The sequence below is a fragment of the Anolis carolinensis genome, chromosome 1 (genome assembly GCF_035594765.1).
Source record: "Anolis carolinensis isolate JA03-04 chromosome 1, rAnoCar3.1.pri, whole genome shotgun sequence".
Lineage (NCBI taxonomy): Eukaryota > Metazoa > Chordata > Lepidosauria > Squamata > Dactyloidae > Anolis > Anolis carolinensis.
Genome location: NC_085841.1, coordinates 53,472,798 through 53,616,976, shown reverse-complemented (window position 1 = coordinate 53,616,976; position 144,179 = coordinate 53,472,798). Strand labels below are relative to the sequence as shown.

Sequence of the window (144,179 nt, the reverse complement as noted above, 5' to 3'; positions counted from 1 at the left end):
AAAGCAAGCAGAGGTTTGAGCATTGCACTAAGATTCTAGTGACCAGAGTTTGATTCCCTGCTCAGCCACGAAAGTCCACTGGGTGAACATGGGCATGTCATGCACTCTTAGCCCCAGTAGGTTTGTTCCTTTCGGCTGAACCTTGAGCTGTTTCTGCTTTCCAAATTCTGGGAGGCCTGCGGATCTGTTTTCACACCCTTCCTGAAAACGGGCAGGTGCCTGAATAGCCGTTCCAGCTCTTTGGTGGCAAAGCTTAAAGGGCTTCCCTTCTCATAATTTTTATGGTTATCAGGATTAAAATGGCCACACTTGGAGGACACATCTACCCCTGCTGGCGTTTGGGTCATCCTCTAATTTTTAGGAATTTCTTTTCTTTCAAAAATAAAATCTGCTTTAAAAATTCCCCAAAAGATATCCCCTGCTGCCCCTGCCCTGGTAACATCTCCAGGAGCAGCAGCAGGGCACCATTCCTTCCTGCTAAATGTCAAAGATGCACCTCCACATCACACAGCTCATGATTACCCTTTCTTTACTAATAAAATAAAAAACAGCAATTTCTTCCAAAGCTTTTGCATTTCTTATTCTCACAACATACTGAAAGAGGCCAGCAACCCACTATCCACAAGCAAGCAAGCAAGCCGCATGTCCCCTTTCTAGAAAAACACTCCTGTATGATCCAGAAATTATTAGGTATTGGTGGTAAGTTTTCTGAGAATGAAGCTTTGCTGTTTGCTGGAATTCCTATAATTATTAATAACAATAATCTTTTAAATGTACTACTTTAATGAAAGAAAGGAGGGAGGAGAGATAAGAGAAGAAGCTAAAGGCTTTAGTAGAGGCTAAAGGGTGATTCAAAGCTCATAGCCACCCTAAAAGAAAAGCACACCCAAAAACACCGCACATCCAACCACCCACCCGTACTTTCCAACTCCCAGTCCCACTAAATAAAGAATCCAGAAAATCAAGGAAAATCAAGAAGATTCAATGCTAGAGAGTGGCCAAGAAAAGCCAAGCCAAAAACTAAAGCTGAGAGCGAGCAGTGGCATGGCAATCGAACCGAAGCACCTCTCTCTAGAGCCAGGATACAACTGAGCAATGGAGGAGCTCACCCATTAAATAGACACAGCTTGTGCAAGACACGGCACGGCTGTTTCTTCTACTCTGATTGGCTCAACAGGCAGAGCTCACAGGGAAACTTTGTGCGAGCATGCAGCAGCCTCTCCGTATGCTGCATGATCCCAAATAGAGCAGAAGGAGCTGTGACTGGCAACCATGTGGAAAAAAAACATGGTGGTGGAGCCCTTGCCATTACAGGCATCTAAAATTGGCCAAAACGAATCAGTGCACAAGTCTACTCAGCAGTGCTGCCATCAATGAGAAATTTGGAAGAATCTTAAACTGGTGATCTTATGCCCTGATTTTCTACTTATTAGGAACAAGTATCTATCTTCTTTTCTCATGTGCTCTTGTGTCTCCTCAGTCAAAATCCAACCATTTACTGACACTTGCTTATATTGTGCTATATGATCCTCCTTTTAGTGTGTCTATCCAAATGTGCATGTGTGTACAGCTGGCTGTTGCATCAACTGCTTGAAGATCTGAACTTTGCCTGATGGTATGATTACAGAAGCTTTCATGATTACATGATTACATTTAACATTTACCATAACACTACCATATATTATTTTATAAGCATTGATGTATTCTCTCATTGAAAATATTTATTATTTAATTAATATTAAATATTAATTAATTTTAGGTATATTGCTCTATTATAAATGTAACAACAACAACAACAACAATGTTTATTTATACCCCACTTTTTCTCTCCACGGACAAAAAGCTTCTCCAATACTGCAAAGAGTCTCTAGTTACTGAAAGAATGTCTCAGATCAATAGTCTCACTAAGAGTATTACATATGTCTAGCAGTTCATAGATTTTTTTTTTTGATGTCTGGTAGCTCCTGGACTCATCGCTGTCACTTGATGCTCAGGTGTCGGCGGTGGCCGGGAGGGCCTTTGCACAGCTAAAGCTAGTGCACCAACTGCGACCGTACCTCGAGAAATCTGACGTGGCCCTGGTGGTCCATGCTCTTGTTACCTCAAAGATGGATTACTGTAACGCACTCTACGTGGGGCTGCCCTTGAAGACGGTCCGGAAATTGCAATTGGTACAACGGTCGGCAGCCAGGTTACTAACTGGAGCTGCTTATAGGGAGCGCTCAACCCCCCTGTTCAAGCAGCTCCACTGGCTGCTGATTATATTCCGGGCCCAATTTAAGGTGCAGGTTATTACCTATAAAGCTCTAAACGGTTCGGGACCTGCCTATCTTCGTGACCGCATCGTCCCCTATGAACCCACCCGATCGCTGAGATCTTCCGGGGAGGCCCTTCTCTCACTTCCACCCTCCTCACAACTGCAATTGGTGGGGACGAGAGAGAGGGCCTTCTCGGCCATGGCTCCCCAACTCTGGAACCCCCTCCCCAGGGAGATTAGGTTGGCTCCCTCTCTACCTTCCTTCAGGAAACAACTGAAGACTTGGATGTTTCGGCAGGCCTTTGGAGATACAGTCATTAATTAATCAGCCCCAGAGGGTTTTTAATAATCTATCCCGTTTTTATTATGATTTTACCATTTATGTGTTTTAAATGCAATTTTTTATTCTGTATTTTTGTTGTAATTGATATATTGTATTACTGTTTTATCTTTTTATAGTGTGATTTGTATTATGTTGCCTATGTTTTGTTCTATGTTGTTTGGGCCTCTGCCCCATGTAAGCCGCCCCAAGTCCCCGCGGGGAGATGGTGACGGGGTATAAATAAAGTTTTAATCATTATTATTATTATTATTATTATTATTATTATTATTATTATTATTATTCCAGCCCAAACCCAGAACTATGACTAGGGAAAACTTTGATGGGTCCCAAATATCAGTAGGTTCACAATAGTATTTTCATCGTATGTCTTTAAGGTGGAAGGTGGGAAGTCCATTTTAACTTTCCATTTTTTATATGAGTAACTCCTTCCTTCTTATGGCCTCAACTCTGCTGGGAAAAAAAGCTAAAAGAAAGACATTTCAAAATCTCAGCAGTTCTTCTCCTCAATTCATCTTTTTTTTTGTTATTGGTATGAAATGATCTTTAACAATAAATAAGAAATCTAGCCTTGTATTGTGCTATACCATCTTATCATAAGGAGAGAAAAATTGTCCCTCATCTCGGACTGTATGTTTCACCCTGCTACACTCCACCATCTTCCTCACAACCTCTTCAGGCTATCAACATTTATTAGTATTACTATGCCGGAGAGAGAGGAGTGAGGGAAAGAAAACCCCTGAACAAACAGACAAGGAATAAAAAGATTTTGTTTTTGAATCTCACACTATATAGAAAACATATTATTGTATCCAATGAAAAGGAAAGGCAAACATTTTGAAGCATTATGTGTAAGAAGTTTGCCTTTTTGTGAATCACAGCAATGAATATTTAATTAATTTTCTGAATATCATAGTTTAAAGACTTACTGGAAAAATAGTCTATGATGGAAAAGAATTACCGTATATACTCAAAGATAAGCCGAGTTTTTCAGCCCTTTTTATGAACTGAAAAAGCCTCCCCGGCTTATAAATGGGTCAAGGTCAAGCTGGCAGTGGACCCTGGAGGCTGTTGCTTGCAATATATGACATATTTATTTCTCATCTTACCCTCCCTTATCAAGTATTTACTTTTCCAAAGCCTCCCTCACTCTTAACCAAGGGAATGTTTTGAAAAGGGAAAGAAGCCCTTGCAAGTCAGGAAGAAGAATGTGTGTGTGTGTGTGTGTGTGTGTGTGTGTGTGTGTGTGTGTATATATATATATATATACACCCATTAATCTAATAAAAGCATTTTCCCCTGAAATACTTGTTAATCTCTGCTACAGATATATAAGCATTTCCCCCTGCAAGCCTTTGAAATCCCTATGTACATTTATATTTGTATCTATCTATCTATCTATCTATCTATCTACATTCATTTTTATATGAATTTTTCCCTCATATGTTTGCAAGTCTTTGCAAATCCTATATACATATAGATATCTAAAGATTTCCATGTACCTATATATCTGTATCTTTGTGTATACATTATTTTATATATGAATTTGCACCTCACATGTTTGCAAGTCTTTGCACATCATATACAGATATAATTATCTATATACAGAGAGATGTCTAAATAGATATATATGAATATAGATATATATAGGGCTTGTAAATATCAGGGGAAATGCACACACATAGAGATTTCTAGATAGATATAAACATCAATATATAGGGCTTGCAAATATTGCATGAGGAAAATGCACATATATAGAGAGAGGATTTGCAAACATTTCAGGGGGAAATGCATATGTGAAATTAGTATATATGATTATAGATCTATATCTAGCTCTGCATTGTTTATGTAGGCATTGAATGTTTGCCTGTTACTATGTTGGAAGCTGGCCCCATGGGGAGATAGGGCAGGGTACAAATGAAATTTTTAATATTATTAATATTATTAAGTTATTGTTAACACCATATTGTTTTTGTTGACCCTACTTTTCCACTTAGTTTACTGTTTTTCTTTGAAATACATCAAATATTCAAAAATCTTTAACCTACTGATGCCTCAAAATAATTTCATTGGGATCTATTTTCGTTTTGAAATTTACCATTAGCTGCTGCATTTTCCACCCTCAACTTATACTCGAGTCAATAAGTTTCCCCAGATTTTTGTAGTAAAATTAGGTGCCTCGGCTTATATTAGGGTCGGTTTATACTCGAGTATATATAGTATCTTTCTGAATGTGGCTAAATAGAGGTTCCAGTATGTACTTTGTATGTAACACATGGCATTAGGTGTTAGCTCATTATGTACAATTGAACCCATTCTTCCAGCCAAATGGCAGATTTTAGCCATTGACTGATGAGGGTATATCTTAAGGCCCTTATAGGTGGTGTAACTGGAAAATTGTTTGATTCCCAGAGCAACTCACAAAATTGCATTCTTTCATTTCTTGACGGGTTGGATGATTGCTACTTTAAAGTACCTATCTGAGATGAGTAAAATTACTTTAATTGAGTGGGATGCCATTCAAGAATGTGGCTCACTTCCATGTCTTGTGTGAAAGAAGTTCTTTGACTGTATGCATCTCATATTAGTGAGATATTGCTCATCAGTGGCAGTTTGAGTTAGATCCTGTTATTTTTGAGGGGCTGCAGTGTGCCTTTCACAAGTCAAATGAAAATAGTCATATTAATACATACATTTTGTACAGATTTATCTAGTTATGATATTCAGATTAAAATGTATCTAGGATGGTAAACATCCGTTTTCTTGTGACTTAGTGCTGTCTCGGGAATATATGCAGTCTCTTGTTAAATTATTAAATGTCCCACAGAACTGATGGGTTTTTAAAATATAACCTTTATTGATGAAATATAGGAAATAGAGAGAGATACAAGAATAGATATAGGGTGGGGACTTTTTTAAAAACATTGTATATTATCGTCTTCTTCCATCGTCGTCTAATACAAAAAGGTTTTCTATGATGTTTTTAAAAAATAAAAGAAAAAAAAGCATTTCTTATCTAGTCTAAAACAAAAGAATAGAAAAGTGAGCATAGAGTATATAGAAACATAGAAGATAGGAAAGTTAAGAAATAGAAATCAGAAAGCCCTAATACTTCCTGCCCTAATACTGCTGCCTTCTACATAACTAAAATATCTGTCTTTTTTGTCTTGTGTCTTATTAATTTATATATATTTATTGCAAAATTTGTAAGCAACTTTGTTACATTTACATTCGCAACAAATATTGTATTTTCTTGATACAATAAAAGCAAGTGTACAATAGGTCTAAGACAGTAAGGAAGCTTGGCATGTTGCTAATAGACTAAAAATAGATAAAGTAGTCCATTACTGGAAGAGTAAACTGAATGAATCTTAGAGGAAGGGAATAAAGAGGGTGAAGGGGGAAGAAAGAAATAGAGCAAAAGAAAGAGAAGGACAAAGAAAAAAAGAGAAAGAAAAAAGAGAAGGAGATGAAATCAAACAATATCAAAAATATATACATATAAACAGTTGCTATGATTTTCCTGTTACTTCCAAAGCTCGTAACGTGACCCTTTTTGTTTTTGTTTTTATTTTTCCCTTTTACTTTGTCCTTTATAGTTGTATAGCTATGCATTTACTTTTTGATTCCGCCCTGAGATTCTTCTTAGTCAAGCTTTGTGTAAATATTTATTTTCTCTTTTTGTAAGTAGTCTATCGGTAATTTCCAGTCAATTCTGTTAGTTGATGTTCTATCCTGGGCCGGTTTTTGAGTGAGTAGGTCCATATTAATTATGTCCAGCACTTAAGTAAACCATTTTTCGATGCTGGGTATTTCTTCGGTCTTCCATATCTGCGCCAAAGTTATTCTTCCCGCTGTTGTGAGATAGAATATAATCCTATATGTGTTTTTGTCTAAATGCGGGTCAGTAACTCCCAGTAGAAAGCATTCTGGCTTGAACTCTGTTTTTGTAGAATTTTTGTCATTTTTTTGTACACTTCGTACCAGAATTTCTTAACCCTATTACATTCCCACCACATGTGGATGAAAGTGCCGATGTTCTTTCCTCACTTCCAGCACTTTCCGTTTGTCTTTCCTTTATTGTATAAAGCCAGCTTCTTCAGAGTTAGGTACCACATGCAGAACATTTTGTACCTATTCTCTTTGATCTCCGTTGCATATGCATATTCTAGCTTCTTTGTCCATATCTCCTCCCACTGACTCATACTAATGGTGGGACCTATTGCTCTGGCCCATTTTACCATAACTTCGCAGATTTCTATGAGTTTGGTATTTTTTTTATCTTCTAATGCCCTGTTCATTACTTTCTTTAGTGGTACTGTTATTATATCAATAAAAGTTTTATAGTATAAAGTCGTGAACCCATCTGACCCTGGTATTTTATTAATAGGTAGGTCTCTAATTACTCTCTGTATTTCCTCCTCCACAATCTTTTTGTTTAGTAATTCCCTTTGCTCTTCAGTAATTTTGTTGATATCTTGTTTCCCTATGTATTGTATTATTTTCTCTTTGGGGATGTTCTCATCAGCATATAATTGTATGTAGTAATTTATAAGTTGTTTTTCTGTTACCTTCTTTCTATCACTGTCGTTGGATTTTCTTTTAGTATTACTATTTTGTTGTCCTTGTAATATGTTGGGATTTTTGCATTCTCTTTTAAAATTTCATCTCAAATGTTTTTCCTTCCGAACTAGACTAGGACATCTCTTGGCTTTGTGGTGTCTAGCATAATTTGTTTGAACTCTGAAGACCCTATCAATACTTATTTCCCTGCTTTAGTGTCTCATTGTCTTCTTGATTTGTTCTAAGTTCTTGTTTTATAAACAATTGTAATTCTTCTTTTAGTTCTTCCTTCACCTCGAACATTTCTTCCTTAATTATATTATACTGTCTGTCCTATTTCTCTTGCATTTTTGTCCTTCTGTTTGTACTTTTAAGATCTCTCTCATAATGTCTTTCTTGTTAAATTCTTCCATTATTGAATCTTTCCTCCCTTGGGTTTTTTTCCTGTGTCTCTGTCCATCTTGAATTTTGGTTTTGTCATTCTCTTTCTCCTATATTTACTTATGACCACCACCAGCCCCCAGCCAGTATTGGTATACCACAGACAACATCTGAAAAATATGCAACCACTATAGAGGTTCAAAACATGAAACACAATATGTATATTAGAGCATCATATACATAATAATGTTAAAAATAATAATACAAATGATAATCAAATTACAGTCAGCTGTAATGACCCACAGTAGTAACTTACAGAGTACAAAGATTTAAGTGCTACAAAGAACAGTTTTCAGTGTAGAACAATCTCTACAAGACTCCAACTAAATTTTGTTAACAACACAGTATGTGTACATTCAACCCCTCCAAAATGATATGTAATAATATGCTGTGAAACTGAATTTAAGGTCTGGATATTTTCATGTGTTTTATTAATCTGGAACAAACTCCAGATTAATTTGGTTTTACCTAAGGAGTCATTTGGATGCCTCAGGTAAAAAAAAGACAGGTCCTGTATTTTGGGACTGTCTGGAAGCACCCTGAGTAACTCTACCAATGCTGAATTTAGCCTTATATGGTGGTTGTTGCTGTTTGTCTTTAAAAAACGTTTTAGCGAAATGGCTTATTATTTCCCCTCTGATATGGAGAAACACATCTGATCACACAATTAAAAAGAAAAATAATCATAGAGTATGAATACTGAAATGTAAATGTCAGAATCCTGTGAATAATTTATGTGTGAGTTGAGCCCACTGAACCAGGTAGGTTTTGACCTACTGCTTTTCAAATCCCGCAGTGTTTTCCCCACAGTAGTCAACAACATATCTCTTGAGAAGTCCAGAAGTAACAGCTCTTTCCTGCTGTTCTGAGTAGACATGTATAGGATTTCACTGTTCATTTCATTTTTACATATATTCAGAATGGCTGACTGAATGATTTGTTCTGACTTTTTTAGTATGTTGATCTCTAGAGCACTTTATAATTAGCTCCCCATAATACAAAGCCACTCTGTGCCTTTCCCTCATACCACTGCCTATTTTAACTTTCAGGAAGTTTAAATGAGAAAGGTAGAGTTGCTGAAAAAGCAATGAATCACTCAAGCTGAACTTTAACACCCTTTCAACATCCTAATTAGTTGAATTAGAGCCACTTTGCAAAAGAGTCAATCAATTCTCTAGCTTTAGCTGCCCCAATGGTTTTGGAATTTGATGATGTTATCATTACTTCAGAGAGGATACTTGCTTAGCATTTTAATAAGTGGCTTTTTCTTGCAGTTTTCTGTGGAGCTAGACAATATCATAATTGTGTTGATGTGCACATGGTAAGAGTATTATCTGCAGAGCTGAAGTTCCATTGGGGCAACAATGAGTCCACGTCTGAAGACCATGGTAGAAAAGTCTTAGTACCTTTGATGGATCAAGAGAATTACTGTCAAACTGGTCTTACTGCATGATGTAATTAGCAGGTCAGAATCTGAATGGAAATAATACATTCCAGATGCAAACTGCAGCATTTAATTTAAGTACTCACATAAATTACTCTGAGTTGAGAGTACCATCATCAGGTGGGAACTAGACTTTATTTTATAATGTTAATCCTGATTATCAGCCTCCCACAAGCTTGATCAAACATAAGGCAATCCACTTAACATTTAAAATGAATGTTTTTGCTCTTGGGTTGACATTTTATTCTTGAAATACTGAGAGACCCATATATTGTGTTAGAAGCTACTAGGAGGGATGGAGGAGAAGCATTTCAGTGTAAACTTTCTAGAATCACAAAATGATTTGGAAGTGATGGCAAGGTCTAATCCCCTTGGTTTCTTGTTTTTTTCTTCAAAGCAAAAAGGTCTCAGTCCAAAGAACATTAGTCATGCCTAAATTACAGTGAAATTAATGGGCGAGGTACATAGTGATAGATGGAATTAGGTCCCATTAATGCCCATGGGATTTCTCCCTTGATTACAAATAGAAATCAACATACTCTAGTGAGTGAATGAATTGCTCTAGTGAAGCCTGAGAGAACTATGCGGCTCTAGCTAATAGAATTTTTCATTTCTAGGATAAGCAGGGGAAGATCATATTCTCAAAAAGGCTTTTCAGAGATACAGGCATATCTAATTTCATAACTGGCTTTTCCATAGGTTTACTTGTGTGAGAGATAAAAGGAGGAAGAATGTTATGAGGGTGGCTGAACTTTGGGGGGAAACTACTGCACTGTACATATACACAAAAACTCATTTTCATTACAAAATATTATGAATAATGTATCTTTACATATATCCCTATCCTGTTCTAGTTTAAGTGAGCCAATGTGGTTTGAGCTGTGAACTAGAGTTCTGGAGAACCAGGGTATAAATCCTTGCTTGACCTCACGAGGTGGCCTTGGGAAGGTCACATTCTCCCAACCCCAGAGGAAGACAAAGGCAACCCCCTCTGAACAGATCATGCCAAGAAAATCTTGTGGTAGGCTTATCTTTAGATCACCAGATGCAGAAAGCAATTTGAATGTACACAACAACAATAATAGCAATCTAAAGAGTCATCGTATTGTCTTTTGCTTTGTGTGATACTGCAGCATTTCTGTGGTCATTTGTCAAAACTATTCCAGTTCATGCTGCCAGTAGTTCACTGACCTAGATCACCATTCTTCCTCCCTTGATACAGATATATTTATTTGTCAGGGTACCTATTTTCTTCTTCTTTTTTGCTTTACATTTTTCTCCATATTTTCATTCATTTGTCATAATTCTATTGGTAGTTACAGCTAGTGCAAACCCAATACATTAATGGGATTTTATAAATGTTGATCCCCCCCCCCCCCCCGGGTGTCAATGAGTCAACTCGAGTTGGGAATAAGAAAAAGATCCAGACCAATCTTCCAATTCTATATATTCGTACTATATGGCATTTCTTGCTCTAATGCAAATGGGGCAAAGGTGACTGCAAAACTTACAAACTGCACCAAAGAGGAAGTGTTCTGTTATGTGTTTTTTGTGGGCAGAAGGTGTGCCAGGAGCACAATTTCATCTCTGTATGGGTGCTCAGTATGGCTGTATTAGCATGACGGATGCAGAGTGCTCTGGACATCCAGATACAGCAATGATCACGCCCTGATTCAGGACAGCTTTAATTTTAGTAAAAGTGTGTGCCAGGTGGGTTAAGCAATTGACAGAGGAGCTTTAAGGGAATGAAGATTTTCACACGATGGTGTGAAAGCAGCAGTGCATCAATGGCTAGGCTACGCCCCCAACCAAAAAACTTTTTTTTTTTTTGCTGACAGCATTAAAAATTTGGTATGATGCTGGAAAAAATGCATCATAAAGGAAGAGCTATGTAAAAAGTAATGTAATTTGTTTTTGAAATTCTTAATAAATAGAGTTTTTTTAAAGTGCGGAAACGTTTTGAAGAAATCTAGTATATCTACATCTTAGAACTGTGCACTAGGAAAAGAATTGTCGTAATTAAACAAGAAATAATGTACATTTTCTCTACCATGCTAGCCAAATCCATTGGCTTTTGCAGCACTTATTTCTGCTTTGCATCTTGGCTGCAAGATAAAAGCAAGACATTGTTATTATTATTATTATTATTATTATTATTATTATTATTATTATTATTATTATTATTATTATTATTATTCAGTGACCTTGCAAACACTGCATGCATATAAATATTTAAAGTATTCTGGATTTTACATACTACAGCTGATGTTTAAGAAAATATGAATGGCTGAGGAGGTCTCTGAAGTGGACAATTATCCAGGATATTAATGCAAAAGAAGAGGAATCTGAAGAGATAATGCTGCAGAATCATTTCTGTCCCATTTTAAAGGTACATAGTGCTGTGAAAATTCTGAACGAAAGTATAAAATATAGAAGAGACAGAAGGGACTCCGCATTAAATCTACAGAACCATACCATTTCCCAGACTATTAAAATAAAAGAGATGGAGCCTGAAGGTGCCCTCAACTGACCCATTAGCATTGCATAAACCATAGCTGCTCTAATATGTAAGTGAATTATAAACCAGGCACATTGCGTCCCTGCTGTACCTCCTCCTCCTCCTCCTCCTCCTCCTCCTCCTCCTCCTCCTCCTCCTCCTCCTCTTGCCCTTAGCCCTGCTGTCATTGTATTGCAATCAAAATCAATTTTAAAATATGCTTCTCCTTTATTACTTCAATTATACCATTTATTCTTTAGCCACTATGAGTGAAAAGGTTATTAAGAATAATTTTCTGAAATGGGAAATACCAGAGAAGGCCACTAAGGTACAAGTCAAATTCAGCATCTCACTTTTAAATGTCTTGATTTGAAATCTTGCTTATTATATCAGATTTATGGTGCTCTTTAGCCCCCCCCCCAAAAAAAAAACAACTTTAAAAATTGCATGGCAAGCAGTTACAACACCACTCTTTGCATGTTGAGAACATTACTGCCTATTGGCTGCAAATTCAGATTCATTCAGTACAGGTTGAGCAGCACTCCTTTTCCACAATTCCAAAATATGAAATACTTCAAAATTGTCCAAACATCTTGCTGAGATGGTGACAACTATTTATTTTCAAATGGTTTAATGTACATAAATTTTACTTCATACACAAAATAAGTACAATATTTATTAAATTACCTTCCAGCTATGTGTACATGAAACAAATGATTTCCATATTTAGACTCATTATGTGCATATATATAAAATTACTAGTATTCCAACCATTTTCATCTATACACATAATAAAAATGAAAATCTGTATGTGTGTATGGCATGGGTGTCAGTTCACACAGACAGCCTCTGGCCTCCACAAACAGGCTATAGTTCCCAGTGCTGAGAAGCCACCAAATCACTCCCTCCCAGGACATTGCAGGTTACAGCAAGCACATCCCAGTGTTCCTTTCTCTCTCCATTTGCATGACCCCGGCCACTGCCTCTCCCTTAACCCTTTCCTATCCTTTCCTATGACACACAGTAAACAGATAAATTGATCAGCAACTGAGCATACTAGAAAGGTCTGGGGAGAATTCACCATGATTTATAGGAGTTGTAGGGACTGGGATGTATAGTTCAGCTGCACAGACCCAACATGGCCAAATTTGCATATTGGCAAGTTGGGAGTGATCAATCTTATCATCCAGGAGTTATAGTTCACCCGTATTCAGAGAACACTGAACCCATCTGATGACGGATCTTGACCAAAGTTGGCACACAAATTCAACATGCCCTTTTCAAATAACCTGGGCATCGCCGGGTACCCAAGCTAGTGTGATAAATCCCAATCACTTCTGTTCCCATACATTTTTTATAAGGAATCATAAACCTGTAGACTTGTTAAAAAAAGATCTACTGAAATTTGCAAATTTCTTGCTAAGCGAGACAGAAAGAACTTTAAAAAAACAGATGTGGGAGAAAGTGAAACTGACATCTAACCCATATCTGTGAGCAGGTAAATGCTTTGATTTTGCTTTTTACGTTTTTAGCTAGTATTTATTTCAGAAATGCAGATTATGCAACTGTCTATCACAAAGATGGAATTCCCCAGGCATTGCTAGTATTTGTATTTCGCCTTTGAATTAAACATGCAGGGTGACTCAAAATAAATTTAGCCTTTAAAAAATAATGATTCGCAATGCTGTGTAATGTAATTTTAAGTATGCATAGCAATGTAGCAGAAGTGCTAAGAAACGCTGTTAGTGAATTGCAAAGACGCATTGTAGGACAATGATAATAGTGTCCTGATGCACAGTGGGACAGATTAGCATTGCCAGCTCCACTATATAATAAATATTTTAACGGTTATAGATGGTACAGAACTACCAAACTCTAAGTCCCAAAAATGTAAGTCAAGTTACAAAGATGTAAGTCTCCAGCAGGATTCCAACATTCATTGCTAATATTATTATAAGCAACAACAAATGAAATAATTCAACTTGCATGGAAGAGAAACAAAAGGCATTAAAAATAACAGTGTAAACCTATCCCTGTCAGATCAATAGTAAGCCCCATGGCCATTCAATTGGGATTATTCCTGGGCAATTAGGTATAAGGTTGCATTCTAGTACCAAGATAATCAATAATGATTTTCAAATGACGCTCTCAGAGGTGACTGTTCCATTGCCGCAGAAGATGGGGGTATCCATAAATATGGCCCTATCTACACTGACCATTTGAGGCAATCTAAAGCTAGCTAGCCAGACAACAAACTTCCACAAAAATAAATGATATAAAGCCCTTAATGCACACCTGTAATCACCATCAGGTCTTCACCTGGTTCCAGGATTTAATGTGCAATTGACCGCACAGTGAAACCACTTTCTTCAATACTGGTGTGAAACTGTATCATTGTAGACCATTTAATGGGGCTTATATTAAAGTTTAGGAAAGACTGCAAAGCTTGGAAAAGGTACTTTTGGGCCCTTGGCCATACCTCTGGAGAGATTTGGAAAGTAAGGTTTCCCAGTTGTTATGAAAGGCTGAAATACCAAAATAACCATTATGAATCAGGATCACTTGAAATAGATTGGGAATCATGAACACTGATGTAGAATGAATGCCCCTTGCACTGAATCCCTAGTAATCAAGCAGTTGTATTCTGAACCAACTGCTGCCTGAAGCATATTTAAAGACAGTCCTATATCAGGTGCATCACAGAAGTCTAATTGGTTTGAATTGCATATCCCAATTTGCAACACGTGGGGAGGGGGGATTGAAGTCAGGGAGAAATTGTCTTCTGAGCTTATGATGTGTCTGGAAATGGAAGAAAGTACTTAAAACACATGGAATAGGATCTGTCAGATTCACTGGTGTTGAATTGTCTCCTGTGCTCCACTTCTTTTACAAAATTCTTCTGTATGAGCCTGGAATAGTATTTTTTAAATTAATGTAAACATTAATGTAACCCTAGGAATAGCACAATTGTAAGATATCACCACTTTGCTTTCACTGCATTTTCTCCTTCTAGGCTTTCAAAATTGTGCTTTTTAACTTTTTTGTTCTTTTTTAAAGTCAACTATAGGAAGTTAGAATGGTGCTTTGGGTCTCCTCTAGAGTAGGAGGATTGAGCGGGAAAATAAAGGAGTCCATAGAAGTGGTGTCTGTCTTAAGGACAGTGCCTTGGGCATGATTCTTCATCTTAAAGACGAAATTCCACGCAAAAAAAGATGGATTCTGCATGCTAGAAGATGCTTTCTCCTACTTTTCCCCATTTTCCACAGCTCCATCTGATGAAGTCCTGAGAGAAGGATGTTTGTCACATACAACCTTGTCATACGGGGCTAGATTCAGTGGCAAATGGCGATCTAGCCCCGGTTATCCATAGAGCTGCCTGGCTCTTACACATGACGTAGTGCCTGCTCCGTGGGTGCAGAGGGTCAGAACCGGCATGCCACCACTGCCCAGGCAACACGGGAGGCTTCCCATGTTACCCAATCTATGGGGAAGCCATGTACTCCACATTTCCCCCATGTGATTGTGCTCCTGGTGGGAGAGGTGAGATGTGAATCACCACATTCCCCATGTCCCATGGCAAAGAGGAGCACCGCTGCTGGCCGCCACTGCAAATATGATGAGGTCTATAATTTTTCACAGACTTTAGTCTACTTCATCAGATGCATGAAATAACATGCCTAAGAACATACCTTTTTGGTCAGCAACTTTTCAGGCAACTGATGTGAATAGTAACAGAAATGCAAAACATGCGGATATGGAGATGACCATAAATTTTAATGATAGTTACTGAAGAAGGGGTGTGGGAAATATTATCTAAGTGCAAGATGAGTAGATAGTTTATGTATGTACCTCTAATACTGTAGATAATGTTATCCTGCAGTGACATTTTCTGATGTGTGGTCAGGGCTGGCATCTTGGCTTGTGGCAATGTCTTGTACCTATCTCTCTATATGTGTTGTATGTCCCCCCTGTATATAAATAACTATTTGAGATTGGGAGACTGTCTTTAAGTAAGTGATCTAGTAGACACCATGTTTACAAGGTCAAAACATCGGGTCTGTTTGATCAGCAGGAATTATGATTTCATCATCTACCTACCCCCTCCAATTTACCAGTTTCTTCACTATCATTGTCTAAGCATGAGGGGATATTGTTTTTCCCAACAAAATATTGTTGTCATGTACTTTTGCTCCAATAATAAGGAAGTCTTGATTTTGTGTAGACAATTAAGAAGTTATTTCCAAGTTCTGGTTGGATAAGCAAATCAAATCAATTTCAAAGAACCAGTGAAAAACTTGAATAGAGGATGATGAAGAAAATTTTCTCTCTTCAAAACACTGTTGCCAAGTTGAAAGTAATAATACTGTTCTATTATTTCAACAGTTAATCACTAAAATTATGATTCTTAAAAATACCAAAATGTTAACTACTGCAAAATTATTTTAGAAAGGCTATGATTTGATCTGATTTGAGATGAATATGTCATAAAATACAGGTGAATGCAGATTTCCTGTGGATTTTCCCTCTCCTATGCCTTATATCTTTCAGAAATAGTTGCTATAGTTTATAGTTTTTATTTCTCTTTGTATTGCTTTAAAGTTATTGTTAAGGAGAGCTCTGTTGTCTCATAAAATTGAATTAGATGCAATCTGGGAAAAGAACTAATTTTAACTCAAGGAAATATTTCCAATCAGGATGCCTGAAAACAGATAGTTCTTCTATTAAGAAAGGGCCAAATTAAAAGCTGTAAAAAAGGTGAATGAAATTTTATTAAGTGTCTTTATCATTGTGATACATTGAGGATAGGGCTGTCAAAAGAAAAAAAATAGCTTACTCATCTTTACTGATTCATTTCTTTTATAGCTGTCACTAGCTATAAACTTCTCACTTGGGGATGGAAAAAAATCTGTTTTATGCTTAGATTTATTTTTAAAGTTATGAAGAACTTTGTAACTTAGATGTTTAAGGGCTTCTGTTTTATTTGTGAAGCAAATATCTCCATCACTTTCAGTAACCCATGACTCATTTCTATTGACTGTCTGGTAAAGCTCCATTGACATTGAACCGTTTCAGGCACAGGAGTAAGCATATTTTTTCAATATATATGTGAAATATACCCAGGGAATACGAACTTCCCATTTTTGGAGAGAAGGTACAGGTTGTTTGCTACCTTATCAACCCTTCCCGAAGAGATGCTTAGTCACCTTCCCTTCTCTTTCTTGGAATCTGAATCCATATCTATTAAAACTCAAGATATCATATGTCATATTGCTAATCAAATTAGGAAGATGTTGATGTCACAAAGCTACTTCAGACTTAGGGCAATGCATCTTGTTTACACTCTGAATGGGATAATTTTCCATTTTTGTAAATCATGCACCCCAAATTATCAAAACAGTAAAACATTTTGCAGCTGCTGAAAGCTTTTGAGAAAAAATTCCCATATCCGCCCATCTACCTTTGATCATTTCCCTTCTATAAACTGGTATGATATTCATAAATCTGTACAAATTAGATGACATGCTCTCTCAATGGCTAAACTCTTTTACCAGGTAGAAGAAACATTTTCATTGCATGTCAGGAATGTCTGCTATTGCAAAAACAAGTACTAATTTACCTAAGTTACCTAATTAAACTTTGTAACTGTAAATATTTCTAAAGGGTGGCATGAACTTTCCCGGCCTATTCCTCGGCCAATTTGGATGAAACACCCTGGTTAAACTAACCCAAAGCAACTAAGGGAAATGTGTCAGAGAATTCTGCCCCAAAGACATTTTGAGGCCAGAATTCCCCCGTTCCTAGGCCATTTCTGTTCACCATCACTTCAGTTATTTGAACCATAGTTGAGGGATTCCGTTCATGGCCTACACCCAGGGCAGGCCCAAGGTAATTTTCCAGTGTAAGTGAACAGAATTTTTGTGCCCCCCACCCAACCAATCACTGAAAAATAAAAGCGTTGGATAAGTGAAAATGTTGGATAATAAGGAGGCATTAAGGAAAAAGCCTATTAAACATCAAATTACATTATGATTTTACAAATTAAGCACCAAAACATCCTTTCTCCCACCCTGGACATCATCATCATCATCATCATCATCATCATCATCATCATCATCATTTATTTATATACCACCCTAACTCCCAAAAAGGGACTCCAATCATAAAAATAACAAGTACATTACATAACAACATAAGCATATATTGAGGTCCAGATATGTAACCTCACTTACCTCGATTCCAACAGACCTCACAACCTCTGAGGATGCCTGCCATAGGTGGGCTTCTGGAACATGTCCAGGCAGCCCAGAGACCTGGCCTCGAGGAGAGGCCGGCCAGAGACCTCAGAGGCCAGCCCACCGGAAGGCCTGACGCGGGCTTCTGGAGCCTGCGCTAGACCTACCAGAGCCCACGTTGGGCACTTGTCTGACATGATGATCACCTGGACAAAATGGGGGTGCAGTCGAGGCCTCGACAGTGCCCTCCCATTGACGCGCACCCAATGCCAAGGCGTAATTGGCTTCCACGTTGGACCAGGTTTGCCTACACCCAACAAGGAGGGTGCCTTGGGTATACACCAAAATTTCTTGCTGGTTTTCGTGATGTCTTATTTAAAACCACCCCATCCCAATTTACCCTCTATGGATAGTATAGGATATGCAAAAAAACAACAACAAAAAAAACAAAACAAAACAAAAAAACCTAGAACATGGGGGAGGGGGAATTCCTACCCGGTCCCCCAAAGACGAATTAATTGGGTTGTTGTATGTCTTTCGGGCTGTGCCCGAAAGACATACAACAACCCTGTGATCCCGGCCATGAAAGCCTTCGACAACACATTGACCAATTAATTATACTGTTAATTTCAGCACTTTGGAAATGAATGAACTCAAGGGGGTGGATTCCTACCTAAGTAGCTACTTTCTTTTGGTCTCCTCCTCAGGGGAGGAGGCAAAGCACCCCCCCCCCCCACACAGCTGCGTGGGGGAGGGAAGTTAATTATTGCTGATTCTCATGGGATCTGTCTTGTGTTTAATCTCTGTTCTGTGTTTTTTTCTATGTATTTTAAAGAAATACATTTTAATATGTGTATTTATTGAATGTGTACAATGTTTATGTGTTTTTATTATGCTGTAACCCACCTCAAGCCACGACGAGTGGCGGGTAAGAAATAAAATAATAATAATAATAATAATAATAATAATAATAATAATAATAATAATAATACTTTTGTCTGTCTGTCTCTCTATCACACACACACACACATCCTATTGACCTATTTTTGCATTTACAGTTTATTTTCTATACCAGAATGAAGGCAGGCAACACAACATTCATCTGTGGTTTTACATTGATGTGGCATTGGGAACTGGGTGGTGGTGATGAAGGTGTGGAGGGATGGATGTGTTATTGTGTGGTGTGTGTGGAGGAAGGCATGTAATTTTGTTGTACAATAGCACAATGACAAATAAAACTATTCTAGTTTATGCTATTGAAGTGGGTTCATGTTGTTGAAATGTGGCCAAGGAGCCTTAGATGTGTGATGTTGTTCTATGCAAGGAGCAACAACAGAGTTGGAATGGCAACTAGCATCAGTGAAGAGTTAGTTTACTACCATGGTTACTTGGAGTGCATCTACACTGTCGAATTAATGTAGTTTGACATAATTTAATGGCTATGGTCCAGTGCTATGTAATCACAGTTATTTGATATTTTAAAGGTCTTTAGCCTTCTCTGACAAATAGTGCTGCAGACTCACCAAACTGCAACTCCCTTGATTCTATAGTATTGAGTCATGGTAATCAAAGTGGTGTCAAGCTGTATTAGTTTTACAGTGTAAATGGAACTCTAGTCTATAAACAGATGGGAATGAGTAAAAGGTTGGTGAAAATAACTCTTCAAAGCTGAAAAAGCCATCTATACGTTTTCAGTTCAGAGCTAAATGAAACAACATTTATTCCCCCCAAACCAAAGTGAGTCAATTTTTCACCTAAATCTCTGATCCCCATTTTCTCATGATAACTATGGTTTGTACACAACTTGTGCCATGTTAAATGCAATACAGAAGTGATTATCGTGATTTCTTGTTCTCCTTGGTATCACAGATCCTGATTTATTTTGCAGAGCATCACCAATATGTGGTCAAGGTTGATGTTTTCTCTTCCTTCACTTTAAAACAACATGACATCTCAACATGCGATAGGCAAAATGTAGCCTCATGTAGAAATTGCTATTTTTCATCCTGCTTCTTAAATATGTCAGCTTGACTTCTGATAGACTGTCATCTGTCTTCAATAAGTCATTTTCCTGTAATGCCAAAACAAATGACAGAAAGATCCTCTTTCTGCTAAGATATCTATGAAAATTGTGACTAGGCATTACCACAAGCAAGGGGATGGTGGAAGGCACTGGGCAACAACATTAAAATTCATGCTGACAAATAATACTGATGGTACTGTATTAAGTCTTATTTTAAATCCAACCAGGAACTTGCAAATGTGTTCAGATAATTCCAGCAGCATAATGTAGTTTTTTGTGTTTCACACATCCCTTGAGCAGTGAGATGTTCAAGGGCAGGACTTTGGGGTTTAATTTCACTTCACCTTTCTCTCCTTCATCTATGCTTCAAAAACTTCCCATGGAGTTACAAACAATAAGATCATGCATAATAATAGCTTATAAAAGAAATACTGATTTGGATGAGAAAGTGACAGCTACCATGGGTTATCAAGAAGATTTTCTGCCATAGAACTAGAACTATTGCAACACTTTGTTGGGCACAGTTCTTCCAAATGTCTCTTGAATATGAGGGTGACCCTGAAAGTGTAACACCCATAGTTTTGTTGAGTATTGCTAGTATATGTTTGCAGAGAGATAACTGTGTATGTTTTTGTGGGAGTATAATGCTTTAGAATAATTTCTCTCATGAGAATATTAGCACTGGATGCAAGTCTATTTGTAAATGTGTTAATATGTCACTTTAAAGAGGTGTTCTTACAGAGCTAGTCAGTGTTGTGTAATGCTTTGAGTGTTCAACTGTGTATATGTATATATTTGTACGTCTTCAAGGCACCTGTCTACATATGACAGCCTCATGAATTTCATAGGTTTTTATGCAAGGTGGTTTTTGCTAGTTTGGAATATAGCCTACTCCACTTTCGATTCATTGGTGGCTTGTTATCAATTAACCATGGTTGACCCTGCTTAGTTTCCTCAATGACTCTGAAAACTAGGGTTCAAATTCCCACTCAGTCATAAAAACCTTGGGCATGTCACTCTCTGTCAGCTCCAAAGGAAGACAGAGGCAAGGGCAACATTGCCCCCTGCCCCTAAATCAGCGTAATAACCCCCTGCAATGGATTTGCCTTAGGACCTTTCTAATAATAATAATAATAATAATAATAATAATAATAATAATAATAATAATAACTTTATTTATACCCCGCCACCATCTCCCCAACGGGGACTCGGGGCGGCTTACATGGGGCCATGCCCAGAACAATACAATATAGCAAAATATAAAAACAACATATCATAATACAATTACAACAATACAAAAATAATCATGTACAGTACAACACAAAATCAAAAAAGCAATATAACAGGGTGGGCCGCATGAACACTCAGTTAAAACTTGGGGTGAGAAAAAGATAAGAATAAAACCACGGGGAGCAGAGACATAAGATAGCAAACAGTCTGGAGGATAGATGATGGGGGGAGTAACAAAAAAGTGTGTAACAGTTACTCTCCGAAAGCACACCGGAAGAGCCATGTTTTTAAATCTTTCCTAAAGGCTAAAAGAGTGGGGGCTTGCCTGATTTCAATGGGCAGTGAGTTCCACAAACGGGGGGCCACAGCAGAAAAGGCCCTCTCCCTTGTTCCTACAAGACGGGTCTGGGATACAGGCAGTGGCAACAGGAGGGCCTCCCCTGACGATCGAAGAGATCGGGCAGGTTTATGGTAGGAGATACGGTCACGAAGGTAGGTGGGTCCCAAACCATTTAGGGCTTTATATATGATGGTCTGCACCTTGAATTGGGATCGGAAAATGAACGGTAGCCAGTGGAGCTCCTTAAACAGGGGAGTAGATCTCTCCCTGTAACTCGCCCCCGTTATTAATCTGGCAGCCGAGCGTTGGACCAGTTGTAATTTCCGAGCCGTCTTCAAGGGAAGCCCCACATAGAGCGCATTACAGTAGTCCAGTCTAGAGGTAACTAAGGCATGGACCACCATGGTCAAGTCAGACTTCACGAGGTATGGTCACAGTTGGCGCACAAGTTTGAGTTGTGCGAAAGCCCTCCCGGCCACCGCCGACACCTGAGCCTCAAGCGTCAACGCTGAATCCAGGAGGACCCCCAAACTGCGGACCTGTGATTTCAGGGGGAGTGCAACCCCGTCCAGCACAGGTTGCCACCCAATACCCCGATCTGACGAGCGACTGACCAGGAGGGCCTCTGTCTTGTCAGGATTGATCCTCAGCTTGTTCCTCCTCATCCAGTCCGCCACAGCGGCCAGGCACTGGTTCAGCATCCGAGGGGCTTCCTTGGAGTTAGATGGAAACGAGTAGTGGATTTGTGTGTCATCTGCGTAGAGATGGCAACACCCTCCAAAACTCCGGATGACCTCTCCCAGTGGTTTCATGTAGATGTTAAATAGCATGGGGGATAGGATAGACCCTTGCGGGACCCCACAGGTCAATGGCCAGGGGTCCGAGCAAGTATCCCCCAGCTTCACCATCTGGGAACGACCCTCCAGGAAGGACTGAAGCCACAGAAGAACTGTGCCACCGAGTCCCATCCCGGCGAGCCTCCCCAGAAGGATACCATGGTCGATGGTATCGAAAGCCGCTGAGATGTCCAAGAGAACCAGCAGGGTCACACTCCCCCTGTCCAGCTCCCTGCGGAGGTCATCCACCAAGGCGACCAAGGCCGTCTCGGTGCTGTGCCCAGGCCTGAAGCCAGACTGCGAGCAGTCCAGAAAATCAGTGTCATCGAGGAACTCCTGGAGCTGCGTAGCAACCACCCGCTCCAGAACCTTGCCCAGGAATGGGAGGTTGGAGATTGGCCTGTAGTTGTTACATACAGATGGGTCTAACGAGGTCTTTTTTAATAACGGTTTTACTACCGCCTGCTTAAAGCAGGATGGAACTGACCCCTGAACCAGGGAGGCCAACAACCCATCTTTGGCCAGCTTCACCAGCCATATAAAATCCAGTGTAAACTCATATAATCCAGTTCAAAGCAGATAATGTGGATTATCTGCTTTGATAATCTAGATTATATGGCAATATAGAAGGGGCCTTAGGATTGCCCTAAGTCTCAACAACACTTTTCAGGATTAAGACATTATGAAAACTTGATTTAAGAGCACATTTGCTTGGATAGCTTCCTTTTCTTCTCCTTCCTATATATTTTGCTTATTAACTCTACCCATAGTACATCCGATATTTCTCATCAATAACTTTAAGTTGCCTCCTCCCATATAATCCTCCTTGTTCGTTGATGCAAACAAAGCTCTGTCTTTGGGCTTGGCCAGTTAGAGAAGTATGATATAAAGAGACAAGAAAAAATTATCTTTTTTCTGGTGGCACCCTACATCGAAGATGACATCCTAGGCAGTGGTTTGTAACCTTTGATTCTCCAGGTAGTTTGAACTTAGATTCTCAGAAACCCCAGAAAGCTTGGGCAACTATCAGGAATTCTGGAATCTGAAGTCCAAAACACCTGGTATACCAAAGGTTCGGAACCACTTTTTAAAGAGATATCAATTTTATACCAATGCTATATCTGCTTAAGGGCCTGCTTAAAATATTTTCAATTACTTGTACATTTTAACTGCCTTACAGTTTAATCTTTATTTTGTGGGTTTCTTTTACTCTTTCAATCTTTTTTGGTTTTATTATTTGGTGTTCATTGTCTACTTTTATTCTATTGTTGTCATTGTGTTGTCTTTGAACACCGCCTTGGGGACTGTTTTTGAGAATGATAGGCGGCTTAGATATTTTTATGGGAAAATAAAGGGGGGAAATTAAAGCATTAGAAACAAGTCTTTGTGCCTTACGTTGTTGAAGAAACTAGCTGGAAATATGAAATATAGATTATGTTGGCTCAAAGTATTATGCTTGTTTTGTACAAGATACTTGAATTATTTTGAATAACCAATTTGACTGGCTCTACATGTGTTGCAGTAGAAAGCGTCTGCCTTCCAGAGATAGTGTATGCTAATGTGTTTAATCTCAGTGTTGACAAGAAGGTAGAGGAGATGTTGGATCCTAACAATAGTTTAAGCTAATAAACCCTTTTATGTGAAGCATCAGCAATATAGACTTTGCATTCAGTCATGGAATCCATTTAAAGTAGTGTATCTCAAGTCAACATTTTCTGTTGAATTGACTTGTGTTGGTTCTTTTTTCAATGTACTGCAAAAGAGAGAGAGAGAGAGGAGGCTGCTTTAGTCTTTTCCTGAGAAAGTCTCTTTCCTTCCATCAGTACTAGCAGATTGCATTTCTATTGACACTACTTTGTAAAGTATCAGTGTTTGTGAAGGAGGTGGAAAAATGTAGCTTCCCTAACATGACTTGTATACTCTCTTCTGTAAGGAAGATGAGATCTTCATTTTCACAGTAATGTTCATGGAGACCTCACAGATATGGTAGGCCTGTTCCCAAATACATTGCACAAGAATTAAATACTCATTAAGCAGTTATAAAAACAGTCCACTACAAGGCTCTAAGGCAGCATGGAAACCTGCTATTGTTGACTTCCTAATGTCCTTCCATCATATTTTCTGTTGGGCTACTCATTTTCTAGATCTTTGGTAAATGATGTATGGTTTGGTTCCTATTTATTACTTACTTTTAAATTTGTCTTTTTCACCACAGCTAGTCTCCAAATAACCCAATGGGGTCAATTTGATTCAGAGGTACCAGCTTATTCAAGGGCATATCATGGGAAATGTGGGATTTACTTTGGAATAAAAATTCTAGCACAGGTACTATGATTAATAAAGCTAGAGTCTGTGAATCTCATATCATTTAACTGAAACAAAGAAGTGTTCAGAATTTTAATTCTTTTTTTACTCCACTTGTTTCATTCTTTCTCATTTGTGGTGGTACATGGGAGAATTTCTAGGAGATCTTACTGGTTTCTCTGACATAACATTTACAATGTTTAGTCAAGAGTCAAAACCATTTGGGATATGGAAGCTGCTTAAAAATGCTGTAGTAGGGAAAGTGCAAAAGACAGATCCAAATTATCTGATTATTGTGAACCTACGACATTTTTATTTATTAATTTCATTCTGGAAGAAAGCAACAAGTAGCTTTAGGACCCTTCCACACAGCCATATAACCCAGAATATCAAGACTGAAAATCTCAGAATATCTGCTTTGAACTGGGTTATTTAAGTCCACACTGCCATATATTTCATCTCAAAGCAGATAATGTGGGATTTTATTCAACTGTGTGGAAGGGGTCTTAGAAAAGTTTTTCTCACTGTCAGGATTTTTTTTTAAAAAAAACAGCACAGCTTTAGAATTCTATTCTCTATTTGCACAAAAATTGCAAGTGGATTTTTTTAAAAAAATTCTGCATAGAAAACAATAGTTCTGATCACAAATACTATTTTCTCTAGAAAAAAAATTCCTGAACAGAAAAATCTGTTTTCTGGGGGAAAATGCCATATGTGAGTTTTGTACAGAATAGCTCACAACCTATGAAGATTCTCATCGGTCCAGAATTCTCTTTGTAAAGACATGTGAGAAATGTGTTATTTATTTATAGTTATTTATTTATTTACAGCATTTATATTCCGCCCTTCTCACCCCAAAGGTGACTCAGGGCGGATCACATTGCACACATAAAGGCAAACATTCAATGCCATAACATAGAACATCCCTACCTACTGCAGAGCAGAATATCTGGTGCTGTGGTGGTATGATGGGCGGGGATAGATGACAAAGAACTCAATTAGGAGTTATATGAAGCAGTAGTGTCTAATGGATCCCCTTTCTTAAACCCTTTTCTTACTGCCATTCCCTTTTCCTCCTCTGTTGCAGCTTATTTATATTGTAAACCTGAGGGCAAATTAATGATTTGTAAGATGTCTGAGAGCTTTTGTGGCTAAAGAGCAGAGTATAAATACCTTAAATAAATAAATTTCTTATTTGACTTTGTTGTTGATATTGTGTGTCTTAAAGTTGACTCTAAGTTTTGACAACCTACCAAATGGCTTCCGTCTAAAGGCAGAGAGAGCCTGACTTATCCAAGGCACCCAATGGATTTCCATGGCTGAGTAGAGATTCAAACACTGCTACATCACATCAGATTTTAGCTGCACTTTAAGTGGCTATTTTCCTTTTGAAAAAGACTGCAAGCCATGTAATGGTGAAAATAGTCTGGTTTCATACACAATGTCAGGAGCTGATTTTTGCTGTTAAGGAGTTCACCATAAATCTCAAGGTCAGTAGGAGGCGCTGGTGAAAGACAATGCTGGCATCTGGAAGGACTAAAACTTTTTCTCATGGGAAACTTGTGACAAGAGACTGGGGGAGGGGGTGATTGGAATGGCCAAGAGAGAAGCAGGGTAGTGAGTAGAAAATAAGGACTTTTGCATGTGAAAGCCATTAGCAACTTTTTTCTTGTCTGTGGTGGAGGCTCCTTCTTTGGAGGCCTTTAAGCAAAGGCTGGATGGCCATGTGTCGGGAGTGCTTTGAATGAGATTTCTTGCTTCTTGGCAGGGGGTTGGATGGCCCATGAGATCTCTTCCAACTCGATTATTCTATGATTCTATGTAGAAACCTGGGCAATAAAACTAAATCAAAAGTGTGCTTTCTGAGTGATCTAAATTGCTGCCGAAGTTCTGCAGTGAGTGACACACAAGGCAATTATGGACGATGACTATGTATGTAGAATGGCTGATGGCTGTGTTAGTAGCATTCCTCAAGTGTATCCTTGTCATAAGGTCTAGATCCTATTGCTAGCCCTGTCTAAAGCAGAGCAATTGTTTTGTATTGATTTATGAATTGACTTGCCATTTAACAATAGATTCAGTGATCTGGTTTGTCTAGGGATTCTAACAGGTTTTCAGATATACAGCTACGCATTCTTGGATGGTATTTAAAGATTTGTCAGTTACTGCAATTACAGAAATAGTCTGTCATGGCCAGCAGTTTGTCTGGTCTGGCTTGACTACTGCTAAGGGTTTGAAGGGGTTAATCTGAGTTTCCTGATAACAGCTTCACAGGTTTCCAAATTATCTGTGAAGACTTGCTGAAATGAGCAGCGGCTGAGAATCTCTGGATAAAAGTGAGGCTTGAAGAGATTGCTCTTGCATAGTAGATAATGTACTTTGGTACTCTTGTCCTGGACCTTGGCTCTGTAACTCCTGGGTTAGAATTCTGGACCCTGACCTAGTTCCTGTAATCCTGTTTTGGACTCTGCTGCTCCTGTAATTCTGTCTTGGGTCTTGTTGTATCCTGAAACCTTGAATCTGAACTCTGGACTGACTTTCTGGCTTGATTTATGGACTTGAATTTTAGTTTGTACCCTTGGGCTTGTTTTGGGAACTCTGATAAGTGAACTCTTGGCATCTGACTTTTGGATTGCAACCCTGGGTTATTGCCCTTAATCTGGCTTTGTAGTACTCTCTGCATTAATTGGACCCTTGACCTTGATTTGTGTTATTCCTGCTGTGTTTTCCTAGCCAGGTCTATGAAAGATTCAAGGCTTTAGTTTTCCGTTGAAGTAAATATAGTCTTGATACATCTTGTGTTAATTTGATAAACCTCATCCCTTGTTACTGAGAGGGCCCCAACACATGGTATAGTCACTGTGCATTCTCCATTACACAATAAGGGAATAAGTAGGCATACTGCTAAAGAGATGGCTATACAATATTGATATTTAACAGAAACATGCTGTAGAAGAAGTACTTTGAAACAACATAAATGTAGATGTACATCTTGCAGGCCTGATATAGGATCTCATCCTGTATGTAGAATTTCTTAAAGATCACACATCATTTCCCCCCTGAAAAAGCTGTTGAAAATGGATTTTAAAGTCTATGTGGCTACATGTTCATACCATATTACTTTGGCTATCAAATCTCTCTTTTAAAAAAAGACTTTGAATAGAACAACTTCTTAAGAAATGAATTTCTTCTTCCACTTATGCATAAATAACTGACACAATTATCACAATGTACAAGTAACTCTCCTACCCACTATATGGTTCTAGCATAGCATACTTGACTATTGTGTGTATAGTAGAACTAAACTTGAAAATGTTTAGAATACCTTTTTCTGGCAAAGTTTCTGAGTTTTTTTCTTTGCTTGTAAAGAAAGACTACCCTGAAAAATTATCTTCAAATATTCTTCACTATTATTGTGTGTGTGTGTGTGTGTGTGTTTGGTTACTGGCCTTTAGTAATAAATTTGGGTAAGTGGGGAAGATGAAAAATAGCAATGAGGCTGTTATTTTCACAGCAGCAAAAATAACAGCAAGACCAGCACACTTTGGGTTAAAAGAAACAAACACTACTGTCCTGTGTTTGCTCAAGCCAACCATAACCATCAAGAAATTGTTGTACTTTTCCCCATCTGCAGACATTCACAAAAATTCCTCTGCTCGTCTCTCTATTTCTCAGTTCACGATTGGATGGAAGATACTGAGAGGTCATTTGTGCACTCGGATAGCTCATAGCAGTCACTTTTTACATGAAGTAATACCACTATTAACTTGTAACCTTGTCTTTGAGTGACAGAATATATCTGCAGAAAAGCAATTGCACAATGCCTCTTCTTTTTTCCTTTTGCTTCCACACAGCGAATTACTTGTTTTGTTTAGAATACAAATACTCTGAAGGAGAAAAGACACAGCAAGTGGACATTTTCTAACAGGCACATTTATTTTATTTTATTTTTCTTTTCTTTTCCTTTTTCTGTAGAGTTGTTGACCTGGCAGCTTTTGACAAGTTTGAGACTTCTCTGAGAGACAGTTTGGCTCCTACAGTGCTTCCATAAATATGTAGAACACCATGTACTTTACTCCTTGTGCCATTCTTTCAAAATGTCCATCAAAAATCAGCCCGAATATATACCAAAATATATCTATTTTTGTCCCATCAACGTGCACTTGTCACAAGAAGATATGGACATGCCTGTGGATGAATGAATGCATGAATGGACAGGTAGGTAGTTCAGACTTGTAGAAAATAAATCCTTTCCATATAAAGAAAAAATGGTGTATTAGTTAGTGTGCTGGACTAGGGCAAGGTTCAAATCTCCACTGAAACATGAACTTCACGTAGTGATCCTGAACCAATCCCTCAACCTGTCTCTATCAGTTTGAGCTCCTTCCTTCCCTCATGGGGTTGGATAGAAGGATAAAAATGAAATAAATAATAGAAAGTGTGTGAAAAGCCAAAAATCCATTTCATTTTGAAATATGAAATTCGTATGCCCCTTGTTTAGTCTCGTGTTTCTAAACAATTTTAAGGGGTCCATTTTGTTTTGAGTCCAAATTTTGAAACTTTTGTTTCATTTCATTAGTTTTGTTCCATTGGTGGCAATGGGGGAACTTTAGAGGCTAATTTTTTACTGCAGAATGGAACCAAGTTGGAAAAAGAGAGAGCATGCCGCTTACCTCAGCCCTGGCAATCTCCGGCCCTTGTGCTGCCTGCTATGGCTCTTGTTGCAGAGGTGGCGGTGGCTTCCTCTGCTCATGGCAGCTGGCCCACAACCTGAGTGGCCTCCTTGGCAAGGAAGCCTCCCCAGGTGCCCAAAGCGGAGATTGTGGTGTCCCACTGCCATGGTAGCTTCCTCCTTCCTTCTCACTCAATCAACCCGCGCTTGAGTCTGCCCCTATTGTGACAGCAAGGAAGACACAGGATTCCGCTGGTGGCCTTGGATTGTGCCTCTGTGCCTGTCAGAAGTGGGTGAACTGGATGGCCTGGTTCGGGACCTGCCTATCTTCGTGACCGCGTTGTCCCCTATGAACCCACCCGATTGCTGAGATCTTCCAGGGAGGCCCTTCTCTCACTTCCACCCTCCTCACAACTGTATTTGGTGGGGACGAGATAGAGGGCCTTCTCGGCCGTGGCTCCCCGACTCTGGAATTCCCTCCCCAGGGAGATTACATGATAATAGCACCACAGACACTATATGCACATATTTGGAAGAAGGCAGATCTTCCAACAATAGAAGACTGGATTGTCAAAGTTTTTTTAAGAGAGAGAAAGTTTTTTTAAGAAGGCTTCATAATTTAATCTGTTAGAATCTAGAAATAATAACTATTAAGCCAGAAGGAGGAATGAAAAACAACATAATAGGAAGGAAGAATGGAGCTATATATGAATGTCTCCAACCCAAAGGACGAGAAGTCACCAGAGTGGGAGGAGGGATTTGTAAAATACAAATATTGTATAGATGTTAGGTAATATTGTATTGGCCCATGTGTATGTGTGTGTATATGTATACATGTGTGTCAGAACCCTGCTACTAGAGCCTGGATGTGGCTCTGAGTTTCAGGGTCACTGACATTGATAAGACACCTGCGTCCCAGGACTCGGAGGAGAAACGGCTGATGGACTTGGCGGGGAATTTGCGCGGGGTTTTACTGAGCGGGAAGAGACTGTTCAAATGAGGGGGAGGGTATATAAAGGAGGGTTGGCCGGAGCCTCCCATTCTTGGCTTTTCTGATGTTCATGTTTCCTACAGTAAAAGTTTCTGGTGATATCACAGAGAGTCTTGTGTGTTCATTCAGGAGCGGCTGTGGTGAGCTGACACTAAGCCAAGAATACGGACACCATCCCGCTGTAGCGGTGAGGTGTAACATGCAAGTGGAGGATGAAGAGCTCTTGGGCGCCGGAGGAGGAAGGTCGGAAAGGGCCACTCCCGAGACGGACGCTGAGTTCCACCAGCTGGCGGCCCTGGCGTCATCCACCGCTTATGCCCAGCCAAATGGGGTAACCCAGAGGCGCGGAGTGGTGCGGGGAGATAGCACCGGAGGAGAGGAAGGTTCACCTTCCCCAGGCCCGCAAAAGATGGTGTTTCTGGAGGAGAGGATGTCGGCGATGGAGACCACCCTGGCAGTGATGTCGAGGGCGATGGAGCGCCTGGCGGTTTTGGCGGAGCCGGAGCGAGGAAGGGAACTCCGGGCTAGCTCAATGTGGGACGTGAGCATGGGAAGCCGCCAGGGCTTTGCAGACCTCCCAGCACCGAAGGGAAGGGAAATGCGAAAGGAGCCCGGTGCCCGGCCCAAGATCCAAACGAGCCTGACGCGGGTGGAGGAGAGTGACGACGAAGGGGAAAAGCCTCCGAGAATCCCGGCTACGCTCCCAACTGAGACCCTGGTGCCCCTGGCGAATGCCGGGCGTGGCACAGGACAAAGGGAAGCAGCAGCGGGGCCCACTGGCCCGCAAGGGGGCTTGCGACGGGCGGAGGATTGGGGATTGCCACCACAGGGACCCCTACCGAGACGAGAGGAACTAAGGATCGAGTTTGGGGGAGAGTCCTCTGAACTGGATTTTTTCCTGACCACGGTGAGGGGCTATATGGAGGACAATGCCCACACTTTCAGAACGGAATCCAGCCGGGTACGGGCCATTGGTGCAGTGTTGAAGAGGGGAGCGGCCAGCTGGTACGTTCAACTACACGCGCGGCGCGACCCATGTCTGGGGTCACTCCGACGCTTTATGGGGGCCCTGGAGACCCGTTTCCGAGATCCACTGGAGCAAATCCGGGCGAGGGAGGAGTTGAAGACCGTCTCCCAGGGGCAGAGGTCGGTATCTGAGTATGCGGAGGAGTTCCAATGCCTCGCTGAAAAGGTGCCGGAATGGTCTGCAGTGACAAAGATAGAACTCTTCAAAGAGGGGCTCAGGCGGGAGATCCTCTCCTGGGCGGTGCATCGTGATGAGCCTGACACACTGCGCGGATGGATTCAGCTGGCGGGGCGCGTCGAGACATCGCTGGCCCAGGCGAGGAGGCACCGAGGAGGGCTACAGCAGCGGCCGCAGATGAAAGAGGGGAGCCGGAAGGAGGGATCAACCCCAGCCGGGAGGAGAACGGAGCCGCCAGGGTACGTGAGCACCAGCAGGAGGGGCTGCTTCGTGTGCGGCCGTTTGGGCCACAGGGCTGCCGAGTGCTGGCAGAGAAAAGGGGAAGGCGGAGGCCCGCCCAAACCAAGAGCCGTGGCAGGGAAACGCGCCGAGGAAGAACCACCGATGAGGCACCACTCGGGGGGGTTGGTAAGTCAGGACAAAGCCATGATAGTGGTCCCCATTCAGCTGGAAAGTGGCAGCAAACAAGCAACCTGCAAAGCATTTGTGGATTGTGGATGTTCCAGGAACATCATCTCCCCTGAATTAGCCGAGGGATTGGGATGCGAAAGAACGAACCTAGAATCCCCAATAGCTTTTTCGCAGTTGGACGGATCCACAGCATCGGGATCATTAGCTAAGTACAGTGCCGAAGATGTAAAGTGTAAGATAGGGAGTTGGGAAGGAAAGGTGTCATTTGTGATATCACAAATAGCCAGCTATAATGTTATACTAGGCATGCCATGGCTGGGGCAGGCCAACCCGCAAATCAACTGGGAGGATAAGAGCATGATCTTCAGGATGAAGTTGGAAGAAGGGAGCCAGGAAGTGGAGAGAGAGCCGGGGAAAAGGGGGGAGGAAGACTCTATCAGGATAGCAGAACTGGCAGATAAATTACCCCCAGAGTATCGGGATTTTGTGGACGTATTTGATGAGAAGGAAGCAGACAGTTTCCCACCGAAGCGGAGAGTTGAAGTGAAGATAGAGCTAGTCCCAGGAGCAGAGCTTCCTAAGGCAAAAATATACCCAATGTCGGCTAGGGAAAAGGAGGAACTGAGAAAATACATTGATAAAAACCTAGCGAGGGGTTTCATAGAGCCTTCAAATTCCCCTCTAGGGGCGCCTGTGTTGTTCAGGCGCAAAAAGGACCAAACGCTGAGGCTCTGCATTGACTACAGGGGCCTGAATGCAATCAGTTCTGGAAATAAATACCCCCTACCTTTAGTGAAGGACTTGATCGCCCAGTTATCGGAGGGACAGATATTCACTAAATTGGACTTAATTGAAGCATACCATAAATTGCAGATTAAACCAGAGGACAGGTGGAAGACGGCCTTCTCCTGTGCATTCGGATTATTCAATTATCGTGTGCTCCCTTTCGGTTTGTGCGGCGGAGGCGCCGCGTTCATGCAATTAATCAACGAAGTGTTGCATCCATTGTTGTACAAGGGAGTCTTTGTTTTTTTAGATGACATATTGTTAGTATCTCGGACTAAGGAGCAACACGTAGAACTAGTCAGGGAAGTCCTGCAAAAGTTGAGAGAAGCAAAACTGTATGCGAAGCTTGCCAAGTGCGAGTTCAATAAAGACCAGATAGACTTTCTGGGGTATAGGATTTCCTCCCAGGGAGTGGCGATGGACCCTGCGAAGGTAGAAGACGTGAGGGGGTGGGAAGCCCCCAAAACACGGAAGCAGCTGCAATCCTTCCTAGGGTTCGCAAACTTCTATAGAACATTTATCAAGGACTTTGCGCGCCTCACTTTGCCATTAACGGATTTGTTAAAGACTAAAGGTAGGGGAGAAACAGCCAAAGTGAAGGCCCCAGGGGCCAAACTGACCTGGACAATAGAATGCCAGGAAGCTTTCGAAGCCCTTAAAAAGCGTTTTACGGAGGAGCCTGTCCTACAGCACCCTGATATGTCTAAAGCCTTTGTATTACATTGCGATGCGTCAGACCGGGCATATGGGGCAGTTCTGCTACAGAAAGACGAGGGGGGGAACCTGAAGCCATGTGGCTATCTGTCAAAAAAGTTTAGTGATACAGAAAAAAACTGGCCGATTTGGGAGAGAGAAGCCTTAGCGATTCTAAAAGCACTAGAGTGCTGGAGACACTTCCTGGAAGGAAGTGGAACACCGTTTGAGGTGTGGACTGACCATAGAAATTTACAGTATCTAAGATCCCCTCGTAAACTATCAGCGAAGCAAATTAGATGGGCCCAATATTTCAGCCGTTTTGATTTCAGACTCAGATTCTTCCAGGGGAAACATAATATACTCGCTGACGCTCTCTCTCGGATGCCTCAGCACGGGGGAGGAATTCAGGAATCTGAAGGGAGTATTTTTCTTGATAAGCAATGGGGCCTGGCAGTACTAACTCGAGCACAAGCGGCCAAAGAAAACAAACGTACTGCCATTTCCACGGGGGGAGGAGAAATATGGGAGGAAGAGTTGAAGCGAGCGTATGGAATGGACAAATGGTTACAAACAAACAAAGAAAAGGGAGAATTGTGTGGGGATTTGGTGTTTGTAAATAAGAAATTGTATATTCCTGAATGTTTAAGACGAGAAATGTTAAGGAAGTACCATGATAACAAGGGTGCGGGTCATCTAGGCCCCACCAGGACTATTAAACTGTTGGCCAAACAATGCTGGTGGCCCGGAATGAGGAAAGACGCCAGGGGGTACGTCACGCAGTGTGAATTATGCGCAGAGGGAAAAACACCACCGGGGAAGCCCCAGGGGCTATTGCAGAAGGTGGTGGAGCCCATGAGGCCATGGGAATGCGTAGCCATGGATTTTGTAGGCGAACTACCCCCCAGCAGAGGCCACAGATACATTTGGACAATATTGGACTTATTCTCAAAACAGGCACACTTTGTGGCTCTGCCAAAACTTCCTTCAGCTGAAAAACTTGCTGATTTGTATGTGAAGCACGTATATCGCCTACATGGGTGTCCCGACAAGATAATTAGTGACCGGGGAGTCCAATTTACTGCAAAATTTTGGGGAAAATTCTTACAGCTGTTAGGAGCAGAAAGGAACCTGAGCTCGGCCTTTCATCCCGCGACCAACGGGGGGGTCGAACGTACCCAACAGACACTGTGCCAATTCTTAAGGATGTACACCAATTATAGACAGGATGATTGGGCGGACCTTCTTCCGTTTACTGAGATGGCTTTTAACGGGGCCGTACATTCGGCCACAGGTCGTGCCCCATTCGAAATAGTATACGGACAGGAGGTGGCACCTTTCCCCAGGCTACCCGAGTGGAAGGAAGGGGAGGGCCAGACCGACGAGGAATGGCCGGCCAAAATCAAGCAAGGGTGGCAAACCGTGGTAGAGGCATTGCGGGAAACACAAAAGAAGTACAAGCTCTTTGCGGATCGTAGGCGCCGAGAGGGGGACAAATTGGGCGAAGGAGATCTGGTTTGGCTGAGCACAAAAAACCTGAAATTGGGGTTCCCATCCAAGAAATTGGCTCCTCGCTATATAGGGCCATTCAGGGTAGCAAAAAGAATAAACGAAGTGACCTATGAGCTAAGGCTACCAAAGGACCTAGGAAAGGTACACCCGGTATTCCATTGCAGCCTGTTAAAAAAGTATAAAGGAACTCTGGACAGCGGAGAACAATAGTTGTGTTTAATCTTTTCCTTCCAGGACGAAGGGGAGGAGGACGCCATGTCAGAACCCTGCTACTAGAGCCTGGATGTGGCTCTGAGTTTCAGGGTCACTGACATTGATAAGACACCTGCGTCCCAGGACTCGGAGGAGAAACGGCTGATGGACTTGGCGGGGAATTTGCGCGGGGTTTTACTGAGCGGGAAGAGACTGTTCAAATGAGGGGGAGGGTATATAAAGGAGGGTTGGCCGGAGCCTCCCATTCTTGGCTTTTCTGATGTTCATGTTTCCTACAGTAAAAGTTTCTGGTGATATCACAGAGAGTCTTGTGTGTTCATTCAGGAGCGGCTGTGGTGAGCTGACACATGTGTGTGCATGTGTGTGTGTATACATTAGTTTCATTTTTTTTTTAACGAAAATGCATATATATATATATATATATATATATGGATATCTCCATGGAAAACCAAACTTTAGAAAATCTAATTGTTTTAATTTTTTGTAAAAAAATTGTAATAAAATAGTAGCCATTCTTTGGGATAAACTTAATCCAGACCCAACCCAATTCAGGAGTTGAAGTCGAATTACCCATCAATAATGCTACAACCTACAAACTGGCTCAATAGTAAATTTCCCTGAAAATAAATCAGTGAAGCCTGAACGATAGACAGTCATAACTGCTTTGACTGCTCTCTTACTTGTGTGGAAGAGGCTGCTTGACATACTTTCAGGAACATGTCTGCTTCAAAAACCAGATTTTTCCCATTTAAGGTTGTTTAACTGAAAAGAGCTCTTGTACCTTTAATGGTGGCATAGAAAAGGCAATTTCAGCAGATGTTATTTGTCATGCAACCAGGTAACAAGTAAGACCTACTTAAACTCTCCTGCTTCTACACAGCCATTAAATTCACATAAGCCCTCTCCTGTTTTTATTCTGGCAACCTTATGAAGCCCATCAAATATAGAGGCAGAGAAGGATGTCCTGAATCTGTTTACCAGATCCAGCTATACATTGTGTTCATGGGAACTATTGACAGGTCCACGTTTATGTAAGGGCGATTTCATGCTACGTTATTATAATATTATATTCTGCTTTAACTGGCATGGCTCTTTCCTTTTTAATCCTGGGATTTGTAGTTTGGTGAGGTACTAGAGCTCGCTTACTGATCATTCTAAATACTCTTTCCTAAATTGAAAATCCCAAGATTCCATAGGACAGGACGATGGCAGTTAAATGGAATCACAGCTCGATAATTGTATAGTATGAAACAGTCCTAAGCCGTTAGCAAATGATTAACTTCAATTACATTGAGCAAACCTATGCTCCAGATCTATGTAAATATATTTGTGAGCACATGGAAAGCTTTGGATTAAAGAAACTGCCTAGACCAGGAGTCCCCAAACTTTTAAATTATAGGGCCAGTCCACAATCCTTCGGACTGTTGAGGGGCCGAATTATCATTTGGGGAAAAAAACCAAACAAATTCCTATGCACACTGCACTTATTTTATTTGTAGTGCAAAACAACAATAACAATGAAAGAACAATACAATATTTAAAAATGAAAATAATTTTAACCAACATAAACCTATCAGGATTTCAGTAGGAAGTGTGGGCCTGCTTCTGGTCAATGAGATAGTCAGGTTAATTAGGATTGTTGTTGTTGTTGTGTGTCTTCAAGTCATTTCAGACTTTGGGTGAGCCTAAGTCCAGAATTATTTATTTAAGTCCAAAATCATTTACTACATTTATTTACTACATTTATATCCCACCCTTCTCACCCCGAAGGGAACTCAGAGCAGTTGTATGTACATACAATATATTATATTATTAGCATAGCACAATATTAGCATTATACTATATTGAACTATACCACTATACTGTAATATTATATGTAATATATAACATATAATTAATATTATTATATGATATTATTGTTAGTATTGTATTGTATAAAATGATAATATTATCAATATTATATGTATATACAATATATTATATTATTAAAACTGATATAAAAATATTATATTATAAATGAGGGCGAGGGCCAAGTAAATTACCTTGGAGGGCCGCATCCGGCCACCGGGCCTTAGTTTGGGGACCCCTGGCCTAGACTTTAGAATATCACTGGCACCAAATGCTTACTAGGAATCCAAATATAAATGAATTTTAAAAGGGCTTTGAGCCCAGTGATGAATTTGGGCAAGGAGATAGGCAAGTGATGCAAAAGGATGTCATTAATCTATGCCAACAACTCAAGCATTTCCCTAAAACTATAATCACTATGTGCTGTGAATGACTGGCTTGGAATATGAATACTGAGAGGGGAAAAGCTGAAATGTGGATATGCAAACCATTACTTGGTATAAGACTTTGCCAAGGTTCTTAAGAAATTCCCCCATTTTCTCAAACATAAAGGAGGCTTCCCAGTGTCTTTGAAAGAATTCCTTTCCTTTTTTAAAGCGTCAGCTCTGCTGAATGAGAATTTATTTTCTTTTTTAGGATAGAATGCAATATTGGCAGAAGATGACCCTAAAAGATAGAGAAGCTTCATCTTGCTGTCACATGAAAGCAATTGTACTTTCACACTGAAGCAGGATGTCTTTGTGGAAGAATTCAGATGCCATTATTCAAGACCTTGATGCTACTTTTATGAGCATGGGTAGTGTTCAAAGGACTTGAATAATCTTCCCTGTCACAGAGGCCTTCTTTTTCTATTTCTTTTGCATTTGGGAGGTAACTGATTTTTCTTATCTTGAACCATCAGCCCAAGCCCTCTTTATTTAGTTAAGAAAAATAGACTGTGTTCATTTCCCCCCAAAGGTGCATTTTAAATATAACAGCTTTTGAATGAGCTTCACGCCTGGGTTTTCTTTAAAGCACAAGGAAAATACAAAAAGATTGTTTTTTTTTTCTCCCATAGCTGGTAGCAGTTTCTTTATCTTGGGATGTGTCACTTTGTAAAATTAAGAGGAGGGAAGATGTGGTTGAGTAAATGCTGTGGGTCTAAAATACTCTGCAGCCATGCTAAACCAATCAATGGTGAGGAATGATATGGGTTTCAGCCTAGAGGGCCAAACATTTCCTTTTAAAAAATTAGAATTAGAAAGGAAGATAGAATAAAAATATATATTAACTTTCAGCTCTCCTGTTCAACACTCCTGAAGATGTACCTGACTGAAATATAATTTGTATTAATTGTTATAGAACAGAATCTGTATGAATTGCCATTTTGAATTGCTGGTTCAGTAATGCAACAGAGATGGGAGGGGGAAGTTGGTAAGGATAAGAGATGCTGGCATTTGCAGAGCTAAGTTTCCACAGCAATGGACATTGCGACCCAGGCCTCAGCCTGCAGAAGTAGCCAAAAGATAATGCAGTTGCAAACTGAGAAAAACAATGACTTCATTGAGAATCTTGTGCATGCTCAATGAGTTGAGAAGGTGGAGTGAGATTAGGGACAAGAACTGAGGGTGGAGTTGAGGGTAGAAAGGAGGTGAAACTGGGAGGAGCATTGAGAGGGGTAAAGGAATGGTAGTGTGTAATGTGTGACCTGTATAAATTCCTTCCATCATTTTTGTTTTGTGTGGTACCTGCCAATTCCAGAAGGCACCTGTTGGTTTTCTGCTGCAGTAATAAAACTGCTGTAATTTATAATTGCCTTGATGCTGTTCTCAGTTGGGAAACAAGGTCAGGAATATAAAGGAAGGGCTGCTTTAACACTCCAAAAGTTAAATACAACCTTTCCTTTAGGTAAGTTCCAATTTATGAATGGTGACTACTCAAACTGGGTCACGGTGGTGCAATGGGTTAAATCTTTGTGCTGCTGAACTGCTGACCGGAAGGTGGGCAGTTTCAATCTGTGAGATGGGATGAGCTCCTGCTATTAGCCCTAGCTCCTGCCAACCTAGCAGTTCAAAAACATGCAAATGTGAGTAGATAAATAGGTACAGCTTTGGCAGGAAAAGACAACAAAAATGCTGCTTGCCACATGACCAGGAGGTGTCTATTACAACACATGCTCCCTAGCTGGAAAATGGAGAAGAGTACTTCCCCCATATCCAGGGATGAGCACTGCCTCCAAAAACTGAAAATGAAAGGAGTAGGCTTTGCCTTTGTCTCTGTGTTTGTGTTTCACTGTATTTTTGTTTCTAGCAAGGCATTGAATGTTTGCCGGTGTTTGTTTATGTGTTGTAATCCACTGAGTCCCTTTGGGGAGAAGGGTGGATTATAAATAAAGTATTATTATTATTTATCAAATAATTAACAAAATACAGTTTGTATATTGTGCTCTATGCATCTCAGTCCTTCAAAAAGTCAGCAATTATTTTTCTCTAATCGAAGTTGTCAACTTATTTACTTCCATTATGTCCAAAAGTTTCAATAGCCAATCTTCAACTTATCAATTTTCATTCTATGTTTTAGGTCCAGAGTATCTGAAAGATTTTTTTTTTCATATGAAGCGGCCAGAGGAAGGATTTCTTTTGGACCAACCACCATTTCAGTGGCTACTCTCGCTCTCTGGGTTGTGCCCTTCCACACAAGGCTATTCTGGTTCCTAACAGCTCTCCTTTCACTGGCAGGCAGAGAGCTTTATGTTTAAATAGGCTTTTAATGTATAAGTGCGGGGGTGCAAGGCTTTTGATTGAGATACTTTATTTGTCTTTTAAAAACATGTGTTTATTGGTATAATAACTTAAAATGTTGTGATTTTATTATTTTTATATATTATTATTGTAAATTATTTAAATTGACCACCTCTAGAAGCCACCTTGGAATTTGCTCTAGGATTGTGGTTTTCAACTTGTGGGTCCCCAGATGTTTTGGCCTTCAACTCCCAGAAATCTTAACAGCTGGTAAACTGGCTGGGATTTCTGGGAGTTGTAGGCCAAAACACCTGGGAACCCACAGGTTGAGAACTACGGAGGGAGATGAAAGGTGGAATATAAGGTGGAACTCCCTGTCCAGGGAAGCCAGAATGAACCTCTCCCTGCTGTCCTTCTGGCAGCAGGCTAAAACCTTTTTATTCAGGCAGACTTTAAAGATAAAGGTGTTTTAAGACCATCAAGGGCTGCTGTGATATTGTGATTTGATTTTATATGCTTTTATGGTTTTAACCTGGATTGTTTTAATATTAATGTTGTTTAATGCTGTTTTAATATGTGTATTCTTGTGTATTTTAAGTTTAATTGAAATGCTTTTAGGTTTGAGCTGCTATAATAATAATAATAATAATAATAATAATAATAATAATAATAATAATAATTTCTTTTTCTATCCCACCACCATCTCTCCAAAGGGACTCGGGTGGCTAACATGGGTCCAAGCCCAAAGTAATACAAATATAACAGTTAAAAACCAACAGATAAGTAAAACGATATCAACATAACATTCAGATATAATAAGCAAAATTAGAAACACAAAATAGAAAACAACCATGATGAAAAATAGGGAGGGTAATAAAAACGAACATTACCCTCAATATATAGAATTGGGGCAATCAGGTCAAAAGTGCATGATTTCAAGACTCTTAAATAAAGTGCTAGGACAAGTGTCAATATTTCCTGAGAAGGCCCTCTCCCTTGTTTCAACAAGCCGGGCCAGTGATAGTGGAGGGAACAAGAGGAGAGCCTCCCCAGAAGATCAAAGAGGTCATGCAGGCTCATGGGGGAAAGGCGGTTGCGAAGGTAGACGGGTCCTGAACTGTGCAGGGCTTTGTAGGTGATTACCTGCACCTTGAATTGGGACTGGAAGGTGAACGACAGCCAATGGAGTTCCTTAAACAGGGGGGTTGACCGCTCCCTGTAAGTTGCTCCGGTTAGCAATCTGGCTGCTGATAGTTGGACTAGTTGTAATTTCAAGGCTGTCTTCAAGGGCAGCCCCACGTAGAGTGCATTGCAATAGTCCATTCTGGAGGTAACTAAGGTGTGGACCACCATGGCCAAGTCAGACTTCACGAGGTACGGTTGCAAACAACTAGATTCCGACTGGCAACTGTCATCCAGGGAACCTTTTCATCAGTTGCCCCAAAACTGTGGGGCAGCTGATGTGTGAGCTGCCAAAATGACAGCTAAATCAGTTGTTGGAATTTAGGAGACAATCGAGACCTATCTCTTCCAGCAGTCCTACCCCAGTCAATTTTTAACTATGAATTTTAAACTCATGTCTTGTGCTTACTGTATGTTAATTTTTCTTTTGTGTATTTTAATATAAATATGTATTTCAAGAAATACGTTTTAAATTATTATTATTATTATTATTATTATTATTATTATTATTATTCACTTATTTGTCAGTTGGTCTTACCAAATCCTTTTCTACCCAGATATTATATAGAGTTTTTACTATTTTAAAAATGTACTTTCATATTCTTAGTTCTGAAGGCATGTGAATAAAGATCATGAGTGTTGTTGAGATGAGATAATGCAAAATTGATTTACAACTCAAATTGTATTAAGACATCTGCTGACAACTTTGATAAGAGCTTAGTTGTCAATCAAGTGTCACTTTGATAGAAGAATTCATTGAAAGGAAGAATGTATTCTAGTGTCAGACATGGAAGGGAGAAGACTGCAAAGCAATAAACAACAAAGAAGTAAACGAACTGTGTTCTTCAGTTCTTTTAAATGTTCATGTGTGACTGTAAAAGGAGAATAAAACTGAATTGTCAAGGAAAATGCTAGGATTTGCCCATGTTTATATTAAATTAGAAACATGTTGTATCTCTCAGTCTTTTGAAGTATAACTTATAGAAGGCAGAAGGCACTGCCACTAGACCAGCTGAGAAACCAGATTGGGTTCAGCAGGACTATAGGCCATAACAAGTTGCAATAGAAAAATGGCACAATGTTTTGGTTTGGACCATGGGCAGTTCAAATTTGGCTGGAAAAGGATCTCGTTGTCAAGGCAGAGAAGATAAATGAATTCTGCAGTGATCCAGGTTAAAACCATTTCTTTCCATGGGATCCGATTGATCTGCATTGAACCCCAAAGGATACAAGAGACTGCCGATGGTTGGGCAATGAAACAGGAAAGGGAACTTTGGTGGTTCCTATCACACCTGTTTTTCAGTTGTAAAAATAAGGGTAAAGTGTGATAAGAGGTAGGTGCTCTGAACACTATTTCAGGCCAATGTTCAAAGTTCCCTCCTTTCAGGACATTTCGGCCTCTTTTCAACTGTGAACATGTGATGAGCTCCATGCCTCTCTATGCTAAAAAAAAGAGAGAGAGAGAGAGAGTGTTATGGTTGAGCCTTCTGGCTCCGATACTAGGAGACGAGGTCGTAAGACTCCTCGAGAGTCAGACTCTCTTGAGGAGCGCGAAAGGAAACGACTCCGGGACTTATTTGCAGAACCAACAGACGAAGACTCCTTTGAGGGTTTTACCGAGGGAATGGAGGAAGAGATGGTTAGCTCAGAGGAGGATGACATGGAATGGACTCGTGTGAGGGAGGATTTGGGTGCCGCTGGCAATGATAGCATGGGAGGCGACTGGCGGGTTGCAGGATCGGACCCGTGGACGGGCTGGAGGGATGGAACGGGATCCACAGCTGGGGATGCTGTGGGGCGTAGTCAAAGGTGTTTTAGCTCTGATGAGGATGATGATGATGAGGCACCTGGACTTAGGATAGCAGCTGACAGCGATGAGGAGTTGTGAACTGGCATAAAATGGGGTCTAGAATCAATGGCTAATTGCGTTGGGCAAGGTAATCTGGACGAACGCTTGGGCTCTTGTTGGGGAACTTCCTGAAGACGGGTGTGATTCGTTTGCTGAATACGTAAGTTACCAAGGACACTGGGCATAGACGGCGGGAGGAACTGTGTGGGCTTTTCCTGTGCAACCTGTGTTTAATCTTGATAGCTTGGACCTCCGTCGTCTTTTTGACGGACATTAATTGCCTACTCTGGATTGACGCTGGACTGACTGACTGACTACGACCTCGGACTATCCCTTCTGTGGCTATCGGTGGAACTTGTGAACTAAAGACGTCTGTACCTGGCTTTCGACCTTGGACCGGATTGGGACCCTGCTGACTGTTGCTATCCTGATTGATGTGGCTGGACCCGGATTTCGCTCGTTGCACGGAGGAGTAACATTCTTAGTTACTCAATTGTAGCTTTTGAGTAGCAGAGAGGAATCTGCTGCCAGTTATTTGTGTTACATTGAATCTTTGTTTATCAACTTTTGTTTGTTTAAATTGCCAGGCTGAAGTAAGCATTTTTGATTTAACCCGGATTAAACTCCTGTTTAATCCGGTTTATCTTTTGAACCATTTTTTAGTTCCAGCAAAGTCTTTTTGTATCTTTTCACATTGAAGGCAAGTGTTTGCCTAGTCCTTTGTTTCTTACGGGCATTTTTAGTTCTGTAACTTTAATAAACTGTGTTGAACTTTATTTGGTGGCGTTCTGTCTATGACAGAGAGAGAGAGGATTGTGTCCAACGAGTCCCATTTCTCATTATGCAAGCATTCCAGAATCTCCCTGTATCTAGAATATGGAATTCTTGTGGTCCTAAGGATTCAGGAAAAGGGAAACTAAAGCTGTATCTGTTTTGAGGATTTGTTTTAAATTGTCGCCTTCTTCTCTTGCATTGGCAGAAATGTAAATGTAGCAAATAAAACAAGAACAAGTAGAATCAATCAGTGAAGAGTTAACATACAGAGGATTCCCTGTTTAAGATTCTAGCCATGTCATAAGAATATATAAAAATATAACATGGTAGGTTAGACCAAAGTCCTTTTCAGTCCACATTCTGATTTCATGTTGGCCAACCATTTATTTATGGGAAGGGCAGAATAGGATAGCAATGTAGATTTATAAATCTTTATGTTGTTCTCAAAGTAAATTATATTTCTGAGCAAGATTGCTAGCCCTTTTCTATATTTTCCAAAACAAAAAAATTGTAAATAACATAAGGATTTTTTATTCCAAAGGCTTTTACAAATATACCCTGCATAAAATGCTGTATTTGTTGCAGAATTATGGCCTTGTAGAAAAAGAATGTTGTGTAAGAAAACAGTGAGAACACAGAGACAAAAAAACCAAGAGAATTTTTGTTTTCTCACACGGTGGGGGGAAAACCTCATAATTATGGTCGACATTACAGTATGCTTCCCTTATCAAAGGTTTCAATGTCCACATTTTACTTATTCATGCTCCAAAATATCACCACCTCCAGAAATGTTTGTGGGCCTGTCTAGGTACTTTGATGCAATTTTCAAGCATCTATGGTGGGTCTTGGAACAAATTCCCAGTGATATAGGGGTTGAATTGTACTTTCCATGAGATATTTCAATGTACCAATATATATACACTTTCTTGCTGAGCCTAAGAACATCTGGAATATTCTTTATGACCCTATATAAATGAAGTAATACCCTTCAACTTGTGTTTTCCTGAAAACTGATAAACAGAGATATATTGTCTGTGAGCCTGGAGGTAATATATAGCCACAATAAGTATCAACAATTGATAAACTTATCCTCTGATCTATTTCTACTCCTCTCCTACTAGTATTGGCTTTCCATTCCCCCTCTGCAACAACCATACAGCATCCTATGGCCATTGATGGTCCCACTGAGTTGCTTTGCATGTTCACTCCTCTAGACTTTTTCTTCTCTAAGATTTTGTACACTACTGCATGGTACAGTATGCACATAGGAAATAAAAGACATGATATAAAAATGGGAATCAATCCAATGAGGTAAGAGTGAAAACTCAGCAGAGCACATATTCTGTGACTCTTCCATTTGAAAAGTCATGTTAACCTTCTAATAGAGTATGATAAAATAATACAGCTACATAACAACTTATTGTTGGCAGATACATCTTACTGCAGGAAATGTCAATGGAAATGCATAGTATAGGTCCAATTTTATTCAGCTATACATTTTGTACAAGATTAAATCTTCATAAAAGACTTGAGTTTAATAAAAATTCAAAGGGTCTCCAGCTTAGCTTTGAAATTAAATTTAAAAATATGTTTTCACAGTTTACTCAATTGCCTCAAGTGGAAAAAATAACGCAAGCCATTGCTATGTTATTAACCTGATTTCTTTTTCTAAATACACAATAAAATAGAAGCAGCTCAAATGTTAGCTGATAATATTGTTATCACTCAATAATTCATTGTACAATAAAATTTTAAAAGATATTAATCACTGCTTAAATATGGGCGCTCTTCTTTTCTGAAAAGTTTTTTGAATTAAGTGTATATAATTATTTTCCCTATCTACCCAACTTCATATAAAGACATTGAAGCCTTTTTGAAGGAACAAATCAGTCCCTTATGAAATTTAAGATGAAAGAGAAACAATCATCTCATTCCAGCCCTTCAGTTATCACAGTTTTACAGCTTAGGAGCTCTCTGCTGCCTTTTAATTTTAACAGGGACTTTGTTACCAAAGTGAACATAAATTTATCTAATGGAAATGTTTTATTAATGTTAGCACCTTGAGGACTAATTAGCCCTTCTTATCGATCTTTTGAAAAGCAAATCAGGTATTATGGGTGGGAAGCTCAAGCTGGTCTTGGATGTAAGAAAGGGCAGTTCAGGATTCAAATTTGTCAGTGTTAGACCTTGGTCAAGTGCCAAAGTTCTTAGTCTTTAAAATGAACACTTATCTCACATGCTAATTGCAAGGGTAAACTTAGTAAAGATAATGAAGTAGGACTGCAAACCAGAAGAGTTATGGAAATGTAACCTGTGCTGTGGCTGCAGCTGGTTTTAGTAGAGGCAGTGAAAGAGTATGGACCTCTTCACTCGGGGCTTTTTTTGCCTCAATTTGCTGCTTTTAATTGTGGCAAGAACAGGGACTGTTGCGCGCCATGGCAGGCCCCGCCCACATTCCTCCCAAAATGGAGGAGAAGCCAAAAGGAATTTTCTCCTCCATTATGGGAAAGAAAGTGTAGTTGCATCCAATGGAGCTACCTGCACTTTCCTCTCCTTTTTGCCATGTGATGGCAAAAAAGGACAGTGGGGCAGCACAAATTGCCGCCCCTTCTATCATCTGATGAGGGGAGGAAGGAGGGTGCCCAGGGTAGTATGAGCCACCCAGGGCACCTTCTCTTTCTCTGGCGATTGACACTTCAATGGCATGGCCCAAAAGGTCCTAAGTCTGTATTAAGTGTGTTTGTGTTTGCATGTGCCTTCAAGTTTTATTAGGCAAGGAAAGCTCAAAAGTGGGTTTCCCAGTTTCCTCCTTTGAAATATAGTCTCCATCATCTAGTATTTGTTGGAGGTTGAGGAAGCTTACAATATTAAATTGCTGAAGATCATGATAACAACCTTTATATTCACACTTACAGTTATTTCCAGGGCCCAGAGGTAAGAGATTTGTGGATAAATGCATGCTGTGTTGATTCCAAGCATTACAGAATAACAGTAGAGTCTCACTTATCCAACATTCACTTATCAAACATTCTGGATTATCCAACACAATCTGCCTCCTGCCCAGACCCACAGCTGTTTCTCTAGGCGGCAAGGACTGAACTTTTTACAGATTTAATTTTTGACATTGTTGTTACTGTAAGTTCATCTTATGCAATTCTATTTTTATTTGTAGTGAATTGGTTAGTAGCCAATGTTTTTGTAGTCAATGTTTTCAATACATTGTGATGTTTTGGTGCTAAATTCATAAATACAGAAATTACGACATAACGTTACCATGTATTGAACTGCTTTTTCTGTTGATTTGTTGTAAAACATGATGTTTTTGTGCTTAATTTTTTAAACCATAATGTAATTTAATGTTTAATAGGCTTTTCTTTAATCCCTCTTTATTATCCAACATTTTCACTTATCCAACATTCTGTCAGCCCATTTATGTTGGATAAGTGAGACTCTACTGTATAGAGTTGGAAGAGATCCTGAAGGCCACCATGTTATCAAAGGACTTCTGACAAATGGTCATCCAGCCTCTGAAAACATCCAAAGTAAGATATGCCACCACAATCCAGGGCAGTGTATTCCACTGTTGAAAAGCTATTAGCATTAGGAATGTTTTCCTGCAGTGTGAATCTGTTCTTCCATGTTCTAGTCTCTGGCTCAGTAGAAAACAAACTGGCTCCATTTTAAATATGATATTGTTTCAAATATTTAAATATGTCTAGTATGTTACCTCTTAACCTTTCTTCTCCAAGCTAAACATACCTAGCTCTCTAAGCCACTCTTCATAAGGCATTATTTCCAGACCTTTAACCATTTTGGCCACATTACTCTAGAAACGTTCCAGCTTGTCGATATTTTTCTTGAATTGTGGTGCTCAGAACTGGAGAAATGCAGAAGGTCTCACCAAAGCAGAATAGAGTGGCACTATTAATTCCATCAACCTGCTCCCTTGGTTTGTCTTTCTATGTCCCATCCAATTCAGTAGGATTTACTGTCAGAGATGTCAAAACTAACTTGCTTTTTGAAATGTCTGCAAAAACCATGATTTGCATGATGTATGTGTTTGTAAAGGAGAATGGCAACTGTGGATGGTTTGCTCTGAGAAGTTAGCACCCCTCTGTTTTCACATCTCCCACCTTCCAATCCAGTTTAAAGCATACAAAAATACACCTTGCTTTGTTTTAATTATTGTCATTATTTTCCTTTCATCCTATACAAGGGGAATGAAATGAGTAATCCACCCCCCTGACTAGTATACTATTATTTTCCCTTGGCAAACAACATAAGAAATTAAAAAAGATTTTCTGCCATTTGCATTTAGGTTCTGTGTTTATTTATGCAGCTGGCTATATAATCTGCACAGTTTCCCATGTATTCTGAAATGCATTTGTTTAAAAAGGAGAAAGGGAAAGTACTTGTTCAATGTTGTGCTTGTTTTATTTTGTTTTGTGTGGGATATTCCTTCCACAGACTGTTTCTCAGCAGTTCAGGACATAGAATTCATCTATTGGTTTGAAATTGACAAAAAGTTGTTGTATCTCTGTGAAATGCATTGTATTATTACCTATCGCAAAAAAAGGCATAAGCTTTCTGTGTATTGCTTTCTTATCTCTTTATCCATATTATTATTATTATTATTATTATTATTATTATTATTATTATTATTATTATTAACTGCATTTCTATACTGCTTTTCTCACCCCTGGGGGGACTCAAAACGGTTTGCAACATAATAAATGGCAAAATTCAATGCCTTACAAATATATAAAAATATATAACATATCTAAATAAAATACATACAACTGTAGATTAAATCCATTAAAACATCAAACAAAGACATATGCATAAAAACATGCTATTACAGCAATTAACATAGATCCCTTCTCTTCCCCCAGCACCATCCCCCATCTCCCTCTCCATAGAGTTTCACCCTTTCTTTATATGCCCTCCCTGCTCCCCCAGGGAGCAAGATGGTGGAGACCTTCAATATGTCATCTCTGCATAATCAATACAGTGCTATTTTATGGCACCAGTGGCTTGTTTTCATTTTGGAAATCCTCAATCCTGGTGCATCAGATTCTCAAGACAATCACAGACCCCCACCACCCCACAGAGTATGCTGTTTTTTAAAACTAGATTTCATAATGTACAGACATTTCTAGGCAATCTTCTCATTAATTTCAGTTTGTGCACTTGTCAGATGCATATTTTGAACTGTGTACAATTTGAAACGTAAAATGAAAGGAAAAATCCTCCATTTGTACTTTATTTCCAATGACAAATATATGTGCATACTCATTGCTAATTGTATCACCAGCCATGAACGGAATACATTTGGATTATTTACATTCATTAATATTCCATCCAAGATAGCCAAGTCGGGGTCAAAGTCTGAGATCTCAGGAGACTCCTTGTTGCTGCCATGGGGACTAACCTTGCTGATGTCATTAAGCATGATAAAATTAAGCATAAACCACAATTCCTCAGAGCATGTAATTCATATTATAAACATCAAGTCAAACAAATCAGAAAATGAGAAAATCTTTCTTTGGTTGGAAAATAAGCTTTCCAAACTCTGTGTAGAACAGGGAGGCAAAGCCCCCATGTTTTCCAAGATCCGTTTACATTATCTTAGAAAACAAGCCTTTTAAGAATGCATGGGATTTGTTGCAGTCAGAATAAGGAAAGTTTTTCAAGCTTTGAGCACAAAACAGTGCACAATGCAACCTATAATGGGAGTGCGGGTGGGAATAGGACATAGGAATATATAATTTTCCAGTAATACTTTATTAAAGTAGTAATAAATGTCTATTAAAATATTTATACTCTTCTCAGTTCCATAAGATCTCAGCATGGTGTACTAGTCAAAGCAGTTCAAGTAGTTTGGAACAATTTCACAATTAAAATAGTTTCAACAGCGTAAAAGATATTAACAGTTTAATGTCTTAGACCTCTTAGAAACTGCCAAAGAGGTTAAAACCATTCTGAAAGCACAATAGGCCCCAAAGAATTTGATATGTAGGCATGTTTTGACTTGGCACCAAAATAAAGCAAGCACTCATTTTGGTGCAAATCAGGTTTGCAACGTACCACAGCATTAAGAGCCCTCTTCTTTTCCTCAACACAATTTCTGGCCTTAGTGGTGAGACACAGTAGAGACTTCCACCAACAGACCTCCCTTTTCAGGTAGAGGCCCACCTTCAAGTATTCAGGTGCCAAATAATTAAGAGCTTTAAATGTTATCACAAGCACCTTAAACTCAGATTGGAATTTTGTCAGCCAGATAAAACCTATATTTTATCATATACTTGAACTGTAGTAATAAAAATATTGCTAGAGGAAATATTTTTTACACTTTGGCTCAGCTATAAACAAAAAAGACACCAGAATCAAGAAATTATAAGATGACTGGCACTTGGAAAGGCACTAGTAAGATCATCAAATCTTATAGACCTATCATTAAATAACAAAGTCAGACTCATATAGGGCACGTGTTTCCAATTTCTATGTATGGTTGTGAAAGATGATTTGAGCCCTATTCAGAAAAAAAGTGGTAAATATAGAAATCTATCTATCTATATAAGTGTAATGTGCATTTTTCCCATGGAGTGAACAACAAAACCACTGGACCAAATCACACCAAATTTGGCCATAGAAGACATCGTCAGCCAATCTATGTCTTTCAATCAAATAAATCTAGAAAAATAAAGACCAAATAACAAAACCGCCAGACCCCCCCCCCCCCCAGTTGCTTACCACGCATGCTCAGAGGCCCCTCCAGAACTGAAACAACTACATTACCCAGAGGACCTTGGAGCTGTGTGTGGAGCTTAATCCCACTTTCTCAAAATATTGCCGTGGGAGGCAGGGCTTGCAACTGGCAAACGTTATTTCCATCCCTTTCCTTGCCCCCTTCCCCCCTCAGAAGAGAGAGTGTGTGCAGTGAGAGAGAAATAGTTGTACTATTGCTGTAAGGAACTGTTCTCAGGAGGGAGTGCAGCGGACGGTATTTATACATAGTTGTCATGTCTACTTTCAACCTTCTCTTTTGCAGGTAAACAGACCCAGCACTTTAAGATGCTCCGCAGAGGGATTATTCATCTTTTCAGTTGCCCTCTTTCTCTGGACACCTCCTACCTCAGAGTCATTATTATTAATATTCTTCTTCTCATTATTATCCAGGGAGAAAACAGCCAGGCTTTGAAACTACAAGGCCATTCAATGCTAATTGCCCTCTTTCTCTGCTCATCCTCCACCTCAGAGTCATTATTATTATTATCTTGTTGTTTTGTTGTTGTTGTTGTTGTTGTTGTTGTTGTTGTTGTGAACCATGAAAATGAATAAAACCAGGCACCAAGCATTACAAAATTCTATACCCAGGACAATAAATAAAGAACAACACTCTGAAAACAGGAGAATTCCAGACAGGAAACAATCAGGGCCAGCTAACACCTCCCAAAAAAGGATTCCCCCAGGAAGGACTCAGCCAGGCTTTGAAACTACAAGGCTTACAAATTAAATTTACATACAACATTATATTATTACCCTTACACAATACAGGTAATAAATTACTATATGTACTATATCTATATATTGTAATATTATTAATAATATTACATGTAATATATAATATATAATTAATATTATATTGTATTATTAGTATTATATTGTATTACAAAATAATATTATTAATATTATATGCATATACAATATATTATAATATTATATATTATTGTAAATTATATTGTATATATGTATATATGCATGTGTGTATACAGACATACAAACACACACACACACACACACACACCCTGCGAGCCCTTTCACAGTCACATAACCCAGAATATCAAGGTAGAAAATCCCACAATATTTGCTTCGAACTGTGTTATTTGAGTCCATACTGCCATATATTCCAGTTCAAAGCAGATAATGTGAGATAGAAAAGATGTGTGTTGGTGGTGGGGTGGTGGGGTCTACACTGCCATATAATCCGGTTCAAGGTATTATATGGCTATGGAATCCAGGGAGATGTAGTTTCCCAAGGCCTTTAGCCTTCTCTGCCAAAGGAAGGGTGCTGGTGCCTCACCAAACAGGTGTGTGTGCCTCGAGTAGACAAACACACATACAGGAAGGAGAGAGGCCCTGCTTCCCAAAAAAGGCTCAACTTTCGGCCTGCCCACCCGCCTCCCTCCCTGCTTCCCGTTCACTCTCACCTCTCGTCAGGGAACACAAACCACAGACTAGGAGGCTCCTCAGCACGGCACTCATCTTCCCTCCTCTGGCTCTCACCGGTGGGAAGGCTAAGGCGGTGGAGAAGGAGGAGGAGGAAAGCAACACCTCCTTGGCTGCCCTTTCATTCTTTCACAGGGGCAGAAATGGAGCGGCGCATTGATCCCCTTACACCTGCTGCAGCTGTCGACCATTGGTGCTTTGGAGCTTCCTCCCCCTCTCCTGTCCTCTTCCCCATGCACCCACAGCAGCCTGGTAAGTAACCGGCTGGGAAGGAGGGGGGGAGGGTCTGCTTGTGTACTCGTGGCCAGAGGAGGGATTGTCTGAGCCACAAGGCCTCCCTTCCCTCCTCCTTCCCAGCTGAGGGCTTACCAGGCTGCTTGGGTGCCCATGTGCACTTGTGGGGAGGAGGAGAGGAGAGGTGGAGGAAGAGCCAAAATGGCGATGGTCCTGTGCACATGCACAGAGCTTCCCCACTCGCCTGCACGGATGGGTGGCTGGAGTGCCTTCTCCATGTCCGCGCGGGCGAGTGGGGAAGCCCTGCACACGCGCACAGAACCATCGGCCATTTTTTCATAAAAATGAAAAAAAAGCATGGGCAATCATTGGCGATGGACCTGGTGGCCTTCCTTCGGCCTGGCGGCACCGTGGGCGCACGGGGGTGCCTCAACTGTGCCCCTCATTGTATTAGGCCACAGGCGACCGCCTAATTCATCTCGAGGGTGGACCGCCTCTGTATATAAATAAAATTGAACATTTACGAATAATGAATTATAAAAAATATATTCTAAAATAATTCTCTGGTATATATAATTTTACCATTCATTAAAGATTAAGGTAAATTTGCATGCTAATGAGATATATGTGCTTGTTCATTTTTACATAAAACAATATTTTATGTAAAGAGACAGGGCATCCAGCATTTTTCATGCCATGCTGGCATGCTTGGTTTGAAGCCTCAAGTGGCAGAACATATTCTGTGGGCTTCCCTTCGAAGTGCTTCATGGGTCTGTATTTCCAACTTACAAAGTCCCAAATTGCAGAGCGGTCCATGTGTCTGAAATTGACTCATACCTCCCTCCCTCCCTCCCTCCCTCTCTTTGCCACCATGGTCTGTTTATATACAGGCACACAATGCATATCCTTCCCATCTCCCCAAAAACCCCACAACCAAATAGATGGCATATAAAGCCTTCTTCCCTTGCACAGGTTGTAGGCAGTTTTGTCTTGTAATTTTAATGGCTAATTGCTGACTTTTTATTTCACCTGGGTATGGTTAATAAACCCAATTTAGTTTTTTCTAATCAAAATTTGAAGGGAAGTATGTCTGAAAATGAAAGAATAGCCATCAAACAAAATCAGCATTTTACAAAGCTTGCACAACAAGGCAGGCAGATATTCCTTTTTTATGAAGTGCAGCTGAAACATTTGCTGCATGTTGTTGCCAACTGGTTTATATAAAAGTTTAAAACATCCACTAGCTGGTTAAGGTACACACATTTTTCACAACCCCAACATTCAGCTGCAGGAACCCCATATGGGGCTATGATCCAGTTTAGGAAGCATTGGATAGAAGTCTGAAGGGGAAAAAAGGAAGCTCAATCAAAAGAGCTAATTCAGTCTAGAATGCTATAGCCCTGAATTTGCAGACCATGATTCATAAAGATCTCTTCATAAGTTTCCATATATTGTAGTTAACAGCAAATCCACTGAGTTTTGCATTACCTGCAGCGTCCAAGTTATCTTCAAGGCAAGCTGCATGTGGCACTAAGCAGAGTAGTCTAGTTGGAAGGCCCTCAGTCTAAGAACTAAAGTTTCTAATTAAGTAAATTATTCCTATCAGAGCATGCTGAGCATGTAACATTTGAAATGGGCTTGACAAAGTTTGGGGTTGTAGGGACTGGACCCTTCTGATGTCCAGTAGTGAGCTTCTTTGGCTCTAAGCTCTAGGGAGTTTTCCATTGCCATAAGAATGATTGTTAAAAATATCAGGTTTATGCTTTGACTGCATATAAGTAAATATTGAATTATTTTAAAATATTCAAAGTTTAATGATTTCTGCCTCATTGCAGTTCATGGATACTCTGCAGTTCACACACACACACAGAGTACACACCTGAGAGGGAGACACACACACATACACACACAGAGTGAGAAACTGAGAAGAAAGATTGCCAAAAGAGGACATACAGGTAGATTTCCATTATGTTTGCACATATTAATGCATATGGATACATGCAAATTTATAAAATATCACTGCTATTTAAATAAAAATGCAATGCTGCCAAGGCGTTAACTGTTGTGGGAGAACTTCAATTTTCTGATCTTACTTTTCATGACTTGTCATCTTTAAATCCAATATGAAATTGTTGGCCATAAAAACTAAGGATACAGTGAAGTCACTTTCTCCAATACTGGTTTGAAACTGCATTAAATGATTAATGTATATGGAGCCTTAGAGACCATTCACACTGCAGAATTATAGCAGTTTGGTGCCACTTTAAATTCCACAGCACCATCTTATAGCATCCTGAGAATTATTTTTAAAAACTACAGAAAATCTTCCTTCACTCAGGAAGCAACAAAACTCTGGAGGGGAGTGGACTTCCTGTTCCTTGGCTCCATCACTTCCTCAGTAATGTTGACTTAGGAAGGGAAGAGCCTACATGGAAGGAAAGGATGATTTTCTGCAGGTCTTTTGGGGTACAGGGAGGGTAGAAAGGCACTTACCCTGCCCAGCCCTGCTGAAACCATCTCCAACATGGCTGAGGTGTATGGTCTCTGTCTCGCCGTGGAGGTGGCTTAGGGGAGCCTGGTGTTTACTAGGGTTGGGCAAATCTTTCATATGCCCGTTAAATTCATATCAAATTTGGATCTAAAGCACTTTTGAAGTGTGTCCAAATGCACCTGATCACTGCCTTCCTAATATCAAGAATTTGAATCAAAAGGCACTTTTTTTTGTCTGTCTCAGATGTCTTCGGATATAGCTGTGACCAAGCCCCACTATAAGTAAAGCCAAACATGTTGGCATGCCTCTCAGCCAATCAGGGCTGACAGAAGAGGGTGGGATATGCGCGGCCATCATGCTTGTAGATTTTTTTTAAAAAAATGTTGTTTTAAAAAACTTTGAAAATTCCCAAAAATCAGTGGATGGGTGAAACCTTATGAAACTTGATAGGCAAAGAGTGGTAAATATTTTCTGTCATTGTGGCAAATTTCACCCCAGTAGCTTTAAAAATGAAGGAGAATGGAGCCTCTGAATTTTCCCCATTTATTTAAGGGGAAGCAAGAAGCCATATGCCTGGACGAAACTACATTCCCCAAAAAGAATTGGGCTGAAGCAGACGTTTCCCCAATAGTACTATGCCCACTTTAAAACTACAATTCCCAGATGTCCCAGGCCCTCTCTCCTCTTAACATTCCCCACCCCCTTTTGTCCTCATTTGACCATCTTGACCAAACTTTCATATGTGAATTCTTGGAAGGTATGAGAAATTTAGAGAGAGAGAGGGAGGGGGAGGGGGAGAGAGAGGGAGGGAGAGGTTTGAGAGTTGGACTCCGATTGTGGCTTGATTCCCCACTCAGCCATGGAAACCCACTTGGGCAAGTGAAGTCACACACTCTCAGCCCCAGAAAAGCCAATAAAATAGGAAATAACACTTTCAAACCAGGAATAGATTTCTGCAATTATTAAAAAATGTTTTCTTATATAAGCTATGAAAATTTGCCAAAAATCAGAGGATAAGGGAAATGTTCTGAATTTTGGTGAACTAGCAGTGGAAAATGTGTTCTACCACTGTACCAAGATTGAAAAGGATAGCTAAAAAAATGAGGGCGGGAGAGCCCTGTAAAGTTACCCTTGGTAATGTTTTGGCCACTACACTTCTGCGTCTGCCATTAACGAATTAATTACGAATATTCTGAATATTCGTTAAGTTTTTTAAAAAAATTGGGTCAAAATTCGGAAGTAGTTTCAGAAACAAAGTGCCAGCGCCCCCTACTTTAAAAGCGAGTACTGAACCATTTTTTTCATGGATGGCACATGCCTAGTGTTTACACCATACGGCTTGGAACAGCCATTTTTTATGCTGATTTCTACTGCTTTTTGTGGCTGTGTGTAAGGTACCTCAGATCACACTGACCATATAATGCAGTTTGAAGCTACATTAAATGGCAGTGTAGTCCAACACTCAAAATGCTACCCTATATTGGCTCACAATCTTTTTCTGTTCAGCCAAAAATGTTATAAAATCATAGAACTGTGGAATTTTAATGATCTCATCCAGTACAATTAAAACAAAAGACATATATACTTCAATTTTATTTTATTTTAGAAGGTTTACAGACTAGGATAGCTAAAATATTTTGAGTGTAATGATACCCTCATTACAAAAGAAGAACATACACAATAAAGCCTAGAGTTAAATTATTGTTCAGTGAACGTCACAGAATATCTTTTATCTCTTACTACTTGTGATGCCTCATGGGCCTTGTAGTCCTGTGCCTAGTGTCACTGTGGTAGATGAGGATGAAAACATGGGGTTTTCATGGGGATCAACAGCCAGAGTCTTTCCAGATGCCTGATGTTCTTGTCCAAGAACCAATTAAAACTGACCTTGACCAACGCTCACCTCCCTTCGCTAGAAAGCAATCCTTCTCGGCAGATAGGGGAGTGAAAGAGAGAATTCGCAGGAGTGCCCGAATTGCTGCCAAGCAAGACACTGATTAGCCATGTTTCCCCTGGGAAAATCCAGAGAGTCTCACACCTGCAAGTTGGGTTTCGTTCCCTGTTCTCTAGGGAAAGAGAATGCTGGACACCCGTTTGGCGGGAAACGAGACCCAGATAAAAGTATCGGGCTCTGTTGATTCTTTGCGGAGACAACAGCTCAGCTTCGGGAGTGAATTCCATGTTTCCAGCCTAGTGTGGACTTCGCTAAGTCCGCAATCCAGTTTCCTTGCCTCGCCTGTTCAAGTATCCAAGAATTGCCTTGCTTTGTTCTCAACCACGGGTTTTGTTCTTAGAATCAAGTTTTTGGACTACCTTGCCTTGTTTTGAACCACGGACCTTGTTTCCTAGATCCAAGCCTTATTCCCAGCCTTCTTGTGGATTTACCTTGTGCCTTGAAAGACTTTGGACAATTCCCCACACTATTGCCTGGCAATAGTGTGTGTTTCGGTTATTGGATTTTACCTTTGAACTCTAATATCATTTATTGGACAAACTATTCCTGGACTATTTTAGGCCTCATTTGAAAGGTCTGTTTCTGGACTATATTCTCTACTTGCTTTTATCCTTCTTATATATTTCCTTAATAAAGATATTAGATAGTTTTATTGGCCTCCGTGTTTGGTTCTTGGTGCTCCGCTGCCTCTGGTGTGTGACACTACTACAATGTTCGTATCTTATTATAGCAGTTTCTAAAGCTGAATGCTGCTTCTCAATGAAAATCTATTTATGTGTTCAGAGGAGTCCCAGGAAAGCTGAAAAAATGTACAGGAATATGGAATCAGTTATACAATAGGGAAGATGTTCAACAGAATGAGCAAAAATTTAAAAATATTAGAATAGTTAAAATATATTCAGAATAGATATGTTATTGAATTCAAAACCCCCAAAAGATGCCATCTTTCACTTTTCTCAAAACATAATTATTTCCATTTATTTCCTGTTAGTTTTTTAATTGTTCCAATAAGCTAATAATAATAATAATAATAATAATAATAATAATAATAACAATAATAACAATAATAACAATAATAACAATAATAATTTTATTTCTATCCCACCCCATCCCCTAAGAGACTTGGAGTGGCTTACAACTACTTACTTTTAAACTGTGTACTGATCTGTAGTGAAAATGACAAGTGGCTTCTTATGCACTTGTGATTATTTCTATTTTTAAAAAAGTGAACATCTCTATTTCTCCTTGAATAATCAATTGTCTAATCAATCTATCACTAAAACTGTCACAGTGACTCATATTATTTATATAGTCTACAAATTTGTTGATTGTGCAAATAATGAGTCACACATGACAGTTGTACACAAAAAGGTTTTCCTACTTTCAGGGGTATTTCTTTCATTTCCTGTTGTCTCACTTTGATTCTTAACTATGAGTTGTTTGTAAGGTGGATGTTTGTAACTTGGGGACTGCCTGTTTATAGATTTACTGGCATGGAGAAAAATATTTTGGATTTTCTTTTGCTAGACATTTTTCAGAATATAATAAATGTCCTCCACCACAACTGTATTTTCATAGACATGTGACTGGTATTATTCTATATGCATAAGCCTTGGGACTGCACTGCCCGCTTCATTTTCAAAATTGTTTTGATATAGGTTATGTCTGGAATAATCAGGCTAATATAACTGCATCATCCTAATGTGCACTCCACATCTATTTTTATAGACCTCTTTAAACTTTGTATTGGAATATAAATTAAGTTTTCAATTGCTGCTATTTGCTCTTCTTCCTGCCTGAGGTGCTCTTTAATACTAAAATGTCTCTTACGGTATAAAAAGCATGTAATCAGCTTTGACATAGTGTTTACTCCTTCTTTTTAATGAAGAGATTTTCCTACTCACTATGCATATTTTGCTAGTTTTTACAAACAAAATTATCTTAATGTGCTACATTAGTGCATTTCTTACAGTTTCATTGCAATGCAAAGGCTGCCCATTTACATTAGTTTTTGGTTTGTTGTTCTATGTTAAACAAGTACAGGCTTTAATTCTAAATCTATAGATTACTTTTCTGTACCATTAGGGAGCTACAAAAGAACCATGAAAAAAGAAACCCAGTTTATTGTAATCTATATTTTCCTTTTAAATGTTTCATTCAAAACTTAAGCAGGAATATAGTCAACACAACAGTAAAATGTACTTCTTAAATATATAGAATCGTAAAATCAAACAGTTGGAAAAAACCTGAAGCACTGTCTAGTCCTTCTTGCTGCCATGCATGAATCCAACTAGAGCATACCCAAGCAATAGCTTCCAAACCTCCAAGGGAGTCTATTTCACCCTTTGACAACATTCACTGTCAATAAGGGTGCATTTGCACTCTAGAATTAATGCAGTTTGACACCACTTTCACTGCCAGGGCTCAAGGTTATGGTATCATGGGAGATGTAGTTTGGTGAGGCACTAGCACTCTTTAGCAGAGTAGCCTAAAAATCTTGTAAACCTACAACTATGATTCCACAGCATTGATCCATACCAGCTAAAAGGGTGTCAAACTGCATTAATTCTAGAATGAAGAAGCATCCAAAGTTTTTCCCTAATATTTAGGTGGGATCTCTTTTCTTCAAATTTAAGTCACTGGTTTATATGCTTGTGTAGTAGAAAACAAGCTCACTTTACACAACATTGCTTCAAATATTAAAAGGCTATCATATCACCTCTTGATTCTGTCTTTTCCAAGCTAACATACCCAGCTCCATAAACAGTTCCTTACGGGGCTTGGTTTTCAGATAGTTTATCACCTTGATCCTCCAGATGTATCCTGCTGTTTCAACATCCTTTTTACTGTATCATCCAGAAATGAACACAGTATTGCAGGTGTGATATGATTAAAGTAGGACAAAGTGATACTGTTAATTTTCCTGATCTGGACACTGTTGTTTCTGTTTTGTAATTTGAGGAAGATAAAATTACAGACTCTTCAGTTGGGAGATTTGAGCAAATAGAAAACATGAACCTATTTGCAAAAACTAAGCAAAGACATATAAGCATAAACAAAACTAAACAAACAGACAAACAACTGATAGTAGTGAGTTCAAATCAGACAGACAAATGGGGTAAAAAAAGAGGCAAAGTAAAGTCAAAGTGATGAAATGTTCAGCCTGGGGTTCTGATATCTGCTTGGACCCCCTGGCCATTGACTGTGGGGGCCCGCAAGGTTCTATTCTGTCTCCCATGCTCTTTAATATCTACATGAAACCGCTGGGAGAGGTAACCACCAACATGATAGACCCCTATCACTGATACGTTACTTCCTAGCACTTTATTTCCTTCCTATTTATCCTACTCCACATTATCCTAGCTGACACTTGTCCATGCACTTTATTAAAAGCCCTTGAAATTGTGTATTTTCTTATGCCCGACCCCTTTTTATCCATAGTGGTTGATGTTTGTATCATTACTTCATGTTGCTTGGTTATTATATGTTTTATTGTATGTTATGTTTTAACCAAATATTTTATTTGATTGTTGTATCATTGTTTTTAATTATTGATATGTGTTTTAAATTGTTATAATTTGTTTCTGTTTTGGGCTTGGCCCCATGTTAACCGCCCCAAGTCCCTTCGGGGAGATGGTGGCGGGATAGAAAAATAAATTATTATTATTATTATTATTATTATTATTATTATTATTATTATTATTACATGGTGTTGAGAATAGTTTCATGTGATCTGCAATAGTGGAGCCTAGCTCAGGCCAATCTTTTGACACTAACACTATCCATGCAGGTTTATATAATTGGCCATGGAGGCAGTGGCGGAACACGCTAAGGATGCTAGCATCTGTACCTGAAGACAGAAAGACAGTGGATTCAGTTGACATTGGCCTTGCCACACAATTTGGTTTGAATATATGGCAATTCCACATGGCTCTTTGGCTTTGTTATCTCCAATGATTTTTTCTCTGTTTTATGAGGCTTTCGGGAGTATTCCCGTATGGTACTGTTCCATATAGGAAAGAGATTCTTCCTCCAGATGACCACTTATTGCAATCCACAAGATCCTGCATGACAAATATATAGATTTCTTCACTCTTCTTCACTGTGGACTAGCTTGGGTACCTGGCAATGCCTGGATTATTTGAAAATAATACATGTATGAATGGTCCTATTAAGAAAATGCATAAGATTGTGGGTGAACTACAATTTACATCAGTCCAGGTTAACCCCACAAACTCCATCAGTACTTAAAGTTGGTCATGTTGGGCATATGTGGCAAGTTTGCTCCAGGTGCATCATTGGTGGGATTCAGTGTGCTCGCTAGCTGCAACATGAACTACAACTCCCACCATGATGGTGCAATCTCCGCAAACCTCTCCAGTGTGTTCAGTTGGTCAAGGTCAATTCCCCTGAAACTGTTCCAGTGTGTTCAGTTGATCATGGTGGTTCTGTGTGCCAAGTGTGGTCCAGGTCCATTGTCAGTAGGAGTCAGAGTTTCTATAGATGTAGGTGAACTACTGTTCTGAAAAAGCAAGACCAATCCCTTACAAACCCCTCCGATATTCTAATTTGGGCATATCAGGTATGTGTGCCAAGTTTGGTCTAGATTCATCATTTGAGTTCACAGTGCTCTCTGAATGTAAGTGAACCACAACTTCTTTAAATCAAGGTCAATTCCCTCCAAACCTCACCAGTATTTTTCATTCATTATGGGAGTTCTGTGTGCCAAATTTGTTCCAGGTCCATTGTTAGTGGGGGTCACAGTACTCTGCCTTGATGCAGGGTGAACTACAACTTCCATCAGAGTAAGAAACACTGAGATGTCTGTGGTGGAGAAAGCATATAAAATCTAGGATGAAATTGTCCCCGTATGAAAGCCTTCACTTGGGTGGTGGGCAGTATTGTATCTATGGAGGACATTGGCCGGGGTTGGCAGCTTTTGTACATGTTCACAGCACTCTCTGTTACCTGCAATGTCATTGGAGGGAGGGCCTCAGTGGTGCCTGTGGTTGTCTGTGGATGTGGGAACCTGTCTGTGGAAATGGGAGCCCCAGTCACATACATACATACATATATACATACACAATTTCACTTTTATTATGGACTAGCTTGAGGACCCAGCGGTGCCCGGGTCATTTGAGAAAGACATTGTTTGCCTGTGTTCCAAGTGGAGTCTTGATCCAATGTCAGCTGACAACTACAACTCCCATATGCAAGTCCCATCGTCCATGGTCCATCCTCTTCAAAATAATGCCAGGATGTAGAGTGGGCCATGGGTGGTCTATGTGCCAAATTTGGTCTTGATCAGTCATTGGTGTGGGTTGCAATGGTCTCAGGAAGTGAGTGAAAGTATTGTAAATCCCATCATCCATGGTCGTTGTGTCTCAAACCACAGAAGGACATGAAATGGGTGATGAAGGGTATGTGTGCCAAGTTTGGTCTTGATCAGTCATTGGTGTGGGTTGCAGTGGTCTGCAGAAGTGAGTGAAGGTACTGAAAATCCCATCATCCATGGTCCATCCTCCCCCAAACTGCACCGGGACATAACGTGAGCCACATTGCACCTGTGTGTCAAGTTTGGTATAGTTTCGTCATTCATGGGTATCACAGTGGTTTGGGGGAGGTGAATCAAGTGAGGTTACTGCAAATCCCATCATCCATGGTGCATCCTTCCCCAAACTGCACCAGGACATAAAATGGGCCACATTGAATCTGTGTGTCAAGTTTGGTACAGTTTTGTCATTCATGAGCATCACAGTGGTCTGTGGGAGGTAAATTGGATGAAGGTACTGCAAATCCCATCAACCTTGGTCCATCCTCCCCCAAACTGCTGCAGCATGTAAAGTGTGTCAATTGGGATATGTGGGCCAAATTTGGTTCAGTTCTGTCATTTGTAGTAGTTGTTGTGGTCTCAAGAAATGAGTGAAGGTACTGGAAGTCCCATCATCCTTGGTCTGTCCTTCCACAATCTGCCCCAGGATGTAAAGGGGGTCATAGAGATTCTGTGTACCAAGTTTGGTCCAGTTCCCTCATGGGTGGGTGTCACAGTGATCTCTGGGAGTTGAAGCGATTGAAAGTACTGCAAATCCCACCATCTATGGTCCATCCTCTCACAAATGGCACCAGGTTGTAAAGTGCATCACGGGGTTATGTGTGCAAAGTTTGGGCCAGGTCTATCATATATACCAGAGTCTCATATATCCAAGCTAAACGTGCCGGCAGAAGCTTGGATAAGCGAATATCTTGGATAATAAGGAGGGATTAAGGAAAAGCCTATTCAACATCAAATTAGGTTATGATTTTACAAATTAAGCACCAAAGCATCATGTTATACAACAAATTTGACAGAAAAAGTAGTTCAATACGCAGTAATGTTATGTTGTAATTACTGTATTTACGAATTTAGCACCAAAATATCACGATATATTGAAAACATTGACTACAAAAATGCATTGGATAATCCAGAACCTTGGATAAGCGAGTCTTGGATAAGTGAGACTCTACTGTTTATTGAAAAGGGAGCAAAGAATACCCCTTAAGGATTTTTAGTATATGCCAATCTCATTTTTTGTGCCTGCTGATTTTTCTTCTAGAATTGTACAAAGCTGTCTGCATCAATTTCTTTCCCTTTTTAAAAGACAAAATTGTTCATTTTGTGAGCAAAATTGTTCTTTAGGGGACAAGGCTTTTGTCTATAAGTAATGCGTTTTTCCACTGAATTGGATTTGATGAAAATGAAGCCAAACTGAAAAAGAAGTCTCACATTTCCCAGAAGTTATCAGGGAAAACCTGTTCCTTAACTTTCACAGTTTTTGCTTTAAAAATTATTCTTCATAGGCATAATAAAGATGTAACTGTACTTGCTTTTGATTCTTGAGTATGATTGCAATAAATCATAAGAATGTGGAGGTGGTTATAGGAAAAGGGACACACACACCCAGTAAATATATGTGTGGATTGTCTGTCTGTCAGTCAGTCTGTCACCATCATAGGCCCAGGTGCCTAGTCACCTAAAACATAATGTGCATATTAAGAGAAGCTTTAAAGGGAATATAGACTCTCTCTGAGTTACAAACATCTGACTTACAAATGACTCATAGTTAAGAATAGGGGTGAGACAACAGGAAGTGATAGGAAATCTACCGCTTGGAAGGGAAATTCACTCCTGACAAGAGTTTTCATGGGGAAATGGTGTTTCCAATGCAGCTTTATCACCAATCCTTTTTTCCATAACAAACCAATTTTTTCAAAATGCAATTATCACAGAGACAGAAAATGGGGTGAAATCTTCTAAACAGGCACAGACAGCAAAACAAATACCACAAGGATGATAACCCTTCCCTATGCTATCCAAAGCATTTATATGTGTACTAGCTTGGGGACCCTGCGGTGTCCGGGTCATTTGAGAAAGGCATTGTTTTCCTGTGTTCCAAGTTTAGTCTAGATCCAGTGTCAGTTGGGTTCAATTGGTGTGGGGAACTACAACTCCCATATGCAAGTCCCATCGTCCATGTTCCATCCCCCTCCAAACACCACCAGGATATAAAGTAGGTCATGGGGACTCAATGTGTCAATTTTGGTCTTGATCAGTCATGGCTGTGGGTTGATGTGGTCTCAGGAAGTGAGTTAGGATACTGTAAATCCCATCATTCTTGGTCCGTTGTCCCCCAAACTGCAGGAGAACATAAGGTGGGTCATGGAAGCTATGTGTACCAAGTTTGATCCTGATGCATCATTGGATAGAGTAACAGTGGTCTGTGGGAGATGAAGCATTTGAAAGTACTGCAAATCCCATCATCCATTGTCCAGCCTGCCCCAAATGGCACCAGGAGATAGAATGGGTCATGGGGGTTATGTGTGCCAAGTTTGGTCCTGATCCGTCATTATTTATTTATTTATTTATTTACAGTATTTATATTCTGCCCTTCTCACCCCGAAGGGGACTCAGGGTGGATTACAATGAACACATATATGGCAAACATTCAATGCCAACAGACAAACAACATTCAGTTTTAGACAGACTCAGAGACATTTTTAACATCTTTCCAGCTTCACGATTCTGGCCACAAGGGGAGCTGTTGCTTCACCGTCCATTGGTGGCTGTTCTTCCTCATTCTTTTCCTCGTGAGCAGTTTTATGGTGTTGTAGATTAGTTAAATTAGCCTCCCACATAAAGCGTACCTAAATTTTCCCTACTTGACAGATGCAACTGTCTTTCGGGGCTGCTAGGTCAACAGCAAGCCGGGGCTATTTTCTTTTTTTCTTTTTTTTATGGTCGGAGGCTTAACCCAACCCGGGCTTCGAACTCATGACCTCTCGGTCAGTAGTGATTTATAGCAGCTGGTTACTAGCCAGCTGCGCCACAGCCCGGCCCGGTCATTAGTTAGAGTAACTGTGATCTATTGGAGACAAAGTGTTTGAAAGTACTGCAAATCCCATAATCCTTCATGCATCCTCCCCCAAAATGCTGCAGCGTGTAAAGTTTTTCATTTGGGATATGTGTGCCAAGTTTGGTTCAGTTCTGTCATTTGTGGCAGTTGCTGTGGTCTCAAGAAGTGAGTGAAGGTACTGTAAATCCCATCATCCTTGGTCTATCCTGCCCCAATCTGCACCAGCACATAAAGGGGGTCACATGGGGTTCTGTGTGCCAAGTTTGGTCCAGTTCCCTCACTGATGGACGTAGCAGTAGTCTGTGGGAGGCAAAGCGATCGAAAGTACTGCAAATCCCATCATCCATGGCCCATCATCCCCAAAAGGCACCAAGTCATAAAATGGCTAATGGGTGGCAAATTTAAGTGTTGCAAATTTGGTCCAGGTCCGTCCTTCCTGGAGGTCACAGTGGCCTGCGGAAGTGGCAGCCAATCAAAGTTGCCACATACTCGCATACCCAAATACAAACATACATACATCCAAATACTGACTTTTATTATATACTAGCTTGGGGACCCGGCAGTGCCCGGGTCATTTGAGAAAGGCATTGTATAGAGTGGGTCATGGGTGCTGTGTTCCACGTTTGGTCTTGATGAGTCATTTGTGACAGTTGCAGTGTTGTCAGGAAGTGAGTGAAGGGACTGCAAGTCCCATTATCCTTGGTATGTCCTCCTTCAAACTGTACCAGGACGTAAATTAGGTCATGGTATGTGTGCCAAGTTTGGTCCTGATCCATCATGAGTTAGAGTAACAGTGGTCTGTCAGAGACACAGTGTTTGAAAGTACTGTAAATCCCATAATCCTTGGTGCATCCTCCCCCAAAGTGGTGCAGCAAGTAAAGTGTGTCATTAGGGATATGTGTGCCAAGTTTGGGTTAGTTCTGTGATTCATGGCAGTAGCAGTGGTGTAAAAAAGTGAGTGAAGGTACTGGAAGTCCCACCATCCTTGGTCCTTCCTCCCCCAATGTGCCCTAGGGGTTCACAGGGGTTCTGTGTGCCAAGTTTGGAGCAGTTCCATCAGCGGTGGGCGTTGCAGTGGTCTGTTGGGCCTGAAGCAATGGAAAGTAGTGCAAATCCCATCATCTGTTGCCCATCCTTCCCCAAACAGCACCAGAACATAAATTGGGTCATGGGGGTTAAGTATACCAAGTTTGGCCCTTATTCAACATTGGTTAGAGTAAAAGTGGTCTCTAGGAGAGGGGGCATGTGAAAATACTGCAAATCCCATACTCCATGGTGAATCCTGGGGCAGATGGCACCAGGCCGTAAAGTGCCTCATGGGGGTTATGTGGGTCAAGTTTTGTCCTGTTCCATCATTTGTGGGTGTCGCAGTGGTCTGTGGTAGGTGAATTGGGTGAAGGAACTGCAAATCCCATAATCCTTGGCCCATCCTCCCCCAAACAGTTGCAGTGCATAAAGTTTGTCATTTGGGATAAGTGTGCCAAGTTTGGCCAAGTTCTATAACTTTTGGCAGTTGCAGTGGTCTCAAGAAGTGAATAAAGGTACTGCAAATCCCATCATCCATGGTCCGTCATCATCCAATCTGCACCAGGATGTAAAGGGGGTCATGGAGGTTCTAAAGTAATAGATACCCACAAATACAGTAATATGTTTTAGTAATGTTCAGTCAACAGGTATGAAGTAGTCATGGAGGTTCTGTCTGCCAAGTTTGGTCCAGATCCGTCACTGGTGGGCTTCGCGGTGATCTGTGGGAGTTGAAGCGGTTGAAAGTACTGCAAATCCCAGAATCCGTGGTCTATCATCCCCCAAACGGCACCAGGACATAGAATGGGTCCCAGGGGTTATGTGTGCCAAGTTTGGTCAAGGTCCGTCCTTCCTGGTGGTCCCAGTGGCCTGTGAAAGTGGCGGCCAATCAGAAAGCTGCCACATACACCGCCCGCCCAATCAGAAAGCTGGCACATACATACAAACATTCACTTAGATAGATATAGATTAGATATAGATATAGATATAGATATAGATATAGATATAGATATAGATACAGATATAGATAGGCTGGAGTTACACTTTTAAAATATACCTGTTCCAACTTACATACAAATTCAACATAAGAACAAACTTAGAGAACATATCTTTGTGCTTGAGTTTGCTGATGCTTTTCCACAAGAGACCTGAAAACTCTGCTATTTTCTGCTGTAGACAGAAGCCTCAGGCCCATTCCAGTTGGGTGTGATTCAGCAACCTCCAAGGAGGGAGAAACTATAAAAGCTAAGTTGCACTAGACCTGGCAAGGCTTGAGTCTGCTGCTGCTTTTCCATAAGAAACCCTAAAAATTTTCATCTAGCTCTGCTGCTTTCTGGACTACTTGTGAGTAGACGGAAGCCCCAGGCCTATTCCTGCTGAGTGTGAGTCAGCAACCTCCTAGGAGGGTCCCAGCACCATCCAAGACAGCCAAAGAAGACCTTAAGATCATGATGGGAGGGAGGGAGGGGGAGGGGGGGCTAGTAGGGTGTATCTAGATGCTGTTTTAAGTTTTAATATATCAATGGTTTTAAATTGTGTTTATATGTTTATTGTTTCTATTATTTTATGTTTTTTTTATTTTCTTTGTATAATGAGGCATTGAATTTTTGCTTAAATGTATATTGTATGCCGCTCTGAGTCCCCTACGGGGTGAGAAGAGCGGGATAGAAATGAAGATAATAATAATAATAATAACTATAGAGCTGAGTTCACAAGGAATGGGAGGATTTCTTCTTTTTTAATGTGTTATATGTTGTAATTATAGAAAATCTACTCATCGGGTGGATACTGGTCATTCTGGGAATGTTACACCAGCTGGTGGTGAAAGAGCCAGCCGAAGGACTGGGTAGCAGTGAGATGGTTACTCAGAACCATCTAGTTGGCTTCAGGGTAATCCCCTGGTGAAAGAAGGGTGTTGCTGGATGGGCCAGCTAATCAGCCTGATTGACTGGGAATACACCCATTGACTGTGTGTTAAGAGTTCTATCAGTGTCAGTGTCTTATAATTTGTCTTTTGCTGTTTATTTTTTTCTTTTTCTTGTTTGCTTGTCCCTGGGTTGTTACTTTTAATTCAATGTATACAGAAACTGGGGTGGCAAAACAAGTTGTGCAGGGCAGAGGGAGGTATGGTGTTGGCAGGGTCGCATGTCCTCATAGAGCAGTGGTCTCAACCCGGGGTCTCCAGATGTTTTTGGCCTACAACACCTAGAAATCCCAGCCAGTTTACTAGCTGTTAGAATTTTTGGGAGTTGCAGGCCAAAAACATCTGGGGACCCCAGGTTGAGGACCACTGTCATAGAGGAAAGAAAAAAAAGGTATTCAATACCTATCCCACCTTCCAGTCACCCTGCCAGGCTGGGGAACTTCGAGAGTGAGCCAGGCAACCCAACAAATCTCAGTTTGCTTTTAAATAATGCCAGGTCAGTCAAGTATAATATCATCTATGATCTCCTCAAGGATGAAGGGACTGACCTGGTGTGCTTCACTGAAACTTGGCTCAGGGATTATAGTGTTCCAATCTGGGTTCAGGCCCTCCCAGCCAGGTACTGTGTCAGTGAGTAGGAGAGGAAAAGTGGGTGGAGTGGGATAGCTGTGGTCTATAAAGACCATCTTCACCTGACCAGATTATCTACTAGGAAGCTGAATCGCATTGAGTGTGTGCACCTGAGTCTAAAATCCAGGAAAAGACTGGGGATTTTGTTAGTGTATCATCCACCCTGCCACCTAACAGACTCCCTGGCTGAGCTTGTCATGAAATATGATTTGAATGGAATTGTATGAAAGAGGAATGAATAAAAGCTAATAATTTTCAAGACTATATGAAACTGCCAGAACCCCAAGAGCTACAGAGGAAGGCTTTTTCTTAGTCCTACCACCATCACAGGTTAACTTGTCAAGGATAAAGTAGAAAGCCCTTTCAATGGTTTTTCCCATCTTCTGGATCTCCCTTTCACAAGAGGCTGGGCTTGGCCTTTCGATGCTTTTCTTGCTAGCAGGCAAATACATTTATTTTCAAGAAGGCCTTTAACATGATATTATTCTCAAGGAGAAAATTGAGGCGAATGTTTAATTTTTGTAACTTTTTAAAGCAATTTTATACTACTTTTAAATGTATTGTTTTTAACTACAGTATGTAACTGATTCTAAGATGCACACTTTCCCCAAAATTTGAGGATCAAAAAAGGGGTGCATCTTAGAAATGAGGACTTCTTCTTCCTCTCCCCTTCACTTCTGCCACTTGCAGTCTTGATGGAGGAACTGGACTTCTCTCTCTAAAACACCCTGTCTCTCTCTGTACTGCTTGGTGCCATCAGGAATGGAGGTAGTTGCACACACAGAGAGAGAGGAGGAAGTCCAGGCTCTCCATCAGAAGTGGAGGTGGCAGTGACAAGATGACAAGAAGGCCTTTGTGCCAGGAGCAATAGAGGCTCACTACCATCTCATGCTCCTCACAAACAGGGGTTCTTTCTACCATGTGCTCACCACTACTGCCTCTAGGCAAAAGATAAAGGTTTCCCCCCGATGTTAAGTCCAGTCGTGACCGACTCTGGGTGTTGGTGCTCATCTCCATTTCTAAGCCGAAGGTCATGTGGCTGGCATGAGTGCATGGAGTGCCGTTACCTTCCCGCCAGAGCGGTACCTATTGATCTACTCACATTTGCATGTTTTCAAACTGCTAGGTTGGCAGGAGCTGGGGCTAACAGTGGGCACTCATTCCGCTCCTGGGATTTGAACCTGGGACCTTTCGGTCTGCAAGTTCAGCAGTTCAGTGCTTTAACACACTGTGCCACCACCAGGGGCCCTACTACTGCCTCTAGAGAGAGAGAAAGACAGAGAGGCTCCTGCTGTCGTAATCATTGGCACCCACAATTTTCCAGACACACCTGGCAGCACTGAGGTGATGGCTGTGGCCACGGCCAGCAGCAGGGAGGCAGCGGTGACATGAATGGTGTCGATTGTGGAAGAAGAAGCACTGGACACAGGGTAGGGGAGGCTTTCCAGGAGCTGGCTAGAGCAGCTGAGTAGCTGGACAGCAAGACAGGCAAGTTGGGGTGAAGATTATTCTTTTTACAAAAATCAAGTCTCAAATAAAAAAGGCTTATCCTAAAATCTGCACTCCCCCCCCCCCCAAAAAAATTGGACTTCAAAATTGAACTATATTTTACAGTCAATGGCATCTTACAGTCAAAGGAATATGGTAATTTCACCTGTGAGCTATCTTGAGTTCCACCTCAGGGGAAAGGTGACATAAAAATCTATTTTGCTGTCTGAATTTTGGAGAGTTTGAATATTGTAACCTAAAGAAAAACATTTGGTAGCTGGTGAGTCTACTTTTAGAGAAAGTGGGATCTAAATAAGAATCAGAATAAATGTAGGAGTTTGAAAGAATGAATGACCACTAGGGTGTAGAGAAAGGAGGAGGAAAGACTGGATTGGAGGGGGGAGAAATGGCACTGAGATGGAGTATGGGGACGAAAGAGTTTCTAATTCAAAGAAAGCTGATAAGTGCCAAATGAATAATAAGGCAAAACCAGAGGTTGGGGAAAACAGATAGTAAGAAAACATTGAGGTGAAGGTGGGATGAATGGGTTTTTAACCTGGGCAGAGCTGGATTGTTTCACTATTGTTATAAGTTAAAGCCAAAGCATACAAATGATCCTTAACAAGCATTGTTCACTATTCAGCATTGTAATTGTTAACATTTTTTTTCTTCTAGAATTAAGCAAGATAGAATTCGGGTTGTGGGAAAGAGCACTTTTACAGTAGAGGAAATGAGAGGTCTCAGAAATTTTAATGTTATTCTGTATGCATCTCCCCCACCTCCTCACTTCTGTACACCATTTTACATTACAATGACACTGTTTAGCCAGAGGTTATAAAGCTATTTTGTATATCTAAAATGTGCTTTCAAAATCTTGTGCATAGTTCTGTTCTGATTATGAAATAAGACTGGATATATTTTTAGCAAGTAATTCAGCACTTATACTGTTCAGAGTTCACTCTGCAAATACAGTAGAGTCTCACTTATCCAAGCCTCGCTTATCCAAGTTTCTGGATTATCCAAGCCATTTTTGTAATCAATGTTTTCAATATATTGTGATATTTTGGTGCTAAATTCGTAAATACAGTAATTACAACATAACATTACTGCGTATTGAACTGCTTTTTCTGTCAAATTTGTTGTAAAACATGATGTTTTGATGCTTAATTTGTAAAAACATAACCTAATTTGATGTTTAATAGGCTTTTCCTTAATCCCTCCTTATTATCCAAGATACTCACTTATCCAAGCTTCTGCCAGCCCGTTTAGCTTGGCTAAGTGAGACTCTACTGTAACAAGATTATGTTTGAAAATGAATTTGAGAATGCTAAACATTAGAAACTGGGAAAATACTTCATTATGAGTTACACTAATTAATAGATTCATTCCATTATCTAAGTTAATGAACTAATAATGGAAGACATTATTTTCCAAGTCAAACTATGGGATTTACAGATACAGTAGAGTCTCACTTATCCAAGCTAAACGGGCTGGCAGAAGCTTGGATAAGCAAATATCTTGGATAATAAGGAGAGATTAAGGAAAAGCCTATTAAACATCAAATTAGGTTATGATTTTACAAATTAAGCACCAAAACTTCATGTTATACAACAAATTTGACAGAAAAAGTAGTTCAATACGCAGTAATGTTATGTTGTAATTACTGTATTTACGAATTTAGCACCAAAATATCACGATATATTGAAAATATTGACTACAAAAATGGCTTGGATTATCCAGAGGCTTGGATAAGCGAGGCTTGGATAAGTGAGACTCTACTGTAACAGCATGGCAGTTGTCCTCATTGATGCTAGGGGCACACATTGTCAGGCATGGGCAAACTTAGGTAATACTGTCACAAGCACTCTACTTATCAGTTTAAAGTTTCCTTCCCTTAATTTTGGAATGTTCCTTCTCAAGTCATGGGGCCAGGCAAATCCATTCTCACTTAAAATCAAAAGGAATAGGGGATCAATGTTGTGGCTTTGTATGCAGTTAGTAATTGTCTTATTCTCAGGGCCAGCCCTAGGCAATTTTCTAGTGTAAGGAAGCAGTATTTTTGGCACCCCCCCCCCCAACCAATCACTGAATCACTGTGCGGGGATGAGTGCTTCTTCGTTCGCCCCCCATCCTGTCCCGGCTTTGGAGGGGCGGTGGAAGCCTCCCACCACCCCTCCGAAGCCGGGAAGGAGAGGAAAGTGAGAAAGAGCACCCATCCCCAAGGCACAGAATCACAGCACGGATATGAGTGCTTCTTCGCTCTTCCCCCATCCTGGCTTCGGAGAGGCGGTGGGAGCCTCCCACCACGCCTCTGGAGCCGGGAAAGGAAGGAAAGTATGAAAGCGCACCCATCCCCGAGGCGCGGAAACATGGCCCAAGGATGAGTGCTTCTTCGCTCTTCCCTCCCCTCTCCCAACTTCGGAGGGGTGGTGGGAGCAAGAAGGAAGGGGGATGGTGCTTTGGGGAGGAGAGAAGTGGTGTTTCTCTCTTCCCCAAAGCGCCGGCCTCCTTTCTTGCAAGAAGGAAGGGGGCGGCGCTTTGGGGAGGAGAGAAGCGGCATTTCCCTCCCTCTTTTTGCAGCTGGAGACTGGGCACCTGAATGCGCCTCAACTGCGCCCCCTAAAGGATGGCGCCTTCCGCAAATGCTTAGTTTGCTTATCGCTTGAGTGTTGCTGACATAACCAAATTATCATCATTAGAGCTACATATGAATGCATGTGACCTGGAGAAGTGTGGATAATAAGACCAGATGTTCTCCCATTTTGAGAACATAAAATCTTCTGAGTTTACATTTGGAGGACTGAACCAAGACAGTTATCTTTCTCTTTTTCAGGAACTTCCAGATATGGCCATTGTGTCAGCTGTGACAAGTTTGCTCCCAGAAACACTGGCCTAATAACAGTAAAACTGCAACAGGTACGCTCATGCCTGTTTTGTGAAGTGTGCAGCTGCTCTCATTCAAGGTTTTATTTCTGTTTGGCATTATATTTCTACTCTTCCAAAGGCATGAATTTAATGGCATTCAAAGGGAAACATTAATTCTTGGAAATGTTGGACTGCACTTTTTAATTCTGTACCTCAACAGCTGTTCAAAGCACATGTTAGCCAACTGCCACACATTCGTATTTGTACATTTTCATTCATTCCTCTTCCCCTGGGCTTTTCTCTCACCATTTGATTGACAAAGTTCTGCTTTTATTAGATCTGACAGTTCAGACTGGGGATTTTACCTCTCTGGGGGAACCTCTTATTGTTATTAAAAGGTGAAGTTTTCAATGCAAGAAGCAAAATTGCCGGAAGTGTTGAACAGTTGACAGAAGGGCCTCCCACCCCCTCCCCAGTTACTTTGGTGTGTTAAAGAACTAACTCATCAAAACATGAAGATCTTTAACCACTGAAACAATCTGGATAAAACAAATTAATCACAATTTCTATGCTGACAATCTTCAAGTGGATGACTACAGAGCTCTTATGAGAGGTACATTAGGTAGCACTTGGGAATGTGCAGTGATAGTGAAGGATTATATACAGCAAGGATGGTAATCACTCCATTGAAAGCATGAATTTTAAACTAATGTCCTGTGTTTTGGTCTCTGTCCTGTGTGATTAATGTGTATTTTACAGAAATGCTTTGATATGTATCTTTTATGGAACTGCATTTTAATATATGCATTTATAGAATTGTTATAGTATTTCTGTGTTTTTGACTCTGCTATGACCTGCCTCAAACCATGGGGAGAGTCAGGTAAGAAATAATAATAATAATAAGCAACTTCAAGTATTTTTCACCATTGGCTACATAGTTATAGAACATGTGAGTGAATTAATAATTTGCACAATTACACATAATTAATTAATTCTGAGTAAACATGCAAATTAGGGATAGTATGACATTGGCTACAGCTTGCCTTGTGCAAACTGGACTCATATAAACTGATTAATGAAAGAAGGAGCCCACAATGGAATGATGTCATTTTTGAATACCAAAGTAATGTACTGCTAAATGAATACTCATCATGTATTTTTAACTATACAGTGGGGAAGTAAAATGCAAACATAGTAATTCAGTAAAGTATCTATCTCCACCACATGGGCTATGGTGATTCTTGCTATTACTATTGGCAATTAAAAGGTTATTATAGAAGAAGCTATTAAGCAGCCACTATAGTGCATGCAATATAGCACTTTTATATTCTCAGTAGCAAACACGAAGCTATACTCTTCATGCTAACAACCAGTCAATCTGTTTTAAGCCTTTCATCAGTTTATTTGTTATTGTTGTAGAATTAGCATAGCTTTCCAAACACAATCATACGAAATCAATCCCCGTAAAGCTTGACCAACTAACCCTGTATGTGGATGAGCTTTCCTTTGCTTTATCCTCCCACACACTATAGTATTTAGTTGAGCTGAAAACTCAGTCTGCACTTAGTGTGAGAAGCTAGATGGCACAGGGGTCGGTGGCAGAAAAATACCCTGCTTTATTCAAAAACTGGATTTGAGGAAACTCTTCTCTCTGAACACATGGCTGAGCCTGAAAATGAGCACTGCTGCCATGTTGAGAGAGATATAAATTGGGTGACTTAAAACGTTTTAAACCACCTCTTGTACCAACTTCCATTGACAAGTGAAAATGCAGACTTTCAAGCTTTGCTAGTAACTTGTATGAGAAGAAAAACGGCACCAAGGAAATAAGTGATATTCGTATGTGGAAGTGTGAGAATGTAAGGATGAGTGGGAAAAGGAAAACGAACAAGAAATATGAGAAAGTCCAATCTTAAAGATTATCTTTGTGTCGTCATGTTATCTGATGAGTCTCTGACCCACATTCAGTTGATTTTTGAAGTAAGGTATTATTTGAGGATTAAGAGACTATTTTTTAAAAAAAATACTTGCAACTGTTCTATGGACTGCTTGTGGCAGTTTCGGTAACTGTTTCACTTGTTGAAGTAAAACTTAAATGTTTTCTATCAAGTTTCACTTAATTCTGACCTGCTTATCCTCCAGGCTATGCTCTTGTTACAATTGTGTGTGAAAGAACAGAATCCAGAGTCAATCAGTTTCTTACATATGTTGTTAACCATGTGCAGTTGTGCCATGCATATTAGGATCCATGTGAAAAGATTGCCAGTGGGAGAAAGAGCTAAAGATTATCCATCTGGGAAGGAAATGGTAATCAAATTAGCATCAGGTTTATTTAATATCAAGCCAATTCATGTTTAAAATATGGCACATATTTTAAGTAATACAGTAAAAAAACATTTCATCAATTCTTACTATAAAGGATATAAATATATTTTTGTTTTGTCCACCAAGGTTACTCGCTTGTGGTTATATATTCTCAATATTATACTATTGATAGTACAAAAGCCCTACATTAATACAAGGAGACAGTATTAGTTTTATTAAAAGGTAAAGGTTTCCCCTGACGTTAAGTCCAGTCATGTCTGACTCTGGGGGTTGGTGCTCATCTCCATTTCTAAGCCGAAGAGCTGGCATTGTCTGTAGACACCTCCAAGGTCATGTGGCCGGCATGACTGCATGGAGCACTGTTACCTTCCCGCCAGAGCGGTACCTATTGATCTACTCACATTTTGCATGTTTTCGATCTGCTAGGTTGGCAGGAGCTGGAGCTAACAGTGGGCGCTCACTCCGCTCCCGGGATTTGAACCTGCGACCTTTTGGTCTGCAAGTTCAGCAGCTCAGTGCTTTAACACACTTCGCCACCGGGGCTCCTTTACTTTTATTACATAACTGTTATGCGGCTTAAATTCTTTAGCCTGCTATATATGCCACTTTGAAAGCACCACATGGAGCTGAAAAATGATAGAAAATATTGATAAAAATATGGGCAGGCAGATCATATCTTAATCCTAACAGCTGGTAAACTGGCAGAGATTTCTAGGAGTTGTAGGCCAAACCACCTGGGGACCCACGGGTTGAGAACCACTGCTTTAAAGGCTTGTGAATTCCATCTCTCAATCCCATGAATATCATGAAGCTCAAGATCCATGGCAAAGGCTGTTGAAGCAGCACCAATTTGAAAGGAATGTGCCAAAGGAATGTGTGCTAAATTTGGCACCCTGGATTCTAAACAATTCTATTGCCTTGGAGATGATCAAAACTGGAATTTGGTGAGAGGCAGTTCATCCCCATGGTGGAATAGATAACAAGTAGACCCTCGCCTAATCTGAATATAATCACACATGGCCTTAACTGGACAAATATTACCAGCCGCGTACTCATATTACCACACTGCCTTTCCCTGCTGATCAGTTTTGGATGAACAAATTGTAAGTTTCACTTGATGAGGAAGTAACTGAAGGTAAAGGCTCCATATGAAGTATCTGTTTGTGACATAGGCACCATTTTGCTTACCTGGAGGGCCCTGATAAAGGCAGTCAAGGCAGCCGAATGAAATAAAATGGCTTCAAAGGGGGAGCAGCAAACATGGCTCCATGTGCTAGTAAGTCCATTCAAATTGTCAGGGGACAATAGGGTGCGTTGGTCCTTTCCTCATTCCTTAGCCCAGCCCTCCTTACCCTAAATTCACTAGAAAAATCAGGCTGACCTTTGGTTTTAGCTGCAAATGTCAATGCATTGAGCTTGTTCCTTGTTTCCTAATTGAAGCTGAAGATAGGCCCTTGAAGCGCAGAAAAACATAAAAGTGCAATATATAATCAACCGGGATTGCCATAATGGCGGGACACTATGCATGATTCTAAAATCCTCAATTTTTTACATGACTTAACATAACTCTGATTTCTGTTAGGAGCCAAAGCAAGACTTGTGGCTCTCACAACGTCACTCCTCCAAGTGTCCAAAGTTCCCATTGGTGTCGGGGTTGCCTCCGCTTCCAGTTGTCTGAAGTAATCTATCTGTTGATGGGCTGGAGAACCAATTGTGCCAATTTCAGTCTACTTTTCTTTTCTTTTGTTGTCCTTAATCTCACCAATCCTTTTTTTCAACCTCCCAAAACAGAAGGGAGACTACATCGATGTAGTCACCCTTAAGGATTTCCTCAGTAGTTGCTGACATGAGATGGTCCCCAAGCAAAAGGCCCAGATCCCCCACAGGCAGCGCAGTAAAAGGTACTGTGTTTAATTGACTGAATGAAGCCCTATTGGACTCGCTTATGAAGGAAACACTCCTAAGGGATTCACCGGTGGGTGGGAATTCCCTAAGCCCACCTTCTTGCCAAGGGGCAGTTTTTAACAGCAGCAAGTTCTCTCACAGAAATGCATTGCTATGTCATCAAAAAGGGAGGATACAGTGGCTTCTGGGAAAAGAAAGAAGGCAAGACACACAGAAATGTGGGGGAAAAGATTCCGTAAGACTTGAGCAGTGCAGGGGTGAATCCAATACTATAGGTAAGGACAGATACGCAAAGCAGATCTCTTTGACTTCCTCGCCCATAGTTTTAGGGTAGTTGCTTTTATGTTAGTTTTTATGAGGGTGGAGTTTAGGAAAAGCCTTTTTGGTTTGTGTCAGCCATTTTGTTTTTCCCTTTGCCTGAGGAAAAGGGTGCCATTTTTGTATCAGTTGGCCATGCTCCTTTGCCTGAGGTAAAGAAGAGATTTTAGATCTAACAAAAGGAGTATTTCATAACTCTTCAGTTTAAAAATATGGCCTACCTGCAGATCCTCTCTAAGAAAATCAATTACATCAATTACATTCCCAGGAAGTCCTAGACAAAAGTAAAAAAAACTAATTAATGCCTTCTGTTGAATACCCTTGATTGTAGAAAACATATCAAAATTAACTTTCTGTTTAAATTGAGCTGGAGGGATTCTTAGGACTAGTAGCATTTTCTAAAAAAATAGCAAACTGCATATTTTTACAATAAAGAGAAATAAGACTGCAACTTTGCCAGCTTTGTGGCCCTTTGCTGCATGTTTTACAAAACTACATAATTATAACTTTATGTTTAATCAAACGATGTGAAAAAAGCTTCAAAGGATGTTTGCTTATCCTTGGGCATTTTTTTACTTTAAACAAACTTTCAAATTAAAGTGATAAAAACTTTACAGAAAGAGGAGGAAAGATGAAAAATTACAGGTCTGCATCACCTTGAATACGTTTGGATGGCTTTTGATGTTACTATCTAGAATAATTCAGTTTTGTCTAAATATGATTTGCATATCCTTAATAAAGAGCTATGATTATCTAGGTACAATTGTGTAGCTAGATCACCTGATGCTACCATACAAAACCTACCTTTAATTCTTTCCCCTCTACAAAATAAATATCTGAGGTGCTGGAGAGTGGGGTAGTGAGTCTAATACTCTCCCAGTAAGGGGATAGCAATGTGACAGGTAATAACAGAAGAGAGAGACTGTGATGTATGGACCTGAAAGGATGTCTTGAGAAGTATGCTATCTGTATGGTGGAAGGATTCAAGAAGAGATTGCTAGGACCCAGCAAACACATTGAGTATAATCTCCTCATCCTGATTTATATGGATACTACCAGACAGCTGGCAAGACTTGTTGACTACTACCTCTGACTTCTGATTCACATAGAAACAAATGGTACCATAAGATAGAGTCAGGGACAAATGCAAGATACTTCACTTCGGCAGAAAAAATGGAAATCAAAGATACAGAATGGGGGACGCCTGGTTTGACAGCAGTGTGTGCGAAAAAGACCTTGGAGTCCTCGTGGACAACAAGTTAAACATGAGCCAACAATGTGATGCGGCTGCTAAGAAAGCCAATGGGATTCTGGCCTGCATCAATAAGGGTATAGTGTCTAGATCCAGGGAAGTCATGCTCCCCCTCTATTCTGCCTTGGTCAGACCGCACCTGGAATACTGTGTCCAATTTTGGGCACCGCAATTGAAGGGAGATGTTGACAAGCTGGAAAGCGTCCAGAAGAGGGCGACTAAAATGATCAAAGGTCTGGAGAACAAGCCCTATGAGGAGCGGCTTAAAGAGCTGGGCATGTTTAGCCTGCAGAAGAGAAGGCTGAGAGGAGACATGATAGCCATGTACAAATACGTGAAGGGAAGTCATAGGGAGGAGGGAGCAAGCTTGTTTTCTGCTGCCCTGCAGACTAGGACATGGAAGAATGGCTTTAAACTACAGGAAAGGAGATTCCGCCTGAACATATTAGGAAGAACTTCATCACTGTGAGAGCTGTTTGGCACTGGAACTCTCTGCCCCGGAGTGTGGTGGAGGCTCCTTCTTTGGGGGGTTTTAGGCAGAGGCTGGATGGCCATCTATTGGGGGTGCTTCTTCAACATATTATACTTAACTGAGACTCAGTGTAGCAACTGAAGATTTGTGGGATGCAGGCAATTTCCTCATTCTTATTTGTTGGAAACCAAAGTCCAGGAAGAAAGAGAAGAATCCTGCAAGTGAATAACTGTCTCTACAGATGGTGTCGTTGGAAATTATCTGGCTTCTTGGACCATGGCATGTGCTTCCATGAAAAATAATTTCAAACTGAATTCTTCAGGGAGAGAGACAGTATTACAGAGCATCAAGGTATTGGAGACAATAGTGTACATGATGCAGGAGAAACTGAGCCAGTGGTTTGTCAAATTACTGTTGGGCAGGAAATAAAAATTAATGGAACACCTGGAGATGACAACCTCTGAGTATGAAAAATAAAATGAACATGACTTCTAAATGGAGGAGTGCAAATATGATTTCACAGTCTATATCAAAATATGATGGGATAAGATTTATGACTAGAATCAAGTAATTGGGGATTGTAGCTTATTCAAAAAAATTAAATGAAACTAAAAGGGTGAAATAATAGTATTATTGGAAATGTTGCATACAACTTTGAAGAGATCAGTTTTGGTAAAAACGATGGAAAAGAGAAACATTTATCCCACACATCTTCTGTGGTCTGGAATTGCCTTTTACCTGTTTTATAGAATAGTCTGATTGCAAGTCCCCCCATTTCTTATTTGCTGCTTGACGTTGCTATGCTCTTCCCCCAAAATGTATTATGAGAGTTGGCTGATTGTTTTGGAGCTTGGGATATGCAGTCTAAAGGTGGTGGAGAACACCAGCCCCAAACTTTCCTCCTAGGTCAATTGATGGTCTTTTCAGTAGTTTATGACACAGACCTTCCAATCTTGATTACATTCTATTATACAGTGATGGTCTTTGAAGCAGGGAACAGCTGAGAAAACTTTCTGGAGGGGGATGCTTTTGATAACTTATGCTTGAATAACTGGCCATGTATGCAAATAGCAAGGCCTTCCACTGATTTGCATAAGGAGATCACAGAGACCTCTCTGTGTAACAATTTTCTGAGATGTTCTAGCCCCACTGAGCACTTTCTTCACCAATCGGTATATTTCAGTTGCTCACATTATTATTTTTTAGTTATGTTGGTAGAACATTACACTGCACTCCTTTAGGGATTTAATTCTTCACTAATTTCTGAAGGAAGCAATGAGTAATTTTAGCAATGTTATATTGTGCTGAATAAATCCTAAACTATGAGGATTCTAGTCAATTTATTCCTACAGTTGCTGGCAACAGATTCTCAGTGCAAGAGTTTACAAATCAAGAGACACTTAAAACATGCTCAATTTTCCATTGTATTTTCAATATCTTCAGGAACTAATAAGCATTAATAACTAAATTTATGCATATTTATTCAGAGGTAGTCATTTTTTTTACTCTTCCTCAGTGAAGAAAAATCCAAGTATCCACAGTCACATAGTCTAGAGTGAAGAAATAGTCCATTATCTCGCTGTACTAAGGATTTTTCTTTTAAAAGTATATATTCTATAATAAGCAAATCTTAGTGTGATGTTAGAAAACTATATAGACTCCACTACAGAAATTGTGAGAATTGTTATATTCTAGCTAGTAATGGACTAGTTCCTCAATTTGATACTGAAATTAACAAACATATTAATTCTCTGCTTATTAATAGCTGCATGTATTGCTTTGACTATACTCTGAAAATATCTGATAACAATTCTGATGTATGTGTATGGATTTTGCTGGACTAGAGATGGAAAAATATTAAAATGTTTGTAGAAAAGTTTGAAATATATTTTGATTATTGAGAAACTAATGAAAATCAGATTGACACAAATCCTTGTAGGACTTATTCTGATCAAATTTCACACATGGCTTTACACAGAAAACAGCACATTTTTGCATGGAAAGTAATGTTTTAATGCTGAAATATTTTCTTCTCTGTATAAAATTTGCACATAGTTGATTTGGATTTTCTGCACAGGAATTAATATTTCTGTGTTCAAATATTATTTTACATGCAGAAATGCTATTTCTTGTGCAAAGCAACCAATGTCAATTTTGTGCAGAATAAGTCCCAAATTGTGAAAAGCTTTCAAAAATTGTGAGGTTTCTGAAGACTTTCTTGCATTGGGAAGAAACCTGCTGGAATTACTTGTTGTAAACCTTGAGAAGAACCTTGCCGGATAATTTTATTTCTAAACAGGATGAGGCATTCTAACAAAAGGAACTCTGACAAAAATCTGCCATTGAATATTGTCATTGCCAAGATGTTTGAGAAAATGCTGAAGTCTCAGAAAAGCCTTCCTATTGCCAGTGTTCTGGGATAAGTAGGAAAGGAAATTTTGAGAACAATTGCCTGGGCTACACATGGAGGAATATATTCATGAAAATTTTAAACATATTTACCACTCTCTAAATCTCATTACTAAGCTAATTGGTTTTATCTCAGTGTGTTTATGATAACACTGTTGGTAGATAATAATTAATTTTGTTGAAAATGACCAAACCTTGTATAGCAATAAAAATCTGCATATTAAGTTAAACATTTCTAGCCAAACATAATGAATATTTTGAGCCACAGGGTTGATTTATACAGAAGTTGAATCACAAAAATGTAAAGAGCAATAGCTAAATAATATCCCACTGTGCCAGTGGGTAAAATACTAGAGTAAAGCTGTTCACAGTGGAAGCTGGAAACTGGGAGCATGAGCAAATGATAGATTGTTTTGGGGGTCCCATATATCCAGTGAAGTCCACTGTGAAGCCCAAGAGCTTTATGCGAGATCAGGTTCTCTTGTTCATGATGATGATGAATTGACCCCTCAACTGTACACAAGTTAACCAGATTTCTGCTGCAAGCTTGCTCTTTAAAAGGTTGGACTCACAAAATACAAGAATTTCAGATGTTCAGAAGAAACCATTTTACTCTTCTAACACTAGAAAAGCCAATTCTTATGTGTGATTACAATTCAGCCCCATCAGTTGCTCAGCTACAGCTTAATTAATCTTCATGTTAAAAAATAAATAAAGCTAGCATCCCCACAGGGAACAGCATACCTGAAAGGATGTACTTGTTTCAGAATTACATATCTGATCATCTGAGTTGTAAGCAGCCTTAGGTTTTCAGAAATAGAAACTCACAATTTTCTCTCTATCACAAGAGGCATTGATAAGTGAGACCTGCAAAACATCCAGCTTGTTCTTTCTGATCTTGGATTTTATTTAACTGCAGATGTAATGGTTAAAATGTGTAGTCAGGTGGGGGGGGGGGGGGGAGGGAGTAATGTGATTTTCTCCTTTTCCTTTCCAGTTTTTCACTACCTCCCAAATGAATGATCTCTGAGTATGAGCATGAGTTCTGAAGTACTTGGAAGCTTGCATGCTCTTGTGGAATTATTATTGGTCTCAATAAATGTGGATGTCTGAAGAAGAACTGTTATTTGAGGTGCGGGGGGGGGGGAGTAATTGTGAACCCTACATTTCAGAATGAAATGTTATTTATTTTCTTTAACTTTACTATGGTCTCAGTATTGGTTAAGCAAAATCATCACCACCACCCCCATCTTCACCATGACCACCACCAGCAACATCATGATCATAATCTTTTGGACTAAACTGTTTTAAATAAAATGCATGTAGAATCCTGAGTTGAAGCTGCAACAACCAATTGGCAGTGGAACTCTCTGCCCCGGACTGTGGTGGAGGCTCCTTCTTTGGAGGCTTTTAAGTAGAGGCTGGATGGTCATCTGTCGGAGGTGCTTTGAATGCAATTTCCTGCTTCTTGGCAGGAGGGTTGGACTGGATGGCCCATGAGGTCTCTTCCAACTCTATGATTCTATGATCTTAATTGCAGTCCTCAATTATTTGAGGGAAGGACACAATGTCCAGCATAGGCTACAGCTCATTCAAGTGAATGCTTTCTGCCTCTCTTAATTCCACATCTCCCTGCATCACTGTTTTGATAGATGAAACAGGCATTCGTGGACAAGGAATCTATTTTACAGCTCAATTGTTTTTCATTTCTAAAGGGACATATAGGGTGCCATCTAATAGGACTGGCAGGACTTACATAAACTTATGCTACAAATAGTTCTGCTCCTGTACTAATGTTAGATCCGTCCTAGTCTTCTGAAAACATCCCTGTTGGAACTGTAAACTAACAATATGTCACTGGTTTGTTATATGTTTTCCAGACTGTATGGCCATGTTCCAGAAGTATTCTCTCCTGATGTTTCGCCCACATCTATGGCAGGCATCCTCAGAGGTTGTGACGTATGGAGAAACTAAGCAGGAAAGTGTATATATCTGTGGAAAGTCCAGGGTAAGAGAAGAACTCTTGTCAGTTGGAGGCCAGTGTGAATGTTGTACTTAATCACCTCAATTAGCATTGAATAGCTTCACCTCCTGGCTTCTTCCTGCCTGGGGGCATCCTTTGTTCAGAGTTGTTAGCTGCCCCTGGTTGATTCATGTCTGGAACTCCTCTATTTTCAGAGTGTTGCTTCTTATTTACTGTTCTGAGTTTTGAGGGTTTTTTTTAATACTGGTAGCCAGATTCTGTTCATTTTCATGGTTTCCTCCTTTCTTTTGAAGTTGTCCACATGCTTGTGGATTTCAATGGCTTCTCTGTGTAGTCTGACGTGATAGTTGTTGGAGTGGTTGAGCATTTTTGTGTTCTCAAATGATATACTGTGTCCAGGTTGGTTCATCAAGTGCTCTGCTATGGCTGATTTCTATGGTTGAGTTAGTCTGCAGTACCTTTCATGTTCTTTGACTCGTGTCTAAACTTTCCTGCTTAGTTTCTCCATACCTCATATCTCTGAGGATGCCCGCCATAGATGTGGGTGAAACGTCAGGAGAGAATAGTTCTGGAACATGGCCATACAGCCCAGAAAACATACAACAACCCTGTGATCCTGGCCATGAAAGCCTTTGACGACGCAATGTGTCACTGTGTGAGTATTCTCCTCCCAAATAGAATTGTAGAGTTGGAAGTGAGCACAAGAGGCATTCAATCCAATGCCATGCAGGAATACACAGTGAAAGCAGTCCTGACAGGTGACCATCCAACCTCTGTTTAAAAACCTCCAGAGAAGTAGTCTCCATCACACTGGCAGCATATTCCACTATTGAACAACTCTTGCCATCAGAAAGTTCTTCCTAATCATTTTCATGCAATTTTTTCTCCATGTCCTAGTTTCCAGAGAAGCAGGAAACAAGTATGCCACCTCCTCAATATGTCATCCTTTCAAATATGTAAACATGGCTATCATGTAACCATGCAATCTTCTCTTCTTCAAGATAAACATACCCATCTCATTGCTCTTGGCTTCCAGACCTTTGATCATTTTTGTTACTTTTCTCTGGGAATGTTCCAACTTGTCAATATCCAAGATGCCATGAGGCCTTTTTGAGCAATAAATCATGGAATATAGGCTTTAGGGAGAGAATCTTGCTTCAGCTAAACAACAATAATGTTTTGTGTGCCAGAATCTTTACTCATATCTTCCTACCAGTGAAGAACAGATCATGTTCAATATGCCCTTGAGGATATCCCTATTTCATTTAATAAATCTTACATTATAGATTTTCCTCCTGAAAGGAGATTAATAGAGACAGATTTGCCATAGAGTTTTGGTTCTATATGATAACATTTTGGACCTAAAGGTAAAATCTATATGCTGTGTTCATGCACATACATTCATATCATATATGAATATGAAATCAAAAGTAATGTAAAAAAATAACCTTTCTTCAACACACAGAATGTAATTTGATTTGTTTTTTTTCTCTTTGTGTGTGTGTGTGTGTGTGTGTGTGTGTGTATTCAACCTCTATCTAACTTCTGTTTAAGAACTGATACCTTAGTTGTCTTGTCCTCTTTCCCATCCAGTTTTCATTTTCTGTCATTATTTTTAGATAAGGGGAGAGAAACCTTTGGGCTTCCAGATGTTTTTAACCATATATTCTCCTGGGCATGTTGATTTTGGCTTAAAGGGACAAAATGATATAGGTTGCAACTTTTGAAGCAGGAAATATGCTGTAGGCTGTTCAGAGATGCTTTCAGGATGAAAAGATGGGTACAACTGTCTTAAATACAAACTTGATTTATACTTACTTCATATATGTCTGCCTTAGAACTATTTTTGTGGGAGAAGCTTTCCTCTGTGCTCCATCACTTGCTCCATTACCCTTTATGAGAGTGCTAAAGAGCATGTTCTCTGTTGTGGAATCTGGTTTTAAATCCATCTTATATTTCTTGGGATTGTTTAATAGGTTTTTAGAATGTTTAAGTCATGTTATTGTTTTAATTTTATTATAATTGTTTAAAGTGGTTTTAAGTGCTGAGAGATCCTATGACGTACGTTAGGATAGAAATATTTTAATAATAAATCATCCAAGGTATACATGTTATCTGAGTAATTATTTTGTAATGTCACAATGAGTTGGAAATTTCCAATAATTATGCGTTTTATCTTATGAGGGCATTGCACTTCTGAAATTTCCTTGAAAACGAATGAATTGTGCCATTATACAGGAGGTTCTCTCTTGCCAATATTTGAGACTACAAAAGAAATAGCAAATTATTATTTATGTTAAAAGATTCTCCAAATTGTCTTGTCTGGGTAGCACATATCAATTAGGACCAAACCACAAAAAATAATCTTACAAGGAGAGTTTGGTCATTTTATAATGTAAATTTATTACAGCTGTAAAACAGCTTCTACAGCTTGAAACATGTATAAAATGAACTGACAAGACCAGGAAAAACTCAACTATATACAGTATGTAAAAATGACCAGCACATTCAATAAAGCACTCAGTGGAATCTGTTTATTTGAGCAGTAAGTTTCCAGTAGCAGAACCTAACACTTATAATTTTGCTACATTTACATTAGTATTTACATTAGTTATTACATTAATAGAATTTGAAATAAGGAGGATACAATAAAAATAATCAGGTCTCCCTAGAAGGACTTATAAAATTGGGTAACATATACATAGTAAATATCTTCATGTTGTAGTCAATGGAAAAATACATCTCACTCAAATAATGCCTAACTGACAAGGAAAGAAATATTGGGAATAAAGGATACATATTTTTCTTCTAATAGAGCTGATAGTAGATCCATAAAACAAGCCAAGGTGAAAGTTCTGTGATATACCTCTAGGGTATAAAGATAACTGGCAGAGGCAAATCTGGTAGCTCAAAGTCCATGTGTAATCTTCCTAAAGTGATACATCCCTTATCATTTTTAAAATTGTCTAATAGAATCTTGAGAATCTCAGGTGTAGTAGAACTGACAGTGAATCCCCATATCATAGTAGTTTCCCTTCTCCTGATGGAAAGGAAATCTGCAAACATGGGGGAAAAAAGATAAAAGAACCAAAATGAGATATTTCAGATATGTCCCTCACCATAATTTCTTGGTGGAACCTTGGCCTAATCCCCTGATCCTCAATGTCTGCCTCTACTTTATAGATGAACTGTCAAGACTGGATCAAGTCACAGAGGATATTGTGTAGTTGTTTGGCAGTTATGCAGAAAATGTGAAAGGCATGTATGACATTGATTAATTTTAATTGGGTTTTATTGCCTTTACCAACAAGAGCAGGCTTGTGATGTATTTAGTGGTACTGTAGGTCTTAATTGTTATACAGTTTTATATTATATGGGTGATGTTTATGAGTTATAATTAATATGTTTATTGGGATCTGTTTTTCTTCTATGTATTGTGATTTGTCATTTTTGATTTATTTGTTTTGATTTAATCTTTTTTGGATTGTTAGTGTGACTGATGTTATTTATGTACATTGTTTCCTCTTGTTGTAAGCTGCCCTGGTTCCCAATGGGGAGAGGGGGCAGGATACTAATAAAGCATTATTATTATTATTAGGTGATCCCTCATTGTCTAAGTATGATGGCCTTCCAAGTTCTTGGAAGATGGCTGTGCGTTAGATTTTTTAATGTGTGGAGGTTGGTGCACAGCCAATCAACATACAGTCTCCACAGAATAAGGGTCCCAACCGGTGGTGTGATTTATATGATGACGGTGGCTTCTCAGTCTGTTGCAGCCTTCTTCCACAAAATGTATCATGTAATCTTCCACCTGATTCGCTGTTGAGGTCTTTGGATTGTGTTCAGTCTGAAACCTCCCCTGCGGCCACTTCTGGGAGTGCATGACTCCAGTGGTTGTGCCCGCAGGTTAATTGGAACACACAAGCCTCCTCACCACGACAAGGTAGCAATCCATCGAGTGGGTGGATTATTATTATTATGTGCAAGATTCAGCTTTGTGAAAAGTTTTGCTTTTGTTTTAAAAAGAAAAAAACAGACTTGCAGTAAAAAATTAAAATTTGATTTTTTGGGACAACAGCTTCTAGGGTCCCAATGGAGTCTGGTAGCTTTCATTCAAAATTTTTAATTTTTTACCAGGTCTGAATTCTAGCCATTAGGATATTGAAGCTATGCTCTAGTACAGAGATGTCAAAATAATGTCTCTCCAGATGTTTGGACCTCCAACTCACAGGAGCCCTTGCCTGCTTGTCCACTAGCCAGGAATTTGGGGAGCTGAAGTCCAAAATACCTTGCAGACCACAAGTTTGACACCATTGCTCTATGTCTATGCTGACCGAAATCTCAGTTGCCAGTGCACAGAGGGGTTAGAGTTCCCTTTTCGTTATGTTTTTGATAGAATTTATCAGAAGAGATAGTGATCAGCAGGTATCAGGAATGCAACTATGCTTTATTTATTTTGTGTCAAAAGCATTGGTACAGCAAATACATTTCAAATAATGGAAATAAAATAGAAAAGAAAAGAAATCACAAGCAACTAAATAGTTTTATACCAAAAGCGGGCAACAGCAACCGCATTGTCTGTAGCTTTAAACAACTCCTCCTCTGTACATGAGGCAGGGCATTGTGGGCAAGCATACATATGCTGAGTTGTTTGTTCAGTTCCACAGTCACACAAGGTGGAGGATTCCTCCAGGTAGTGCCACCTTGCCAAGTTGTCTTTTGATCTGCCCACTCCACTTCTGAGTCTGTTCAGGGACTTCCAAGTTGCCCATTCCTGGTTTGCCCCTGGAGGAAGACCCTCTTGGGGGGCCATCCAGTTAGAATTGCCAGGTTTAGCTGTCCAGAGGGACACTGTAAGGAGCTGAGGTGGCAGGGAATGGAATCCCTTCAGATCCCACCGCTGCCACCAAATAATGTAAGGAGCTGAGGTGGCAGGGAGTGGAATCCCTTCAGATCCCACCGCTGCCACCAAATAATGTAGGGACTTGAGGGGACAGGGGATGGAATCCCCTTTGAATCCCTCAGCTTTGCCACCAATATTGTACAGAGGTGAGGTGTCTGACAGGAATGTGAGGCCGGGATGAAACCCTTTTGATCCCACACACGCACACACACACACACAGATGCCACCACTTAATAAAGATATTTTATGAGAGATGATGTTAATTAATTATTTGTTTGATTATCTTCTTCTTCGCTGCCACCATTGAAGAGACGTCAGGCAGATGGTACTGGTTCTTATAAGCTTTCTCTATTTGTTCTACTTCAGATGTTGATGTTGCTTAATTTAATCTGAGAGTATGATAGAGGCTTATTTAGAATAAAATCAAAACAAGTTTATTGCAGGTACAGAGCTTGATGGTTTCAGATAACTTGGTAAAGGCACTTCGCTTAATGGTTACAACGGTTATGAGGTGGTTAAACTTTCAAATTATTTCTTTCTTTAAGTTACTCTAAACCCTGATCCTACTGGATCCCCTGGGATTAATTCTCCCTAATCCACAGGCTCTATAAAAGACCCTAGACAAATCACCTAACTTGCCTAGTCTGGTCTAACCTAAACCTGACTCAAATCTTTCTATTTAAGCCAGTCTGATTCTCCACACACAAGAATCAGATCCTTCTCTATCACTAGAGAATCACCAACTGCTGGGTTTTAAAACATTCCCCTTTTTCTTTCCAAGCGGCGGTTGGCTCCGCCCCTGTTGCTATGGTAACCTGTTCTAGCATTCTAAGATGGCTACCTTCCCTCATACATATCAATTCACTCTAATACTCACCATTTTAAACTTAGCCAAACCTGACTGTTTAAACAAATCAAATAAACATGTCATCTATATACAAAATATAATTATACACTTCTTCACAGACACCCTTGCTGCTGCTGGAGGAACATCAAGAGGAGTGGTGGTTCTCATGAAGCCCTTCCTTGATTTGAGTCTGGTGGGAGGAAGGTGATAGCCATGCAGTGGGTGGCTTTCACAATGTTCAACCTTTTTTCTCTCACCGTTAGCAGCAACTTCCCGTCGCACGTCAGGAGGGGCAATGCCAGCTAACTTGTGGAGTTTATCAACAGGTGTAGGTTTAAGGCATCCCGTGATGATTCTGCATGTTTCATTCAGTGCTATGTCCACCTGCTTTGCATGGGCAGACTTGTGCCAAACAGGACAGGCATACTCTGCAGTTGAGAAAGACAAGGCCAGGGCTGATGTTCTTATTACTTGTGGGTCTGCTCCCCATGCGCTGCCAGTCAGTTTCCGCAGGATGTTATTGCGTGCAGCTACTTTGTGCTTGGTGTTCATGCAGTGTTTCCTATATATTAGTGTTCGGTCTAAGGTGACACCAAGGTATTTAGGATGGAAACAGTGTTCGAGCTCTTGGCCTTCCCAAGTAACTTTCAGTTTCCTGTTGGCTTCGTGGTTACGTAGGTGGAAAGCACACACTTGTGTCTTGGCAGGGTTAGGCTTCAGGTGGTTCTCTTTGTAGTAGCTGGAGAGATCTTTCAAGGCATTGGTGAGTTGCTTTTCAACTGTTTCAAAATCTTTTGCTTGTGTTGTAAGGCCAAGGTCATCAGCATATATAAAGCTCTTTGTGAGTGATGGTAGTGGCTGATCGTTCGTGAAGATGTTAAATAAGGTCGGTGCAAGAACGCTGCCTTCGGGTAAACCATTCTTTGGCCTCCTCCATCTGCTTTTCTGGCCCTGAAACTCCACATAGAAGCTGCGGTTTTCTAAGAGGGTCTGGACAGTTTTTGTAAAGTCAAAGTCCCGGGTGATATGGTAGACTTTATGCAGCATTTTTCTATGTTGCACCGTGTCATAGGCTGCCGTAAGGTCCACAAAAACTGTTCCCGTGATGCAGCCTTCCTCGTAGCCTTCCTCGATATGTTCAGTCAGATGAAGAATTTGACCTGTACAGTTTTTCCCTGGTCTGAAACCTGCTTGTTGTGCAATAAGCTTGGGTTCGATAACAGGTCCTAGTCAATTTAATAGCATCCTCTCATAGACTTTATATAGATGACATAAGAGGGAGATTGGTCGATAGTTCCTGGCATTGGAGGCATCTTTACCAGGTTTTAAAATGGCAATTATCTTAGTTTCCCTCCATGCTCTGGGAATCTGTTTGTGTGCCAGGCATTGATTGTAGAATTTCAAAAGCCAGTTTTCAGCTTTGGCCCCCAAGTGTTTGATTTGCTCCATCATCAGGTCATCTAGGCCAGGTGCTTTACCAGTCTTACATCGCTTCATGGCTTCTCTGAGTTCTTTCAGGTTTAGAGGAGAAGACAACTGGTGGGTTTCAAGTTCTGGCACCCTGTTGATTTTCATCTTTATTCTGCTGCAGTTGGTTTTCCCATTCTGAATTAGCTGGTGAGCTATCTGGTCTGGTGTCACATTCGCGTGTCCAGGGTTGACCAGAGGGTCGCTATCCAGGCGTCTCAGCAATTGCCAGGCTTTTCGGCTACTCTTGGACATGTCCAGGTTCTCAAGCAGCTCTATCCAACGGTCTTTCTTAGCATTAGCTAAGGCTGTAGATAGTTTTTGGCCTGCTGCTATAGTCCCATCACTGTATGGGTTCTCTTGAAATAATCTGAGATATTCTTGTAGCTGATTTAGTGATTCTTCGTTTAGGCCTGATAGGTAGCTTGTGCGACAGCCTCTAGGGATTGAGAGCCTTGAGGATCTTTTCACAGCTTCTACGAATAGGTCATAATTTTCTATAGAAGGTTCTATATCAGAAATAGCAGTTTCCAAGGTCTCTGTAAACTTTTTCCAGTTAGCATTATTGAAGTTATATCTTCTGCGGAATGGGACACTTTTCGGTCTTACAGCAGCATATGCTACGCAGCATAATGGTCTGTGTTGTGTGTTAGGTATTGGGTTTAATACCCTTTTGGTGCATTGGTGGCTTATGTTTTCCTTTACAAAAATCAGATCAGGGTTATAACCACGCTTCCATCGGCCGCTATTAAATGATGGTGGTAATTTACTGTCATGAAGGAGGCTCATTCTACTATTGTCGGCCCACGTTAGAACTGCTTCGCCATTTCTATCATCTTCGTCATAGCCCCAGACACAGCTGTGGCTATTGAAATCTCCCACAACAAAATGGGCTTCATGATTGTGGCAACTGGTTGAGGGTGTAAAATAGAAATCAGCCCTAGGTGGTTTATAGAGTGATGATACGGTGCAACTATCAAGTTCCACAGATAAGATTTCAATGTTGTTCACTTCTGTGAGGGAAGTTGCAGAGATTGCTACACCAGATCGTACAAAAATGGCACTGCCATATTGTCTGTGAGGTCGTTCCACTGCCAGCTGCATTCCAAGAATTTTTGGTCTTCTCATTGTAATGTCTCTGTGTGTTTCCTGTATACATAGGATGTCACATGAGATGTCCTCAGACATTTTGGCTAATAGTTCTTCCTTAGCATGTGACAAACCTTCTATATTAATAGACATAATCGTTAGCAATGGTCTTGATAAAGACCTTTGGTATCCATCCATTTGTCCAATGCTTTTGGGGTGGAAAGATCGGCCCCTTACAAGAAACGTTGCCCAGGGGACGCCCGACTGAATTCACTCAATCTTCGGGGAGGCTCTTTCCATGTCCCCCATGCAACTATGCTTATTCTCTTACTTGATTTTTGTCATTTTTCTTTTTCTTTCTGCTCTGATCAATAAGTAGTTAAAATGTAACACGTTATTTCACCAAACACCCTAATCCTGAAGAGCTACAGCTTGAATTTTCCCTTATTGGAAATGCTTGAGAACTGTTTTTCATATTTCGGAAATTTTGGAATACCTATAATTACATATACATACTGAATGAGGGATGAGGGAAAGTGGGTTAGTAACATTTTAGTAACTGAGCCCCATCTCAAGGAGGTCGGAACTTGATGGGGGAAAGAGGAGAAAAGGGGGGGAGTACTTCACTTATATTAGTAAAGGTAAAGGTTTTCCCCTAACGTTAAGTCCAGTCATGTCTGACTCTGGGGATTGGTGCTGCTCTCCATTTCTAAGCCGAAGAGCCGGCATTGTCCATAGACACCTCCAAGATCATGTAGCTGGCATGACTGCATGGAGCACCGTTACCGTCCCACCGGAGCGGTACCTATTGATCTACTCACGTTGGCATGTTTTCGAACTGCTAGGTTGGCAGAAGCTGGAGCTAACAGCGGGCGCTCACTCCGCTCCCAGGATTTGAACCTGGGACCTTTCAGTCTGCAAGTTCACTTATATTTCAGTCTGCAAGTTCACCCAGATGACACACAATTCTATTACTCATTTCCACCAAAATCAAAGGAAGTTTCCTGAGTCCTGGACCAGTCCTTGGCCACTGTGATGGACTGGATGAGGGCTAAGAAACTCAAACTTAACCCAGACAAGTCATGAGGCTGATCGGGGTATATGGTGGCAATCTGTGCTCTACAGGATTGCACTCCCCTGTGGACACAGGTCCAAAGCTTGGGGGTCCTCCTAGACTGATTGCTGACTCTTGAAGCTCAGGTGTCAGCAGTGGCTGGGAGGACCTTTACACAATTAAAACTTGTGTGCCAACTGCGACTGTACCTTGAAAAGCCACATCTGGCCATGGTGGTTCATGTTTTAGTTACATCTCGTATGGATTACTGCAGGGGTCCCCAAACTTTTTAAACAGGGGCCAGTTCACAGTCCCTCAGACCATTGGAGGGCCAGACTATAGTTGTTTTAAAAAACTATGAACAAATTCCCATGCACATGGCACATATCTTATTTTGAAGTAAAAAAACAAAAGGGGAACAAATACAGCCTTAATATTAATCATAATAATAAAAATAATAAAGAGGTTTGGAAGATACCCCTTGGGTCATTTAGTCCAACCCCCTTTTACCTTTGTGCACCAAAAGCACAAGCAAAGAACCCCTGGCAGATGGCCTCCCAGCATCAATGTTGTTGTTCTTGTTGTTGTTGTTGTTGTTGATAATAATAATATATCACACAGTCCTAAATGCTTGGGAAGTGGTCGACTTGTGATTTTGTGATACAAAATCCAGCATATATATCTCGTTTGCTGTGTTATACTGTGTCCTTCTGTCAATAATAATAATAATAATAATAATAATAATAATAATAATAATAACAATAGCAAAGAGGATTGGAAGAGACCCCTTGGGCCATTTAGTCTAACCCCCTTCTGCCTTTGTGCACCAAAAGCACTAGCAAAGCACCCCTTAATAATTAATAATGAATTAAATAATAATGAAAATACCATTATAAACAAGCACAGCTTTGGAAAGCGCACACCAGGCTACATGCGCCTTCCTTGGCGGAGGAGGAGAGAGCCGCCGCCGCATCAGGGGCCGGATAAATGTGGCCCCTGTGGCCCCTGGGCCTTAGTTTGGGGACCCCTGGATTACTGCAATGCACACTATGTGGAGCTGCATTTGAAGACGGCTCAAAAGCTACAATTAGTGCAAATATCTGCAGCCAGGCCATTGACAAGAATGAGTTATAGGGAACATGCCATGCTCCTACTAAAGCAGCTTCACTGGCTGCCTATATGATTCCAGGCCCAATTATCATCTACGAAGTCTTACACCGTGCGGGTCCAGCCTACTTATGCAACTGCATCTCCCCCTATGAACCTGTTCAGGCTTTAAGATCTGCCAGGGAGGCTCTCCTCATGGCTCCACTTCCATCATAAGCACAGTTGGTGTGTAGGAGGGAAAGGGCCTTCCTGGTAGTAGCCCCCCAGCTTTGGAAAGCCCCAGAGATATTAGACAAGTACCCAGGGCCGGCCCTAGGTAATTTTCATGTGTAAGCAAACAGTATTTTGCCCCCCCCCAAAAAAAACAAATCACTGAAAAATAAAAGGTAGAAGGAAGTCGTGAACAGAATAGATTAAAAAGTTACCTTACAAATCAGAGGTTTATTTACATCATGTTCATATAGTTACATTACATAGAATTAACACAAATTAACTTTTTTAGAATGCAAAATTTTATTAAACTTAGCAACAATTTTACGTTTTTTGTTGTTATTTTTGGTCTACAAGTACTACACAATGGTTTCCTGGTCATGCTGTCTCTTCAGAAAATTTTTCAGACTTCGGGCTTGCTAATAACGGAGAATTCAACCCCATACTTCCCGAGTCTGTCAATCAGTTTTGTTTTGGAAAATGCAGCACCAGGAGAATAGACACCTCCTTTTTAAGGAAGCAAACTCTTGTCCTTCAGAAGTGCAACGCCAGCCTGGACCATTGCAATGGGTGTGGATATTTGATTCATTTGAGTGGATATTTTAACATCCAGTTTGCCTTAACACAAATTAACTTGAACACTTTTAAAATTAAAAAGATTTTTCTGGATTTCAATTTTGAAAACCTGTGTACTAGTAAGTCTGTTTCCATTTCATCCAACAAGTCATTTTCAATGGCCAAGGTTGCTAGTCCACTCAAGCGCTCTTAGCTCAAAGATGATCTTGGGAGAAGAGGACAATTTTTTTTTTACAAAGGGTTATTTCATATCAGGAAATTGATGAGGTAATAAGAAACTTTAAAGAAGCAAAATCACCCGGAGCTGTTAGTTACACAGCAGAGTTTTACAAACAAATGAAGGAAGAACTAATACCAGAATTGGCAATAGTTTTTAATAATATAATAAGAGGAGGTGAAGTACCTGAATCTTGGAGGGAGGCAGAAATAATAACAATTATCAAACCAGGGAAGAATCCTAGAGAAGTAAATCCTTATAGACAAATTAGTTTAATGAAAGAAGATTACAAAATATTTTTGAAAATATTAGCAAATAGACTAAAGGATTTATTATCAAAAGTGATAGGGGAAGACCAATATGGATTTATAAAGGGGAGAAATATCAGTCATCCAAATAGGAATTTGCTTAATATTATTGCACAGAAAAGTAAGAAAAAATAGCATTTATTAAATTGGATGTATACAAACCATTCAACACAGTGAATCATAACTTTTTATTTTAAAGGATGGAGAATTTGGGATTGGGACAAGAATTCATAGAGGTTATAAGAGAAATGTATAAAAAAGTAGCAAAATTAAATGTTACGGAAGGATATTCCAGAAAAACAGACATTGAAAGAGGTGTTAAACAAAGGTGTCCTATGTGTTGTCGAAGGCTTTCATGGCTGGGATCACAGGGTTGTTGTATGTCTTTCGGGCTGTGTGGCGATGTTCCAGAAGTATTCTCTCCTGACGTTTCGCCCACATCTATGGCAGGCATCCTCAGAGGTTGTGAGGTATAGATCCATACCTCAAAACCTCTGAGGATGCCTGCCATAGATGTGGGTGAAACGTCAGGAGAGAATACTTCTGGAACATGGCCACACAGCCCGAAAGACATACAGCAACCCAAAGGTGTCCTATATCACCAATGTTATTCACAATGGCTATAAAATATTTAGCAGATAGAATTGAAAATTATGGTAGAATAACAGGATTTAGGACAGGAAAGGAAGAAGTGAAAGTGAATCTGTTTGCGGACAGTATTTTAATAATCACAGAAAATCCACTGGACACCTTGAAAGAACTGGAAGTAATATTGGAAGATCATTATAAAATCTCAGGTTTATGGATAAATATGACAAAATCAGAGCTGTTGGGGTTTAACCTGGGGAAATGAATTTTAGAAGAGATCCGGAAAAGAAAAGATATACAGATTGTAAAAAAAAATTTAAATATTTGGGAATTTATTTAACTAATAAGCCAGCAAGGATCTGGGATTATAACTATAAGAAGACATGGAATAGGATACAGCTTCAAATGATTAATTGGAAGGATAAGAACTTAAGTATTTCAATGAGAATTAGATCAATTAAAATGTGTATACTACCCAAATTATTGTATTTGTTTCGAACTCTACCATTGGAGATTTCACAACAAAAATCCAAAAAATGGGATGGAAAAATAAGGAAGTGGATATTTGGAGGGAAAAAATCAATAATAAGTAGTAAGGAGCTGTATAGATCCAATAAAGAAATAGGATGGGGAATACAGAAGAAAAATTAAAGAAAAATGGACTCCATTTAGCAGATGGCTACAGATTGTTAAACTATATGACGAATGTTGGAAGAAAAAATGGGAAAGAATGGAAAAAAGGCTCATGTAACAAGACAATAAGGTTTAAGTTGTCAACAGGGAAGGGGGTGGGGTGGATGTGGGGGAGGGAGAAGGGAATGGAAAAGGAAAGTGTAACTATGATTATGTAATATAAAATAATGATTAATAAAAATTCCCTTTGGGGAGAAAAAAAAGTAGATTTTAAGTACGTTTTTATAAGTTTTGATTTTGAAAAACTCCTTTCACTGCTGGCCACAGATACAGGAAGCGTTAACGGAATTCTCAATGCAATATAAACATTTGGGAAAGTATCCACATAACCTCGTTTGGTTATGAAAGACAAGGCTTCAACTGGATGACTTCCAGGGGGCAGCATAGGTGCAAATATTTGTAGCTCATCAAAATGTTTATGAATTGAAGGCTTCCTCAGACGGCTCCGTATCATATCTTTCTCTTCTCCAGGGGAACTGAAGAAGACGGAGAAACGGATTTGGCCTTTTCCTCCTCTGCGTTAAAGCTGTGTTGTGGCCATCCATGAATTCTTTATTAAAATTGTGTGTGTATGTGTGTGTGTGTGAAGGGATTACCACAAAACCGAATAATAAACTCTCCAATAAAACAGCGCCTCAAAAGGCTGGATGAAGGGATGCAGTGTGCTACCTTTCCTAAGGGAAATGAAATTAAATGAAATCAGACTCCTCTTTTGGTGCATCTCCACTGCAGAATTAACTAAGTTCAGCACCACTTTAACTGCCCATGGCTCAGTGTGATGGAACCGTGAGAGCTGTAGTTTTACATAGCCATAAAACCCAGAATATCAAGGGGAAAATCCCACAATATCTGCTTTGAACTGGGCTATCTGAGTCCGTACTCAGATAATGTGGGATTTTCTGCCTGTGTGGAAGGATCCTCAGAGAACGCAGTTCAAAACAGATATTCTGGGTTATATGGCTGTGTGGAAGGGCCCTGAGTCCACACTGCCATATATTCCAGTTCAAAGCAGAAAACGTGGAATTTCATTCAGCTATGTGGAAGGGGCCTATATATGTGCATGAGTGAGGGGTTCTTCTTTTGATCCCCTGGCTTCTTGCCTCCTCTTCCCTAACTCTCTGTATATGTCTCTGCATATCTTCCTCCTGCTGCCCTCTTCCTCCCCTGCTCTTCCCTCTCTGTGAGAGATTTTTCTCCTCCTCCTCCTGGCTTTTTCCTCCCCCTCTCTTGCCTCTCTGTGAGAGACTCTTCGTCGTCCTCCTGAATTCTTTCTCCCCTTTCCTAGTTCTCTGTGAGAGATTCTTCACCCTTTCTGGCTTCTTACTTCCATTCCTTAGTTCTCTCTGTAAGATTTCTTCCTCCTTCTCTTGGCTGCTTTCTCGTCTTCCTTCTTTGTAAGAGACTCTTCTCTTTCCTTTTTTCTCCTTCTCCTGGCTTCTTTCACCCCTCTCTTCCCTCTCTGTGAGAGAGTATTCTTTCTCCTCCTGGTTTCTTTCATCCCTTCTCTACTCTCTCTGTTGGATATTGTTCTTCATCGTCCTGGCTTCTTGCTCCCCTTTCCTGGTTCTCTCTGTAAGATACTCTTCTTCCTCCTCCTTATTCCCAATCCTTAGTTCTCTTCTTCCTCCCCCTCCTGGCTTCTTTCTCCTTTTCCCTCTCTGTGAAAGACTCTTCTTCATTTTCCTGGCTTCTTGCTCCCCTTTCCTAGTTCTGTGTGAGGGACTCTTCCTTTTCCTCCTGGCTTCTTACTCCCCTTCCTTAGTTCTCTCTGTAAGATACTCTTCCTCCTCCTCTTGGCTTCTTAATCCTCTTCCCTCTCTGTGAGGCACTCTTCTTCTCCAGGCTTCCTGCTCCCCTTTCCTATCTCTGTGTCTGCGTGAGGGACTCCTCTTCTTCCTCCTTGTCCTTCCTCCCTTCCTTCTCCTCCTCACAGCCACCAGCCATGAGATATCCCTCTTTCCCCTTCTTGCTTTAAAGCTCCTCCCCTCCTCCTGCTTCCTCTCACCCACCTGGGGCTGAATTAGTTCTCCTCTCCATGCTGCCTCTTCTCTCTCTCTCTCTCTCTCCCACCCTCTCTCGCTCAACCTCTCCCGCCTTCTCTGTCTTCCCTTTTTCTGATTTGTGGGTGTTTTTGGGTGTCTGGTGGAATTTAAGCCAAGGAGGCTCTGCTTCCTGGCCTGGGGCTGGCAGCTCAAGAAAAAGAGGAGGAGGAAGGGGGGAAAGACTTTTTTGGAGGAAGGAGGGGAAGAGGGAAGGAAGGAAGGCAGGAAAGAGGGAAGGAGGCAAAGGCCAGTCACTGTGAAGAGAAGGAGCTGAAGCATGAGTGAGCCACCGAGAGAGAGCGAGAGAGGCTTCAAGCTGCCTTCTTCCAAAGGGAAGAACTAGAAGAAGGAGCACCAGTTAATGGCGTCCCTAGTAGATTTGGCTATTTTTCTCCTATGACATTTGGAGCACTTTGCAGTGCCATTGCTGCGTGTCCCTGCCTGCCTGGCCTTGGTGTCCAGCCCAAAAAAGGGGTGGAAGGGGAAAGGGGGTCCTTTTATTTTTCTTTTAAAAATTTAAAAGTATATAATTAATAGAAGTTACTGTCAGAGTATTTGCAGCACAGCAGTAGTTGGATGGAAGCAGTGGAGCGCAGAACGAAGAGACACTCAGAGACATTGGTAAAACTATTTACAAAGTTTTACTGTATGCAGCAGTAATCAACACAAACAGACTTGCAAACGACAGATGAACACAGGACTCTTTTGTTCTCAAACAGAACTTGACTCGAACTCTAGGCAGACAGAACTCAACTGAACTGACGCAATTGATATACACCAACACTTGTGTCTGGATACTCCCTAGTTCCAGCCACACATCAAGGTCATCATAGCTTCTTGGCAATTAACTCTTTCCACACTATGGTACATTCTGGATGATGCAATCAGTTGCAATACAAGCATGGCACAAATTGCATTTAAACACTATCAATACACAAATCCCACATTAACAGTTACAGTACTACAAGACCCATCCATCTACCCCAGTCAGTCAACAGGTGGGCCACTCCACACCTGGATTGTTCTGCCATGTTACATTCTCTGCCTGGCTCCCTTTCCCAGTTTGTGTGTTTGCTTGCGTGAGGTTGTGCAGTACCACAAGACCCATCGCTCTGCTCCCAGTAACCCAGTCAGTCAAGAGTTGGGCCAGGGCCACTCTAACATCAGGAGTGTGTCAGGAGTGTGCCACGTTACATTCTCTGGCTGCCTGGGTTCAAATTCAAGTCCCATTCCTTCCCAGTTTGGGTGTTTGCTTGCGTCCAGTACTACAAGACCCATCCATCTATCCCAGTCAGTCAAGAGGTGGGCCAGGGCCAGACTATATTCTTTGCCATGTTATATTCTCTGGCTGCCTGAGTTCAAATTCACAACAGGTACAAAAAGCAAAGTTTCTGAAGTAGATCAAGGACTTTCAAAGTGAAGACAACCCAATGAAACAGGAAATAAGACTTTCAAACCAGGAACAGATTTCTGCAATTATTAAAAATGGTTTTTCTTTAATAAAAGCTTTGAAAATTTGTCAAAAATCAGAGGATAAGGGAAACGTGCTGAAATTTGGTGAACTAGCAGTGGTAAACGTGTTCTACCTCTGCACCAAGGTTAATCAGGAGTGTCCTCTAAAATTCCCCCCTCCAGTGCTGTTTTTCACGATTGCGCATGCGCATCCGCCATTAACTAATTAATTACAAATATTCAGATTTTTTGGAAAGTTCTGAAACTTTTGCTTCAAAATTCAGAAATGACTTTAGAAACAAAGTGCCAGCACCCCCTACTTTTGGAGCAAGTATTGAACCATTTTTCTCATGGATTGCACATGCCTAGTATCTATTATATTTTTTATGACTGGAAGCTGCTCTGAGTCCCTTGTTGGAAGATGGGGTGGGGTATAACTAAAGTTTATTATTATTATTATTATTATTATTATTATTATTATTAACATGTTGACATGTATCAGGAAAAACAAGTTAGTTCGTAAAACTAACCCTGCCTTGAGTCCCCTTGGGTGGGAAAGGCAGGGTAAAAATGTTGTAAATAAAAAAAAAACATTTACATTTCTTATCACAATTATGTATGGCAAGTTTTATAATGTGTTTGACTAATCAGTGTTTTTCTCCTTATGGAATAATGGCCCTTTTAGTGAAAATATCTCTATGAACATATTTAAAATCAATATTCTGCTTGATTATATACTTGTTCCACCAAGAAAATTAGAATTTATCAACAGTGTTATCTTAGAATTATTAATACTATTATTGAAAAGCTTGATAGATTTGAAGAAGTTATCTTACCAAAGTTTAAACTAATATTTTCCTATTTTATTTACTTTTACTCTGCAGAAAGTTCCTCCAAATCAAGTTTTAGAGTAAACATGCTCAGCATCACAGTGCAATGAAAAAAGTGATAACATGGTGGTTAGAAAATACCGCATGCTCCAAATATATACTTTCGCCTTCTAGCACCTTCTTTTTCAAGCATTCTTCATTTAAGATGTCTCTGTGTAGCTATATGTGAAGTGTATAATCAATTCAGCCCCAGCATTTTTGGTTAAGATTTATTGTTTTGCAGCTTGAATTCATTGTTCCAATTCTGTGTTTTGCAAAACTGAGAAGAAAATAATCTCTGTGCTTACTGGAGCAGTGATCAAAACATGAACATTAGATGCCATATCTAGTTTTGAGCAGGAGTCCCAATGCCCAATATACCTAAAATCAAATCACTCATCCAGCAGGTGCAACCTCAAGGAGAATGTTGATGATGGCTATCAAGGGAACACAGCCCCCAAGACAAAATATGAAAAGCAATAAGCACAATCTGATTCACTGCTTGAATAGTGAAAGAGAACATTGAACAAATAAATGCTCCTGCTTGTATCTGCTAATATGTGTATCTCTGATGAACTTGCCCTTAATGCCTTTTGATGGAGGATACTTGCAGATGGTACAAACTCTATTGCAGAGAGAGAGAGAGAGAGAGAGAGAGTTTTAAGCTATCATATGAAAATCTAGACACTTTTCTTTTTGTCTGTGTGGTTCCATTCTTTTATTCTGTTGACAGCATTATTGTTGATGAGGTGTCCCAAGTCAGAAAAAATTCCGTTGAACTAAATGTTATTAATGATGAGCAGAAGATGACACTACTCTGATTGTTTAATGTGATTCTGGAAAATTAACATGCCCCTGTGTAGCTGGAAGAGGGTCAAATAGCATCTTGTTTGTTTTCACTGATCAGAGATAATAGCATAATATATTAGCAGGCTAATATGTTTTCCCCTTCCCAGCAGAGCCGGCCCAAGGTAATTTTCAAGTGTAAGCGAACAGAATTTTGGCACCCTCCCTCCCAAAAAAACACCAATCACTAAAAAATAAAAGTGTTGGATAAGAGAAAATGTTGGATAATAAGGAGGGATTAAGGAAAAGCCTATTAAACATCAAATTACATTATGATTTTACAAATTAAGCACCAAAAACATCATGTATTACAACAAATTGACAGAAAAAGCAGTTGAATATGTGGTAATGTTATGTAGGAATTACTATATTTGCAAATTTAGTACCAAATATTGAACTGGGATATAGGGCTGTGTGGACTTAGATAACCCAGTTCAAAGCAGATATTGTGGGTTATTCTGCTTTGATATTCTGGGTTATATGGCTGTGTGGAAGAGCCCTGAGAGTCCTTAGGAATCCATAGGAATTAAAAGGCCACCAAAAGGGAATCTGGCCCCCAAAACAAAAAAAAACCCCTCTAAAATCAGGACAGTAAATAAAGAACAACACTCTAAAAACAGGGGAAATCCAAACAGGAAACAATCAGGGCCAGCTAACACCTCCCAACCAAGGATGCCCCCAGGGAGGAAGCAACCAGACTTTGAAGCTGCAAGGCCATTACATGCTAATCAAGGTGGCCAATGGCAAAATTCACACCTGTCTCCAGCAGACAAGAGTTCTTCCTTTCTCCCACCCTGGACATTATTATTATTATTATTATTATTATTATTATTATTATTAATAATAATAATAATAATAATAATAATAATAATAATAGTCTTATACAGTATATTCAGGTCCAGATATGTAAGCTCACTTACTTTGATTCCAATAAACCTCACAACCTCTGAGGATGCCTGTCATAGGTGGGGTTAACCATCAGGAGATAAAGTTTCTGGAATGTGGCCAGGCAGCCTGGAGACCTGGCCTCAAGGAGGCGAAGGCAGGCTAGGCCGTGGGAGGCTGCAGAGGCCAGCACGAGGCTTTGGAGGCTGGCCAGGCCATGGGCCTGGGAGGAGGAGGCAGGGGTGCATGCACATGCATGCATACGTGGGAGGGGGAAGGTGAGGTATGCCAGGAGGGTGTGCCCCCTCCCAGTGGAGAGGGAAAAAAACAAAAACAAAAAAGAAGCTGATCATTAGGCGCACTTTGAGGTGCCTCAAGAGGCACCTCAACTGCGCCCCCAGAGGATGGCGCCTTCAGCAACCACCTACTTTGCCTAATGGTTGAACCGCCCCTGCTTCCCAGTCTAAAGCTCTAAAAATCCATGTGCTAGTTTTAACTAGAGAAGGCCCATTGAACCAATGAAACTTACACACTCATTGAAACTTATATAGTCACAGCTATTCTAAATGATTCACTAGATTGACTGTAGTTGGGACTAGCAGATGGATTTCATCTTACAAAAGATGGCTCATTATTTAATGATTGTGCAGACATGAATACATTTGTCTCTCACATGTCATATTGGGTACCTTCAAGTCAATTCAGTAAAGGACCGTAAGGTACTATTTTCTTTGCAAGATGTATTCAAAATAAGTCTGCCTTGGTCTGACAGCCCACCTTGACACTAGCTTTTCATAGTAATGTGTTTGCATGCTCCAATGAAATAATAGAATATGTTGACTATAACAAAGCTGCTGGTAGAGTTTCCTCAAGGAAACAGGCTTCTGCTGACAAATATAGGCCAGAGAGGATCTCTGAATGTTAATGGCAGGGGCACTTTAGCTAACTCCTGTTGATACTGAACAGAAGGAGGTGCCAATAACTCACTTCTAGTTGTATTTTACCATGTAAATGTTGTAATGATGAAAACTCCAAATGAAGCAAGTGATAAAGCTGGAAGGAGGCTTTGTCAGATTGGGAGGCCTTTATCCAGCTTAATTGCAGTCTTGAGTTTTCAAAACCTGAGCAGGGCTATTGATGATTGAGGCTCATGGATGCGCCTCATTTATGGGATCACTATAACTCAAGGCTGATTTGATGGCAAATGTAGATAACTGAGAACCAGCATAGTGTTGTGGCTTGAGCATTGACCCTAGAGACTATAGTTCTCCAGTCAGCTGTGGAAATCTCTCAATTCTAGAAAACCCTATGATGGGTTCAACTTAGGGTTGCAGTAGGTCAGGAACAACTTGAAGGCAAACAACAGCAATCTATCAATAAAAATAACAAAAAATCTAAATATGTTAGAAAGTGTCTAGAATAGGAATGGGAGAACTAAGGCTCGTGGGCTGGATGTGGCCCCTGGGGTGCTTACCTTAGGCCCTCCTCATTTACCCTGTTCTTTTGGCATAAGGACACAGAGGCCCACGGCAGCTGAGAGCCCTCTGGAGCACTCTTAGCCACCGTGTGTCTCGCCGTCCTCCCAACATAATGACGGTGAGAACGGTCCCATCCTTATGCCAGGAGGACAGCTCAAAGAAGGCATGTGGCAGCTGAAAGCCCTCCAGAGCACTCTCAGACACCTCCTGTCTCACCTTCCTCCTGACATGTCAAGAAGACAGTCTGAGGATCAGGGGAGGAGGATCAGGGCAGCTGTTGCATGTCTCGCCTTCCTCCCAGCATAAGGATGGGGCAAGCAGCACCATCTTATGCTGTGAGGCCCACCCCACCCAGTGTGCGAACGGCCCCACTCCTGCCTGGCCCTCCTGACTGGGCCCACAATGTGGCCCCAAGACAAAAAAGTTTGCCCATGCCTGATCTAGAATATGCTGCTTATGGTGAGTATGGAAAAGTGTAGATAATTTCAAGATTCATTTGGCAGGACATACAGTAGCAAATTAAATGGAATGGTTGGATTGTAATAAATAGCCTGAATTCAAGTAAAATGAAAGATACTGCATATACTGGTAGTTAAAAGTGGAGGAAAGATGTCAGAATAGGTGGATTGATTTAGACTGGGGAAAGTACTACTATATGAGCAGTGATTATTGGTATTTCCACCCTCAGTGTGGAAGTGAATCCCTTCTGACATATAGTAGGAGAGGTGTAGACAAAGACATCATATGGTCTGCTAGAAGTTGTTATTATTGCATTGCAGTGCATTATTGACTGCAGTCAATAATGAGGAATGTTGGTAGTTATCATTCAGCAGCATCTGAAGAGTTGCATGTTTCCTAACCAGGGTTAGGCGAATACTCATACATGTTTAGGGATTTAGGTTAATGTTTTATATCTTATGTGTATTATGATGTTCTTTCAAGTTGAATTTATCTTAGAATGACATTATCATAAAAATTTTCCTGGAAAGATTTATTCTGAAGAAGTTTGTCACTGCCTTCCTTTAAGAATGTGACTAGTCCAGGTTTACTCAGTGAGTATTCATGACTGAATAGAAATTTGAACTCTGGTCTTCTGAAGTCCTAGTCCAACATTTAAACCACTACACAAAACAGTTTTTTTCCAGTTCAGCTGTAATAATTGTTTGCTTATTTTCCAACTGTGCAAATTGCTTTCATTTTCTGGGTTACCCTTAGACAAAGCTATATGTTTGATCTGTGCTTTTTATATCAGATTTTGTAAATAAGGACCTGGCTTGAAATTTCTGGATGATTATCTTTTCTTTGAAATGATCTTTTTCAAAGAAATGCATTATCAAATATAATTGTTTGATCTACTCTATAAATACTGCAATTAACCTTGGACCCATCCTTATTCAGATTTTTAAAAGCCCAATAATTGTATTTTTCTTATCTTTTTTCTTAAGATATTCTCAGTGGTGCATGCATTTTATCAATTCCACGCAGAGAAATGCAGACACCTGCTGAGAGAAATGTAATCAATATACTTGCTGAAACGCAGTTGGTATTACAGTTAAAGGGAAGTTTTGTGGCCGGGTCGTTTTCTTGAGGCTATTTTCTATAATGGCATGACTTCAGTGGAGGAAACTTCAACAAGTGCATAGCTAAGATTAGAAAATAAAACAAGTAAAATGTATACTTTGTTGCTCTGAGGCCAAAGTGTTAAGTCTTTTATTTGCATAGAAACAAAAGATAGGAAGGCAGAATGAGGAACACCATTATGTGGGCCAAGCATGGATTGTCAGGCCTTTCAGTCTGGACCATATCCCATCTCCTGCCACACTTTGGATTCTAAATACCATTTACGCCATCTTACTTTGTCCTCCAGTTACACAGTTGAAGGAAGGAAACCGACACATCCTGAAAAGAGTGCTTATATGTATCTACCTTCCTTGTTTTCTGGCTGCATCTTCAGCTGAAGTAAAATCTGTTCCACTAAGTATGCTCACTTCCAGCTTTAGTGTCCCCTACTTTTGAAGAGATCCTACAGCACAGGTGTCAAATCAAGACGTGAGGACCAAACCATATAATTGTATGTGGCTTTACAGATGCTGGACTAGAACTCCTATATTTCTCATCATAGACATCATGAGCTGATGGGAGTTGGGATGCAGTAACATCGGGAAAGGCTGCAGTTTGTTCTGGTTAGTCAAGATAGTGGGGTCTGAATTCAGATACAAGGCTTGTTGATATACCACAGAGCTACAAGTTCTGTTGGGTTTCATTAAAAAGGGATGGGAGTTGTTGTTCAATAACATCTGGGGCCCCGAAACTGGATAAAAACTAAAGACTATATAAAAAAAATTATAATTGGCCCCCTTTCTGTCCATGGATTCAACGGCCATTTGAAGGCAACCATGAGGCTGATGTGGCCTTCAATGAGAATGAGTTTGACATTCCTATCCACTCCTGTCCTACTGCTTGCCAAACATACAACAGATGTAGCTAGCACCAAACTTGCAGACTGTATTTGCCACTTGTTAGCATCCAACCTAAGGTATCAAGATCTGACAAAAATAATGTGGGTTGTTAGTAAAAATTCAAGATCTCCTAGGATAACAAAACAAATGAAATAATTATTTTGTAAAAGATGAGCATGGGGAAAGGAAACTGACTCAACACTGATGAGTTAGTAGCCTGCTATTCTTTTATTGTTTTATGTTTTACCTTCACTCCAAGCTGAAATGCTTCTATTGAAGATGGGCACATTAACAAAATTCTTATTACCATTTTCTTGAATAGAAGCCATTTAGTGGGTGGCTGAGTTTGCTTGTTTTTCTCTTTCTTTCTCTTCCCTTTTTCCTGTTGTATGATGTTTTTTGGTCAGCAGGGACTTTCTTGTTTGTTATTGATATTATGTAAGTCCTTGTAGGAGACCTTTGGGTTGAACCGTGCTTGAGACAAATGAATGAAAAATACTAAATATGTAAATGAAAATAAATGCTGTGGGAATCCTGGCAAACTCCTAATGACTCTCAAAAATGAAGTGTAAAAGTGGTTCTAGAAATTATCCAGAAGACTGATGCAACAGCTTCAGGGATAATTTGTATCTATATTAAGCAGAGGACAGCAGAGTGAGTGGTGGAAACAAAGAAATGACTCAAGGGAAACAGAGGAGGAGCTACTTGTGTTTATTGCTTTAAAAATTCATTTTAGGATAGTAAAGAATGCAGAGAAAATAAGTTATCCTATGCTTGAACCCACAGATGAAAGCTGTTCCCCTAAAAGCTAGCTTTTGACCATGAATTTTCCTTCTTTGACAAGAGAAATAGACTTTGTGCTTGTTTGGATGTTCTAGCAGGACCAAAGACTGGAGACCTCGGTACACTCCTTCTATACCTCGGATGTCATCCTCTTCCACCAAGTGTGCAGCTTCGGGAGGGACGCACATGGGGCGGTGAAGAAGGAAGGGGACACCCGCCTGGCCAGCCAGATCAGCCAAATCAACCCTGGCAATTAATGGGGTGACAGATGTCGCAGCCAGATCACCCACACATCCAACAAGAGAAATAGACTAATTAGCTCCTTCGAAGAAGGGGGAAAGTGATGCCTGCAGGTAAGAAGGAAACAAAAGGTTGCTGGTTGATTTACATGCAAGTCAGGGCAATAGTGGAATACTGGCAGCTCCCCTCAGCATGGTGACTTGCTGGCTTCCCAGGAGCCTTCACAGCTTGGTGTGACCCTGGTGGAAGTGGGAACCGCAAGCCAATGAATTTAAATGCACTCTGCTAGTAGACTGCAGCTATTTTGCTCAGGATGGCCCAACATAGTGTGGGGTGGACTAGATCTTGCCCGGCATTAGGGAAAATGTCTTGATTTTAGATATTATATTGTTCTGTTTTATTATACCACAGTAATTATTATATATTCTATTTATAATCTTCTATTATTTGCTTAGAACTGGATTATATGAGGCCCCTTCTACACAGTTGTATAAAAACCACACTGAACTGGGTTATATGGCAGTGTGGACTCAAGATAATCCAGTTCAAAGCAGATACTGTGGATTATGTGCTTTGGCATTCTGGGTTATATAGCTGTGTGGGAGGGACTTGAGCCTACATTGCCATATAATCCAGTTCAAATCAGACAATCTGTATTTTATAGGCAATGTGGATGAGGCCTAAGTGCACTATGCCTGTGCCCTGGGTGCCATTTTGGCTGAGGGAATTACTAGGATATGAAGTGGGTGGGGCCTAAAGGGGCGGAGCCTACCTTTCTGAGCCATTTCTAAAGGGGGAAAACAGCTCTTTCTTGTTCTCTAATTGGGCTTTATTTTTCTAGGTTTTTTTTTTGTTTGAAAAACATAGACTGGATGACTATGTCTTTTGTGTCCAAATTGGGTGTGATTTGGTTCAGTGGTTTTGTTGTTTACTCCATAGTAAAATGGCACATTACATTTATATACAGATAGACTAGCTGTGCCCGGCCACGCGTTGCTGTGGCAAAATATGGTGGTATGGGAAATAAAGTATTGAGGAATTGGTGGTAGTTAAGGTAAAGGGTAAAGGTTTTCCCGTGACATTAAGTCCAGCCATGTTTGACTCTGGAGGTTGGTGCTCATCTCCATTTCTAAGCCTAAGAGCTGGCATTGTCCGTAGACTGCTCCAAGGTCATGGAGCGCTGTTACCTTCCAGCTGGAGCAGTACCTATTCATCTACTCTCATTTGCATGTTTTTGAACTTTAGGGTTGGTAGAAGCTGGGGCTAACAGTGGGGGCTCTCTCCGCTCCTCCAATTCAAACCTGCAACCTATAATAATAATAATAATAATAATAATAATAATAATAATAATAATAATAATAATAAACTTTATTTATACCCCGCCACCATCTCCTCAACGGGGACTTGGGGCGGCTTACATGGGGCCATGCCCAGAACAATACAATATAACAAAATATAATAGAACAACAAATCATAGCACATTAAACAACACAATAAAAGAAAATATACTACATTAAACAAGATCAAAAGAACAATAAAACCAAGGGTGGGCCACATGAACACCTTTCAGTCCAGAAGTTCAGCAGCTCAGCGCTTTAATACGCTGCGCCATCAGGGGAGATTTCCTAAAGTTTGTGAATATACAATATTTCTGATTTTTTTTGTCTGTTGGAGGCAAGTATGAATGCTGCAATTAGACAAAATGATTACCATGTAATGGTCTTGCAGCTTTAAAGCCTGGCTGCTTTCTCCCTGAGTGAATTTTTTGTTGGAAGGTGTTAGCTGGCCCTGATTGTTTCCTGTCTAGAATTCCCTTGTTTTCATAGTGGTGTTCTTTGCGATATTTTATGTGGTTCTACTGTCTGTGGCCCTCAGAAAACAGAGGATTTGCCAGACTTTGGTGATGGGAATACTTTATTGAGAGGTGTTAGCTGGCCCTGATTGTTTCCTGTGTGAAATTCCCCTGTTTTCAGAGTGTTGTTATTTATTTAATGTTCTGATTTTAGAGATTGTATTGTTCTGTTTTATTATACCACATTAATTTTTATATATTCTGATTTTAGTGTTTTTGAATACTTGGAGCCAGATTGTATTCATTTTCATGGTTCACAGCAACACAACAACAACAACAACAACAACAACAATAGTAATGATAGTAATGATAGTAATAATAATGACTTTGGTAATACACACTGCTTCACTCCCTTCTCAGCTTCCTTTCTGGAAGAATCCTTTCTTGGGAGGTGTTAGCTGGCCCTGATTGTTTCCTTTGTGGAATTCCCAATTTCCCTGCTTTCAGAGTGTTGCTCTTTATTTCCTGTCCTGGTTTTAGAGATTATATTGTTCTGTATTATTCTACCATAGTAATTATTTCATATTACAGTAGAATCTCACTTATCCAATGTTCTGGATTATCCAACGCAGTCTGCCTTTTAGTAGTCAATGTTTTTGTAGTCAGTGTTTTAAATTCATTGTGATATTTTGGTGGTAAATTTGTAAATACAGTAATTACTACATAGCATTACTGCACATGGAACTACTTTTTCTGTCAAATTTGTTGTATAACATGATGTGTTGGTGTTTAATTTGTATAATGATTACCTAATTTGATGTTTAATCAGTTTTTAATGAATCACTTCTGTAATGAAGTATGAATTTTGGTTTACAGTTGTTATGTTTAATTATAGGTATATGTTTGGAATGGGTAAGTATTAGAGTTATCCGTGCGTGGGGGATGGTAGCCAGCTCAGTATTCTGAGGCAGGTTGCCATAGAAACGTAGCTGCTTCTGTAGAAATGTAACTATTCTGAAGCTAGCAAGAAAGGGGCGGAGCTAGCTGGATGAAAAAGGAAGGAATGTTTTTAAAAGAGTTCAGTCTGTGATCTGAGAGTCACAGGGAATAGACTGGTTTCAGGTTTAGGGAAACCAGGGAAGTTCAAAAGTCAGTCTGTGCTCTGATGAGGCACAGGGAAGATGTATTCTAGGTTGATGGGATCAAGGAGACTCAATTGTTCATTTTGAGTCGGTTTTAAATAAGTTTGGTGACTTATTTAATGTAGTCTGTGTCCTGGAAAGGCACAGAGAATCTGTGATAGTATATCACAGGGGTGACTGTGGTTTGAAGTCACTGGATAGTCCATGTTTCAGACTTTGGGAACCAATCCCAGAGATCCATTGAAGTAACAGTTACAAAGGAGCAGAGGAATAGGTTTTAACTACTTTAAGTAAAAGAGTTTGATTCATCTCATTCTAGTATTGTAACTGTTAATAAGAATACCTCTAAGTGAAACATCTTTTGTAACCACCAAATCTGTGCCTGAATAAACTTGTTATTGTTCTTTCAACATCCAAGCCTCTGTCGCATATATTCTAAACCAAGTTACGCTACCATCTAAAGTGAATAAGAAGAAAGAAAGAAAAAAAAGTAAAAGGTCTCCTCCCTGAGTCTTTGGTGGTTGCATCCTTACAATTTGATGGCAGTCGTTACAAATCTTTACAAATTGCTGGCAGCGGTGGGATAAAAAGATTCCCCCTGCCTGAAGGAGCCTTAGACATTCGTAGTCCCTTACAAATTAGTGGCAGTGGTGGGATAAAAAGATTCCCCTTGCCTGAAAGAACCTTAGTCGTTATTAGCTCCTTACACCTTCTTATTATCCAACATATTTACTTATCCAACATTCTGCCGGCCTATTTATGTTGGATAAGTGAGACTGTACTGTATATTTATAATCTTATATTAGCTGCTTAGTACTGGATTATATGAGGCCCCTTCTACACAGCTGTATAAAATGCACACTGAAGTGAATTATATGGCAGTGTGGAGTCAAGATAATCCAGTTCAAAGCAGATAATATAAGATTCTAAATGGATTATATCGCTGTGTGGAAGGGCCTTGGGTCTACACTGCCATATAATCCAGTTAAAATCAGATAATCTGTATCTTATAGGCAGTGTGGAAGAGGCCTAAGTGAAGCCTAACTCTTACTTTCACTTTTCACTTTCTTACTTTTCACTTTTTTAGCATTTTTGATTAAATTACTTAATATATGAAGAGCAACCATTCCTTTTCCATATCCACATAAAGGAAATGATTTGATCCTTGTATCTGCTTCGGTATTGCCTTATGTCTCTGGTTGAGAGTCCTTCTTTCAATGCTTAAAAGTCCTCTCCTGATTCATTATAGTTTATGGAAGTATCCAAAATTACTTGTCTATGCTTTGTAGCAAAGTTATCTTCCCTGTCTTGAATAACATGGAATATACATTAAACAAAGAAACAAATGGATCTCTTGAGATACCACTCACACTATCCAATCTCAGTATCAGTTTTGCAGGTGTATAAGTTTCTTTTTAATAAATAGAAACCAAAACATTAAAATGACTTTGAACAATTAATCAACTTTAGAAAGGAATGATTAAATTACCAGTAAAATGGTCCTACCTCATCCAGAGACACAAGGCAATGCTGAAGCAGATGCAAGGATCCAATTTGCATTTTATGCAACAAAGACACATTGATATTGCTTCATATTTTGTTTTGTTAATTATATTTAATTAGTTCAAGTAATACAATTCTCCATCACAGACCAAATGGAACTTCAAAGTGATCTACAGAACTCTCTTTTAATTTCAAATCATAGGCTATGAAGTGATGACCGAAGCAGGTATTTTCATTAATGAGAATATTGTATGAGTAAAATGGAAGTTTCAACAATATTTTTTAGCCAGGAGTGATGAACTAATTAACTTCCTACAAGCTGAACTTTTGTTTCTGGTTCATCTGTGTAGAAATAATTTGAATTACTAGAGAGAGAGAGAGAAAATGAAACACCTTTAAAATCTTTCCACAATTCATTTGATTTTTTTTTCACAAACCACACATCTTTTAGCTTCTGCTATGGTCATGACGAACATATCAAAATTATTGTTAGCTGTACGATTATTCCTTAAGGCCAAGTTCACTCTATGAAATGTGTCAGCACAATGAAACTTTAAGGATGGTGGCAGTGATTCCTAGTATTTCCTTTTGGACTATATTCAAATATGTGATCAGGACACTATGAAAAGGAACAGAAAGAACTCTGCATTCTTAATAAAAGTGGCATTTTAAAAACCTCATGAGAAGGAGACTCCACTGCAATCTGAGGCAGCATATTCCTTTCAAATATTTAAACATGGCTATAATGCCACCTCTTTTCTTCAAGCTAAGCATACCCAGATCTCTCAGCTGTTCCTTATAGGGTTTGATTTCCAAACCTTTGATCATCTTGGTTGCCCTTGTCTCGGCATGTTCTAGCTTGTCAATATCTCTTCTTAATTGCAGTGCCCAGAAGTGGACACAGCATTCCAAGTGAGATCTCACCAAAGCAGAATAGAGTGGGACTATGACTTCCCTTGATTTCAACACTATATTCCTATTGATGCAGCCTAGATTTGCATTAGACTTTTTAGCTGCCGCATCACACTGTTGGCTCATGTTCGGTTTGTGGTCTACTAAGACTCCTAGATCCTTTTCACATGTATTGTTTTCAAGCCAGCTGTTACCCATTCTTTAGCTGTGCATTTCATTTTCATTGCTTAAATATAGTATCATACATTTCTCCTTGTTGAACCTCATTTTGTTAGTTTTGGTCCAGCTCTCCAATTTATTATGGTCATTTTGAATTCTGATCTTGTCCTCTGGGCTATTAGCTATCCCTCTCAAAGAAGGCTATAGACTTTGTAAGACTTCATCTCCTATCATGCCATAGCATTGAGCCATGGCAGTTAAAGTGGGGTCAGACTACATTAATTCTATATTGTAAATGCACTTTATGTCCCACTACATTCCTCGGGTGTTTGGTAGGGATAAAGCCTTCTTGGTCGCTGTACCCAAGCTGTTCCTAGGAAAAACAAGATGGCTGCCTCCTTGTAGACCTTTCACCTGCTCATTAAAACATTTTAAATCTGACAGCCTTTTAGGAATTATCTGCGATATTCTTTTAATGGTCTGCTGCTCTGCTGATTTTTGACTTCTCTCATTCAGTGGATTTTAACTGGTTTTAGGACTATTTTAACAATATTTTAAATCTGTTTTCCTGGATTTGTATTTGTTTTGATCTTTCTAATTCACCTTCAGTCCCTGTAGTAGGAAAGGGTAGGATATAAATTAAATCACCATAATCAGTATTATGTCTTTTTAAAGGGATCTAAATCTTTAAAGGATCTAAATGAGAGAGATGTCTGACATGGTCAGCAGTTCCTCTCACAGAATGTGTTGAATGAGGAAACCTGCCTTCTTAAGAAACAAAACACTTGTGTCCTTTTAGTACACAGTTATCCTATTTGGAACTAAGGTGATTCCTCATGTAGCTCCAGTCTTCTTCAAAAAGAGCCCTGGGACATGCAAAGTATCACTGCAAGAAGCTGGCGTGATGAAGTGTATTATTTATTAATTTTGCCTGCAGCCCTCTTGTGTTAAGAGATAGCAGCATCAAATGAAATTGAAAGCCTGCTGCTGCTTGCTGGTATCTCTGGACACAGACTCATTTCAGGATCAGAAAGGCTTCTACTAGAATAATTATCAGCTCAAATGGATGCTATAGACAAATAACATCTGCTAATAACTGGAGTTGGAAAGTATGTTTCAGAATGACAAAATACAAATAAATGTGTGAAAGAATTTATAAGATGTTTTCTTTTTTAAATTATGTACTCTTTGGTTCAGTATGCTGCTGCTGCTGCTCAGTCATTTAATTGTCTCCGACTCTTCGTGACCTCATGGACCAGTCCATGCCAGAGCTCCCTGTCGGCCGTCACCGCCCCCAGTTCCTTCAAGGTCAAGCCGGTCACTTCAAGGATACTGTCCATCCATCTTGCCCTTGGTCGGCCTCTCTTCCTTTTTCCTTCCATTTTCCCCAGCATCGTGGTTCAGTATATGAGCAAATATATGGGTCTTTTGATTCCAGGGCTTATTCAGTTGAAGTTACAGATTTTTTTAAATTAGCAGTGATGCCATCTGCAAGTCTCTCCAGACTTTTGTATTCCCTTGCTCTGTCACAGTTATGGATTTCTCCAGAAAGAATATATAATTGTAAGCTATCATTGTTTTATTGAAAAATATTTGGGAGTGGTTTGGTACTGAATGAGTAATTAAGAAGCACTAACACTACAAAAACTCACTCTCAGCGTAGGGGGAACTGCTGGAACTAATATTATCAACACAGCTGCTTCCATTTTTGCATAGTCCTTGACTGTGTCATGAACACTTTTTAAACATTAAAAGGTTCTTTTATTTCATTTTTAGTGAGACAGAGTATATCAGGCACTTTACAGAGAAAGAAGGTAGACACACACATATTATATAGCTGCATTGGTTACACAAACAAAGGAGATATTATATCTTACTCAATATTTACACACATAAACACTCACTCTCCATGAATACATTACCATCCCTTCTTCTGTCTCCTGGAGAAGAGAATTGAACATGGGCCAGATCGAGTTCCCTGCAAATCTGTCATTCTGCTGATACACCATTTTCTCCTTCCCTTGGGAAAGAGGTGAGTGTACAGACCCTGCTGTCTGCCACACTTTTGGAAAATAAGAATGTCTCTTATATAACATTTCTGCTGTTTTTGAAGTTGTAATTGACTGACAGGTTGTTTTGCAGCTAAAATAGGCTGACTCCGTTGTTTCCCGGACATATGTTGGTTTCATGTAAAAAACCATTATGTTTGACTTCATTAACTTAAAAAAATCATTGTCTTTGGCTATGTAAACATATTGTTTGAAACCAGGAGTTAATCATTGTTTCTGGTCATGTCAGCAGTTCAACAGTTTAATAATTTTTCCTTCATCAGTCTTTTGCAGTTTTCCATAATGCTATTCTTCTTAGGATGATGTCTTCAGTCTTTGTTAGACTCCAGTCATATATTTTCATTCATCATATTTATCACAACTGAGTCCAGGGGACTGTAACAATGAGTACTTGAGAACTTACCATTACACCACTATGTGAAACAATGGTGGAAAAATTGAGTAGTTATGTTTGGTTATGAAATGTAAAATTCATGGCTACTAAATAAGAATGAAATATCATAATGATGTTCCCTGGTTATTGTTAAATGAGGAAGATGATTTGTTTGGGATGGTACCACTAACTTCAACAGTTGCCAATGTGATCCATCATGGATTGTGAATATGTGGGCCAAATGCACAACTTTGGATATCTTGTGTCAGTTGCTCACTCTCAGCCTAATTAACTCTTCCTGAAGAGATGAAAGGGCAGTTATAGAATGAAAGAGCACTATATGATCCCTGTACCTGTGGTATATACATCACTAAACTTACTGTGGAAACAGGAAACTGTGGATAGTAGTGAACACCACTGAAATGAAGAATATTCGAAGGAATTTGCCATAGAATCACCATCTCTAATAATTTCTGAGATCCTCCAGCATGACTATATGGTAGCCTCAAGTGGAAACATACCATAGAATAATTTGGAGGACCAAGAACATTTCTAGAGTGGACATATTTTGTCATATACAGATAGATGAAACCATGGGCATGGGAGAGGTACTGTATCTCCTGTGGTTTAAAGGCTGCTCCACTTACTTTTAAAAACTGTTTCATTAATGTAGCTATTTGCCTTGTTTCTCAGAAAATTTTCCTTTGTTCTCACAATAAACCTTCACACGCCTTTTCAATTATGCTAATTTTCTCAAAGGGGGTGTGGCTGCTCCACAACTGCCATTCACTTTTTTTTGTGCTATGTCTTAATTATTAAATAAGCCTGGGGGCAGAAAACTTGTTTTGTTATTCATTTACTTGTAAACTGCCATGTACTGCGATGGCACTATATCAATAAATGATGGCAATAATGATAGAGGTGTGATTAGTTATGTTTGATGACCCTTGAGATTGTTGGAGTATGGTTGTATTTGTATGAAATGTAAATCAAGTGTTTACTGCTAATGAGCAAGAGTGTGTATTTTTCAGTAATGAAATAGTTAACAGCAGGCTAGTTTTGACTGACAGCCTGTTGTGATTGCTATGACCTATCAGGCTTGATTTCCTGCCTTTGAGGGTTGGAACTTCCTCCGGACTGAGGAATGTTGTTATCTAATCTCTGTGGAGTTCGGCTTGAGCATTTGCTGAAGATGGACTGTGAATGCTATGCTCTGAAGCCGAGAAATGCAAACTGTAAATAGACATGTAAATAAAGTTAATCAACAGTTGGACTTCGTCTGCTGGAGTGTTTGTTTGACCAGTGCTGTTTCTCAGCATGGGAATACAGTCTGGAGAAGGAGGTGAGACGAGGATGATGAATTTTGGAATTCACTCTGCAACCCTTCATCCCCTGACAGAGATATCACCCTCCATGTTCCCTTCCAACACAGTTGCTATGGTCTTGAAGTTGTACAATGCTTTACTAGCATCATGTAATTCTTCTTACAAAGGTTTTCATCACAAGGAGATGGAAAAAATGAGGGAAATCACGGGAAAGGGTGGAGTTTCATGGGGTCCTGCCTTTAAAGAAGATGAATAATTTTACTCACATCACACTAAGATCATCTCCTCCAGCTTCTAATTCAAACATCTGCTTAATTCCCATCACATTGGCAGACAATCCCCTCCCATTTTAAGGATACTAGCATACTTTTTAAAACAGGCATCACTGCCTTCAAGACCCTTCCACTGAAACAGATTTAAGATATCTTTCTTAAGGTGGCACATTCCACAGAGTTGTTTGCACTCAAGACGACATCAAACTGGGAGGGATAGCTAGCACTCTAGAAGACAGAAAAAGAATTCAAAACGATCTTAACAGACTAGAGAGATGGGCCAAAACTATCAAAATGAAGTTCAACAGGGACAAATGCAAGATATTTCACTTCGGCAGAAAAAATGAAATGCAAAGATACAGAATGGGGGATGCCTGGCTCGACAGCAGTACGTGTGAAAAAGACCCTGGAGTCCTCGTGGATAACAAGTTAAACATGAGCCTACAATGTGATGCAGCTGCTAAAAAAGCCAACGGGATTTTGGCCTGCATCAATAGGAGTATAGTGTCTAGATCCAGGGAAGTCATGCTAACCCCTCTATTATGCCTTGATCAGACCACACCTGGAATACTGTATCCAATTCTGAGCACCACAGTTGAAGGGAGATGTTGACAAGCTGGATTGTGTCCAGAGAAGGGCAACTAAAATGATCAAGGATCTGGAGAACAAGCCCTATGAGGAGCGGCTTAAAGAGCTGGGCATATTTAGCCTGCAGAAGAGAAGGTTGAGAGGAGACATGATAGCCATGTACAAATATGTGAGGGGAAGTCATAGGGAGGAGGGAGCAAGCTTGTTTTCTGCTGCCCTGCAGACTAGGATGTGGAAAAATGGCTTCAAACTACAGGAAAGGAGATTCCGCCTGAACATATTAGGAAGAACTTCATCACTGTGAGAACTGTTTGGCAGTGGAACTCTCTCCCCCGGACTGTGGTGGAGGCTCCTGATTCATGGATCTCCAATCTGTGCTTTCATCCAACCACTGATCATTGCAACATTGAAATCTATAATGGTGGCAATGTGCATATGGATATGAGCATGTTATTGCCATTTAATAATATGGATCAATACCATCCGCATTTTGTTATGCTTTCTGCATGGAGTGCTGGAACCATATCCTCACAGATCTGCAGAGCCAATTAAATTATCAATGTTCAACACTGATTCAGTATATTTTCCACAGTGATAAATAAACCAATAACTAAAGGTATGAATAAACAGGATGATACATACAAAGAAAGAAACAGTTGTAGCAGCTGCTCTACAGGTACAAGGTCACTAACCTATGGACTGAACAAGAAATAAATGCTGCCAAATTATGAAAACGTATACAGATTTAGTACTTCAAAAGTATCATTGCCTTGTGGAGTACCCTCCTAGTCTTTCATACATTATAGGCCTATGATGGGATGAAGATGATATTACGTCCTTTCTTAGGTTCCTCCTGAATGAATGTCAGAGTCTCCACAGTGGGAAGATAATGGATACAAATCACCTACCCACTGAATCTTCAGAAATGTTAGCCCTTGGTCCCTATAATGTCTCATTGAAACTAAGATATCACTTGAGTCCCACAATGGTTATCACTGTTGGAATCCAGCTGCTGTATTATATAGTTGCTCTATAACAACAACTGTTTTAAAATCCATTTATCTGGATCCCTGCTGCCTTTGTTCCTGTGATGCGTTTCTACCAGAATCAGGGGAAATTGATATCTCTATTGTTAAATACACTGGCATGCCATTCAAGCAGAGACTTTTCTCTCATGAGAAGGGGTCTCAACAAGAAGCTTTCCAACTACCTCAGTGTTGCCATCTTATTACAGAGAAATAAAAGATTGAGAGAAGATTGAGAAAATGCACAATATTCCAAGGCACATGAAGCTTAGTATATAGGCATTGCACCCTTAACAAGAGAACTGAGTTAGAAAAAGTCTAGGTGCTTTGAAGGTTTCAACAATCACTGTGAAGAGAGAGTGGTTGTGTCTTCATTTTGTTTTGTCTTTTTATTTCAAGTACTTCAGGGCTGAAGCTTTCCCAAGGCATCATGCAAAATATAGTTTCATACACATAAAATGTATTTTCTGTTTTGTATACATAGTAGTGGATCCAGTTGAGGCATGCAGTACTTTTATCTGTGTTTATCATTACACTTTTACATCTCACCCAATATCCAAAAGTCTCCGGGTACATCACAGGCAACAAAATAACCTGTGATAATTTAAAAGAATTAATACAATGAAAACCTTAAATAATATATGCTACAACTAAAATTCTCAACAAGGCAAGCTGTGAACACTAGGCTTCAAAAGCTTTGATGAAAAGATATGTTTTGACTTAGCATCAAAAAAAGCTGAATGTAATACCATTTGAGCTGGACCCTTTGCTACATCCTGCTGTGTATATTTTCTATCAATGCATAGGCATATATTATGTTTTAGAACCTTGCTGTATAGGATTTCTATGGAGATAGAACAAGCTCTCTCTTCAAATCTATTGCCAAATTAATGTAAAAGATGAAGCAGTTCAAGTGGGCATGCAGTCTGGAGCATTAAAAGTCAGAGGTGTGTAGCCTCCTGAGAGTATCCCTTGTATTTATGGAAAGAACACATGAAGGATTTGTTACAGTGAATGTTTCCTAGTGGGAGAGTAGATATGATATATTTGGGTATAACCATAAAATAATTTTACTTCCAGAGTGAGTGTGCCTCCACATCTCTTCTGACAGTAATATTACACATCCAAACAACATCTCCCACAACATCACCAGTACAATTATTTGCTCATTCTCCAGCATGTGATATATGTTGGCCTATGTCACCAGTGCTAGTGCTCCACATTGGACAGATATGACAGTCTCTGTGTAAGAGAATAAATGGACACATATCCAATATTTGAAATAGCAGTAATCACCAACCAGTAGCAGAATGTTTTAATGTTTTTGGACATAATATCAGTGACCTTCAAGTAGTAGTAGTAATAATAATAATAATAATAATAATAATAATAATAATAATAATAATAATAACAACAACAACAACAACAACAACACATTCCAAGGGAAGAATGTAAAGAGAAACAGCTGAATTAGAATATATTCACAAATTCGAATCCATTAGCAGAGGTATGAACAGAGATCATGGTTTCTTGTACACTGTGCATATTCCCAACTATGATTTTAATAAAATAATTATCCCTTTAAAAAACCTGCTTCTCAAGTCAGTCATTTTGTTTGTTTTCTCATTTCAGGACTACAGACCAGACTGACAGATATGTATTATCTTATAGAATTATCTGAACCTCTATAGCTAGTCTCACAGATTACACCTTTTGTGATGATTGACTCCCCCCTCACAGCTGAAGAAGTATTTATTTATTTATTTACAGTATTTATATTTCGCCCTTCTCACCCCGAAGGGGACTCAGGGTGGATCACATTGCACATATAAGACAAACATTCAATGCCATAGCATAGAACAGAGACGGAGACAGACGCAGACACGGGCAGGCCTTGAACTCATGACCTCTTGGTCAGTGATTTGTTGCAGCTGACTGCTAATCAGCCTGTGCCACAGCCCGGCTGAAATCCATGAAGAGTCATGCTAAAATAAAGCAGTTGATGTTAAATGTGATATTAAAGTATGGGAATGGAGATAGCTATCAAACAAAACAAAGTCTTATTTTCTAGGGATCAAGATGTGATGGTGAGAAAAAAGAAAATAGGACTTTTGAGGTTCAAGCAGTTTCCATGAAAATGTTTGTCCTTTTGGTTTTCTTGTAGTCCCATCGCACACAAACACACATTGGCATTTGTTTTATCATTGATTTTCACCTCATGCACTTTAAAGGGGTTACTCTGTTCTCTGTAAAACGTTAGGATTATAGGAACTATACAGCTATTTCTTATAAGAGCAATGGCGGTGGGGAGAAAGATTAAAAGCAAAATGTCTTCCTCATTTTCCAGAAATATGGACTACTGGCACAGGATAGATTGCACCTCTCAGAAGTAGGAAGGAATGTTTTTGCTCAGAAACTGGCAATCTTGATCAGGTGGACTTTAAACTAGGTTGTGTGGGGGAGGATGACAATACTCTTGGAAACAGTAGTTTATCAAGGCCTGGAGTGAACAGTCAGAAGACTATAGAGAGGGTTGGGTAAACATAACAAGTACCAAGCCTTGAGAGGACAGTAATCTCAAATAAACATCTAAGGGGAATGTCCCATGGGCTTAGATGTCTTTACACTAATGCCCAGAGCATGGGAAATGGTTCATAAGGGGAAAGGTTCATAAGGCAAAAGTGCAAAATGAGTTCAGGCTTGCCAGACAAATTAAAGTCAATAAAAAGAGGTTCTTTGGTTATGTTAGTAGAAAAAGAAAGAAAAAGGAAACTATATGGCCTCTGCATTAAGAAGGTGGTGAAATGCTAACAGGGGATAGAGAAAAGGAAGAACTGTTCAACATCTTCTTTGCTTCAGTCTTATGCTAAACTGAGATTGGTGTTCAACCAGTGCAATATGGAATGGAGGAGGTAATAGGGAAAATACAACCCAAAATAGTTAAAGAAGTAGTCCAGGAATGCTTGGCTACTCTAATTGGATTAAAGTCTCCAGGGACAGATGAACTACATCAAGAGTATTGAAGGAACTAGCAGAAGTCATTCCAGAACCACTGGCAATAATCTTTGAGAATTATTGGAGAACAGAAGTTCCAGCAGACTAGAGAAGAGCAAATGTTGTCCCTATCTTCAAGAAAGGGGGGAAAAGGACACAAACAATTACCATCCAATCAGCCTGAAATTAATATCAGGAAAGGTTTTGGAGCAGATCAATAAGGAGGCAGTCTGCAATCACTTAGGAAGGAATGCAGTAATTACTAAAAGTCAACATGGATTTCTCAAAAACAAGTCATGCCAGATTCATCTTATCTCTTTTTTTTGATAGCTTGGTAGATGCAGGGAATGCTGTGGATGTAGCATATCTTGATTTCAGTAAGGCCTTTGACAAAGTTCTCCATGACCTTCTTGCAAACAAACTAGTCAAATGTGGCCTAGACAATGGTTTCTCTTCATCCTGGAAAGAAGTGACTAGTGGAGTGTCGCAGGGTTCAGTCCTGGCTTAAACCCTGAGCCTCAACAGTGTGGCCTGTTGTAAGGCTGCCCTGAGTCCCCTTTCAGAGTAAGAAGGGTGGGGTATAAGTATTAGAAATAAATAAATAAACTAAAATGATCAAAGGTTTGGAGACCATGTCCTATGAGGAGCATCTTAAATAGCTGAGTATGTTTAGCCTGCAGAAGTGAAAGTTGAGAGGAGACATGATTTTCATGTATAAATACGTGAAAGCATATTGTAACGAAAAGGGGGCAGGCTTGTTTTCTCCTGCCCTCAAAACTAGGACTCAGAGAATGGGTTCAAGTTACAAGAAAGAAAATTCTACCTGAAAGTTAGTAAGAACTTCCTGACTGTAAGAGCTGTTCAGCAGTGGAACTCTCTGCCTCGGAGTGTGGTGGAATTTCTTTCCTTTGTGGCTTTTAAACAGAGGTTTGATGGAAATCTGTCAGAGGTACTTTGTGCTTTTCCTGCATGACAAGGGATTGAACTAGATGGCCCATGTGGTCTCTTCCAACTCTACTATTCTATTATTCGATGTAGAATTTCTCATGTGTGAAATCACTGCTTACCTCTCACCTCCTGATGAAAACATAAGCAGTGATGCTACTCAGAACAACAAATATCTGTAATTCTTTCAGTGACTGGTACCTTCATGAAAGAATTCTCTTACATAATCATATATCCAATTTTACCTTCCTTATTTTCCTTTCTGTTGCTATTATGCTGGAAGAGCAAGAAGAGAGGAGAAACTACAACATGACTCAAGGTGGAGGAAAGTCAGAACAAACCAACTGGTGCGTACCTGCCTACCTGCAAATGAACTCCCTCACCTATTTCTCATTTGTTGTCATGATGGAAAGACTCTAGATGTGTTCAGATATATGTAATAATGTGAAGGAAATCTGACAATCAGGATTCCACTGGATATGAAAGAGCTCTACACCCACACATTATCACACCTATAACTCCTTCACATTGTCAAAGATAAGTGTCAGCAGGCAAGAACCATGATTGATGAGTTCAGTTCTTTTGCCCTCTCCTGTATTCATCAACACATGATGGAGTGCTACAATATTGTCTACATACAAAACAGTTTTGTAAACTACATGACAGTGAATAGGAAATAATTGCATATTATGCAAGTCATTCTGCTATCATGATGTGAACTTTTAATAAAGTCCAAGGCACTGGGATTTCTTTTTAAATTTGCAGAGAAACGGTCCAGTTGAAAAAAACAAACCCTAGCTAAGTTGGCCATGTAGCAAAATCAAACAAAATCCTCAAACAATTATTCTTTTGTTGAGCAAACTCCAAACTGTAAAATGTATTATGTAAGCTTCACTGGTTTGTTCATCAGGGAAGATTTTAAAAATCACAGGAGAAAAATGATAATAGTGTTAGTATCACAGGTCTACATTCTGTAGGCAAGGGCATAATGTATTTTGGAGTTGGTGCAAAATATATCATTTCTTGTGGATTTTGTTGTATTTTGCTGCATAACAAATATGGTTATCCTTGAATATTTCTCCCGAATTTCAGGATACCAACAAGGGAATTTCAAAGAAGAGGGAACCAAGGGATTAAGAGTTGTCTCTTTGAGATTTTCTACCTCTAGCAAAAGGTAAAACCCTTTTCATTTCAATTTGGGACTATAGTTTGACAAGTTTAAATTACCCCTAAGTGTTTTTCCAGAGGTAATAGTACAGTGACTCCTTGAGGAACTCAACGTCCTATGCCAAAGAAAAAAGCAGGTAACTTCACATAGGACATGGTATGGCATCACTGCATGTCAAATTTAAGAATTAATCTTCACATACAGTGATAAAATCCACCAAAGGTGAGTCCTGTGGTTTACAAGCATCAAAACAAGTGTGTATTCATAAAAGTCTTCCTTTGTACAGACACAAAGCTTTAGCAAGTTTGTGAACTATTAGTATTGAAGATTCAACTATTTATTTTTCTTTGGATGCCTTGAATGAGTAGTTGAAGTTTTACGTTACTACAATGCTAAATTTGAGAATGGAATGGAATTTCAATGGGTGAGGAGTACAATTTCTTACTTTGGGCAATGCTATACCTGTTTGCTATACCCTCATAGATTCGGGAGAAATATTCAAGGATAACCATATTTGTTATGCAGCAAAATACAACAAAATCCACAAGAAATGATATATTTTGCACCAACTCCAAAATACATACATTTAAAATCTTTTAAAATTCACTAAAGGCAAAATCTTAAGTACTTTTATCAGGAATAAATGAAAATCATCATGCTGGATGAGTAAAGATGCAGAATACTATATATAGTTGGTTACTGTATGTAGTGGTATAACTGAAATGTACTAGGCTCACAAATGGCTCTGAATTCTATCCATTGAGCCAGGAAGGGCTAAAAGAAATCTGTTTTCCAGGCATATCGAAGCCTGAAGCAATAGCCAATGGGGAGATCAGAAGGATAAGTAAGTTTAGGGAGGCGGGATGCTGGGGTGCTTGATGAAGAATGGAAAACTCCTAAACCTCTTCATGATCCAATTATCATCAAAACTGTGATAAGGCCAGAATGACTAGATCTAAATGAAGCCTAAATGTCTTGGCTTCAATGAACCCTTTCCAAATTGAACTGGAGGGAGTTCACCTCTCATTAATTCAAGCCCATCACAACCATTGTGGGAACTTGAACCTAAGTCAAATTGCAATGGATGATTGGGTGGCTTTGAGCAAATCACAATTTCTCATATAGTTCTTGATAATAATGAAATGTAACTCACAAGGGTGATTCTGCAGAAATATGGAAATTAAGCTGCAATTCAGCTCCTAGTTATTCATGCATATGTCCCATTGAATGTAACCTGACTGACCTTTGCATAACTAATGGCAGAATTGATCTCAGAGAGTGTGAAGCTCTTTGCCTATAAAAGTGCTATATAAATGATTAATTGTACCAAAAGGCAAGAGCTGGGACCAAAGTGCTATAGAAAATAGTCTATTTTTGGAGGATCTGCTCTTGCTTAGCATAATCATTGGAAAAGGTGGTGTATCTAACTAGATCAACTACTTATTTAATGGATTTTTTCTGTATTTGTTTTAATTAGCAGGCCTAATTAAGTATAATTGAATGCAGTAGTGTAATTTCCTTAGTTTGAAGTATCTAGTAAAAACATATGAAATTAGATGACAATGTAATTAGTGCAATTTGAAAAATACTTGATATGAATGCAGAATACAAGTTGAGCATTTCTTACCAGAATTTTGAAATCTGAAATACTCAAGATTACAAATTTTCATTATGGATGACTGAGATAGTGAACCTTTGCTTTTTGATGCATGGTTCAGTGTATGAAGACTTCGTTGCATGAAGAAAATTATTGAAATGTTCTATAAAATTATGATCAAGCTATAAGCATAAGGTATATGTGAAATATAAATTTATTTATTTACCTTATTTATATCCCGCCTTTCTCTAACCCAAGGGGAACTCAAGGCAGATTACAATTGACACTTATACAGTGCCATCTGTCACTACTAATGACAGCAGCTTAATTTTAAAAAATCCATATTTAATAAATGAATAATTCAGTAAATTCAATAAATGAATTTCATGTTTAGATTTGGATCTTATCTCTCAGATATCGCCTTATGTATATGCAAATATTCCAAAATTTAAAAAAATTGAAATACAGAACATTTCTTATTCCAAGCATCTCAGATAAGGGGGACTCAATAAGGGGAAATTTTCTCTCAGCTCATAGTGCTAGCTGTTCTTAATTAATTAATATTGCTATGTTCATGGCAGATCTTTGTGCTTCCATCCAAAATATCAGCAATGGTGGAATGTGAGGTTGTTTCATATTATGATATAGGAAGGTACATTGGAAAATAGTGCTTGAGGCATAATACAGATGTGCTTTCAAAGATGACTAAGGGTATCTGAAAAACCAAGTAATTTCAGGCACTGCCATAAGGAGGCAGTAATTTCTTGGCAGCTATAGCACTGTTATTTAGTGCTACAAGAAGTATAGGAAATTAAGCTGCTGTCATTAGTAGTAATTGATGGTTTTTCTTTTTAATGGTTTTACCACTGATACAGTTATTGGTGTTGATAGTGGATCAACTTTGTCTTTTCATTCAGACTTTTAAAAAAGCTATGATGATGCTGCACATATGTGGGGATAGACTTCAGTGGCATAGAGAGCTTTTTCGAAGTTCGCCGTGAAACTTGGAATAGATTCACCAACCCAGTAAAACAGAAGCCATTAGCCATTACTATCTTCTAAAAGCCCTTCACCCTTTAATTCAAGGGTAAGTAACTATGGCGAGCCAGTTGTCTAACCATGGGGTCTTCTGGGGCACACTGAATGGCAAAGGGAACATGGCAATGGGTTTGGTTATGGAGAGTCGAGAGCAGTGATTCTCAATCTGTGGGTCCCCAGGTGTTTTTAGCCTACAACTCCCAGAAATCCCAGCCAGTTTACCAGCTGTTAGGATTTCTGGGAGTTGAATGCCAAAACATCTGGGGACCGACAGGTTGAGAACCACTGGTCTCACCAAACAACTTTGGGGCTGCAGGTGGTCCTGAGCTGCATTTTTCCCATCTCTGATCTATCCCTTGTAAATGGGAATGCAGACAAATTCACAAATGTTTTTCAACCACTTTCAGTCTCTTTTAGAGAAAAGCAGCATATTAACAACAACAACTACTACCACTACCACATGGGTATTTGTCATAAGAAAGCAATTTCCATGCCATTATCTGTGTGCATGTAAATGAGAGATATTTGAGAGGCATTAACACAAACCAAATGTAGAAAGGTAAAACCTGATGAGTCAGTCAGGGCATGCCACTAACCAAAGGTGTACTTTGAGTGCACTTTTACTACATAACAGGGGGTTGGCCCACGCGGTCTCTTCCACCTCTACGATTCTATTGACCTCATCACATAGGGTGCTTTTTGGCACCATGCACTGGTTCGTCTTTAATTTTGCGACAGAGCCTGCTGGCTTCCATCCCATGAGGTAGAGCTGTTTCTGGCAGATCACAAAAGTAAAGATCAATTGGTAAATGCTGCCACAGTGGCCACACAGGAAGCTTCCCGTTTTGTATTGGATCAATGGAGGGAAGCTGTGTGGCTGCTGCTTTCCCCTGTGGAATGAAGCAACTGGTAAGTCAGACTATGCATGGTGTGGGGCAACGAGTTCTGCATGCCCCCCCCCCCAAAGTGCACCACCGGATTTGCCACAATGAGGTCATATGATTCTATGAATTATACATTATAACTGTTGCCAAAATCGGTAGGAGTTCAGGTCCTTAAAAGGCCATCATTTTCCTTGATCCTGAGATCATATTCAGACACCTTTCAATTAGTTCTCCAGTGTTAAAAGCAGGAGTTGAGATGGAAAAGACTGACTTGTCCAGTGGGAACTCCCTCCCTTGAGAGATTTGTATGACTCCAACTCAATTTTGCTTTTCATGTCTGGTGAAAACCTTTTCTGATTTCCCTCAGCTTTTTAGAACATGGCTTTACTGTTGTTTCACAGCTGAACTTTTATCTGCTCTCATTTTAAATTGTTTTATTTGCTTGTATTGATTTTATTCTAAGCCACTCTACAAGCTCTTCTGGAGTGAAGAGAAGAGCAATAACTGTCTAAAATAAATACGGATAAAGATAAATAAACCATTTTCCAAACCAAAAAAGTTCTTGGTTAGATGAGCTGTTAACTTAAGCAAAGCCAGTGAGGTGCGGAAATCCAGTGAAAGAATTGGGTTTTTGGATTTCATTCCCTGTTTTCCAACAGCAGATTTCATCAGAAATCCCATCATCTGACTGTTCATTTAATTGCTGGGGTTAATGGTTAAGAATGCCTATGTACCATTGTCCACTGCCCTTCTTTTATTTGACAATATTAACTCTATATAAAGATTTGTTCTTTTTGTGGGAATTAAGATGGCTTTATCTTTTAAAAAAATCACAAAAAGATGGCACCATATATTTTATATATCCTAGCAGCAGCAGCAAATACAATCCTTGCTTGTCAACCATGATTTTTGCCGCTCAGTTCCATAAGTGTCTACTTAAATGTAAGTCATGTGTTTAATGAAGTTTATTTCCAGAAAATACAGTAAGATTGGTATGTCAGGCAACATTTTATACAAATTTAGTCATGAGAAAACCAAATGAATGAATTTATTTAATTTATTGATTTTACCCCTCCTTTAATGTAATGATGTAATGCAACACAACCCTGTAGTGTAGTCTAATGGTTACGCCCAAGGCAGCTGGAGCACCGAAAACCAACACAAAGACCAATAACAATATAATATCTTTATTAAAGCAAATAAAGTTCCAAAAGGAAATAAGCAGCAAAGTTGTAGAAGCAATTGACCTTTCAGAAAAGATCAAAATTAGTCCAATAAGTAAAAGTCTTATGTCCAGTATTAGTCCAGTATTAAAATCCAGAAACTGAAACACACTCAAACTCCACTTGAGTTTTGAGTGGGGAAAAGAGCCAGTAGCAAGAAGAGTTCTCTAGAATAAATGTCCAAAAACAGCATTTCAGGGCAAGGCAGGAACTAGATGTTCTGGAGCTGAAACGCAGTCCAAACTTGGCAAGGAGGTAGACTGACACCTGGTCTACTCAAGAGTAAGTGCACCATCAGGCCGCTTGGAATCCAGGAGCTGGAGACGATGATGTTTCTCAGTGAGATGTAAAGTTGTCACCGCAAAGGCAAGTTCTCAACACAACACTTTTATTGAAGTTCATAAGCTCCCCCGAACCAGGTGCCTAACTCCTTAAAACTTCCCAAGAGAACTGAGCTTGTTACAGTTATTACACCAGGTGTCTAACTCCCCAATTCTTCCCAAAAGAACTGGGCTTAACCATAGTCACCACGCTCCGCTAATCTGGCGTTTCTCCGGAGGCTCTGTCTGTTTGATCTGTATATACAAATGCCCTACGATCAAACACTAAGTTTTCTGGAGAATCTGGGAGAGCCAGCATTGTTTCAAAGGCATCCTTAATTGGCTCTGGCTCGGAAATGTCAACATGAGGCATCTGGAAGGGTGTCAAATCTTGCTGACTTCGGAGAAAACCCAAATCTTCTTCATCCTGGTCAAGAAAGGGCACAGGGTCCAGGGCCAAAGGTGCCCTAGGCATCACACTAATATTATTAGATCTCTCTGGAAGGAGAATACAATTGGGTTAAGATATGTGAATCTAAACTTAAGTAGTGTGGTGGAATCTCCTAGTCTGGAGGTTTTTAAACAGAGGTTGGATGACCATTTCTCATTGGTGCTTTGATTGTGCATTCCTTCATGGCAGGGGATTGGAATGATTGGCCCTTGGTGTCTTTTCCAACTCTATGAATCTATGAAGTGAGTAGTATAGATTGTAACTGATCAAGCTGCAAATTTGAGCATGTAGATATAGAAATATGGGATTTGACACTACTTACTTCTGAATAGACATCTATAGGATTACATGGTTAAGCATAATGCATTTTGTAAAGGCTATGAGATTATTTTTGATATTTGAAAATGATGGAACTCCATTTTAATCATTTTCATTTTTTAAAATGGTGGTAACCCTACCATTCTAAATTTTAACACAATATTTTCTATATTTATGTTCTGTGTTCTGTATTGTCATTTGTCTCTTTTGTACTACAAGTATCTTGATTCAATTTCCCCCTTTAAAAATATCTGGCTATATTAAACTTGGCAAACATTACAGAATAAATGTAAATCACTTCTCCTTCCATTGAATGTTTTCTGCAAGATTATTACTGCTTGCGACTTCTGCCTGCTGGCAGAAAAAATGTTGCTGTTTCAGCAACAAAAGAACATGGAACTTTTAAAGATTATGCCCCTTCTTATGAGAATCATGTAAATTATATTGTTCCTTTGGCCATCAGCGACTTATGAGTGCATTTATCTTTCATTTTAGTTTTCTTTTTTTCAGATCAGTGGACGACATAGTTATTATCTCTGCATATATTACTCAAGATGTCTCCTGGATACACTGATTGTTTGGCCCATTAAGATTGTTAGAGCCAAAACTCTACTGCTAGAACAGGAAATGTTGGTAGTTTTCAAATGCAAAGCAGTCCTGGATGCTTACCAAAATGTGGAAGCTGTTAGTTTTGATATCAACGGGATGTTGAATCTGCTACCAATGTTAGCCTGAACTTTAAAGGTGATTTTCAAGGCACTAAAATTTATCACTCAAGCTGAATCAGCATTGTGTTTAGCTCCTTTCAAATTATCACCACTGCTGTTAACAACTTGATCATTTTCAGCATATTCCAAGAAGTATTTGTCCTTAAGTTGACTCAGATTGTTACTTTCAAGTGGTAAACATGTTTTTCTTCCACTGTACATGTAGATGGAGCCTGCTGCCAATTAGAATCAGTCAGGGGATTATGAAAGGTGGTAGACTATGATACAATTAAAGAGTTGTTTCAGCAAAATGGAACAGAAGTGGTGGTGAAAATATCTATTTATTTATTTATTTGCTACATTTATATGCTGCCCTTCTCACCCCGAAGGGGACTCAGAGCGGCTTACAAATTAAATTTACATACAATATTATATTAGCATAGTTCAATACTGGTAATAAATTACTATATTGTACTGTATCAATATATTGTAATATTATTAGTAATATTATATGTAAAATATAATATATAATTAATATTATATTGTATTATTAGTATTATATCATATTACAATATAATATTATGAATATTATATGTATATACAATATGTTATAATTATATATTATTGTAAATTATATATATTGTGTGTGTGTGTATATATATATATATACACACACACACACACACACACATATATGTGTGTGTGTGTGTGTGTGTGTGTGTGTATATATATATATATATATATATATATATATATATATATATATACACACACACACGCATATATATAAAACTAGCATCGCATGTTATTGCGGGGAGGGGCCTCCAGCTGATGCAAAGAGACAAGATGGAACTTTCTTCATGGCTTCCTCTTAGCTCTGGCACCCGAGCGTCAGTTGGAGATGGTGGGAGGGGCCTCAGCTGATGTAAAAAAAATGATTAAGGTTTTTGAGTGTACTGGAGACAAAGTGACTTGTGGGAATTTCAATGAGTCAGGGTATATTTAACCTTCAGAAGAAACCATTAAAAGGAAATAGAATTGCTATTCTTGGCAAATGTAATCAAGTCAAGCTTTGAGTAATGTGGATTCTCTGAATGATGTTATTAATTCTGTTTTCCTGTTATTAACAGCAGTGCCCAGGTCTTGAAAACACAGGGGTATGGTTTTCTTTATTGACTGAATCCACTTAGGCTGTTGTTCTTCCTCTTTCCCTACTGTTTTTATCTTTGTTGAGTACTGTCATATTTTCCCATTGAGTCATACCATGTCATGATATGCCCAAAATACAGCAGTCTCAATTTAATTATTTTGGATTCTACTTAGAATTCAAGTCTAATTTGGACTCTTATTTATTTATTAATTTATTTTAGTTGGTCAATGGTGTTTGAAGAACATTTCAGACAACTAGATCCTCTTTCTATCAATTTCATTCACGGTCCATCTTTCAAAACCATATATAAAAACTGGAATGTAAGTGGCATGAATGATATTACGGAGCATAGTTGCCTTCACATATACATGTATTGCCTGCCAACCCCCAAAATGAAGAGACCACACAACAGTTATGGGTTGAAATATGGGCAAATTTTATTAATTCTTACCTAATTAAACTTCGTAACTGTATATAGTTCTCAAGGTGGCATGAACTTAGTGTGGATAAAGCTGAGATAGTGTCCCTGCCCAGCTTACCCCTTCGCTAATTAGGGCAAAACACCTGTGTCCCCCATTGAATTAACTTGGGCAACTTTTAAGGGAAACGTACTGGAGAAGTCTTTCCCAAGGATATAGAGGCCACACTCTCTCAATTCCTAGGACATTTACATTCACCCTCACCATGGCTAATTGAAGCACAGGTGAAGGTTTCTGTTCATGCCCTACACCAAAAAAGGGGGGTGCATGGGTGTACACCAAATTGTAAAATCCCTAGCTGTTTTCTGTTGAGGCCTATTTAAGACCTCACCATCCTAATTTGCCTTTTGAGATGAGTATAGGGTAGGCAAAAAACCCTCCGAGAACATAGGAGGGAAAAAATTCCTGCCAGGCCCCCAAAGGCGACCAATTAATTATACCGATAATGGGCGGGAGTGGTGGGTCAGCTTCCAGATGTTGAATGAGCTGCTCTCTTTGTAGTTCCACCCCTCAAAAAGTAGTCCCAGCTGGGACTACTTTCTATTTATCTCCTCTTCAGTGGAGGAGGCAAACCTCTTTCCTCCCCCGACTGCGCTGGGAGAGGAAAGGTAATTCTGTATCCACGCATTCAACCATTCTCCAAAATATTCCAAAAAACAATTTAAAAAACAAAATTCTGATTTTGACATTTTATATAAAGTTCACTGAGCATCCACAGATATGGTATACATTGGGGGTTGGGGAAGCAAATCCCAAGGAATACCAAGGACCCTCTATGACAGCATCTCTATCAATAAACATTTTTACTCTGAGTTTTAAATTTCTGTGGCTTTTAGGATAGAAATCTACTTTGAGAATCAAGGAATCATTATGCTTTCCTTCATTTCCAAAGCAGATGTACCTGTATAAAAACACCTATGTATGTAAACCTTCTCAAATTCCATTCTTGCAGTCATGGTTGAATAATTTTGCCATTTTTTCTCAAAGACAATTAACAGTTCAAATATTGTTCACATATTCATTCCATTCCAAAAGACAAACTAGTCTTAAACCGTGCATGAGATTATCTGTTTGGTTTTGGGACTAGCTGTAGTGAAAGTTTCTCTCTGGTGGAATGCATTATTCCCTCCTGCAAATATGGAATATTTTTCAGTTTCTGGCTCCGAAATGTGTCATCATCATGTTTCTTCTTCATATTTATTATCCTCATCCTTTTCACCATTATCATCTTCATGATAATCATCTAAGCACTCAAGGAATTGAGTAACTCAATGAAATGGACTTCATAAGCATCTATGAAAGCTAATTACGAAAGTGAGATGAATTTGCAAGTCAAGATGATTGAATTAATGCATCAGACATGAAACATAATAGTTTTTATGCACACACATCTAGTTATCATGTATATTTACAGACCATATTAAAATCTAGGAAATTAATTGTAAACATTTACTATTACATATCTACAAACATTATCCATATGAACATATTAAAGGATCTTTTACTGTGCGAGCTATTTTCAGATGAGTGTCTTTTATGCAGTTTATTTCCAGTGTAAAGATTCTGTTGGAATCACAGGCGCCTTAAAGGGCCAGACTTAAAAGTGTCTTCAAAACAGAGTTTATTAAAACAAAAGGAAAAGGACACAGGGATACTTAAATGCATTTCCACTGGTCAAAAACTCAAAAAACCAAACCAGACCTGGTCCAAAAGGTAACCAGAAATGTAATCCAGATCAACTGGATGCAAAAAACAACAAGTCAAACAAAGTGCTCTAAGGCAAAACAAAAGGCACAGTACCCAAATGGTTAACAGAGGGAGTTGCAAGAAGAGAAGCATCGTCAGCCGAAGTCCAAGGTCGAAGCAGGAGGAATCCAAAGCAGCTCCAGTGTCTACAAAGCAGCGTCTCCAGCCAAACCGGTTCAGGTCCAAACTGCAGATCCGAGTCCAACACCGAACATGAAACAGGCAGCAGGAAGACTACAAGAAACTTTCCCAATACACAGCACCCAGCACACGAATGCATATTAACACCTTGCCTTCTGCAAAGACCCCTCACCTCTGAACTCACTTTTATCTACAAACCATCATCAGAGGATGAATTGACCACCACCTCATCACCATCCCCCACAGCTGCTCCCAGCTCTTCATGTGAATTCCTTTGACTCTCCCTCCAATTCCTCCATCTCCTGTCAAGACTTAGATCCCCCCAAGAATTAATTGGATCCCCTGATTGTCAGTCTTGACCCCCAGAGAACCCCATAAAGGTATCACTAGTTTTTGGTGCCTCACAAATAGCTTGCACTTCTCTTATCTTAGTCCAATCCATGGTGTCTCCTTCTTCTCTTCCACTCATCATCTCTTCTTGACCCATCATCCCCAGAGAATCCCTCAAATGATTCTTCATCTGTGGGTGCTGTAAATATGTCCCAAATCCTCTTTCTCTGCTGCTCATCAGATTCCTGCTCCCGAGTAACCCCTTTCCCCCTTCTGACACCCATACTACTGTCTGCAACATTATCATCCCAGGGAATCCCTCAAACAACTCCTCATCTGTAGATGCTGTAAGTATGTCCCAGATCTTCTTTCTCTGCTGCTCATCATCGGATTTCTGCTCCCGAGTAACCCTTTTTCCCCTTCTGGCACCCATACTACTGTTTGTAACGTTACTCACAGGCTCTACTACAACAGATTCCATCCAGAATGCAAAGCGCTTTTGGGGATTCTTTTCATGATTTGAAGAGAAAAGTCCTGGTTGTGATAATATTGCGTATCTAGGTCCACCAACAAATAAAGTGGCATGAAATAATGGTATTCTGGATCATAAATCTATTGTAAAAACATTCCCAGCGTGTTTTATATAATTGCATGATTTCATTATATTGTGTTGTTAGCTACCTTAAGTAGCAATCTTATTGCTAAGGGGGAAGTAAGTCATAAATATTAGCATCAGTACCATATTTTTCCTATAGCTGTCAGATGCATTATAATAAACAATACATAACCACATGCAGTAATAAATTAAAAGAGAAAACAAACATAAAATGATATAAAATGAATAGATTATTTCAAAAAGCAGATGCCACTACAGCCTAGTAATTAAGATATATGCTCCTATATAAGTCTAGGGCAGGTTTGACAATCAAAATTACAAATTTTAATACGAACTTCATGTTGTGGTTCAGTCTGATGATTATGAAAGGGGATTTGGGGAACAGCAGTTTGTTCCAGGAAATGTGGAGCCACAGTTTGTCCCAGGGAATGTTGTTGACTCAGAAAGGCAGGTGGATTCGGGAGCTGAGGATGGCTTGGGAAAACAGACAGAAGGGAATGTGGAAAGTTCTCAGTCGAGCAAAGATAAGGATGACCTTCTACAGAAGTCTGAAAATTGTCGACAGAGTTTGGATGGGAGTGAGGGGGATGAATGCTTGTTAGACAGAGATTCCAGATTAAAGGTTCAGGCCTCCGTTGTAGTGTGAGAATTGCAGGAAGACGCGGAGAAGCAAGAGTGCACAAGAATGTGTTTATGTTTTGCAAAGAGGGTTAAGAAAGATGTAATTTGGGGAAAAGTCCAGTCAGAGCAACCTCGCTTTTGGAGAATCAACTCTTGCCTCATCTCATGCCTAGAATCCATGTTTCGATTACTTTTGAAGCTCATGTATTCATGTTACCCTGGATTTACTGTGCTATTTTGGGATTTTGGACTAATATCTACGAAATCGTTGAACTGTGTTTAAGGATTGCACTTGCAATTGGTTTTTACTTATTTTTCTGCTTTTTAATGAGTTTTGCTATCTTTCTTCAATAAACTCAAAAGACTTAAGTCTGCTGTGGTGGAGTTTGTGTGTTGGAGCAAGGTGAACCAGTGCTGAGGTGCGACACTGCAAATAAGTGGAGGTTCATTTCAGGGAGATGGAAAATTGCCAGGGTAAACTCGGGTTTCAACTGTGCTTGGCCCTCACCATTTTCCCTCAAAAAGGCCAGAAGAAGTGCCTTAGTACAGAGAATAGAGGGGGTCAGGGTTTCTTGTTCTGAGATGAGCTAAGCTCCCACTTTTGCTAATCTATAGAAAGGCATAATTCCTTTTTTGATGAGTGTTATAGTTTTTACACTGACTCATGAATAAGTCGACCTGATTATAAGGCTTGACTACAATTTCTAGACTTATATATGTATTGTATAAATTATATTTTATAGTTCAGCGTTTTCTTAGAAACTGAAGTTAGTTTTCATTAAAAAAAAAAGATATAGACTGTCCCTGAGTTACAAGCATCCAACTTACAAATGACTCATAGTTAAGAACAGGGGTGAGACAACAGGAAGTGTGAGAAATCTACCCCTCATAAGGAAAATTGGCTCCTGAAAGAGTTATCATGGGGAAAAGGTGTCTCCACTGATGCTCTGTCATCAATCCTTGTTTCCACAACAAGCCAAATTTTTCAAAATTCAATTATCACAGGGACAGAACGTAAGCTGAAATCTTCTGAACAGGAGCACAGATAGGAAAACAAAATCCACAGGGGTGTTAACTCTTCCTTATGCTATCCAAAACTAAACAATATCTGTTTTTGCTTTTTGTTTTTTGCTGGAGCTATGCTTAAAAATATACTTGTTATATACAATACAATGTTTTATAAGGTTCCTTACCTGCCTCCCTCACCATCCTCCTTTTTTTGATGATTTATTAGACATTTGTTAAAATCTGTGAAACTAATCTATTAAATTGCTCACAGTAACACAAATAAATCCTACCTTTCCTCCCGCACCTCCCTATTATACATTGTGAAAAAAAATTAAAGATAAAATTTAAAAAGATAACTAAAAAAAGTTCTGACTTAAATACAAATTCAACTTAAGAACAAACCTATGGAACCTATCTTGTTCATAACTTGGAAACAGCCTGCAAAAGTTAAAATATTATTAAAAGTCATTAAATTATCAATAGTATTAGATTTAGTTAAAACCTTTTAAAACAAATCAGTAGAACAATATTTCATAAGACTGACACAGCGGAAGAGTTTTCATCTACCAGTGGAAGGACAAAGAGGCAGATAGTTTAACTTGCTTTATGGAGTTCAAGGGGTGCCAGTGTGGTGGTTAACTACTTTGTGATTTGAGTGTTGGAAGAGTAGTGGTCTATTTCCTGTTTAGCCATGAAAAATCCCGGGATGTCCTTGGACATGCCATACTCCCTCAGCTGCCAAGGAAGGCAATGGCAACCACTCTCTGAACAAATTCTGCCAACAAAATTTCACACCTTGGGGCACTTATAAATGAGATATAACTAGAGCAACAACAAAAGGAGTTCAAAAATCTTGGCCAATGAGTCATAAATCACTCATTATGCTTAGTGATGCTACTGAAATTATATAATTTGTTAATCAAAGTTAGCAGGTTTATTATTATCAAATGTATAACGAGCCCAACTCAGGTCCAACACACTTCAATATTTCAAACTGAAATTTAGAAATTCCATTATACATTCTGCACCTGTACAATTCACCACACAAATCACCAAACTCTCCATCCGTTTTCATGTTCAGATGCTAATTCCCAAGAAAATGTGTTAATCCCATTTGAAACGTATATATATGCAGAATTTGCTTTCCCCTTCAGGCAAGCCTGGGAGGAGGGGAAGGCTATTTGTCTCTTCAGTGAATTGAGACAAACAACGTAATGTAAGTTGGGGGTGGAGCCTGCGCAGGCAGATTGCCACACCTATGGCACCCATTTTGGTGAAGGCCAGGAATGGGAATCCCCACCTGTACGTTCACTCAACTGAGTTGGGGGCGAACAGAAATGGTCTTGGAGCTTTATTTGTATTTCTAATCCTGAAAATCTCACAACTGTGGGTTTGAATTCTCTGTACAGTTTCCCAAGAGTTGCCCTGGTTACGACTCAGGTGAATAATGCGGGGAACTCAGGTGTCTCACCCAAGTCAGCTGAGGAGTGGATCTCAGATTGCCACTGCTTCGGTTTACACAACATCAAGTTCAAATCTCCATTTTTCTCTCATTGCAGTTCATGAAGAAAGTTTAAATAGGTAACAATTCAATAAAAGTTGCCCATAGTTATCCCAACTCAATTGTCTTGTCTCATTATTTTGTTGTGGGTGGGCAATAGTTTTAGTTTAACCTTTCAATTACTCTTGCTGAAAGAACCAGTCATCTTGAACCTTGAACCTGAAACTGTACAAGTCCAGGGTGGTGGGGTCACAGTTCTGCAAGTTCTCTCTGCTTCCACACTTGCTTCTAACTCTCAGATATACATTAAATATAATATATTATTCGGATATAATTTTATGGAATTAGCAGTTATTTAATACTTTTATCCTGCTGCTTGCTTTTTTGTTTGTATTCTATTTTGAAACACATTTCAATTTGTGATTTTAGATGTTATAAATCTCAGATTTAAGCTCTGGAGAGAAAAAACTGGTCATAAACTGAAGTAACAACAGTAACATTTGAAGAAATAGCTGCAAATTTTAGATCTGTCCATTGTTCTGTATCTACATATGTAGACTTGTATCTGTCAATTTGCATCTGTAAAAGTTGACATGACAGATAATAGAACATGGTGTCATAGTGCACCATATTGTAAAATAATACTATTGAGTATGCCAGAATTCCAAGATGCATTTTAATTATTCACATAGTAAAATTTCAGAGATATTGTGAAATCTCATAATAACAGATAACTTTTATCTGAGTTTATAATGCTGGATTTGTAACTCAGAAATCACTAGATGTGATGGCCCCTATAATACCTAATGACATTTTGTGCTGCAGATTTATTTCTAATCTTCCACACTGCCAGCTCTGTCTTATGAGTCATAGATTTATTCCTATCAGCAAGAGGATAACAAATGTTCACAGCCCACCCTATATTTGCTGCTCTGTCTGCAAAATCTGCCAAAAATCTTTGACTAAGGAAGGTGGTATTGGTCAAGGCAACAAATAATGGACAAAATTCTAAAGCCCTGCAAGATAATAAAATGAGAAATCTTGACTTATATTTGCTCCAGAGAAACTGAAAGTGCCGATCTATAATGCCATTTTCAAATGAAACCTGACTAGTTTAGATAAGTACAGTAGAGTCTCACTTATCCAACATAAACGGGCTGGCAGATTGTTGGATAAGCGAATATGTTGGATAATAAGGAGGGATTAAGGAAAAGCCTATTAAACATCAAATTAGGTTCTGAGTTTACAAATTAAGCACCCAAACATCATGTTAGACAACAAATTTGACAGAAAAAGTAGTTCAATACGCAGTAATGCTATGTAGTAATTACTGTATTTATGAATTTAGCACCAAAATATCACGATATATTGAAAACATTGACTACAAAAATGCGTTGGATAATCCAGAACGTTGGATAAACGAGTGTTGGATAAGTGAGACTCTACTGTAGGTTGCAATAACAGAACTATTCAATGTTAGAAGCAAGCAATACTGATATCCTGAAATTTCTGGATAGCTACTTTTCATTTTTTTAAAACAACTTATTACTCGTTTGTAAAAGTAAATTGTAACCTATGACTATTTTGGCCAATCACACAACCACCACCCACTACCACTGTCATCATATCAAGTCAGTCTGGATCTGTTCCTTCCCATCAAGAATCCCTTGCTCATTTGATTTTGAAGATACTAGTCTAAGCTTGCATTTATAGTGGATTATGAAAAAGGTTTGGCTATCAGAAAAAAAACCCCAGATGTTTTGCATGGTATTGGTGGGGAAAAAAACAGAACAAGGTGACCTTGTGTCTTTTAGGTTACAGCTGCTCAGTTGAGCTATTTGGAAGCTTATCTGCTTTTGTGCATTTGAGATAATGTGTTATCCCTAAACACATGATCAAAGAAGAACAAGGCTTTTTAGAAAGCAAGTCACTGACTTGTTGGGGGCAAGTCTAGCAGTCACTGGGCATTACAGCTGCTCCCTCAATCTCTGGAGCTCAGTAAACAGAAGCTTGGCTGATACAATAAGGATAAAAGCATTTTACATGAATATTTTGTATGAGAGGAGGGCCTACAATATTTTGAGACTACCTTTTGGGCACAGCATTACAGACTCTCTTGGAAGGGAGATGCTTCTAGGGAATAAAACAATTCTGAAACATAGGAGGAGTGTCACACACAGGAACAGAATTGTTGGGTCTAATGCTGTGAGTTTGGAGCTATGCTATTGATCCTAAGCTCTCAATTTGATCGGTGAGCATGAAACACAGGAACAGAGACAACAGTATCAGGCTTTTGTGGATAGATGATTGATGTCAGTTGTCAGAGGAAGAAGGAAAGTGGTGTTGGTGGTAAATGACTCCTTATTGTATGTAACAGTACCATTCCAGCTTTTGAAGATGTCTCAACAGCCACATTGCCTTCCAAGACTGAAGATACATGATGTAATAAAGAAACTGACAAAACTCATCAAGCCTACTGATGGTTACCTTCTCTTAGTTCACACGTGAACAAACGATACAAGATATAGCCTTGAACATACTGCAAGTGACTATGAAGCTCTTGTTAGAAAGTTATTTAATCACTGTTGAGGGGGGAAAAGAGAAGAATAGTTTTGCTGAACAACTGACTGTGCAGATGGTGCCTCTGGGAAAGCTTTGTGTTCTTAGACTATTATCTGTACTATTCCAGGAGATGGGTTGCACTTCATAGCAGCTGGTTAAAACATACTTGCTAGAGGTCTTGCAAACCTAATAAGAAAGGCTTTAAACTGAGTTATGCAGGGGAGAGAGACATTATTTCAGAATGCTTGACAACACCAAGTACTCAGTGATAGAAAGTTAACTGGGACAATAGCATAAAAATAGCAGCAAGGAAGCAGCTGGAGAAAATGACCCAAAGTCTCACATGTCTCTATGTTAATGCAGAGAATGGTAAATAAACAGGATGGATTTTAACTCTTAGTACAGGATGGAAATACAATTTGATAGACATCCCTGAAACCTGAAATGTTAGATTTCATAATTCAAATGTAGCAAAAGAGTGCTGTAACCTATACCACTCACAAAAATAGACAGAAGGAGAAAAGTAACATTAAATGTCAAGGATATGCAGCCTATCATAAGATACATGATTTAAAGGAAGGAAAGTAATGATGACATCACTGTGATGCCTACACCATGAGGGTCAAGCCAGACTGATGATATAGTTGATGGTTTCATAGACCACAAGAACACAAATTCAGAAAGGAGACATATAGTAGTAATGGAAGAGTTCAACTAACTTGTATATTTATTGAAAGTTAAGCTTCATAAAGAACAAAAGGTTCAACAGTTCATTCACTTGAGATTTAAACAGGAAATGCACCAGAAAAAAAGGAGAAATCACCAAAGATAGATGCAAACTAATAGCTAATACTTGCACAACAAAAGCCAGAAACGCTAAAGCTCAAAATGAGTTCTGGTTTGTTACAGTGGTTAAAGTAATTAAAAGAAGTTGTTTATTGGGGTTTTGGTAATGTTCAGAGCAAGAAAAAAAACCAAGGAAACAGTGTAATTACTGTAGGGAGAAAATCGCAAAATGTTAATAAGGACACAAAGAAGGTGGAACTACTCTGTGCTTACTTTGTCCCTTTCAAAAGGTAAATGGTGCTCAACTTGATGAAAATAGAGCATAAAAGCCCACAATGGGCAAGAAGCCCATTCTAAATGAATTCAAGGACTGGGTAAACCACATTCAAGAGTACTAAAGGAATATAGAGCCACTGTTGACAGAGAATTCTGGGAAAACCATAGATGTACCAGATAACTGGAGATGTCCCAAACTTCAAAATTAGGAGGAAGAGAACAAGAACCAAGCAACTGACCATTCAGCTTGGCATCAATACCAGGACAAATTCTATAACAAATAATTAAATAGTCAATCTGTGAGCATTTAGAAAGCAATAGTGTTACTCCTAAGACCCAGCATTATTCCAATAGAAACCATGGCAAACTAAATTTATGTCCTTTAAAAAAATTACAAGTTTGATAGATTTCGGTAAGGCCTTTGACCCTCCCCCCCCCCATGATATTATTGCAGACAAACTGGTAAAAAAGGGATAGCTAACACTCCAGAAGACAGGAGCAGAATTCAAAAAGATCTTGACAGACTAGAGAGATGGGCCGAAACTAACAAAATGAAGTTCAACAGGGACAAATGCAAGATACTTCACTTTGGCAGAAAAAATGGAATGCAAAGATACAGAATGGGGGACGCCTGGCTTGACAGCAGTGTGTGCGAAAAAGACCTTGGAGTCCTCATGGACAACAAGTTAAACATGAGCCAACAATGTGATGCGGCAGCTAAAAAAGCCAACGGGATTCTGGCCTGCATAAATAGGGGTATAGCATCTAGATTCAGGGAAGTCATGCTCCCCCTCTATTCTGCCTTGGTAAGACCACACCTGGAATACTGTGTCCAGTTTTGGGCACCGCAGTTGAAGGGAGATGTTGACAAGCTGGAAAGCGTCCAGAGGAGGGAGACTAAAATGATTAAGGGTCTGGAGATCAAGCCCTATGAGGACCGTAACAGAAAGTTGGTGCTACCAACTTTTTCACGCATTTAAGATCTGAGGTGCTTCAAGACCATTTTGTACACAGATAGTCCAGACTACTATTTCTTTCTCTCCAGGAACACCTGGCCTCTCTAAATGAATTCAAGTCCCCAGGGCCGGATCAGCTACATCCAAGAGTATTGAAGGAATTAGCGGAAGCTATTTCAGAACCACTAGCAATTATCTTCGAGAGTTCTTGGAGAACGGGAGAAGTCCCAGCAGATTGGAGGAGGGCGAATGTGGTCCCTATCTTCAAGAAGGGAAAAAAGAACGACCCAAACAATTACCGTCCGGTCAGCCTCACATCGATACCAGGCAAGATTCTGGAAAAGATCATCAAGGAAGTGGTCTGCGAACACTTAGAAACAAATGCGGTCATTGCTAATAGTCAACACGAATTTACCAAAAACAAGTCATGCCAGACTAATCTGATCTCTTTTTTCGATAGAGTTACGAGTTGGGTCGATACAGGGAATGCTGTGGATGTAGCCTACCTGGATTTCAGTAAGGCCTTCGACAAAGTCCCCCACGACCTTCTGGCAAATAAACTAGTAAAATGTGGGCTAGACAAAACTACGGTTAGGTGGATCTGCAATTGGCTAAGCGAACGAACCCAAAGGGTGCTCACTAATGCGTCATCTTCATCATGGAAAGAAGTGACAAGTGGAGTGCCGCAGGGCTCCGTCTAGATCCAGGGAAGTTATGCTCCCCCTCTATTCTGCCTTGGTCAGACCACACCTGGAATACTGTGTCCAATTCTGGGCACCACAGTTGAAGGGAGATGTTGACAAGCTGGAAAGCGTCCAGAGGAGGGCGACTAAAATGATTAAGGGTCTGGAGAACAAGCCCTATGAGGAGCAGCTTAAAGAGCTGGGCATGTTTAGCCTGCAGAAGAGAAGGCTGAGAGGAGACATGATAGCTATGTACAAATACGTGAAGGGAAGTCATAGGGAGGAGGGAGCAAGCTTGTTTTCTGCTGCCCTGCAGACTAGGACACGGAACAATGGCTTCAAACTACAGGAAAGGAGATTCCACCTGAACATCAGGAAGAACTTCCTCACTGTGAGGGCTGTTCGACAGTGGAACTCTCTCCCCCGGGCTGTGGTGGAGGCTCCTTCCTTGGAGGCTTTTAAGCAGAGGCTGGATGGCCATCTGTCGGGGGTGCTTTGAATGCGATTTCCTGCTTCTTGGCAGGGGGTTGGACTGGATGGCCCATGAGGTCTCTTCCAACTCTACTATTCTATGATTCTATGATTCTATGATTCTTTGAAGTTGATCTCAGATTGTGTGTGAACTCTCCTCCTTTGAAGTCAACAGGGATTGGATTGTTATCTCTTAGGAGTGCTCTGTGTATGCATTCCTTCGCTATAGGAAGTTGAATTTGACAAATCCTTGCGATACTTTCCAATTATATTAATCCATGATCCTGTCATTCTGTGAGTATCTCAGTCCAATTCTGGAGGGTTGTTTTCCAGAAACAGAAATGCAATAACTGAATATGAAATATCTTAATTGCCACACCATTTCTTGATTGCTTCCTGTTTTTATGTTATTGTCCCAATGTACTGTTTTGAGAATTAACTGGAAATTTAGCCCATATTTGTATTCTTCGGGGGTGTCTCACAGCAATTAAAAATAAAGTTTATTTTTAATATGTTTAGTACAACCATTCTTCCAGTGAAAGGAAAACCTATAGACACTGGATAAAAGAGGACATAGGCCAGAGATGGAGAAATGGAAATCAACAACAAGGAAAAGAAACCAAACTATTGCAAGGCAAAAAAAGTCCTATTTAGAGAGCAAGTCTTCACATGCCACAGA

General features: G+C 39.7%; 1 protein-coding gene and 1 long non-coding RNA gene across 4 annotated transcripts; both read left to right on the top strand.

Moving 5' to 3' along the window:
* The first annotated feature begins 29,996 nt into the window (after nt 1–29,996).
* On the top strand, nt 29,997–35,339 carry LOC134297322 (uncharacterized). Its single transcript, XM_062974509.1, has 2 exons — nt 29,997–31,783; nt 35,012–35,339. Exons 1-2 carry the CDS (start codon nt 30,236–30,238, stop codon nt 35,051–35,053), a joined length of 1,590 nt encoding a protein of 529 aa, XP_062830579.1. The 5' UTR covers nt 29,997–30,235; the 3' UTR covers nt 35,054–35,339.
* A 16,399-nt stretch (nt 35,340–51,738) lies between these two features.
* Nucleotides 51,739–116,589, top strand: LOC134297323 (uncharacterized). Of its 3 annotated transcripts, none has more exons than XR_010004029.1 (3): nt 51,739–51,844; nt 72,560–72,642; nt 107,228–116,589. It is a non-coding gene; the product is annotated as an uncharacterized LOC134297323 (long non-coding RNA). The 3 variants fall into 3 exon arrangements; XR_010004027.1 differs by having other exon boundaries at nt 107,225–116,589; XR_010004028.1 differs by lacking the exons at nt 51,739–51,844; nt 72,560–72,642 and adding an exon at nt 83,080–83,280 and having other exon boundaries at nt 107,225–116,589.
* The last annotated feature ends 27,590 nt before the right edge of the window (nt 116,590–144,179 follow it).

Bases quoted from the DNA above. Each gene is read 5' to 3' on its own strand.
- LOC134297322 (XM_062974509.1), top strand. From the start codon at position 30,236: ATGTTCATGTTTCCTACAGTAAAAGTTTCTGGTGATATCACAGAGAGT. The intron at 31,784-35,011 runs GTAAGTCAGGAC...TTTTCCTTCCAG, and splicing joins GGCACCACTCGGGGGGGTTG to GACGAAGGGGAGGAGGACGC.